General features: G+C 38.6%; 3 protein-coding genes and 1 pseudogene across 3 annotated transcripts; all 4 read right to left on the bottom strand.

Annotated features, from left to right (window-relative positions):
* LOC147370562 (UDP-glucuronosyltransferase 2B18-like) overlaps nucleotides 1-939 on the bottom strand; it is a 16,726-nt pseudogene extending 15,787 nt beyond the window's left edge.
* A 21,412-nt stretch (nucleotides 940-22,351) lies between these two features.
* Nucleotides 22,352-43,482, bottom strand: LOC147370561 (UDP-glucuronosyltransferase 2B31-like). The gene is made up of 6 exons (XM_086405537.1): nucleotides 42,710-43,482; nucleotides 41,746-41,894; nucleotides 35,358-35,489; nucleotides 29,715-29,802; nucleotides 25,789-26,008; nucleotides 22,352-22,984 (listed from the first exon to the last, which is right to left on the bottom strand). Exons 1-6 carry the CDS (start codon nucleotides 43,437-43,439, stop codon nucleotides 22,705-22,707), a joined length of 1,599 nt encoding a protein of 532 aa, XP_086261663.1. The 5' UTR covers nucleotides 43,440-43,482; the 3' UTR covers nucleotides 22,352-22,704.
* A 21,616-nt stretch (nucleotides 43,483-65,098) lies between these two features.
* Nucleotides 65,099-85,339, bottom strand: LOC147370560 (UDP-glucuronosyltransferase 2B4-like). Its single transcript, XM_086405535.1, has 6 exons — nucleotides 84,573-85,339; nucleotides 83,608-83,756; nucleotides 76,903-77,034; nucleotides 71,139-71,226; nucleotides 69,759-69,978; nucleotides 65,099-65,762 (listed from the first exon to the last, which is right to left on the bottom strand). The coding sequence occupies exons 1-6, from the start codon at nucleotides 85,300-85,302 to the stop codon at nucleotides 65,483-65,485; spliced, it is 1,599 nt and encodes a 532-aa protein (XP_086261661.1). The 5' UTR covers nucleotides 85,303-85,339; the 3' UTR covers nucleotides 65,099-65,482.
* Nucleotides 85,340-107,579: 22,240 nt separating this feature from the next.
* LOC147370559 (UDP-glucuronosyltransferase 2B31-like) lies at nucleotides 107,580-129,029 on the bottom strand. The gene is made up of 6 exons (XM_086405534.1): nucleotides 128,273-129,029; nucleotides 127,309-127,457; nucleotides 120,606-120,737; nucleotides 114,959-115,046; nucleotides 111,034-111,253; nucleotides 107,580-108,244 (listed from the first exon to the last, which is right to left on the bottom strand). The coding sequence occupies exons 1-6, from the start codon at nucleotides 129,000-129,002 to the stop codon at nucleotides 107,965-107,967; spliced, it is 1,599 nt and encodes a 532-aa protein (XP_086261660.1). The 5' UTR covers nucleotides 129,003-129,029; the 3' UTR covers nucleotides 107,580-107,964.
* Between the last annotated feature and the right edge of the window lie 15,150 nt (nucleotides 129,030-144,179).

Raw genomic sequence — 144,179 nt, 5'->3', positions numbered from 1 at the left:
AGTGGCTGCTAAATATTTTCCATGCCAGTCTTCCTTGTGCCTCATGCCTTCTTATAATCCTTTCTTCCTTCTCAATCAGGAGGGACAATGTGACAGGTTAGAAGCAGAGTCCATTAAGGGCCAGACCTTACAATGCACAGGGTTAACTAAACGGCAAAGACCCATCTTCTCACTTTCTCTTTGATGTTCCTGCTTCAGACTTTGGCAGGGTTCAGTCAACCAGGGAGGCCGATATTTCTCTTTTTCTAAGTCTTTGCGCTGGTTGGGTATCTGGAGGCAACTTGGGGAGCCCTGGCCATCCTTTCTCTGTTCAGGACCCTGAGAAGCACACTGATAGGGCTATTCTAAAATTTGGAGGAAATGAAAGGGGCCAGGGCAAATACAATCTGCATAATGCATTCCAGACTTTTATCACTATTGCATAATATCATTGTGTTACTGCACGTACTGTTAAAATTTAACTCTTGAGAACATCTGTGTGTGTACTGTCCTCAGGAGTCCTTCATTCAAGAGGAACAAATGACAAAGCAGAATTTGGTGATTTACCTTTCAGTCCACAATCCCATTATATTTCACACAGTATCTCTTAAATATTTTTCTTTATAATAATGTTAATCCACAGTGTTGTTAATAAAAGACACTGTACTACTGTAGCACTTGCCATGTATATTTTGGCTTTTATAAATATCTGAGATAAGTTGGAGCTGTCATAGTAGTTTACCTTCTTGCAGAAATTGTCTGTAATCTGACTTTTTACATTATTGAAACAAGTTATTAAATAGTTTTTAACTATTAAGCTACTTTGCCTACCTTATGTGGAATCTGGGCAAGAGCTGATGCAATCATATTGGCTCTTTCTTCTTTTATGTTAGTGACCATTGACCCCAAAGAAAATACCGTAATACCTTTTTCTCCAGAGCTCTTGGCAAACTCTTCCATATCCTGGGAGGAAAGAATTTGCTTCATCACAAAGGATCAATAGCATAGCAACCAATATTGAAATGATTGCTGCAAACAATTAAAGAGAGAAAAATCAGATATGGTCTGGAATTATTAGAGTTGTAGTTTTTTTTTAAACTTTACAATATTGTATTGGTTTTGCCATACGTCAACATGCATCCACCATGGGTATACATGTGTTCCCCATCCTGAACCCCCATCCCACCTCTCTCCCCATACCATCCCTCTGGGTCATCCAAGTGCAACAGCCCCAAGCATCCTGTATCCTGCATCAAACCTGGACTGGTGATTCGTTTCTTATATAATATTATACATGTTTTAATGCCATTCTCCCAAATCATCCCCCCCCCCCACCACAGAGTCCAAAAGACTGTTCTATACATCTGTGTCTCTTTTGCTGTCTTGCATACAGGGTTGTCATTACCATCTTTCTAAATTTCATATATATGCGTTAGTATACTGTATTGGTGTTTTTCTTTCTGGCTTACTTCACTCTGTATAATAGGCTCCAGTTTCATCCACCTCATTAGAACTGATTCAAATGTATTCTTTTTAATGGCTGAGTAATACTCCGTTGTGTATATGTACCACAGCTTTCTTATCCATTCATCTGCGGATGGACATCTAGGTTGCTTCCATGTCCTAGCTATTATAGACAGTGCTGCGATGAACACTGGGGTACACGTGTCTCTTTCGATTCTGCTTTCCTCGGTGTATATGCCCAGCAGTGGGATTGCTGGGTCGTATGGCAGTTCTATTTCCAGTTTTTTAAGGATTATCTCAATAGATGCAGAGAAAGCCTTTGATAAAATTCAACATCCATTTATGATAAAAACTCTCCAGAAATCAGGAATAGAAGGAACATACCTCAACATAATAAAAGCTATATATGACAAACCCACAGCAAACATTATCCTCAATGGTGAAAAATTGAAAGCATTTCCCCTAAAGAGTTGTAGATTTTTAAAAGATATTACCATCTTAACCATTCCTAAATGTGTGGTTCAGTAGTGTTAAGTGTATTCAGATTGTGCAACCAATAACCAGAACTTTATCACCTGGCAAAACTGAAAATCTATGTCATTAAGAAATGCTCTGGCAACCATCACTCTGCTTTGTGTTTCTACAAATTTGACTAAGCCATATACTTTTGAATTTTAGAGTACTTTTCCTTCTGGACTGGCTTATGGCACTCAGAGGAAGGTGCATCCAAGATGTGTAGTGTTTCAGAATTTCCTTATAAAGGTTGAATAATCGCTTATTGCTTTATTGGTTGAGGGACACTCGGGTTGCTTCAGCCTCTTGGCTCTTGTGAACAGTGCTTTCATGAACATGATGTACAAATATCTCGTTGGCATCCTAATTTGAATTCTTGTGAATACATTCCCAGAAGAGTAATTGCTGGACTATATGTAAATTCTATTTTTAAGCTTTTTAGGAAACTCCATAGTGTTTTCAATAATGACTATTTTTTAACAGACTTAATGCCTGAGATTCTTGAGGTCTTGGTATAAGGTAAATGTCTTCTAGTGTTATGTGTATTTGTGCACTTGTGTGTATGAGTTAGGAAAGAAAGGAGACAGAGGCAATACTCAGTGGTGAAGAGGAACGGTGTTGGACTTAGACTCTTCATCAATATTGTCATTGGTTACTACATAGATTATTGGAAGAAGACCACATAGCAACATAGCAACTCATATTTAATTGTTTATTAGTATAGTCCTGCTAAATCATTTCTTTAACTTATTCCAGGGAGATGTTCTGAATACTTTTAAAAAATAAGTCATTAGTATTTCACTTCCTTATTAACACTAAGAAAAATTATAATTTGAATGATTTATTATTTTCTCATCTCTATACTTTACATTATCTTCAGCTCAGTTCAGTCACACAGTCATGTCCGACTCTTTGTGACCCCATGTACTGCAACACATCAGGCCTCCCTGTGCATCATCAACACCGGGAGTTTACCCAAACTCATGTCCATAGAGTCGCTGATGCCATCCAACCATCTCATCCACCGTCGTCCCCTTCTCCACCTGCCTTCAATCTTTCCAGGCACTAGGATCTTTTCATGAGTCAGCTCTTCGCATCAGGTGGCCAAAGAATTGGAGTTTCAGCTTCAACATCAGTCCTTCCAATGAAAACCCAGGACTGATCTCCTTTAGGACAGAGTGGTTGGATCTCATTACAGTCCAAGGGACTCTCAAGAGTCTTCTCCAACACCACAGTTCAAAAGCATCAATTCTTCAGCATTCAGCTTTCTTTATAGTCCAACTCTTACATCCATACATGACTACTGGAAAAACCATAACTTGACTAGGTGGACCCTTGTTGACAAAGTAATATCTCTGCTTTTTAATATGCTGGCTAGGTTGGTCATAACTTTCCTTCCAAGGAGTAAGCGTCTTTTAATTTCATGGCTGCAGTCACCATCTCCAGTGACTTTGGAGCCCCCCCAAAATAAAGTTTGGCATTGTTTCCCCATCTATTTGTCATGAAGTGATGGGACCAGATGCCATGATCTCAGTTGTCTGAATGTTGAGCTTTAAGCCAACTTTTTCACTCTCCTCTTTCACCTTCATCAAGAGGATCTTTCGTTCTTCTTCACTTTCTGCCATAAGGGTGGTGTTATCTGCATATCTGAGGTTATTGATATTTCTCCCAGCAATCTTGATTCCAGCTTGTGCTTCTTCCAGTCCAGCATTTCTCATGATGTACTCTGCATATAAGTTAAATAAGCAGGGTGACAACATACAGCCTTGACATACTCCTTTTCCTATTTGGAACCAGCCTGTTGTTCCATGTCCAGTTCTAACTGTTGCTTCCTGACCTGTATGTAGGTTTCTCAAAAGGTAGGTCAGGTGGTCCGGTATTCCCATCTCTTGAAGAATTTTCTACAGTTTGTTTTGATCCACACAGTCAAAGGATTTGGCATAGTCAATAAAGCAAAAATAGATGTTTTTCTGGAACTCTGTTATTTATTTGATGATCCAGCAAATGTTGGAAATTTGGTCTCTGGTTCCTCTGCTTTTTCTAAATCTAGTTTGAACATCTGGAGTTTCACAGTTCACGTATTGCTGAAGCCTGGCTTGGAGAATTTTGAGAATTACTTTGCTAGTGTGTGAGATGAGTGTAATTATGTGGAAGTCTGAGCATTCTTTGGCATTGCCTTTCTTTGGGATTGGAATGACAACTGACCTTTTCCAGCCTGTGACCACTGCTGAGTTTTCCAAATTTGCTGGCATATTGAGTGCAGCACTTTCACAGCATCATTTTTTTTTGGGATTTGAAATAGCTCAACTGGAATTCCATCACCTCCACTAGTTTTGTTCATAGTGATACTTCCTAAGGCCCACTTGACTTCATATTCCAGAATGTCTGACTCTAGGTGAGTGATCACACCATCGTGATTATCTGGGTCGTGAATATCTTTTAGGTACAGTTCTTCTGTGTATTCTTGCCACCTCTTCTTAATAACTTCTGCTTCTGTTAAGTCCATACTATTTCTGTCCTTTATTGAGCCTATCTTTGCATGAAATGTTCCCTTGGTATCTATAATTTTTTTGAAGAGAGCTCTAGTGTTTCCCAGTCTAATGTTTTCCTCTATTTCTCTGCACTGATCACTGAGGAAGGCTTTCTTATGTCTCCTTGCTATTCTTTGGAACTCTGCATTCAAACGTGTATATCTTTCCTTTTCTCCTTTGCTTTTGGCTTCTCTTTTTTCACAGCTTTTTGTAAGGCCTCCTCAAATAGCCATGAGAATGTGATCCTATCTCTTCCTTTCTTAACTCTTTAACTTTCCCAATTCTTCTACTAGATCTTTCAAATTCCTTATGATGATCTCTCTTCAACTCATCTCTTCAACATCATCTGCCTCTTACTCAGCCACTTCCCATTTAGACTAAGCTTGAACTTCTTGGAAACTGTCATTACTATTCTACCTGCTTTTCTTTCATGTTTTCCTACACCCCTACCCTATCCCTTTTACTTATCCCTGAACATCCTTAAGATTTCACCTGACTTGTCAGTGCTTCAGAGATAATTTCCATAATTCCTACTGGATATTTCAATAGCATGTGTGAAAGTGAAAGTGTTAGTCAATCAGTCGTGTCCCAGTCTTTGTGACCTCATGGACTTCAGCCTGCTAGGCTCCTTAGTCCATGGGATTCTGAGGCAAGAATACTGGAGTGGGTTGCCATTCCATTCTCTAAGAATTTTCCTGACCTGAGAATTGAACCCAGGTCTCCTGCATTGCAAGCAGATTCTTCACCATCTGAGCCACCAGGGTAGGAATTTCCATATTATGATACTGAGAATGAAGTTTTTATGACTTTCTTGTATTCTGAGTTTCCCGGTAGAGTGCCAAGTGGCACAAGCTGGCTTAACACCATTTCTCTATATTAGCACTTACTTGTGGAATATGCTAATCATTGTACAATTATTCTTTTAATGAATGTCATATATTTTATTATGTGTTGAATAATGAAGACTTTCATTTTTTTCATATATTCTCAAAGTTTCCCAGGTATCCCATTTGATTCTGTAATGATAATTAAATTCAGATACTTGAGTTGGTATAGGAATTTCTTTGAGTTTCTAATTGGTAATTTTATCAAGCTTTACACATCCAACTCACTCTCATCAAGCATTCTAAATTAAGAATGCAGAATTATTTCTATTGAAAATGCAAAGTAAACAAAGCAAAATGGGAATACCTTAGACAGAGATTTGGCAGGTTTGCAGAGGAGGCCTCCATCAAATTCAAAATTCGGTAGCACTGGGAGAGGAAATTCTAAATCCCAGTAGGCTCTAATGAGCCATATTTCACATTCCAATCATTGTCTCATATGTTGTAGTGGGTCTTCCTGAAAGGAGAACAAAAACAAACAAACAAAAAATCTGAGAGGAAGTGACAATATTGTCAAATGCATATATTAGGTAATTTTTGGAAAAGAGCTTGGAGTGTTTTAGCCAAAGATGTTTGGAAGTGTTTTTTGATAAAGGAAACATATATGTGCATGTACAATATACAATATGCACGTGCCTGGCAAGTTGCTTCTGTCGTGTCTGATTCTTTATGACCCTGTGGACCATAGCCAGCCAGGCTCCTCTAGGATTCTCCAGGCAAGAATACTGGAGTGGATAGCTATCGTTTCCACCAGAGGATCTTCTGGACACAGGGGAGACAGTGGGTGGTGGTGGTGGCGGGGACGTTTGGGGGTAGGATGGGCAAAGGACTATCTGGTTTTTGCCCTCAGTTTTTAAAGACAGCTTTGTTTGACATAGAATTTTTGGCTGATGGTTTTGTCTTTCAACACTTTGAATATATCATCTCACTGCCATGGAGCATCCACTGTTTCTGATGAGATATAAGTAGTATCTTATTGGAGTTTACTGGTATGGCTGTATTATCTTCTATTAGTGCTTGAAGATTTTCTATCTTTAGCTTTCAACATTTCACTAGTGTCTGTGTATGACTCTCCCATGTTTATCCTACCTGGAATTGATTGAAACCCTGGGATATGTAGACTGATATCATTCATCATATTTAGGATGTTTTCTGCCATTATTTTTTGAAGATTTTGCTTTGCCTATCTTTCTTACAGCCCTCCTATTTTGTGTATGTTAGTGTATTGGATTATGTCCCACAATTTGCTGCCCTTGTGTTCATTTCTCTTTATTCTTTTTTATCTCTGTTCTTTTGATTGTATTATTTTATTGATCTATATTGAATTTGCTGGCTTTTTCATCTGTGGCTTCAACTTGACTGCTGACTCCTTCTAGTGAATTTTTTCCAGTATTGTAATTTTCAACTCTAAAATTTTCATTTGATACTCTTGAAAACATGATTTCTATCCCCTACGTTGTATCTCTTACTTTCTTGGGCTCCAAAATCACTGTAGGTAGTGACTGCAGCCATGAAATTAAAAGATGATTGCTCCTTGGAAGAAAGGCTATGACAAGCCTAGACAGCACATTCAAAAGCAGAGACATCGCTTTGTTGACAAAGGTCCATATAGTCAAAGCTATGGTTTTTCCAGTAGTCATGTATGGATATGAGAATTGGATGGTAAGGAAGGCTGAGTATCCAAGAATTGATGCTTTTCAACTGTGAGAAGGCTCTTTAGAGTCATTTGGACAGCAAGGAGATCAAACCAGGTAATCCTAAAGGGAAATCAACCCTGAATATTCATTGGAAGGACTGATGCTGAAGCTGAAGCTCTGATACTTTGGCTACCTGAGGTGAAAAGCTGACTCATTGGAAAAGACCTTGATGCTGAAAAAGATTGAGGGCAGGAGGAGTAGTTGGTGATAGAAGATGAGATGGTTGAATGGCATCACCACCTTGATGGACATGAGTTTGAGCAAGCTCTGGGAGATAGTGAAGAACAGGAAGCCTGGCATGCTGCAGTTCATGGGGTCACAAAGAGTCAGACATGACTGAATGGCTGAGAAACAACAATCTCTGACTTATAGATTCAATTGGATGGGACATTAATTTATACTTCTCTTTACATCTTAAGAATGGTTTACTGAAGGTGGGTTGCATGCTTTTAGGAATTCAGAGTCCTCCATTTTGGTGTAATATAAGGATTCACAATGGCCTCATGGTCATTTGCTTGTGTGCCTCTTATGTTGCTTCAGTCATGTCTGACTCTTTGTGACCCAATGGACTCTAGCCTGCCAGGCTCCTCTGTCCATTGGATTCTCCAGGCAAGAATACTGGAGAGGGTTTGATGCCCTTACTCCAGGGGATCTTCCCAACTTAGGGACTGAATGCACATCTCTCCTGTCTTCTGAATTAGCTGTTGGGTTCTTTACCACTAGTGCTACCTTGGAAGCCTGTGACTGTTTATATATGTATACACACACACACACACACACACACATCAATGTATATATTTAGTTTATAATTTCTTTTATTTGAGTGTTTTGCATTTCTCATAGTTTCCTTTGGGTCATTGAATACAATTTACAATAGCTAATTTGAAGTTTTTCCCTGTTTGAACAATTAGTCTCTCTCATAGTCAGTTTGTATTGCATTTTTTCCCCCACATGGAGGTCACATTTCCATTTTTATTTATATGTATGGTGAAATTTTTGTTAAACTGTAACATTTATATAATAAGAGTATAGCAAGTCTGAATATTGATCCTCTGCAGGTCCATGTATTTTTACTGCTATTTGTTCAGTAACTAAATGGACTATTTTAGTGAAGTCTTTTTCCTCTACTATGTTAAAGCTATGATATGACTACTTGGAGAGTGCAGTCTTGGGCATACTCACATTCCCTGGGCTGACAGCGGTTATAGTGGGACACTCCTTTTGACTGTCTCTTTTTTTAACTGTTAGCCCTCACCAGTTGTTGGGTGATTGTGCTATAGTTTTGGATAATATCTTGGAAGTATAAATTGCTCCAGCATCTGACCCCAAAAAGTTCAGATTTTTTTTGCAGGGATGCTTTGGAAGTCAGTGTCTGATGTGTGTTCTGACCTCAGAAAGTCTCTTCTCAGCTGTGTCTGCCATTGGTTTTCTAGGGTTTCTGGTAACTTTCCAGTGGTTTAGCTTGTATCTGTCATGAAGCAACCAGCTTCTTCTTAGCTTCTTAGCAACAAATTTGTTCATAGCTTGTGGGCATTCATAGGTGTGAACTTCCCAATAAGTGCAAGTTGCACAGTCACGTTGACTCTTTGTGATCCCATGGACTGTAGTCCCTGGAATTCTCCAGGCCAGAACACTGGAGTGGGTAAGCCTTTCCCTTCTCCAGGGGATCTTCCCAACCCAGGGATCAAAGCAAAGTCTCCCTTATTGCAGGCGGACTCTTTACCAGCTGAGTTACAATGGAAGCCCAAAAATACTGGAGTGGGTGGCCTATCCCTTCTCCAAGGGATATTCCTGACCCAGGAGTCAAGGTGGGATTTTCCTGAATTGCATGTAGATTCTTTGCCAACTGAGCTATCAGGGAAGCCCCGACCTTCCCACAATCTGATTCAAATAAAATGAATGCATTGAGACTAGGTTGGGGCTCTGTGTTTTATGCTTTGAATCTCCCTCTGATCAAACTCTCTGAACCTTGGCTTCCAGAGCTGGGGATATGGACAGTGGCACACTGCTCTCTCTGTTACATCCTTCTTTTAGGTGTAAATAATAGTGTCTATTTTTAGTTTGCCTCTTTCATCATGGAAGCTGCATTCTATGAATGAGCTGAGGAAATGACTATCTGCAATTCACTATACTCAATATGTTGTACCTAAATAGAATCTTTGCCCTTCGAGTGTGGCTGAGTGGAAGAAGGCAATGGCAAGCCACTCCAGTACTCTTGCCTGGAAAATCCCATGGACAGAGGAGCTTGGTAGGCTGCAGTCCATGGGGTCGCTAAGAGTGGGACACGACTGAGCGACTTCACTTTCACTTTTCACTTCCATGCATTAGAGAAGGAAATGGCAACCCACTCCAGTGTTCTTGCCTGGAGAATCCCAGGAATGGGGCAGCCTGGTGGGCTGCCTGCCGTCTATGGGGTCGCACAGATTCGGACACGACTGAAGCGACCTAGCAGCAGCAGCAGCAGCAGAGTGGAAGAAGGGAGAACCTCGTTGACCACTCTTGCCTGGAACTTAGCCTCTGTAACACACAGCTGAGATATGTGTGTGTCTGTGTGTGTGTGTGTGGAATTCAAGTGGCTTGACCCTTCTAAGGAGATACTATAGCACTCAAAAGGAATTGTAGGAGTGCGAGCTCTGTGTTCTTTCTGAACCTACTTAGAGTGGAATCTATTTTTCTGACTAAGGATAGTGAGAGAGGGAGAAATTTGAGGTTTAAATAGCACAGGATTTTGGTGGTTTTACTGTTGTAATTTTTTCTGGAATAAATGTGTCTTTACTGTATGTCTTCAGGAAAATTTCTAGACACTTTATTTATTTATTTTTTAATTAATTTTATTTTATTTTTAAACCTTACATAATTGTATTAGTTTTGCCAAATATCAAAATGAATCCACCACAGGTATACATGTGTTCCCCATCCTGGACCCTCCTCCCTCCTCCCTCCCCATACCATCCCTCTGGGTCGTCCCAGTGCACAAGCCCCAAGCATCCAGCATCATGCATTGAACCTGGACTGGCATCTCGTTTCATACATGACATTTCACATGTTTCAATGCCATTCTCCCAAATCTTCCCACCCTCTCCCTCTCCCACAGAGTCCATAAAACTGTTCTATACATCAGTGTCTCTTTTGCTGTCTCGTATACAGGGTTATCGTTACCATCTTTCTAAATTCCATATATATGTGTTAGTATACTGTATTGGTGTTTTTCCTTCTGGCTTACTTCACTCTGTATAATAGGCTCCAGTTTCATCCACCTCATTAGAACTGATTCAAATGTATTCTTTTTAATGGCTGAGTAATACTCCATTGTGTATATATACCACAGCTTTCTTATCCATTCATCTGCGGATGGACATCTAGGTTGCTTCCATGTCCTGGCTATTATAAGCAGTGCTGCGATGAACATTGGGGTACACGTGTCTCTTTCCCTTCTGGTTTCCTCAGTGTGTATGCCCAGCAGTGGGATTGCTGGATCATAAGGCAGTTCTATTTCCAGTTTTTTAAGGAATCTCCACACTGTTCTCCATAGTGGCTGTACTAGTTTGCATTCCCACCAACAGTGTAAGAGGGTTCCCTTTTCTCCACACCCTCTCCAGCATTTATTATTTGTAGACTTTTGGATCGCAGCCATTCTGACTGGTGTGAAATGGTACCTCATAGTGGTTTTGATTTGCATTTCTCTGATAATGAGTGATGTTGAGCATCTTTTCATGTGTTTGTTAGCCATCTGTATGTCTTCTTTGGAGAAATGTCTGTTTAGATCTTTGGCCCATTTTTTGATTGGGTCATTTATTTTTCTGGAGTTGAGCTGTAGGAGTTTCTTGTATATTTTTGAGATTAGTTGTTTGTCAGTTGCTTCATTTGCTATTATTTTCTACCATTCTGAAGGCTGTCTTTTCACCTTGCTAATAGTTTCCTTTGATGTGCAGAAGCTTTTAAGTTTAATTAGGTCCCATTTGTTTATTTTTGCTTTTATTTCCAATATTCTGGGAGGTGGGTCATAGAGGATCCTGCTGTGATGTATGTCAGAGAGTGTTTTGCCTATGTTCTCCTCTAGGAGTTTTATAGTTTCTGGTCTTACGTTGAGATCTTTAATCCATTTTGAGTTTATTTTTGTATATGGTGTTAGAAAGTGTTCTAGTTTCATTCTTTTACAAGTGGTTGACCAGATTTCCCAGCACCACTTGTTAAAGAGATTGTCTTTAATCCATTGTATATTCTTGCCTCCTTTGTCAAAGATAAGGTGTCCATATGTGCGTGGATTTATCTCTGGGCTTTCTATTTTGTTCCATTGATCTATATTTCTGTCTTTGTGCCAGTATCATACTGTCTTGATAACTGTGGCTTTGTAGTAGAGCCTGAAGTCAGGTAGGTTGATTCCTCCAGTTCCATTGTTCTTTCTCAAGATCGCTTTGGCTATTCGAGGTTTTTTGTATTTCCATACAAATTGTGAAATTATTTGTTCTAGCTCTGTGAAGAATACTGTTGGTAGCTTGATAGGGATTGCGTTGAATCTATATATTGCTTTGGGTAGTATACTCATTTTCACTATATTGATTCTTCCAATCCATGAACATGGTATATTTCTCCATCTATTAGTGTCCTCTTTGATTTCTTTCACCAGTGTTTTATAGTTTTCTATATATAGGTCTTTAGTTTCTTTAGGTAGATATATTCCTAAGTATTTTATTCTTTCCGTTGCAATGGTGAATGGCATTGTTTCCTTAATTTCTCTTTCTGTTTTCTCATTATTAGTGTATAGGAATGCAAGGGATTTCTGTGTGTTGATTTTATATCCTGCAACTTTACTATAATCATTGATTAATTCTAGTAATTTTCTGGTGGAGTCTTTAGGGTTTTCTATGTAGAGGATCATGTCATCTGCAAATAGTGAGAGTTTTACTTCTTCTTTTCCAATTTGGATTCCTTTTATTTCTTTTTCTGCTCTGATTGCTGTGGCCAAAACTTCCAAAACTATGTTGAATAGTAATGGTGAAAGTGGGCACCCTTGTCTTGTTCCTGACTTTAGAGGAAATGCTTTCAATTTTTCACCATTGAGGATAATGTTTGCTGTGGGTTTGTCATATATAGCTTTTATTATGTTGAGGTATGTTCCTTCGATTCCTGCTTTCTGGAGAGTTTTTATCATAAATGGATGTTGAATTTTGTCAAAGGCTTTCTCTGCATCTATTGAGATAATCATATGGTTTTTATTTTTCAATTTGTTAATGTGGTGTATTACATTGATTGATTTGTGGATATTGAAGAATCCTTGCATCCCTGGGATAAAGCCCACTTGGTCATGGTGTATGATCTTTTTAATGTGTTGTTGGATTCTGATTGCTAGAATTTTGTTTAGGATTTTTGCATCTATGTTCATCAGTGATATTGGCCTGTAGTTTTCTTTTTTTGTGGGATCTTTGTCAGGTTTTGGTATTAGGGTGATGGTGGCCTCATAGAATGAGTTTGGAAGTTTACCTTCCTCTGCAATTTTCTGGAAGAGTTTGAGCAGGATAGGTGTTAGCTCTTCTCTAAATTTTTGGTAGAATTCAGCTGTGAGGCCGTCTGGACCTGGGCTTTTGTTTGCTGGAAGATTTTTGATTACAGTTTCAATTTCCGTGCTTGTGATGGGTCTGTTAAGGTTTTCTATTTCTTCCTGGTCGAGTTTTGGAAAGTTGTACTTTTCTAAGAATTTGTCCATTTCTTCCACGTTGTCCATTTTATTGGCATATAATTGTTGATAATAGTCTCTTATGATCCTTTGTATTTCTGTGTTGTCTCTTGTGATCTCTCCATTTTCGTTTCTAATTTTATTGATTTGATTTTTCTCCCTTTGTTTCTTGATGAGTCTGGCTAATGGTTTGTCAATTTTATTTATCCTTTCAAAGAACCAGCTTTTGGCTTTGTTGATTTTTGCTATGGTCTCTTTTGTTTCTTTTGCATTTATTTCTGCCCTAATTTTTAAGATTTCTTTCCTTCTACTAACCCTGGGGTTCTTCATTTCTTCCTTTTCTAGTTGTTTGAGATGTAGAGTTAGGTTATTTATTTGACTTTTTTCTTGTTTCTTGAGGTGTGCCTGTATTGCTATGAACTTTCCCCTTAGGATTGCTTTTACTGTGTCCCACAGGTTTTGGGTTGTTGTGTTTTCATTTTCATTCATTTCTATGCAAATTTTGATTTCTTTTTTGATTTCTTCTGTGATTTGTTGGTTATTCAGCAGCGTGTTGTTCAGCCTCCATATGTTGGAATTTTTAATAGTTTTTCTCCTGTAATTGAGATCTAATCTTACTGCATTGTGGTCAGAAAAGATGCTTGGAATGATTTCTATTTTTTTGAATTTACCAAGGCTAGCTTTACGGCCCAGGATGTGATCTATCCTGGAGAAGGTTCCATGTGCGCTTGAGAAAAAAGTGAAATTCATTGTTTTGGGATGAAATGTCCTATAGATATCAATTAGGTCTAACTGGTCTATTGTATCGTTTAAAGTTTGTGTTTCCTTGTTAATTTTCTGTTTAGTTGATCTATCCATAGGTGTGAGTGGGGTATTAAAGTCTCCCACTATTATTGTGTTATTGTTAATTTCTCCTTTCATACTTGTTAGCATTTGTCTTACTGTGGTGCTCCCGTGTTGGGTGCATATATATTTATAGTTGTTATATCTTCTTCTTGGATTGATCCTTTGATCATTATGTAGTGACCTTCTTTGTCTCTTTTCACAGCCTTTGTTTTAAAGTCTATTTTATCTGATATGAGTATTGCTACTCCTGCTTTCTTTTGGTCCCTATTTGCATGGAAAATCTTTTTCCAGCCCTTCCCTTTCAGTCTGTATGTGTCCCCTGTTTTGAGGTGGGTCTCCTGTAGACAACATATGTAGGGGTCTTGTTTTTGTATCCATTCAGCCAGTCTTTGTCTTTTGGTTGGGGCATTCAACCCATTTACGTTTAAGGTAATTACTGATAAGTATGATCCCGTTGCCATTTACTTTATTGTTTGGGGTTTGAATTTATACACCATTTTTGTGTTTCCTGTCTAGAGAATATCCTTTAGTATTTGTTGGAGAGCTGGTTTGGTGGTGCAGAATTCTCTCAGCTTTTGCTTGTCTGAAAAGCTTTTGATTTCTCCTTCATACTTGAATGAAATCCTTGCTGGGTACAATTATCTGGGCTGTAGGTTATTTTCTTTCATCATTTTAAGTATGTCTTGCCATTCCCTCCTGGCTTGAAGAGTTTCTATTGAAAGATCAGCTGTTATCCTTATGGGAATTCCCTTGTGTGTTATTTGTTGTTTTTCCCTTGCTGCTTTTACTATTTGTTCTTTGTGTTTGATCTTTGTTAATTTGATTAATATGTGTCTTGGGGTGTTTCGCCTTGGGTTTATCCTGTTTGGGATTCTCTGGGTTTCTTGGACTTGGGTAATTATTTCCTTCCCCAGTTTAGGGAAGTTTTCAACTATTATCTCCTCAAGTATTTTCTCATGGTCTTTCTTTTTGTCTTCTTCTTCTGGAACCCCTATGATTCGAATGTTGTAGCATTTAATATTGTCCTGGAGGTCTCTGAGATTATCCTCATTTCTTTTAATTCGTTTTTCTTTTATTCTCTCTGATTCATTTATTTCTACCATTCTATCTTCTAATTCACTAATCCTATCTTCTGCCTCTGTTATTCTACTATTTGTTGCCTCCAGAGTGTTTTTAATTTCATTTATTGCATTATTCATTATATATTGACTCTTTTTTATTTCTTCTAGGTCCTTGTTAAACCTTTCTTGCATCTTCTCAATCCTTGTCTCCAAGCTATTTATCTGTGATTCCATTTTAATTTCAAGATTTTGGATCAATTTCACTATCATTATTCGGAATTCTTTATCTGGTAGATTCCCTATCTCTTCCTCTTTTGTTTGGTTTGGTGGGCATTTATCCTGTTCCTTTATCTGCTGGCTATTCCTCTGTCTCTTCATCTTGTTTAAATTGCTGACTTTGGGGTGTCCTTTCTGTATTCTGGCAGTTTGTGGAGTTCTCTTTATTGTGGCTTTTCCTCGCTGTGTGTGGGTTTGTACAGGTGGCTTGTCAAGGTTTCCTGGTTAGGGAAGCTTGTGTCGGTGTTCTGATGGGTGGAGCTGTATTTCTTCTCTTTGTTCAGTCGCGCTCCTTTCGAAGAGTTGGATTGCTTTTCTGGGTGCCTGATGTCCTCTGCCGGCATTCAGAAGTTGTTTTGTGGAATTTACTCGACGTTTAAATGCTCTTTTGATGAATTTGTGGGGGAGAAAGTGTTCTCCCCGTCCTACTCCTCCGCCATCTTGGCTCCTCCCCTCTAGACACTTTAAATAGCTGTTTAAAACACAATTTCCATTAGTTATTCTTGTTTCAGGTAAGAGCTGGCCCATGGAATATGTCATGCTGCCATTTAAGAAGAGGGAGGTTCAAGGTGTTGTGAAATTTCTCTACATTCTGCTTCTTTAATATATTCAACAGAATGAGGATGTCAATTTGCTAGGGCTGAGGAATGAGTGAGTGGGAAGTAACTACATAGCTGCTTTTGGGAGATGAAAAGACTCCAGATCTAGCTAGAGGTGATAGTTGCACATCGTGTAATTCATTAACTGAATTATACAATTTATAATGGTTAAAAATGTGAGTTTTGTGTTATATAAATTTAGCCTCACTGGTAGAATAACAAATGGGTGCCACCAGGATTTGGCTCAGGGGCCATGGTTTAATAGCCCCTGGTTTGTAATGTAAACCTATCTATTATCTCTCTATGTATCTTTAAGTGTAGTTTTATAATTTTGTCTGAGTTTTAGGTGCATAGCATCATGATTCAGGATTTTTTGTAGATTATACTCATCATCATTTATTACAAGATATTGGGTATAATTCTCTGTGCTAGTCAATAGATTTTTATTGCTTATTTTATGTTTAATAGTTTATATTTGTAGCACTATACTCCTAATTTGTTCTTCCCCTTCTGCAGTTTGGTAATCATAAATTTATTGTCTATGTCTGTGAATCTGATTCTGTTTTATATATAGATACATTTGTATTACTTTTTAGATTTCACATATAAGTGATATAGTATTTTTATGAATGACATATTTCATTATGAATTTTATTTTCTAGGTTCATCCATGTTGCTACAAATGGCAAAATTTTATTCTTTCTAAGGGTGAGTAATATTCCTTTGTATATACATCCCACATCTTAAGACAATTATCTGTTGTTGGGCACTTAGTTGGCTTCCATGTTTTGGCTATTGTAAATAGTGCTGCTATGAATATTGCAATTCATGTAGTAATTTTTCAGTGACTTAAATCCACACTGTCTGTGTTCAGAGTGCAACCTCTTAACCATTATGGTATGGTGACTCCCTTTTCTGGGTTACAGTTACTTTCAAAATGTAACATTAACAGTTTCCCATTATTAAGATATATCATCACTATGATATTATAATAAAAGCATGATTATTGTTTAGGTTATGTATTAGTGCAAAAAACTGTCCTTAGAAGAGCAATATTTATTTTATTTTTATCTCTCATAGTTCTGAGTGTTGGTGGGGCTCATTCAGGTGATTCTTGTAATAGGTTTCTCTGGGACTATAAGCATGAGGACCTCTGGTGATTGCTTTTAAAAGACTCAAATTGCTGGAGGGCTGGAACTACTGGGACTTCTTAGGCATGTGTATGTATCTTTCCACAAATGGTCACTTCTCATGGAAACTTTGAGTGTGTTACAGACCTCCATGGTGAGTAGGCAGACAGAGAGATGAAATGGAGATAGTGAGATAGATAGATAGATAGACAGATAGAGACATAGACAGGCTGAACGACCAAGACAGAGAGGCAGAGAAAGATCTGTGTTGTGTTCTGTAACTGAGCCTTGGAGGTTAGTCTGAAACATTTGTGAGACAGCATCTAGATTTACTAAAGTTCAAGAGAGAGGGAATTACTTGATGGGAGAGCTGGCAGAGTATTTGTAGTCATGACTCAAAAACACTATTATAAGTATAGATGTAATCCAGCAGAGGTCCCTTAACTATTGTAAAATTCATATAATACTGCTGTTAAACCACAGTAAAATCAGTAGACTATGTGAGTTAAGATTTCAAAAACTATTGGAATTATAAATATAAGGTGTTCTAAAAAAAAAAAAAGAAAGAGTCATTGTTTGACATATTGGATAGTATGCCAAATTTCCAGTAGCTTTTTAAAAAAGAATTTATTTTACTTTTGGCCCCAGCATGTGGGATGGGGATCTTAATTCCCAGCCCAGGGATTGAACATGTGCTTCCTGCAGTGGAAGCTGGAGTCTTAACCACTGGACCACCAGTGTAAGTACATGCTCAGTCACTCAGTTGTGTCCAAGCAGGTTTGTCTGTTAATGGGATTTCCCAGGCAAGAATATTGGAGTGGATTGTCATTTTTCCTCCAGGAGATCTCCCGGACCAAGGGATCAAACCTAGGTCTCCTGCATCAGTAGGCAAATTCTTTACCACTGAGCCACCTGGGGAGCCCATTAGACTAACAGGGAAGTCCTCAGTTCAAGGATTCTGAGTGAAACTAATACACTGATAACATGATATGAAAATCTTATGACTTAATATCTTAATAACTGAATATTTTGAATCTATATGTTTATTTCACTAATTATTTAATATCACAAAATAAATAAATGAAAGGATTATTGTGAAAGGTCAAGTAATGAAGAAGTATATAGAATAAAAAGTTAAATTGTTTTCATTGAAAATTCAGTTCAGTTCAGTTCAGTTCAGTCGCTCAGTTGTGTCTGACTCTTTGTGACCCCATGAACTGCAGCATGCCAGGCCTCCCTGTTCATGACCAACTCCCAGAGTCCATCCAAACCCATGTCCATTGAGTCAGTGACGCCATCCAACCATCACATCCTCTGTCATTCCCTTCTCCACCTGCCCTCATATTTCCCAGAATCAGGGTCTTTTCCAATGAGTCAGCTCTTTGTATCAGGTGGCCAAAGAACTGGAGTTTCAGCTTCAACATCAGTCCTTCCAGTGAACACCCATGACTGATTTCCTTTAGGATGGACTGGTTGAACTTCTTGCAGTCCAAGGGACTCTCAAGAGTCTTCTCCAACACCATAGTTCAAAAGCATCAATTCTTCTGTGCTTTGCTTTCTTTATAGTCCATTTCTTACAACCATACATGAACACTGGAAAAACCATAGCCTTACTACACGGACCTTTGTTTTCAAAGTAATGTCTCTGCTTTTTAATATGGTGTCTAGGTTGGTCATAACTTTCCTTCCAAGGAGTAAGTGTCTTTTAATTTCATGGCTGCAGTGACCATCTGCAGTGACTTTGGAGCCCAGAAAAATAAAGTCAGCCACTGTTTCCACTGTTTCCCCATCTATTTGCCATGAAGTGATGGGACTGGATGCAGTGATCTTAGTTTTCTGAATGTTGAGCATTAAGCCAACTTTTTCACTCTTTTCTTTGACTTTCATCAAGAGGCTCTTTAGTTCTTCTTCACTTTCTGCCATAAGGGTGGTGTCATCTGCATATCTAAGGTTATTGATATTTCTCCTGGCAATCTTGATTCCAGCTTGTGCTTCTTCCAGCCCAGCATTTCTCATGATGTACTCTGCATATAAGTTAAATAAGCAGGGTGACAATATACAGCCTTGACATATTCCTTTTTCTACTTAGAACCAGTCTGTTGTTCCATGTCCAGTTCTAACTGTTGCTTCCTGACCTGAATATAGGTTTCTCAAAAGGCAGGTCAGGTGGTCTGGTATTCCCATCTCTTGAAGAATTTCCCATAGTTTATTGTGATCCACACAGTCAAAGGCTTTGGCATAGTCAATAAAGCAGAAATAGATGTTTTTCTGGAACTCTCTTGCTTTTTTGATGATACAGTGGATGTTAGCAATTTGATCTTGGTTCCTCTGCCTTTTCTAAAACTGCCTTGAACACGTGGAAGTTATTGGAAATTCAGTGTATTCTAAAGATCATTTCCTCTGTGGTGTACAAATTTACATATATTTACATAAAATATGTTTAAATTTATTTCCAAAGAATGCTTCTTTGGAAGTCATTGGAAGTCATGCTTCTTTTTTTTTAGAATTTCTGGAACTTTATATTTGTTTAGTAATGTGAAATAGAGAATATTTAACAATATTGCCCATAATTTAACTGTTCCAGAGAAGGCAATGGCACCGGACTCCAGTACTCTTTCCTGGAAAATCCCATAGTGGGAGAAGCCTGGTAGGCTGCAGTCCATGGGGTTGCTAAGAGTCGCACATGACTGAGCTACTGCACTTTCAGTTTTCACTTTCATGAATTGGAGAAGGAAATGGCAACCCACTCCAGTGTTCTTGCCTGGAGAATCCCAGGAACGGGGGAGCCTGGTGGGTTGTCATCTGTGGGGTCACACAGAGTTGGACACGACTGAAGTGACTTAGCAGTAACTGTTTTCTTTCATGGCTGTATAACTCATACCTATGTTGTAGATAAGTGTGTTCACAAATTGATAGCCATTTAAGTGCTAGTGGGAATATTCAGTATGTAATTATGAACATGTGCAAGTATTTCTGCATGACACATAACTAGATGATGAGTTGCTATATAAAACAGTGTGCATAAATTTTATTTAAATGGTATTTCCATATTCTGTTCAGTTCAGTTCAGCCACTCAGTTGTGTCCGACTCTTTGCGACCCCATGAATCGCAGCATGCCAGGCCTCCCTGTCCATCACCAACTCCTGGAGTTCACTCAAATGCACATCCATTGAGTTGGTGATGCCATCCAGCCATCTCATCCTCTGTCATCCCCTTCTCCTTCTGCCCCCAATCCCTCCCAGCATCAGAGTCTTTTCCAATGAGTCAACTCCACATGACGTGGCCAAAGTACTGGAGTTTCAACTTTAGCATCATTCCTTCCAAAGAACACCCAGGACTGATCTCCTTCAGAATGGACTGGTTGGATCTCCTTGCAGTCCAAGGGACTCTCAAGAGTCTTCTCCAACATCACAGTTCAAAACCATCAATTCTTCAGTGCTCAGCTTTCTTCACAGTCCAACTCTCACATCCATACATGACCACTGGAAAAACCATAGCCTTGACTAGATGGACTTTTGTTGGCAATACTTCCTCAAAGTTAGTCCTACCAGATTATTTATTCTACAAATTATTTGTAGCAATATTACTTGTTGACAATTTCAATTTCCCAAATTTTCCATACCACCTTTTATCTGTCATTGACCATTTTGCTTCTGTGAATTTCCTGTTCATACTTTTCATTTAGTTTCATACTGGAGTGCTAGACTTTTCATTGGAGATTTGTAGTCCTTCTTATTGCACAGTGACTACCAACCCTTTGTCTATTACAAGTGCCCCTGTATAGATTTGAAGAAAATTTTGTAAGCCTATATGCTTGATTTAAAAACATTTTCTACTATGGAAACATATAGTTCTACCTTCTTACTTCCTGTTAGTTCTACTTTTCTTTAAATGTATTTCAGTCATCTAGGTGGTTTCTATGGAAAATTCTATGGTAAATTTTCCTGCTGCTGCTAAGTCACTTCAGTCATGTCCGACTCTGTGCGACCCCATAGACAGCAGCCTACCAGGCTCCCCCATCCCTGGGATTCTCCAGGCAAGAATGCTAGAGTGGGTTGCCGTTTCCTTTTCCAATGCATGAAAGTGAAAAGTGAAAAGTGAAACTGAAGTCACTCAGTCGTGTCCAACTCCTAGAGACCCCATGGACTGCAGCCTACCAGGCTCCTCCATCCATGGGATTTTCCAGGCAAGAGTACTGAAGTGGGGTGCCATTGCCTTCTCCAAATTTAGGTAAAATTTTCTATAATTCCTATAATTTTCCTATAATTCCCCAAACATCAATGTTTCATTTTTTAAATAAATTATCCCTAAGGCTGATGAATGTTTTGTTATATGTTGTGGATGGTGGGCCCCTTGACCAATAAGACGAGATTCATTCCCTCACCTGGACATTTTGATTATAAACTGCTTTCCTGATGTACAGTTTTCATCAGTACCTTCAGATTGTTTTCATTTGATTCACCAATATTTTACAAAATTTATGTGATTTTTGTATTGTGCTCATTGTTTCTGATTATTTCAGTCATAGTGGACCTAGGTTAAAAGAAAATATGTCTATAATATTTTCTGTCATGATAAAGGATTGAACGTTTACATGTAAGTGTTATGGGAGGGACGATGCAATATCTTCCCAAGGAAAGAGACAAAGGAATGATAAATGCTGAACTAAAGTGTGGTTATGATATAATATAATGTGAAAGTGAAAGGTGCTCAGCCATATCCAGCTCTTTGGGACCCCATGGACTGTAGCTTACCAGGCTCCTCTGCCCATGGAATTCTCTAGGCCAGAGTACTGGGGTAGGTAGCTATTCCCTTCTCCAGGGGATCTTCCCAACCTGGTATCAAACCCAGGTCTCCCACTTTGCAGGCAGATTCTTTACCATCTGAGCCACCAGGGAAGCCCAAGAATACTGGAGTGGGTAGCCTATCCCTTCTCCAGGGGAATCTTCCCAACCCAGGAATTGAACTGGGGTCTCCTGCATTGCAGGTGGTTTCTTTACCAGCTGAGCTACCAGGGAAGCCCATATTATAATATAATAGTAAATAATTCAGTCTGTGTTCAACAAACCCATTGAATTTTTCATCATATCTGCAAGTAGCTATGTGGTGCTGTGTCCTGAATTGTAAATATATACATAGATTTAGATATGTATATAGATATAGATAAGATCATAGATATATTCAGGTAGCTTTGGCAAGAATGAAAATTCAAAAGTCTCTTTTGAATTTAGAGTTCAACCTGAATATAGAGTTCAGGTTATAATTTTCTTAACATACAGTTGAGAACTTATATCCATTAGCAAAGGCTGATTATGGGAGTGAAAATAATAGGTGAATAAAAGGTGGATGACAAAAAGAGAATTAGGTCATGAAATTAAAGGTTTTTGCAAATATCTCAATTTTATAAAAGGAAGCATGTAGCAGTTGCTATACTTCTAGTTCCACAAACACTCCAAAGGCAAATGAGATTAACTGGGCAAAGGCAAGTGTCTTGCCATGGCTTTAGGTAAGAAGTGATGTTGAGGCTGGATGCACAGTAAAAATGAAGAACTATTAGTGGTCTCACAAATAAAATTAAAGGGTGAATTTTTCAAAAGAATTCCAATTATTGAACAATTTGTATAGCAAGGAAAAGCTATAAAATTCTATACAAAAATCAAGGTAAAATTCTGAATATCTACAAAATAATATGGATACTATGAATAGACTTTTATTGTTCTTGTTTCTACACGCAATATGTGAAAACCAGTTAAATTCAATCATATCTTTTTAGTATACTTTTGCATTAAAACAATAAATTTCAATACATATCGACATAGTTTTATGGAGAGTTCTACTCATGAGGCAGAACTGCTAGTGCAGCAGTACCCAAATTTTTAGGCTCCAGGAGCCAGTTTTGTGAAAGATAATTTTTCCATGGACTGGGGTAGGAAGCAATGGGTTTGGGACGATTCAAGCACATCACATTTATTGCTCACTTTGTTTCTATTATTGCATCAGCTCCACCTCAGATCATCAGGGGACACCTGCGCTGAGGTCTCAGATACAGCTAGTCTCTTTTCCTCTTCTTTCCTAATTTAGCAAACTTCAAGCAACAAAATAGACAACACTTTGTGATGACAAATATGGCAGTTGCCACACAGGCCAGTAGGAACCCAATGACATCCAGAGAGTGGTACTGGAACCAGGTGAGGTCATGGATAGCTGGCCGCAAGTGCTTGGCTCCTTTGTGGCGCATGACAAACTCGATCCAGAAGACTGCTCTGTCCAAGGGCTTCATAGGCTGATCATGTTGAATGGCTGATAATCTCATCACATTCTCTTTGTAGCTGAAGGAAAATCAAACAGTTATCATTTATGGAATGAGCTATAATAAATAAATATGTGAAATTTTCTTGCAGATGGTAACAGAGTGCAACACAGAGTGGAAGAAAACCATAATTTTCTCCGAGGTGATTATTGAGGTATTAGCTTATGGGCTAGGATTTCTTAAATGCATAATGTTTCAAGCTGCAAAGAAAAGAAAGAAAATGGGGGAGAACAAGATTGTGTATTCTAAAGAATGGGATGAGCTGTCCCAAAGGGAAAGAAAAGAAAAGAAATTCATAATATGTTTGTCCAAAGTTTGAATTATCTCATAAAGAATTGTTAATGGACCTGATAGATGTATTTCAAATGTTATAATCTAGATATAGCAGGTAAATCAGTGATGAGGTTTGGAGACATGTCCAGACAACGCTGATGTTACATTAGTGAAGTGGTGGTTGAAAATGTGGAAGTAGATTGACTCAGTTTGATTCCTGACTCTTACTTTGTTGGCTGCTTTTTTATTCTTTCTGTTCTTCAAATTTTTAAAAAAATTAATTTTATTAACATTTTAAAACTTTTTTATTTTTTAAACTTTTAATTTTACTTTGGAGGGCTCAATCATGATAGAATCTGTTTCTCAGTTTTTCATTGTACTATAAAATGTCTAGGAATAGTACCTTATCTAATTATTTTGATAATATTGTATTGATTCTTAGAGGCATTCCTGGCATGTAGTAGACACTCAGTAAATGTTTACTAGTATTGTTGTTCTCGTTCTTGTTCTAAAATTCTGGAGAAGGCTCAGCATTTCACTCTCAGGCATTGCAGACACACTTGTTTCTACTGCTGAAATGATGGCAGACTAACAGACAAGAAAGAAGGATAAAGAGATATAGCACATGAACTTTAAATCACAAAATGCTATAACATGGCAATGTAGTAATAACAATGGAAGTAACTTTTCTCCCTTTACTGTCAAAAACACAGGAGGAGCACTGGGTTTTTGCAAAGACTGCAGTAATCCTGGAAATATATTTTTAATACAATAGGAATAGACTACAATAAAGAAGTTACTTAATATGTGTAAAGTAACACAGTTTTACTAAATACAACATGTAGCATATCATGAACAGTCAGTATATCTTCATTTTTGACCCCAACATTACATTATTAAAAATTAAAAAGACATACAAATATACTAGAGATATGTACATTTACATAAAAACAGCAAATGAAAGATTTGTTTCTTTAAAAAAAAGAAAAATAGTGCTTTTTATGCTGCTCACTTAGGACAATAGCTGTGCTAAAATTAAATTTAAATAACACTGCTTATAAAACACAAAATGGTTTTTGCTGCTATTACTGACACATTCTCAAAATGTTTTCTTTACAAAGTCATTATGATAAAAAAGGGGGAATATATACATCATATTTGTGATATTAATATAATTGTGTCATTGGAATTCATGTATATCCTGAAGTGATTTAGAAATAAAGTATTTCCGTTTTCAGAAAATGTGGCTTTTAAATAGGAATATCCCAACATAACTATCTATTCCAAATAAGACAAAAACAAGCACAAATAAAAGAACTCTGAAGATACTTACATTTATAAGCTGTATATACATAGTTGTAATTGAGTAAATTAGAAAATTCTAGTTGTTTACCATTTATCAATGATGGGATCAAAATATTATTACAGACTAGCAGATACAGAAAACAATCTATTGGTTACCAGATTTGGGGTAGTAGAAACACAGAGGTGGGGAGTAGGAGGCAAAATTACTGGGAATAATATAAGCTCAAGGAGGTGTTGTACAACACTGGAAATTTAGCCACTCTTTGGTAATTACTTTAAATGGAAAATAACCTTTAAAAATTGTGTAACATTTAAAAAAAAAGGAATATCCCAACATATGGGATTCCCCGGTGGCTCAGATGTAAAGAATCTGCCTGCAATGCAGAGACCTGGTTTGATCCCTGGATCAGCAAGATCCTCTGGAGAAGAGAATGGCTACCTATTCCCATGTTCTTGCCTGGAAAATTCCATGGACTGAGGAGTGGTGGGATACAGTCTATGGGGTCCCAAAGAGTCAAACACAACTGAGAAACCAACACTTTCACTTTTTCATATCAACATACTCCTCCCGAGTCCATTATGTTTAGATTTATAATTCTTCCAAAGAAGACAAAATGACCACAGTAAAAAAAAAAAAAAAAACAAAACCCTAGAATACACCCACATTTATAAATAGTATATACATAGTTGAAACTGGGTAATTAGAAAGTTATAGCTGTTTATCATTTATCAGAGATGGAGTCAAAATATTAGCATAGAAAAGTTGGAAAATATAAATGTAATTGGAATTTGAAGTGGATGATGTCATGATGGTTTAGTGAAAATAAACCATCTTTAAGGGTTTAAAACATTTGAGACGTTCACATGCTGAAAGAAAGTGGGCAGATGAGTATCCATCGCATTCATGGTTCCCTACAATAAATTTGTTCTCAATGCTTCTTAATCTTTCTATTACCATTTCAGTGGTTCTTCTCATTCTAATGATTAAGTTTTCAACATTTCTCCACTGTCTTTAAAACACTGACAAACTTTTTCCATAAAACCATGAAAAAATCTTAATGTGACATTCACAACATGTTATTTTTGTCTGTTTTCAAAACATTGAGCAAACCTTACACCTTCTTGTGCTTATGTGAAAACTCATCACTGCCTCCCTGGCCTTCAGATGAGAACTTCTCTAGAAGGATTAGCTAGTAAAGAAAAAAAAAAAAAAATATATATATATATATATATATATATACTCACGAAGGATTATTAATGACTTCCTTCAATGCGTTGAGCAAATCTCTTGTTGACATTGTTTCCAAGTCCAACCTGACAGCTGTTCCCTTGGATTTCATTCGAGCAATGTTATCAGCTTGATCAGCAAACAAAGGAGTGCCCACCATAGGGATCCCGTGATAGATGGCCTCATAAACACCATTGCTTCCACCGTGAGTTATAAAGGCTTTGGTTTTTGGATGGCCTAGGATTGAGTGAATTTCAGTAAGGTATTAATTATAACTCAGAATAAAATGAGAAACTGGCATTATAAGGCACTGGATTGAGGAGTATCTTTTAGATAACAGATTATTACGCATATGAAAGTGCTTTTGTTTGCTTTTAGAATTCAGAGAAGAAACGACTATATCTGCTGAAGGAGTAAATGAAGACTTTGTGAAAGAAGTGCTGAGTCACTTGAACGTCACAAATGAATCCAGGATCGGCAGGGGAACAACTTGAAAGAGCATTCTGGGTAAAAGAAACCACATGTGCAAAAAAAGAAGAGGACATGCCGGAATTTATTCACCTAAAGATACAGTGAAGCCATTTAGCTTGATAGGAATGGTGTCAGGGGAAAAGAAGGATAATCGTAGTGGCACCGGAACCAGAGGAAGGAAAAGCTAAATTTTATCATGAAGTGTGTTATTGTTTCACAAAAATGATTGTGCTTTTTTTTTTTCTTTACAGAAAATTGAGAGTCATTGGTAATGGCACAAGAGTTCTTTTCATGCTGTAAAGAGCAATACTGCATAGGAACCTGGAATGTCAGGTCCATGAATCAAGGCAAATTGGAAGTGGTCAAACAAGAGATGGCAAGAGTGAATGTCGACATTCTAAGAATCAGCAAACTGAAATGGACTGGAATGGGTGAATTTAACTCAGATGACCATTATATCTACTACTGTGGGCAGGAATCCCTCAGAAGAAATGGAGTAGCCATCATGGTCAACAGAACAGTCCGAAATGCAGTACTTGGATGCAATCTCGAAAATGACACAATGATCTCTGTTCGTTTCCAAGGCAAATCATTCAATATCACAGTAATCCAAGTCTATGCCCCAAACAGTAATGCTGAATAAGCTGACGTTGAACGGTTCTATGAAGACCTACAAGACCTTTTAGAACTAACACCCAGAAAAGATGTCCTTTTCATTATAGGGGACTGGAATGCAAAACTAGGAAGTCAAGAAACACCTGGAGTAACAGGGAAATTTGGCCTTGGAATAAGGAATGAAGCAGGGCAAAGACTAATAGAGTTTTGCCAAGAAAATGCACTGGTCATAACAAACACCCTCTTCCAACAACACAAGAGAAGACTCTATACATGGACATCACCAGATGGTCAACACCAAAATCAGACTGATTATATTCTTTGCAGCCAAAGATGGAAAAGCTCTATACAGTCAGCAAAAACAAGACCAGGAGCTGACTGTGGCTCAGACCATGAACTCCATATTGCCAAATTCAGACTTAAATTGAAGAAAGTAGGGAAAACCACTAGACCATTCAGGTATGACCTAAATCAAATCCCTTATGATTATACAGTGGAAGTGAGAAATAGATTTAAGGGCCTAGATCTGATAGATAGAGTGCCTGATGAACTATGGAATGAAGTTTGTGACATTGTACAGGAGACAGGGATCAAGACGATCCCTGTGGAAAAGAAATGTAGAAAAGCAAAATGGCTGCCTGGGAAGGCCTTACAAATAGCTGTGAAAAGAACAGAAGCGAAAAGCAAAGGAGAAAAGGAAAGATATAAACATCTGAATGCAGAGTTCCAAAGAATAGCAAGAAGAGATAAGAAAGCCTTCTTCAGCGATCAATGCAAAGAAATAGGGGAAAACAAGAGAATGGGAAAGACTAGGGATCTCTTCAAGAAAATCAGAGATACCAAAGGAACATTTCTTGCAAAGATGGGCTTGATAAAGGACAAAAATGGTATGAACCTAACAGAAGCAGAAGATATTAAGAAGAGATGGCAAGAATACACAGAAGAACTATACGGAAAAGATCTTCACGACACAGATAATCACGATGGTGTGATCACTGACCTAGAGCCAGACATCCTGGAATGTGAAGTCAAGTGGGCCTTAGAAAGCATCACTATGAAGAAAGCGAGTGAAGGTGATGGAATTCCAGTTGAGCTATTTCAATCCTGACAGATGATGCTGTGAAAGTGCTGCATTCAATATGCCAGCAAATTTGGAAAACTCAGCAGTGGCCACAGGACTAGAAAAGGTCAGTTTTCATTCCAATCCCAAAGAAAGGCAATGCCAAAGAATGCTCAAACTACCGCACAATTGCACTCATCTCACATGCTAGTAAAGTAATGCTCAAAATTCTCCAAGCCAGGCTTCAGTAATATTTGAACCGTGAACTTCCTGATGTTCAAGCTGGTTTTAGAAAAGGCAGAGGAACCAGAGATCAAATTGCCAACATCCGCTGGATCATGGAAAAAGCAAGAGTTCCAAAAAAGCATCTATTTCTGCTTTATTGACTATGCCAAAGCCTTTGAATGTGTGGGTCACAATAAACTGTGGAAAATTCTTCAAGAGATGGGAATACCAGACCACCTGACCTGTCTCTTGAGAAACCTATATGCAGGTCAGGAAGCAACAGTTAGAACTGGACATGGAACAACAGACTGATTCCAAATAGGAAAAGGAGTTCGTCAAGGCTGTATATTGTCACCCTGTTTATTTAACTTATATGTAGAGTACATCATGAGAAACGCTGGACTGGAAGAAGCACAAGCTGGAATCAAGATTTCCAGGAGAAATATCAATAAGCTCAGATATGCAGATGACACCACCCTTATGGCAGAAAGTGAAGAGGAACTAAAAAGCCTCTTGATGAAAATGAAAGAGGAGAGTGAAAAAGTTGGCTTAAAGCTCAACATTCAGTAAATGAAGATCATGGCATCTGGTCCAACCACTTCATGGGAAATAGATGGGGAAACAGTGGAAACAGTGTCAGACTTTATTTTTCTGGGTTCCAAAATCACTACAGATGGTGACTGCAGCCATGAAATTAAAAGACGCTTACTCCTTGGAAGGAAAGTTATGACCAACCTAGATAGCATATTCAAAAGTAGAGACATTACTTTGCCAACAAAGGTTCGTCTAGTCAAGGCTATGGTTTTTCCTGTGGTCATGTATGAATGTGAGATTTGGACTGTGAAGAAGGCTGAGCGCCAAAGAATTGATGCTTTTGAACTGTGGTGTTGGAGAAGACTCTTGAGAGTCCCTTAGACTGCAAGGAGATCCAACCAATCCATTCTGAAGGAGATCAGCCCTGGGATTTCTTTGGAAGGAATGATGCTAAAGCTGAAACTCCAGTACTTTGGCCACCTCATGCGAAGAGTTGACTCATTGGAAAAGACTCTGATGCTGGGAGGGATTGGAGGCAGGAGGAGAAGGGGATGACAGATGATGAGATGTCTGGATGGCATCACTGACTCGATGGACGTGAGTCTGAGTGAACTCCGGGAGTTGGTGATGGACAGGGAGGCCTGGCGTGCTTCAATTCATGGGGTTGCAAAGAGTCGGACACGACTGAGCGACTGATCTGATCTGAACATACCTCTACAGAATGGAAATGATGAGTATAATGAAAGAATTCAGAAACAGAACAACAATCCAGGAAGTTATTGAAAAGTTCACTGTGAGAAGTAATTACAGCTAAAGTAAAGATTCTGGCTGTAAGGGATGTGACTACGTAGAATAAACTGACAACTTTTATATGTTCTCCTTTTTTTCTCATAGCAAAGACATTTATAATAGACTAGTAAAGTTTTCTTTTTCAGTGTTTCAATAATTAATTGCTTTCTAAGTGTGTTTCCTGTTGAAGCACTCTCACTCTGCATGGCTGTTACTCATATTTTCATTATTTGTTCTGACAAGTCTCACCAAGAAGGTCATTCTGGGGAAGCCATTTATACAACCGGGTGTTGGGTCCTAAGGTATCTGGTTTTTTGCCATCATATCTCCATAGCACCTGTTAAAAGCAAAGGAAATACCTTATTCTATGAGTTGAACTTCCAAGTTATAATAATAATTTCTAAATTGACTAAGATACATATAATTACATATCATCCATATGACATGTAAGGAAATGAAGACATATTAAGTAATGGTAACTAGTAATAGAAGGACATACATAGGAATACCTACATTTGATGTATTAATTATGTACACATGATGGCAGAGACAAGTGAGATTTTCAATGACCAATTCAAATATTTTTTTAAAAAACTTTTATTGTTGCTTTTCAGTCACTAACTTGTGTCCAACTCTTTGCATCCCATGGACTGTAGCATGCTAGGCTTCCCTGTCCTTCACTATCTCTCAGAAGTTGCTCATATTCATATCCATTGATTCTGTGTTGCTATCCAACCAACTCATCCTCTGTCACTCCCTTTTCCTCCTGCCGTTGATCTTTCTCAGCATCAAGGTCTTCTTCAATGAGTCATCTCTTTGCATCAGATGGCCAAGGTATTGGAGCTTCAGCTTCAGCATCAGTCCTTCCAATGAATATTCAAGGTTGATTAACTTAGGATTGACTGGTTTGATCCTGCAGTCAGGGGACTCTCAAGAGTCTTCTCCAGCACCACAATTCAAAAGCAACAATTCTTTGGCCATCAGCCTTCTTTATGGTCCAACTCTCACATCCATACACAACTACTGAAAAAGCATAGCTTTGACTATATGGACTTTTCCGGGCAAGTGCTGCTTTGCTTTTTAAAACACTGTCTGTGTTTGTCATAGCTTTTCTTCCATGGATAGGTGGTTTTGTTTCCAATACAACAAGCCAGTGGCAGATTACACATAAGCTACACATTCATTTGTTTTCTTTATATGCTAGTGCTCATTTTCAAATTTGATATTCAGTGATTTATTTATTTTTGACTGTTGTAAAAGAGTTTACTTATATCAAGTAGTTAAAAGGGGAAGTTATTTATTAGAATTTTATACATTTTGATTATAGAGAGGAAAAAGTATGCAGTCAATCACCTAAGATAAATATTTTGGCTTATTTACAATTTATTAATCCCCTTCATAGATCACAGCCTTGTCACGGTAAAGGGGCTTGTGTAACTCAATGAAGCTATGAGCCATGCTCTGCAGGGTTACCCAAGGGCAGATGGGTCATAGTGGAGTGTTCTGACAAGCTGTGGTCCACTGGAGGAGGGAATGGACAACCACTCCACTATCTTTGCCGTGAGAACCACATGAACAGTATGAAAAGGCAAAGATATATGACACTGGAAGATGAGTTTTCCAGGTCAGAATGTGTCCAATATCCTGCTGAGGAAGAGTGGAGGGCAATTACTAATAATTCCAGAAAGAATGAAGTGACTGGGCCAATGAAGAAATGATGCTCAGCTGTGGATGTGTCTGGTGGTGAAAGTATGATGCTGTAAAGAACATAAGATCCTGGAATGTTAGGCCAATGAAATCGAGGTAATGGACATGGTCAAGCAGGAGATGGCAAGAGTGAATATCAACATCTTAGGAATCCATGAACTAAAATGAACAAGTTCGATGAATTTAATTCAGATGACCATTATATCTACTACTGTGGTTAAGAATTCCTTAGAAGAAATGGAGTAGCTTTCACAGTCAACAAAAAGTTCTGAAATGGAGTGCTTGGGTGCAATCTCAAAAACAACAGAATGATCTTGGTTCATTTCCAAGGCAAACCATTCAACATCACAGCAATCCAGGTATATGCCCCAGGCACTAATGCTGAAGAAGCTAAAGATTGATTCAGCAAGATCCACAAGACCTTCTAGAATTAACACTAAAAAAAAAAAAAAATAATAATAATGAAGAAGAAGAAGTCTTTTTCATCATAGGGATTGGAATGTAAAAGTAAGAAGTCAAGAGATATCTCGGGTAACAGGCAAGTTTGGCCTTGTAGTACTAAAAGAAGCAGGCAAAGGCTAACAGACTTCAGTCAAGAGAACACACTGGTCATAGTAAACATCCTTTTCCAACAAACTGATGACTCTATACATGGACATCACCAGATGGTCAATACCGAAATCAGATTGATTATGTTATTTATAGCCGAGGATGGAGTTGCTCTATACAGTCAGCAACACAAGACCTGGAGTTGACTGTGGTTCAGATCATGAGCACCTGAGTGCAAAATTCAGATTTGAATTGAAGAGAGACTTAAATTGAAAGTGGGGAAAACTGCTAGGCCATTCAGGTATGATAGAAATCAAATCCCATATAATTACACAGTGGAGGTGATGAATAGATTCAAGGGTTATATCTGATATACAGAGTGCCTGAAGAACTGTGGATAGAGGTGTGTAACACTGTACAGGAGGCAGTGATCAAAACAATCTCAAAGAAAATGAAATGCCAGAAGGCAAAGTGGTTATCTGAGGAGGCTTTATAAATAATGCAGAAAAGAAGGGGAGTGAACCAAGGGAGAAAGGGAAAGAAAAATATACTCAACTGAATGCAGAATTTCAGAGGATAGATAGGAGAGATAAGAATGCCTTCTTAAGTGAACAATGCAAAGAAATAGAGAAATCAATGGGATGTGAAAGACTAGAGATCACTTCAAGTAAATTAGATATCCCAAGGGATCATTTTATGCAAAGATGGGCACAATAAAGGACAGAAATGGTATGGACCCAACAGAAGCAGAAGATATTAAGAAGAGGTGGCAAGAATACACAGAAAAACTATACAAAAGAGGTCTTAGTAACCTGGATAACTATGAAGGTGTGGTCACTCATAGATCCACACATCTTGGAGTGTGAAGAAAATGGGACCTTAGGAAGTATTACTATGAAGAAAGCTAGTGGAATTTAGCTAAGGTATTTCAAATCCGAAAAGATGATACTGTTAAAGTGCTGCACTCAGTATGCCGGCAAATTTAGAAGACACAGCAGTGGCCACAGGACTGGAAAAGGTCAGTTTTCATTCCAAATCCAAAGATGGGTAATGCCAAAGAATGATCAAACTACTGTAAAATTATGTTCCTTTCACATGCTAGCAAGGTAATACTCAAAAATCATTTAGCTCAGCCTGAGCAGTACATGAACCAAGATTTTCCAGATGTGCTATCTGGGTTTAGAAAAGGCAGAAGAACCAGAGATCAAATTGCCATCATTCATTACATCATAGAAAAAGCAAGAGAATTCCAGAAAAACATCTGCTTCTGCTTCATTGACTATGCTAACCTATATGCAGGTTGGGAATCAACAGTTAGAACTGGACATGGAACAACAGACTGGTTCCAAATAGGAAAAGGAATATGTCAAGGCTGTATATTGTCACCCTGGTTATTTAACTTATATGCAGAGTACATCATGAGAAACGCTGGACTGGAAGAAACACAAGCTGGAATCAAGATTGCCGGGAGAAATATCAATAACCTCAGATATGCAGATGACACCACTCTTGTGGCAGAAAGTGAAGAGGAACTAAAAAGCCTCTTGATGAAAGTGAAAGAGGAGAGTGAAAAAGTTGGCTTCAAGCTCAACATTCAGAAAACGAAGATCATGGCATCTGGTCCCATCACTTCATGGCAAATAGATGGGGAAACAGTGGAAACAGTGCCAGACTTTATTTTCTGGGGCTCCATAATCACTGCAAATGGTGACTGTAGCCATGAGTTTAAAAGACGCTTACTGCTTGGAAGGAAAGTTATGATCAACCTAGACAGCAATATTGAAAAGCAGAGACATTACTTTGCCAACAAATGTCCGTGTAGTCAAGGCTATGATTTTTCCATTAGTCATGTATGGATGTGAGAGTTGGACTGTGAAGAAAGCTGAGTGCAAAAGAATTAATGCTTTTGAACTGTGGTGTTGGAGAAGACTTTTTTTTTTTTTACTTTACAGTATTGTACTGGTTTTGCCATGCATGAGGAGAAGGGGACAACAGAGGATGAGATGGCTGGATGGCAACATCGACTCGATTGACATGAGTCTGAGTGAACTCCGGGAGTTGGTGATGGACAGGGAGGCCTGGAGTGCTGCAATTTATGGAGTCTCAAAGAGTCGGACATGACTGAGTGACTGAACTGAACTGAAAGAGACTCTTGATGAGGGTGAAAAATGAAAGTGAAAAAGCTGTCTTAAAACTCAGCATTCAAAACAATAATTTCATGGCATCTGGTCCCATCACTTCATGGCAAATATGTGGGGAAAATGTGGAAGCTGTGACATATTTTATCTTCTTGGGCTCCAAAATCATTGTGGATGGTGACTTCAGCAATGAAATGAAAAGACACTTGCTTCTTGGAAGAAAAGCTATGACAAATCTAGATAAAGTATTAAAAGCAGAGACATCACTCTGCCAAAAGAGGTCCGTATAATCAAAGCTATATTTTTTTCCAGTAGTCCATTCCATATGTATGGATATGAGAGATGGACAGTAAAGAATATTAGGTAGGGTAAGATAAGGTGAAGTCACTCAATTGTGTCCAACTCTTTGCGGCCCCACGGACTGGGCCTTACGAGGCTTCTGTATCCATGAGATTTTCCAGGCAAGAGTACCTGAGTGGGTTGCCATTTCCTTCTTCAGAGGATCTTCCCAACCCAGGGATCGAACCCAGGTCTCTTGCATTATAGGCATACGCTTTACCGTCTGAGCCACTGGGGAAGTCCTTAAAGGTTAAGCACTGAAGAATTGATACTTTTGAATTGTGGTGCTGGAGAAGATTCTTGAGAATCCCTTGAATGGCAAGGACATCAAACCAGTCAATCCTAAATGAAACCAATTGTGAATATTCATTGGAAGTACTGATGCTGAAGTTCCAATACTCTGGCCACCTGATAACTCATTGGAAAGACCCTGATCTGGGAAAGGTTGAAGGCAAAAGGAGAAGGGCTGGCAGAGGATGACATGGTTAGATAGCATCACTAAATCGATGGACATGACTCTGGGCAAACCCTGGGTAATAGTGAAGGACGGGGGAGCCTAGCATGCTGTAGTCCATGGGATTGCAATGATTCAGATGACTTAATGACTAAACAACAGCATAATTTTTTAAAAATAAGTTAATCAGTGCTGCTGAAGAAGTATGTTCTCTTAAATTACAAATTATTAAGCCCTACTTTCAAAAACAATGAAAAGTGAAATTGTTTGACTTGAATCAATGTTGCATGACTACCTTTATTGTTAAAGTTTAACTCCCGAGAGCATCTATATGTGTGTTGTGTCCTCAGAAGTCCTTCAAAGAAAAGGAACAAGTGACAAAGCAGAATTTACTGGTTAATCTTACTGCTCATGCTACCATTGTATTAATAATACCAAAATTCACACTGTGTCTCTTAAATATCATTCTTTTTGATTACTATGTTGATTAATTAAAATTATTATGGATGAAAGGCACTCCCTGTACTGCCATAGCACCTGCCATGCATATTTTGGTTTATATATACACATATATATGTATATATATGAGATAAATTGCTGCTATCATATTATTTACCTTTCTGATAGAAAATGTCTAAGATCAGATCTTTACAGAGTTTAACAGACTTATTAAAGAGTTGTCCATGATTAAGTTATTGCATCTACCTTTTGTGGAATTTGAGCGAAGGCTGATGCAATCACCTTGGCTCTGTCTTCTGACATGTTACTGACCATTGACCCCAAAGAAAACACCACAATACCATTTTCTCCAGAGCTCTGCACAAACTCTTCCATTTCCTGTGAAAAAAGAATGTGCCCATCACAAAAGAGCAGTAGCATAACAGACATTATTGAAGGGATTGCTACAAGCAACTAAAGAGAGAAAATCAGAAATTGTCTTGAGATATCAGAGTAGTGATTTCTTACAAAAATATTGTGGTAAGATACACATGGCATAAAATTTACTTCTTAATTGTTCCTAAGTGTGTAGTATAGTAGTATTAAGTATACTCACATTGTGCAACCAATCTCCAGAACTTTTTCATCTGACAAAACTGGAAGTCTATGATCGTTAAGAAACTCTACCTTTCTCTTTCTCTAGCCTTTGGCAAGTTTCATTCTACTCTGTTTCTACAAATGAGATTAGTCTGGATACTTCTTATAAGTTGAATTGCACAGTATTTTTTTTTTTCTGACTAGTTATTTTCACTTAATGTAAGGTTCATTCATGCTGTGACATGTCAGAATTTCCTTTTAACGGTGAGTAATATTCCGTTGTTTGTATACATGACATTTTGTTTATTGCTTCCTCTGTTGATGGACATTTGGGTTGCTTCAACCTCTTGGCTCCTGTGAATAGAGCTTTCATGCATATGTTGTACAGGTATCTCATTGGGAACCTAATTTCAATTATTTTGGAAACAAACCCAGAAAAGGAATTGCTGAGCTATATGTGTAGACAGGTTTTATATTAGAAAGTTCACATTATTCTTTTCACATAGTATACAGTTAGCTAACAGAGTGATTTCCCTCTCTCACCCGCCCCACTCCCCCAATTTTCTTGAACATGTTAACTTCACATCTTGGACTTTGGTCAGTTGTACCTATAAATATTCAACACTAAAAAATCATTAAAATTTTTTTTTGAGGAACTTTATATTGTTTTTTATAATGATGCTTTTTTTTTTTTTTTTTTAACATTTTTCATCCTTGAGATCCTGGGAAAAGAATGGGTGATATGAGGTCAATTTCTTCCATTATATATATTTGTGCAATGTGTTTCTGTATAAGCAGGAAATAAGATAGAGCCAGTACTCAGTACAAGGAGGTACTATTAAACTATATTATCCTCAGACTCTTCATTAATCTTGATGTTAATTACTAACATAGATTCTTGGAAGGAAGTTACTTTCCGGATTCAACTTGCTTTGGTTCTTTGTTATTATAATTCTGCTAACTTATTTATTCCAGACATACTTTTTGAGAATTATTTAGATTATTCATTAATATTTTGTTTCCTGACTATGAGCACTATGAAAAAAAATATGATCTGAATCACTTTATGTCATTCATTCAGCTCTGTAATCCTATTCTTCACCTTAAACTTTGTCATAATGACTTGAGGAGTCAAGTATTATAGTTTGGAAGTGGTATGAAATAGTTCTGTGAGTTCTATTTATAATCCAAAGTTACCCTTGCATAGTTACTTATTTGAGTGACCATATTGCTGTGTTTCTTTACATATGATGCTTTTGTCCTGAACTTGCATAATTAATGTCACAGATGGATGTGCTATGTCTAACTGTGGTGAAGAACCTTCAATATGACTTCAATGAGTCCCCCTGGGAGCACCTGCTCCACAGAGGAAGAGGTGCCCAGAGCTTTCTGCAAAACAGGTCTGGTCAGCTTTTGAGTAATTCACTTCTAACTAAATAAAGCTCCTGGTGAATCTGTATTTGCCTGGAATTGTTTCTGAATTATTTTGCTTTGTGGTCCTTGATCCTTTCTGATTAAAAAAAAAGTTACTTTCTATACCAGAATAATTCCAAATTTTAAATGGCAACCCACCCCAATATTCCTGCCTGGGAAATCTGATCGACAGAGGAGACTGGCTGGTTATAGTTCACAAGGTCATGAAGAGTCAGACATGACTGAGCATGTATGCATATTCACTATTCTGTACCTGAGATCTCTAGTATTTATTTACTAAGAAATGCAAATTTGTATCCTTAAACAACATTTCTCCTGTTCTTCCACCTCTCAGTCCTGGCAACCACCATATTACTCTCTGTTATTACAAGTTTGGCATTTTTAGATTTCATATACAAGTGATATCTTACAGTATTTGTCCTTCTCTGTCTTTTCCAAAAGATAAACAAAATTGAAAACCTTTAGTTAGACTAATCAAGAAAAAAAGTGACTCAAATAAATACGATTAGAAATGAAATGGAGACATTACAACTGAAACTTAAAAATTAGATAGGATCCCGAGACTACCATGAATAATTATAAGCTAAGAAATTATTAATACATATATGAGAAGAATGGAGAACTTAAAAACAGAACCTACCAAGACTGAATCAGGAAGAAGTAGAAAATCTGAACAGTCCTAATAAGTAAAGAAATTGAATTGGTAATCAAAAACTTATCAACACACAAAGGGCCCAGGGCCTGATGGCTTCACTGATGTATTCTATGAAATATTATAGAATAATTAATGCCAGTTCTTCAAAAATCTTTAAAAATTAAAGAGGAGGGTAGGAACATTTCCAAACTCATCCTACAAGGTCATCACCACGATCATGATACCAAATAGATAAGGACATTGCAAGGAGATAAAACTAAAGTCAATATCCAGATTGAATATTGATGCAAAAATTCTCAACAAAATATCAACAAGCCAAATTCAAGAGCACATTAAAAGAATTATATACTAAGACCAAGTGAGATTTATCTTTGTGATGCAAAATAGAATGAACTATAAAATAACTTGATTATCTCAACAGATGTCCAAAAAACATTTGACAAGATATGACATTCTTTTATGATAAAACCCTCAACATATAGGGTATGAATGAACATACCTCAGTGTAATAAAGAACATATATAAAAAACCCAAAACTAACATTATACTCAACAGAGAACATTTGAAAGCTTTTTCTCTAATCAGAAACAAAATAAGGATGCCTAATCCCGCTATATAGAATTCAGTTTCATTACTGTGTACTATAATGAGACATCTGAAAAAAAAACTATCCCATTCACAAGAGCACCAAAAGCAAGAAAATACCTAGAAATAAATTTAATCAGTGAAGTGAAAGATCTGTACAGTGATAACTATAAGAAATTGTAAGAAATAGAAGAAAACACAAATAAATGGAAAGGCATCATGTGACATGGACCGGAAGAATAATACTGTTAAAATGTTGACATTATCAAAACCCAAAAGAATCACACCTTGAAATTTCATATTTACCACAAAGTTTCAATATTTCAAAAATAGTGTACTGGCCCCCAAATAGACACATAGACCATGGAACAGCATACAGGGTTCAACTAATATTCAACAAGGGAGCAGGGGAGACAAGAACACCAATTGTGGAAATATTAGTCACTTTCTTTTCTGAGAAAACTGGATAAACATATGAAAAAAACAAAAAAGCAAAAAACGAGACCTCTATCTTATACCACTCACAAAAACAACTTGAATCAATGACTTAAACATAAGACCAGATACCATAACATCCCTAAAGGAAAATATAAGGATGAAACTCCTTGACACTGGTCTTGAAAATGATGTTTTTTTAAATGACATCAAGACCACAACAAAAGGAAAAAATCACAAGTGGGACTACAACAAGCTTAAAAGCTTCTGCACAGCAAAAGAAATAATCAACAAGACGAAAATGCGATCTACAGAATGGAAGAAAAGTTTTGTAACCACATATTGAATGAGGGGTTGAGATCCAAAATATATGCACAACTAATACAACAAAATTCAATTAAAGAATGGGCAGATGAACAAAATAGACACTTTACAAAGAAGATTTCCAAATGGTCACCAGGTATAGGAAAAGGTACTCAACATCAGTAATCATCAGGGAAATGTATTTCAAAATCACAATCAGATATTACCTCACCCTTATTAGAAAGTCTATAACCAAGAAGAGAAAAGTGTGAGAATGTGGAGAAAAGTGAATGCTTGTACACTCTCAGTGGGAATGTAAATTGGTTTAGCCCTTATGGAACATAAATTGAAGGTTCCTAAAACAATTAAAGATATATCTATTGTATGATCCAGCAATTCTACTTCTGGGTATACAGTCAAAGGAAATAAAAACAGGATATTGAAGAGGTATATGTGCTCCATGTTGACTGCAGCATTATTCACAATTAGCTAAGGGAAGAAACTTAAGTGCCCACCAATGGATGAATTATTTAAAGATGTTTCATAGATACAGAGACATGCACACACACACACACACACACACACGTGCTCAGAATGAAATGTCATTCACCCATGAGAAAGATGGAAATCCTGCCATTTTCGACAACATGGGTGGACCTTGAAGACATTATGCTAAAATGTGTGCTGTCATTTTAATCCTTACTCTATCCTATAATCAAATAATACACTATGATATATATCCTGAAAATTGTAATTCTAGCTTATGCTTTTTTAATCTTCAAGAAAACTGTGATCTTATTATATTTGTTATTTTCTAAGTAAATATTTTATTGTATCTGATTTAGCATAATCAAGCATTTCCTAGTGGCTCAGATGGTAAAGAATCTGCCTGGAGTGCAGGAAACCAGGATTTGATCCTGGGTCGAGAAGATCCCCTGGAGAAGGGAATGGCTGCCTACTCCAGTATTTTTGCCTGGAGATCCCATGGACAGAGGAGCCTGTTGGGCTACAGTCATAGTGTCACAAAAAGTCAGACATGATGGAAGTGACTTAGCAGCAGCAGCATTTAATATAAACTTTTGTAATGTTAGGAATTTTTAAGGTTTTCATGATCAGATGAAGAAGATGAAATACTAAAGTATTTTTGTAAGTTTTAAGGCTTTTCACCACAGCACTAGCTAAAATAAATGCCTATTTCCAACAATATAAATGAATGTACATATAAATGTATGTTTTTATTCCCAACCCAGAGATTTATTTAAATTTATTTAAAGTAAATCGTCCTGATTCATGTCAGTGTATGGCAAAACCCACCACAATAATGTAAAGTAATTATCCCCCAATTAAAATTAATTAATTAATTTAAAATAAAGGAAAAAATGAGTTAATGTGATATCTCTGTGAACACCGTACTCTAGTTTTCACTCATTATTGTCTATATCTAGCAATAATCTGCTAAATGGTCTCTTCCTACACTTCACCATTTACAGTCCAACCCAGTGACTACATCTTGCTTTTAATTTTTAAATAATATATGACTATCTCTTTCTCAGGGCTTTCGTCATAGCTCAGTCGGTAAAGAGTCTGCCTGCAATGCAGGAGACCTGGGTTCGATTCCTGGGTTGGGAAGATCCTCTGGAGAAGGAAATGGTAACCCGCTCCAGTATTCACACTGGAGAATCCCATGGACAGAGGAGCCTAGCAGTCTACAGTCCATGTGACTGCAAGAGTCGGACGCAACTTAGAGACTAAACCACCGCCGTCATCTCTTCCTTTCTTAATCCTTTCACTATTCTTCCCAATGCCCCTACTAGATGTTTCAAATGTTTATAATTATCTGTTTCCAACTTACCTCTACAGCATCATCTTCTTTATTCAGCCTTTTTCTATCTAGACTAAACTTGGACTTTGGGCAACTGTCATCACTACTCCACCTACCTTTCTTTTATATCTTCTTCCAACTGAGCTAAGAGGGAAGCCCATATCTTCTTCCACCCCTGCCCTATTCCTCTGTTTATTCCTGAGCATCCTTCAGATCTCATAATTATCTATGGATCAGAGATACTTTATATGATTCATGCTGAATATTTCTTTAGCACTCTGGTCTTGCCATATTATAACATTTTTTACAACTTGATTGTGTTCTGCCATTCAGGTAGACTCAGATGAGAGAAACTGTGCCTACACCATTTGCCTATATTAGCACTCACTTCTGCAATATGCTATATACAAAATTATCCTCTAATAATGATAATACAATTATAATGTAACTTATTATAGTGAGATAGGATGATTGGGTGGCATCACCAGGTGATAATGTAACTATTATTATTCATACAAAATATATATTTTTATACAAAAATATGTGTTCTTTAATGAATGATGCTTCTCTATGTGTTGAATAATGAAATTGTAATTTAATTGATGTATTTTCAAAGTGTCCCATGTTCTCTAGTTTATTCTGTAATGATAATGAAATTCAGATAGTTGTGTTGATATAGAAATACATCACTTTCTAGGTGGAAGGTCACTTTATCCAGGTTCCCGTATCTGACTACCTGTAATCAAACGTTCTAAATAAACAATACAGAATGTTCCTATTGAAAACACAGAGTTCACAAAGAACAACAAGGAGGAGTAGGTGACCTTAGGCAGGGGCTTGGCAGGTTTGCAGTGGAGCCCTCCAACAAATTCAACATTTGGTAGTTGTGGACGAGGAAATGACAAATCCCAGTAGCTTCGAATGAGCCACATATCAGCTTTCCCCATCATCTCTGATAAGGTAGTAGGTCTTCCTGAAAGTAAAAAGAAAAACAACAACAAATGTTTGATCAAATGAGACTATTGTCATGTGTGTATATAAGATAATTTTTGTAAAGGAGCTTGGGATGTTGTGGCCAAGATGTTTGAATGTGTCTGTTGCTTGATAAATATATACCGTAGCATAGTATAGGATAATAAAGTATATCTGGAATACATCTGTTTCTACACAAGCAGAAACAATTTCTAAAAGCTAACTGGATACTTATACTACAAATATGTGTATAACTCTCCATGTACATGTCTTCATCTATCAAGACAGTTTATGAGATTCGTAATGACTTTAAGTTAAAAAAAGAAGTTTTGTAAGTTGGATAGTCACTTGCAGATGTCCTGGGTACTTCAGTCTGTGGTAAATGACTTCCTGGTATCTGATACAAGTAATGGGCTTTACCCTACCCTATAATTTAAGTGTTTGCATAATATTTGTTAGATTGAGGGTCATTTCATATTTTTATTTCACTGTTTCACTTATTTGAGATAAATTTTTGTGAATTTCTATTTAGACAAACTCAACTTCCAAGGCACTAGGAAAAATAGGACTTAATGCTACCAACTAAAAACATGACTTACCTAGTAGTTTGGTTGCTAAGTGGTAACTGACTCTTTCAACTCCATGGACTATAGCTCAACAGGCTTCTCTGTCCATGGGATTTCACAGGCAAAAACACTGGAATGGAATGCCATTTCCTTTTCCAAGGGATCTTCCTGACCAAAGGATAAAACCTGTGTCTCCTGCATTGGCAGGTAGATTCTTTACCACACTGAGCCATCAGGAAGCCCAACTTACCTAGTACTTCACTGTAAAACTGATTCCACTTCTTCTCTTTGTATGTCATAAAGAAAAGGTCAAAGTAAAGTGCATATAACATATTTTTGATCCTCTCCATGAATGTCATGTGATCACTTAATTCTGAAAACATAACAGGTACATAAGATGGTGGGAGTGGAAGTCTTCCGCTATTCTTCTCAATTATGTGGCCAGGTGAGGTGTAATGACTGTACACGAATGGTATTTTAAGTAATTCAGCCAGCAGTTCACCACAGGGTCCAACAGCATCTGCAATAAGGATATCAAACCTTGATTCCTGCAGTTTTGTCATTAATTTCTTGTTGGAAACAGCATCTTCACACATACGTAAAGCAATATCAAAAAATTCCCAAAATACATTTTTCACTGTTGAAAGATAGGACCAAAAGGAATCTTTCGCCACATACATCAGTTCCTCAAGAATACGTTCCATAAAATTCTCATAATCAGTTTTTGTTAAAGATACAGGAAAAGTCTCAAATTCCATAGTAGATGGTTTGCTGGAATTAGGAATAGTGGAAGCTGAAGATATCAGAACAGTCACCTCATGACCCCTTGTGACGAGTTCCTCCAGAATTGTCTTTATATTCAGCCAGTGACTAAATTCCACTGGCCATACCAGCACCTTTCCACAACTCCCACCGCTAAAGTAGCAAGTCAGCTGTAGCAGCAGCAGAAGCGAGAGCCTTTTCATAGACATCTTGCTCATATGCAGTCCTTTAAAATTAATTACTGTAAACTTTTGCTATTGCTCAGGCTTATATCCAGAAGTCATCAACCAGAAGTTAAAGTATAACTCCTATTCCTTAAAAAAGTAGATTACATGAATAGTCAGCAGATGTGGAAATCAAGTGAAAAGGCAAAGTGCAGAACACTTCGAGATTATACAGTGTGTTTAGTATTCATTTGCCAGTGCTGTCACCCATCTTGTACACACACATCAATTATATTCTGTGAGAAAGAAGACTAACTAGTGTAAAACAATAGCAAGTGAGAGGCTCTTGAGTCTGCAGTGGCTTTGACACAGAATTAGAGATAAGGTGACATCAACAAGGTGGAGGGTTATGAAGTCACAACAATTGTGTCCCGCACAGAAACAGCAAAAACAATAAATGACCAAGTGCAAACCCATGTAAAGTATTTTGAGAAAGTTCTGGACTAAAATGAAAAAGCAGCAGAAATCCTGCAGTTTGCAAAGACTGAAGATGTGTGTACCAATTTTTTTAGTGTAATGTTAATACTAAAGATATCAATTAAGTTTGACTGGTCAATTGTATAATTTATGATCACTATTGCCATACTGATTTTTTTGTCTGAATGATCTGCCTACTTATGACAGTGGGGAGTTAAAGCAGAAGGAGACGACAGAGGATGAGATGGTTGGATAGCATCACTAACTCAATGGACATGAGTTTGAGCACACTCTGGGAGATGGTGAAGGACAGGGAAGCCTGGTGTGCTGTGGTCCATCAGGCAAAGTTATCAGGTTGATCAGCAAACATAGGAAAGCCCACCATAGGGATCTCATGGCAGATGGCCTCGTAAGTGCCGCTGGTTCCACCATCAGTTATAAAGCCTTTGGTTTTTGGATGACCTAGCGTTGAGTGACTTTCAGTAAAATTATTAATTATAATTCAGAATAAAGTGAGAAATGGGCATTATAAGGCACTGTAAAAAGCAATGTTTTTAAGATAAAAGATGGTTACACACAGGAAACTGCATTTAAATTGCTTTCAGACCACACAGCCAGAAACTCCTGTCTGCTGGAGAGATAAGTGAAGACTTCATGAAAGAAGTGCTTTGTCACTTGGACTTCACAAGTGAATTCAAGATTGGCAGATGAACAACTTAAAGAACACCCTGGGTAGGAGAAACCACATATGCATAAAAAGGGGGCATTCAGAAATATATTCTCTAGAAGATTAAGGAAGTCATTTAATCTGATGAGAATGGTGTCAAGATCACACAAAGGGTAATGGTAGTGACTGTGGAACCAAAGAAAAGAGAATCTTCATTTTATTAAGAAATATGCTACCTATTCATGGAAATGATGTGGATTTTATTTCTGTAGAAGATGGAGAGTCACTGGTAATAAATAAGGAGCAGTTATTTATCAGTAGTATTTAAAATACTCCTACACAGGAGAACTAATAGGTGTAAGGAAAGCATTCAGAGGTAGAACAATAACCCATTAAGCTATTCACTGTTAGAGGCAATTATAGGCAAAATGAAGAGATTTTAATTTTGGGCATAAGGGATGTGACCATGTAAAATACAGTGCCAACTATGATATGTTTTCCTTCTCCCCTCTAGTGTTGGAAGTAAAAACACAGAAGTTTTCTTTCTGAATATCTTTATAATAAACACTTGATAAGTTTATTTCCTATTGAAGTACTATCACTCTGCTCAGCTGTTAATCGTGTTTTTAGGATTTGTTCTGGCAATATTTACCAAGAAGGTCATTCTGGGGGAATTCAGTTATACAGATGAGTATTGGGTACTAAGGTGTCTGGCTTTTTGTCATCATGTCTCCATAGACCTTGTTAAGGTAACAAAAATACCTTATTCAATGAGTTTAAAGTTATAGCATTAGAATTCAAGAGATTAAAAGATAACTAGCTAAACGTCTTCCATATGGCATGTAAGGAAGAAAGGATGCGTGATCTTAAGCAACGAAAACTACTAATACACTGACATCAGTAGGAATACTTACATTTTACATACTTATTACTGTATTCAATCAGCTATGGAATATAATCATGACCATTCATACATGATGGCATAGACAAATGATGTTTACATTTATAAAAGAAGACTTTTTTTTTTGTAATTTCTAAATATCAGTGAGGCTGTTGTAAAAGTTCCAACTTTGTGATAATAAAATTGATCCAGCGGACCATGAACACATTAACAATGAACCACAAAGGAGTGAGAGTGGCAATCTGTAGTTTCTACGCCCAGTACAAAAGTAAGGTATGGGTTTTGGAATTCCCAATCAATTCTCATACACTGGGTTATAATTTATAGTGTTTAACCTCTATTTGTCTGGGACTGTAAAGTAACTCTACCAGCAAAGAAACAGCATAGGTCATTAGGAGAAGATTACAATATCAGAAAACAAATTATAAAAGTAGTTCAAAATATACAAAGACCCCAGGGGAATTTTATGTATTAGAAAATAAGGTACCACTCTATTTTATGGAGAAAGAGGCTGCTGAATCTTTTCCATGCCCTTTCCTTATGCTTGATTCCTTCTTACAGTCCCTCTCCCTCCTCAATCAGGAGGAGCAATGTGACAGGTAGGAAGCAGACTCCATTAAGGGCCAGGCCTTACGATGCACAGGGTTTACTTAAGGGCAGGACCCCATCTTCTCTTCGATCCTCCTGATTCAGACTTTGTCAGGACCAAGTCACCAGGGAGGCTGATGTTTCTCTGTCTCTAAGTCACTGTGCCTGGATGGGATCTGGAGGTCTCTTGGGGAGCCCTGACCATCCTTTCTCTGAATAGCACTGTGCAAAGCACACTGATAGGGCTACTTTAAAATTTAGGGGAAATGAAAGGGGCCAGGATTATCTGGCAAGTACAGTCTGCATGATGCCTTCCAGACTCTTATCACTATTGCATAATGCCTTTGTGCTACTACACTTACTGTTAAAATTTAACTCTTGAGAATATTTGTATGTTTACTGTGTCCTCAAGAGTCCTTCAATGAAAAGGAGCAAATGACAAAGCAGAATTTGATGGTTTATCTTCCTGCCCATAATCCCATTATATCAAAATTCATACTGGATCTCTTAGATATTTTCCATTTTGATAATGTTAATCCAAAGTATTGTTAATAAAAGATACTCTAAACTACTGTCAATCAGTCAGTTCAGTCGCTCAGACTGTCCCACTCTTCACGACTCCATGAATCGCAGCACACCAGGCCTCTCTGTCCATCACCAACACCTAGAGTTTACTCAAACTCATGTCCATCGAGTTGGTGATGCCATCCAGCCATCTCATCATCTGTCTTCCCCTTCTCCTCCTGCCCTCAATCCCTCTTAGCCTCAGGGTCTTCTCCAATGAGTCAACGGTTCTCATGAGGTGGCTAAAGTATTTGGAATTTCAGCTTCAGCATCTGTCCTTCCAGTGAACACCCAGGACTGGTCTCCTTTAGGATGGACTGGTTGGATCTCCTTGCAGTCCACGGGACTCTCAAGAGTCTTCTCCAACACCACAGTTCAAAAGCATCAATTCTTCAGAGATCAGCTTTGTTTAGAGTCCAACTCTCACATCCATACATGACCACAGGAAAAACCATAGCCTTGACTAGACGGACCTTTGTTGGCAAAGTAATGTCTCTGCTTTTTAATATGTTGTCTAGGTTGGTCATAACTTTCCTTCCAAGGAGTAAGCATCTTTTAATTTCATGGCTGCAGTCACCATCTGCAGTGATTTTGGAGCCCCCCAAAATAAAGTCTGACACTTTTCCCACTGTTTCCCATCTATTTCCCATGTAGTGATGGGACCAGATGCCATGATCTTCGTTTTCTGAATGTTGAGCTTTAAGCCAACTTTTTACTCTCCTTTTTGACTTTCATCAAAAGACGTTTTAGTTCCTCTTCACTTTCTGCCATAAAGGTGGTGTCATCTGCATTGCCGAGGTTATTGATATTTCTCCCAACAATCTTGTTTCCAGCTTGTGCTTCTTCCAGTCCAGCGTTTCTCATGATACACTCTGCATATAAGTTAAATAAGCAGGGTGACAATATACAGCCTTGATGTACGCCTTTTCCTATTTGGAACTAGTCTGTTGTTCCATGTCCAGTTCTAACTGTTGCTTCCTGACCTGCATACAGGTTTCTCAAGAGGCAGGTCAGGTGGTTTGGTATTCTCATCTCTTGAAGAATTTTCCACAGTTTATTGTGATCCACACAGTAAAAGGCTTTGGCATAGTCAAGAAAGCAAAAACAGATGTTTTCTGGAACGCTCTTGCTTTTTCCGTGATCCAGCGGACATTGGCAATTTGATCTGTGGTTCCTCTGTCTTTTCTAAAACTCATTTGAACGTCTGGAGGTTCACGGTTCACGTATTGCAGAAGCCTGTCTTGGAGAATTTTGAGCATTACTTTACTAGCATGTGAGATGAGTGCAATTGTGCGGTAGTTTGAGCATTCTTTGGCATTGCCTTTCTTTGGGATTGGAATAAATACTCACCTGTTCCAGTCCTTTGGCCACTGCTGAGTTTTCCAAATGTGCTGGCATATTGAGGACAGCACTTTGAAGGCATCATCTTTTGGGATTTGAAATAGTTTGACTGGAATTCCATCACCTCCACTAGCTTTGTTGGTAGTGATGCTTTCTAAGGCCCACTTAACTTCACATTCCAGGATGTCTGGCTCTAGATGAGTGATCACACCATCGTGATTATCTTGCTCATGAAGACCTTTTTTATACAGTTCCGTGTATTCTTGTCACCTCTTCTTAACATCTTCTCTTCTCTTAGGTCCATACCATTTCTGTCCTTTATCGAGCCCATCTTTGCATGAAATGTCCCCTTGGTATCTCTAATTTTCTTGAAGAGATCTCTAGTCTTTCCCATTCTGTTGTTTTCCTCTATTTCTTTGCATTGATTGCTGAGGAAGGCTTTCTTATCTCTTCTTGCTATTCTTTGGAACTCTGCATTCAGATGCTTACATTTCCTTTTCTCCTTTGCTTTTCACTTCTCTCCTTTTCACAGCTATTTGTAAGGCCTCCTCAGACAGCCATTTTGCTTTTTTGCATTTCTTTTCCATGGATATGGTCTTGATCCCTGTCTCCTCTACAACGTCACGAACCTCCATCCATAGTTCATCAGGCACTCTATCTATCAGATCTAGGCCCTTAAATCTATTTCTCACTTCCACTGTATAATCATAAGGGATTTGATTTAGGTCATACCTGAATGGTCTAGTGGTTTTCCCTACTTTCTTCAATTTAAGTCTGAATTTGGCAATACGGAGTTCATGATCTGAGCCACAGTCAGCTCCCACTCTTGTTTTTTTCTGACTGTATAGAGCATCTCCATCTTTGGCGGCAAACAATATAATCAATCTGATTTTGTGTTGACCATCTGGTGATGTCCATGTGTAGAGCCTTCTCTTGTCTTGTTGGAAGAGGGTGTTTGCTATGACCAATGCGTTCTCTTGGCAAAACTCTATTAGCCTTTGCCGTACTTCATTGCGTATTCCAAGCCCAAATTTACCTGTTACTCCAGGTGTTTCTTAACCTCCTACTTTTGTATTCCAGTCCCCTATAATGAAAAGGACATCTTTTTGGGGTGTTATTTCTGAAAGGTCTTGTAAGTCTTCATAGAATCTTTCAGCTTCTTCAGCATTACTGGTTGGGACTAGACTTGGATTACCATGATATTGAATTATTTGCCTTGGAAATGAACAGAGATCATTCTGTTGTTTTTGAGATTGCATCGAAGTACTGCATTTCTAACTCTTTTGTTGACCATGATTGCTACGCCATTTCTTCTAAGGGATTCCTGCCTGCAGTAGTAGATATAATGGTCATCTGAGTTATATTCACACATTCTAGTCCATTTTAGTTCGCTGATTCCTAGAATGTTGACGTTCACTCTTGCCATCTCCTGTTTGGCCATTTCCAATTTGCCTTGACTCATGGACCTAATATTCCAGGTTCCTATGCAATATTGCTCTTTACAGCATCGGACCTTGCTTCTATCACCAGTCACATCCACAGCTGGGTATTCTTTTTGCTTTGGCTCCATCCCTTCATTCTTTCTGGAGTTATTTCTCTACTGATCTCCAGTAGCATATTCGGCACCTACCGACCTGGGGTGTTCCTTTTTCAGCATCGTATCATTTTGCCTTTTCATACTGTTCATGGGGTTCTCAAGGCAAGAATACTGAAGTGGTTCTCCATTTCCACCTCCAGTGGACTACATTCTGTCAGACCTCTCCACTATGACCTGCCCGTCTTGGGTGGCCCCACATGGCATGGGTTAGTTTCATTGAGTTAGACAAGGCTGTGGTGCGCGTGATTAGATTGACTAGTTTTCTGTGATTATGGTTTCAGTGTGTCTGCACTCTGATGCCCTCTCGCAACACCTACCATCTTACTTGGGTTTCTCTTACCTTGGGTGTGGGGTATCTCTTCATGCTTCTGCCGCGTGGTCCGTCGAAGCCGGATCCAGGGTCCGACCGAGAGGAGCTACTCCACATTCAACGTCAGGAGGGGAGGCAGTGAGGAGATACCCCTTGTCCAAGGTAGGTCTTCATAGATCCATTCAATTTCAGCTTCTTCAGCATTACTGGTTGGGACATAGACTTGGATTGCCATGATACTGAATTGTTTGCCTTGGAAACAAACAGAGATCATTCCGTCATTTTTGAGATTGCATCTAAGTACTGCATTTCTGACTCTTTTGTTGACCATGATGGTTCCTTCATTTCGTCTAAGATATTCCTGCCCATAGTAATAGATATAATGGTCATCTGAGTTAAATTCACCCATTCCAGTCTATTTTAGTTTGCTAATTCCTAGAATGTCAGTGTTCACTCTTGCCATCTCCTCTTTGACCGCTTCCAATTTCCCTTGATTCATGGACCTAATATTCCAGGTTCCTATGCAATATTGCTCTTGGTAGCATTGGACTTCACTTCCATCACCAGTCCCTTCCACAACTGGGTGTTGTTTTTGCTTTGGCACATTCCCTTCATTCTTTCTGGATTTATTTCTCCACTGATCTCCAGTAGCATATTGGGCACTTACTGACCTGGGGAGTTCATCTTTCTGTGTCCTATCTGTTTGCCTTTTTATAGCGTTCCTGGGGTTGTCAAGGCAAGAGTACTGAGTGGTTTGCTATTTCCTTCTCCAGTGGACCATATTTGGCAGCTTCTGGTTACCAGCATACTACTCTCTGCTTTTACATTTTGACTATTTTAGATTCCACATATAAGTGATATCATGTGGAATATATCTTTCTCTGTCATTTCAAAAAGATGAAAAGAAATGAGAATCTCTAACTAGACTAACCAGGAAAAAATTACAATCTTGTTGGAATTGAAAACCAATTTTGATTCAGTTAATAATTAGGCACAGATGGCTAGCACACATTAGGTTTAGATAGTATCTAATAGTAAACAAAAAAAAATAATAGTAATAACAACAGTTAGTATTTCTTCTAGATCCTTGAATATGTGCCAGTGACTATTTGGATGTTTCAAATGTACTAAAAAAATTTTCCCCACAACAACAATGGGAGGTTGGTTCTATGATTTTCAGAGTGAGTGGTTATACCTCTGTGAACACTGTAGTCTAGTTTTCCATCATTGTTGGTTATATCTCACGAAAACCTGCTAAGTGGTGTTCCTGTCTGCTCTTGGCCCTTTGCAATTCACCCCAGTGACTACATCCTGTGATTATTTAAAAAAATAAAATGTGATCCTATCTCTTCCTTTCTTAACTCTTTTAACTCTCTCCCAATTCTTCTATTAGATCTTTCAAATTCCTTATGATGACCTCTCTTCAACTCATCTCTTCAACATCATCTGCCTCTTACTCAGCCACTTCCCATTTAGACTAAGCTTGAACTTCTTGGAAACTGTCATTACTATTCTACCTGCTTTTCTTTCATGTTTTCCTCCACCCCTACCGTATCCCTTTTACTTATCCCTGAACATCCTTCAGATTTCACCTGAATTATCAGTGCTTCAGAGATAATTTCCATAATTCCTACTGGATATTTCAATAGCATGTGTGAAAGTGAAAGTGTTAGTCAATCAGTCGTGTCCCAGTCTTTGCGACCTCATGGACTTCAGCCTGCTAGGCTCCTTAGTCCGTGGGATTCTGCAGGCAAGAATACTGGAGTGGGTTGCCATTCCATTCTCTAAGAATTTTTCCGACCCAAGAATTGAACCCAGGTCTCCCACATTGCAAGCAGATTCTTTACCATCTAAACCACCAGGGTAGGAATTTCCTTATTATGATACCGAGCATGAAATTTTTATGACTTTCTTGTATTCTGGCTTTCCAGGTAGAGTGCCAAGTGGCACAAGCTGGCTTTACGCCGCCATTTCTTTCTTTCTTTTTTTTTTTTTAAACGCCCGAGCCCTAGTGCCTCAAGCAAGAGAGCCAGCTGCTTGCCGCGCGCAGCTCCCTGGGTCGACTCTGCCATTTCTTTATATTAGCACTTACTTCTGGAATATTCTAATCATTGAACAATTATTCTTTTGATGAATGTCTGATGTTTTATTATGTGTTGAATAATGAAGTCTTTCATTTTTTTTCATATATTCTCAAAGTTTCCCAGGTATCCCATTTGATTCTGTAATAATTAAAGTCAGACACTTGAGTTGTTATAGGAATTTCTTTGAGTTTCTAATTGTTAATTTTATCAAGCTTCTCGCATCCAACTCACTCTAATCAAACATTCTAAATTAAGAATACACAATTATTTCTATTGAAAATGCAAAGTAAACAAAGCAAAACAGGAATACCTTAGGTGAAGATTTGGCAGGTTTGCAGAGCAGGCCTCCAACAAATTCAAAATTTGGTAGCACTGGGAGAGGTAATTCTAAATCCCAGTAGGTTTGAATGAGCTGTATTTCAGCTTTCCAATCATTGTCTTATGTTGTAGTGGGTCTTCCCCCTCCTTTTGAAAGGAGAACAAAAACAAATCTGAGAGGAAGTGACAATATTGTCAAATGCATATATTAGGTAATTTTTGGAAAAGAGCTTGGAGTGTTTTAGCCAAAGATGTTTGGAAGTGTTTGTTTTTTGATAAAGCAAACATATATGTGCATGTATAATATATGATAGGCATGTGCCTGGCAAGTTGCTTCTGTCGGGTCTGATTCTTTATGACCCTGTGGACCATAGCCAGCCAGGCTCCTCTAGGATTCTCCAGGCAAGAATCCTGGAGTGGATTGCCATCGTCTCCACCAGAGGATCTTCTGGACGCAGGGGAGCCAGAGGGTGGTGGTGGTGGCGGGGGCTTGTGGGAGTGGGATGGGCAAAGGACTATCTCTTTTTTGCCCTCAGTTTTTAAAGACAGCTTTGTTTGACATAGACTTTTTGGCTGACGGTTTTGTCTTTCAACACCTTGAATATATCATCTCACTACCATGGAGCATCCACAGTTTCTGATGAGATATAAGTAGTATCTTATAGGAGTTTACTGGTATGGCTGTATTATCTTCTATTAGTGCTTGAAGATTTTCTATCTTTAGCTTTCAACATTTCACTAGTGTCTGTGTATGACTCTCCCATGTTTATCCTGCCTGGAATTGATTGAAACCCTGGGATATGTAGACTGATATCATTCATCATATTTAGGATGTTTTCTGCCATTATTTTTTGAAGATTTTGCTTTGCCTATCTTTCTTACAGCACTCCTATTTTGTGTATGTTAGTGTATTGGATTATGTCCCACAATTTGCTGCCCTTGTGTTCATTTCTCTTTATTCTTTTTTATCTCTGTTCTTTTGATTGTATTATCTTATTGATCTATATTGAATTTGCTGGCTTTTTCATCATGGCTTCAACTTGACTACTGACTCCCTCTAGTAAATTTTTTTCCCAGTATTGTAGTTTTCAACTCTAAAATTTTCATTTGATACTTTTGAAAACATGATTTCTATCCCCTACGTTGTATCTCTTACTTTCTTGGATTTCAAAATCACTGTGGGTAGTGACTGCAGCCATGAAATTAAAAGAACATTGCTCCTTGGAAGAAAAGCTATGACAAACCCAGACAGCACATTCAAAAGCAGAGACATTGCTTTGTTGACAAAGGTCCATATAGTCAAAGCTATGGTTTTTCGAGTAGTCATGTATGGATATGAGAGTTGGATGGTAAAGAAGGATGAGTATCCAAGAATTGATGCTTTTCAACTGTGAGAAGGCTCTTTAGAGTCATTTGGACAGCAAGGAGATTGAACCAGGTAATCCTAAAGGGAAATCAACCCTGAATATTCATTGGAAGGACTGATGCTGAAGCTGAAGCTCCGATACTTTGGCCACCTGATGTGAAAAGCTGACTCACTGGAAAAGACCTTGTTGCTGAAAAAGATTGAGGGCAGGAGGAGTAGTGGGTGATAGAAGATGAGATGGTTGAATGGCATCACCACCCAGATGGACATGAGTTTGAGCAAACTCTGGGAGATAGTGAAGAACAGGAAGCCTGACATACTGCAGTCCATGGGGTCACAAAGAGTCAGATGTGACTGAATGACTGAAAAACAACAATCTCTGACTTATAGATTCAATTGAACGGGACATTATTTTATACTTCTCTTTACATCTTAAGAATGGTTTACTGAAGGTGGGTTGCATGCTTTTAGGAATTCAGAGTTCTCCATTTTGGTGTAATATAAGGATTCACAATGGTCTCATGGTCATTTGCTTGTGTGCCTCTTATGTTGCTTCAGTCATGCCTGACTCTTTGTGTTATCCCTGAACATCCTTCAGATTTCACCTGACTTATCAGTGCTTCAGAGATAATTTCCATAATTCCTACTGGATATTTCAATAGCATGTGTGAAAGTGAAAGTGTTAGTCAATCAGTCGTGTCCCAGTCTTTGCGACCCCATGGACTGTAGCCCGCCAGGCTCCTCTGTCCATTGGATTCTCCAGGGAAGAATACTGGAGAGGGTTGAATGCCCTTACTGCATGGGATCTTCCCAATCTAGGGACTGGATCCACATCTCTCATGTCTTCTGAATTAGCAGTCCGGTTCTTTACCACTAGTGCCACCTGGGAAGCCCGCAATTGTTTATACACACACACACACACACACACACTAAATTATATATTTAGTTTATCATTTCACTTATTTGAATGGTTTGCCTTTCTCATGGTTTCCTTTGGGTCATTGAATACAATTTACAATAGCTAATTTGAAGTTTTTCCCTGTTTGAACAATTAGTCTCTCTCATAGTCAGTTTGTATTGCGTTTTTCCCCCCACATGGAGGTCATGTTTCCATTTTTATTTATATGTATGGTCAAGTTTTTGTTAAACTGTAACATTTATATAATAAGGGTATAGCAAGTCTGAATACTTATCCTCTCCAGGACCATGTATTTTTACTGCTATTTGTTCAGTAACTGAATGGACTATTTTAGTGAAGTCTTTTTCCTCTACTATGTTAAAGCTATGATATGACTACTTGGAGAGTGCAGCCTTGGGCATACACACATTCCCTGGGTTGACAACAGTTATGTGGGACACTCCTTTTCACTGTCTCTCTTTTTAACTGTTAGCCCTCACCAGTTGTTGGGTGATTGTGCTATAGTTTTGGATAATATCTTGGAAGTATAAATTGCTCCAGCATCTGACCCCAAAAAGTTCAGATTTTTTTGCAGGGATGCTTTGGATTTCAACATCTGATGTGTGTTCTGACCTCAGAAAGGGTCTTCTCAACTGTGTCTTTCATTGGTTTTCTAGGGTTTCTGGTAACTTCCCAGTGGTTTAGCTTGTATTTGTCGGCTGCAACTGGCGCGCTAAGCGCAGGTGGCTGCAACGGGCGAAGCGTGGCCTAGAGAAACTACCCCACATCCGAGGTCAGGGGCAGAAGCTGGGAGGACCCCATGCCCGAAGGGCGGCGGCCAAGAGGAGTTACCCCATGTCTGAGGTAAGGGGCAGCAGCCGAGAGTGCCAGGTTGCGATGGCGCAGGAATGGCCAAGGGGAGCTACCCTGCGTCCGAGGTCAGGGGGGACTGCCAAGAGGAGCTACCCCGCGTGCGAGGTCAGGGGCGTCTGGGAGGAGCTACCCCATGCCCCAAGCCCGAGTCCAGGGGCGGCGACTGGCAGGAGCAACCTCACGCCCGAGGCCAGGGGCGGCAGCCGGGAGGAGCTTCCCAACGCCCCCATGCCCGAGGCCAGGGGCAGCGGCCGGGAGGACCAGCCCCACATTCAAGGAGCCATGGCTGCGCGGGCACAGGATGGCCCAGAGGAGCTATCCCACGTTGAAGGTCAGGAAGGGCGGCGGTGAGGAAATACCCCTCATCCAAGGTAAGGAGCAGCGGCTGTGCTTTGCTGCAGCAGCCATGAAGAGATACCCCATGCCCAAGGTAAGAGAAACCCAAGTAAGATGGTTGGTGTTGCAAGAGGGCATGAGAGGGCAGACACACTGAAACCATACTTACAGAAAACTAGTCAATCTAATCAAACTAGGACCACAGTCTTGTCTAACTCAGTGAAACTAAGCCATGGCCGTGGGGCAACCAAAGATGGGTGGGTCATGGTAGAGAGATCTGAAAGAATGTGGTCCACTGGAGAAGGGAGTGGCAAACCACTTCAGTATTCTTGCCTTAAGAATCCCATGAACAGTATGAAAAGGCAAAATGATAGGATACTGAAAGAGGAACTCCCCAGGTCAGTAGCTGCCCAATATGCTACTGGAGATCAGCGGAGCAATAACTCCAGAAAGAATGAAGGGATGGAGTCAAAGCAAAAACAATACCCATCTGTGGATGTGACTGGTGATAGAAGCAAGGTCCGATGCTGTAAAGAGCAATACTGCATAGGAACCTGGAATGTCAGGTCCATATATCAAGGCAAATTGAAAGTGGTCAAACAAGAAATGACAAGAGTGAATGTCGACATTCAAGGAATCAGCAAACTAAAATGGACTGGAATGGATGAATTTAACTCAGATGACCCTTATATCTACTACTGCGGGCAGGAATCCCTCAGAAGAAATGGAGTGGCCATCACGGTGAACAAAAGAGTCCGAAATGCAGTACTTGGATGCAGTTTCAAAAACGACAGAATGATCTCTGTTTGTTTCCAAGGCAAACCATTCAATATCACAGTAATCCAAGTCTATGCCCCAACTGGTAATGCTGAAGAAGCTGAGGTTGAATGGTTCTATGAAGACCTACAAGACCTTTTAGAACTAACACCAAAAAAAGATGTCCTTTTCATTATAGGGGACTGGAATGCAAAAGTAGGAAGTCAAGAAACACCTGGAGTAACAGGCAAATTTGGCCTTGGAATACGGAATGAAGCAAGGCAAAGACTAATAGAGTTTTGTCAAGAAAATGCACTGGTCATAACAAACACCTTCTTCCAACAACACAAGAGAAGACTCTATACATGCACATCACCAGATGATCAACACGGAATTCAGATTGATTATATTCTTTGCAGCCAAAGATGAAGAAGCTCTATACAGTCAGCAAAAACAAGACCGGGAGCTGACTGTGGCTCAGACCATGAACTCCTTATTGCCAAATTCAGACTTAAATTGAAGAAAGTAGGGAAAACCACTAGACCATTCAGGTATGACCTAAATCAAATCCCTTATGATTATACAGTGGAAGTGAGAAATAGATTTAAGGGCCTAGATCTGAGATAGAGTGCCTGATGAACTATGGAGTGAGGTTCGTGACGTTGTAGAGGAGACAGGGATCAAGACCATCCCCATGGAAAAAAATGCAAAAAAAAGCAAAATGGCTGTCTGGGGAGGCCTTACAAATATCTGTGAAAAGAAGAGAAGCAAAAAAGAAAAGGAAAGATATAAGCATCTGAATGCAGAGTCCCAAAGAATAGCAAGAAGAGATAAGAAAGCCTTCTTCAGTGATCAATGCAAAGAAATAGAGGAAAACAACCGAATGGGAAAGACTAGAGATCTCTTCAAAAAATTAGAGATGCCAAGGGAACATTTCATGCAAAGATGGGCTCGATAAAGGACAGAAATGGTATGGACCTTACAGAAGCAGAAGATATTAAGAAGAGGTGGCAAGAATACACAGAAGAACTGTACAAAAAAGATCTTCATGAACCAGATAACCACGATGGTGTGATCACTGACCTAGAGCCAGACATGCTGGAAGGTGAGGTCAAGTGGGCCTTAGAAAGCATCATGACAAACAAAGCTAGGTAGGTGATAGAATTCCAGTTGAGCTATTTCAAATCCTGAAAGATGATGCTGTGAAAGTGTGGCACTCAATCTGCCAGCAAATTTGGAAAACTCAGCAGTGGCCACAAGACTGGAAAAGGTCAGTTTCATTCCAATCCCAAAGAAAGGCAATGCCAAAGAATGCTCAAACTACCACACAGTTGCACTCATCTCACATGCTAATAAAGTAATGCTCAAAATTCTCCAAGCCAGGCTTCAGCAATATGTGAACCGTGAACCTCCTGATGTTCAAGCTGGTTTTAGAAAAGGCAGAGGAACCAGAGATCAAATTGCCAACATCCGCTGGATCATGGAAAAAGCAAGAGAGTTCCAGGAAAACATCTATTTCTGCTTTATTGACTATGCCAAAGACTTTGACTGTGTGGATCACAATAAACTGTGGACATTTCTGAAAGAGATGGGAATACCAGACCACCTGACCTGCCTGAGAAATTTGTATGCAGGTCAGGAAGCAACAGTTGGAACTGGACATGGAACAATAGACTGGTTCCCAATAGGAAAAGGAGTTCGTTAAAGCTGTATATTGTCACCCTGTTTATTTAACTTCTATGCAGAGTACATCATGAGAAACGCTGGACTGGAAGAAACACAAGCGGGAATCAAGATTGCCGGGAGAAATATCAATAAGCTCAGATATGCAGATGACACCACCCTTATGGCAGAAAGTGAGGAGGAACTAAAAAGCCTCTTGATGAAAGTGAAAGTGGAGAATGAAAAAGTTGGCTTAAAACTCAACATTCAGAAAACAAAGATCATGGCATCTGGTCCCATCACTTCATGGGAAATAGATGGGGAAACAGTGGAAACAGTGTCAGACTTTGTTTTGGGGCTCCCAAATCACTGCAGATTGTGACTGCAGCCATGAAATTAAAAGATGCTTACTCCTTGGAAGGAAAGTTATGACCAACCTAGATAGCATATTCAAAAGCAGAGACATTACTTTGCCAACAAAGGTTCGTCTAGTCAAGGCTATGGTTTTTCCTGTGGTCATGTATGGATGTGAGATTTGGACTGTGAAGAAGGCTGAGAGCCGAAGAATTGATGCTTTTGAACTGTGGTGTTGGAGAAGACTCTTGAGAGTCCCTTGGACTGCAAGGAGATCCAACCAGTCCATTCTGAAGGAGATCAGCCCTGCGATTTCTTTGGAGGGAATGATGCTAAAGCTGAAACTCCAGTACTTTGGCCACCTCATGCGAAGAGTTGACTCATTGGAAAAGACTCTGATGTTGGGAGGGATTGGGGGCAGGAGGAGAAGGCGATGACAGAGGAATGGATGTCTGGATGGCATCACTGACTTAATGGACATGAGTCTGGGTGAACTCCGGGAGTTGGTGATGGACAGAGAGGCCTGGCGTGCTGCGATTCTTGGGGTCGCAAGGAGTCAGACACGACTGAGCGACTGAACTGAACTGAACTGAACTGATCTAGCTTCCTCGTAGCTTCTTAGTAACAAATTCTTTCATAGTTTGTGGGCACTCATAGGCTTGAACTTCCCACTAAGTGCAAGTTGCTCAGTCATGTTGATTCTTTGTAACCCCATGGACTGTAGTCCCTGAAATTCTCCAAGTCAGGATACTGGAGTGGGTAGCCTTTCTCTTCTGGAGAAGTGATGGAACCCCACTCCAGTACTCTTGCCTGGAAAATCCCATGGACAGAGGAGCCTGGTAGGCTGCAGTCCATGGGGTCACTAAGAGTCGGACACAACTGAGCGACTTCCCTTTCACTTTTCACTTTCATGCATTGGGGAAGGAAATGGCAACCCACTCCAGTATTCTTGCCTGGAGAATCCCAGGGTTTGGGGAGCCTGGTGTGCTGCCATCTATGGGGTCACAGAGTCAGACACGACTGAAGTGACTTAGCAGCAGCAGCAGGCCTTCCCTTCTCCAGGGGATCTTTCCAACACAGGGATCAAACCAATGTCTCCCTCATTGCAAGCAGACTCTTTACCAGCTGAGTTACAATGGAAGCCCAAAAATACTGGAGTGGGTGGCCTATCCCTTCTCCAACGGATGTTCCTGTCCCAGGAGTCAAATTGGGGCTTTCCTGAATTGCACGTAGATTCTTTGCCAACTGAGCTATCAGGGAAGCCCTGACCTTCCCACAGTCTGGTTCAAATAAATGAGTGCCTGGAGAATAGCTTGGGGCTCTGTGTTTTATGCTTCGAATCTCCCTCTGATCAAACTCTCTGAACCTTGGCTTCCAGAGCTGGGGATATGGACAGTGGCACACTGCTCTCTCTGTTACATCCTTCTTTTAGGTGTAAATAATAGTGTCTATTTTTAGTTTGCCTCTTTCATCATGGAAGCTGCATTCTATGAATGAGCTGAGGAAATGACTATCTGCAATTCACTATACTCAGTATGTTGTACCTAAATAGAATCTTTGCCCTTTGAGTGTGGCTGGGTGGAAGAAGGGAGAACCTTGTTGACCACTTTTGCCTGGAACTTAGCCTCTGTAACACACAGCTGAGATGTGTGTGTGTGTGTGTGTGTGTGTGAGGAATGCAAGTGGCTTGACCGTTCTAGGTAAATACTATAGCACTCAAAAGGAACTGTAAGGAGTGAGAGCTCTGTGTTCTTTCTGACCCTACTTAGGGTAGAATCTATTTTTCTGATTAAAGACAGTGAGAGAGGGAGCAATATGAGGTTTAAATGGCACAGGATTTTGGTGGGTTTTACTGTTGTAATGTTTTTCTGGAATAAATGTGTCTTTACTTTCTAGACACTTTAAATAGCTGTTTTAAAACACAATTTCCACTAGTTATTCTTGTTTCAGGTAAGAGCTGGTCCATGGAATATGTCATGCTGCCATTTAAGAAGAGGGAGGTTCAAGGTGTTGTGAAATTTCTCTACATTCTGCTTCTTTAATATATTCAACGGAATGTAGATGTCAATTTGCTAGGGCTGAGGAGTGAGTGAATGGGAAGTAACTATCTAATGGGTACATAGTTGCTTTTGGGAGATGAAAAGATTCTGGATGTAGCTAGAGGTGATAGTTGTACATCGTGTAATTCATTAACTGAATTATACAATTTATAATGGTTAAAAACGTGAGTTTTGTGTTATATAAATTTAGCCTTACTGGTAGAATAACAAATGGGTGCCACCAGGATTTGGCTCAGAGGCCATGGTTTAATAGCCCCTGGTTTGTAATGTAAACCTATCTATCTATCATGTCTCTGTGTATTTCTAAGTGTAGTTTTACAACTTTGTCTGAGTTTTAGGTAAATAGCATCATGATTCAAGATTTTTTGTAGATTATACTCATCATCATTTATTACAAGATATTGGGTATAATTTTCTGTGCTAGTCAATAGATTTTTATTGCTTATTTTATGTTTAATAATTTATATTTGTAACACTATACTCCTAATTTGTTTTTCCCCTTCTCCAGTTTTGTAATCATAAATTTATTGTCTATGTCTGTGAATCTGATTCTGTTTTATATATAGATACATTTGTATTACTTTTTAGATTTCACATATAAGTGATATAGTATTTTTATGAATGACATATTTCACCATGAATAATATTCTCTAGGTTCATCCATGTTGCTACAAATGGCAAAATTTTATTCTTTCTAAGGGTGAGTAATATTCCTTTGTATATACATCCCACATCTTAAGACAATTATCTGTTGTTGGGCACTTAGTTGGCTTCCATGTTTTGGCTATTGTAAATAGTGCTGCTATGAATATTGCAATTCATGTAGTAATTTTTCAGTGACTTAAATCCACACTGTCTGTGTTCAGAGTGCAACCTCTTAACCATTATGGTATGGTGACTCCCTTTTCTGGGTTACAGTTACTTTCAAAATGTAACATTAACAGTTTCCCATTATTAAGGTATATCATCACTATGATATTATGATAAAAGCATGATTACTGTTTAGGTTATGTATTAGTGCAAAAAACTGCCCTTAGAAGAGCAATGTTTATTTTATTTTTATCTCTCATAGTTCTGAGTGTTGGTGGGGCTCATTCAGGTGATTCTTGTAATAGGTTTCTCACGTGGTTCCAGTCTTATGGTGACTGGGGCTATAAGCATGAGGACCTCTGGTGATTGCTTTTAAAAGACTCAAATTGCTGGAGGGCTGGAACTACTGGGACTTCTTAGGCATTCGTATGTATCTTTCCACAAGTGGTCACTTCTCATGGAAACTTTGAGTGTGTTACAGACCTCCATGGTGAGTAGGCAGACAGAGAGATGAAATGAAGATAGTGAGATAGATAGATAGATAGACAGATAGAGACATAGACAGGCTGAACGACCAAGACAGAGAGGCAGAGAGAGATCTGTGTTGTGTTCTGTAACTGAGCCTTGGAGGTTAGGCTGAAACATTTGTGAGACAGCATCTAGATTTACTAAAGTTCAAGAGAGAGGGAATTACTTGATGGGAGAGCTGGCAGAATATTTGTAGCCATGTCTCAAAAACACTATAATTGTAAGTAAAGATGTAATCCAGCAGAGGTCCCTTAACTATTGTAAAATTCATATAATATTGAATTAAAACCACAGTAAAATCAGTAGACTATGTGAGTTAAGATTTTAAAAAGTGATTGGAATTATAAATATAAGGTGTTCTAAAAAAAAGAAAGAGTCCTTGTTTGACATATTGGATAGTATGCCAAATTTCCAGTAGCTTTCTTTTCTTTTCTTCTTTTTTTTTATTTTACTTTTGGCCCCAGCATGTGGGATGGGGATCTTAATTCCCAGCCCAGGGATTGAACGTGTGCTTCCTGCAGTGGAAGCTGGAGTCTTAACCACTGGACCACCAGTGTAAGTACATGCTCAGTCACTCAGTTGTGTCCAAGCAGGCTTGTCTGTTAATGGGATTTCCCAGGCAAGAATATTGGAGTGGATTGTGATTTTTCCTCCAGGAGATCTCCCCAATTGAGGGATTGAACTTAGGTCTTCTGCATCTCCTGCATTGGCAGGCAAATTCTTTACCACTGAGCCACATGGGGAGCCGCTTCGACCAACAGGGAAGTCCTCAATTCAAGGATTCTGAGTGAAACTAACACACTGATAACATGATATGAAAATCTTATGACTTAATATCTTAAGATAATAGGAACTGAATATTTTGAATCCATATGTTTATTTCACTAATTATTTAAAATCGCACAATTAATAAATGAAAAGATTATTGTGAAAGGTCAAGTAATGAAGGAGTATATAGAGTAAAAATTTAAAATGTCTTCATTGGAAATTCAGTGTATTCTAAAGATCATTTCCTCTGTGGTCCACACATTTACATATATTTACATAAAATATGTTTAATTTTATTTCAAAGATGAGTGTCATGCTTTTTTTTTTAGAATTTCTGGAACGTTTTATTTGTTTAGTAATGTGACATGGAGTATTTTAACAATATTGCCCATAATTTAACTGTTTTCTTTCATGGCTGTATAACTCATACCTAGGTTGTAGATAAGTGTGTTCACAAATTGATAGCCATTTAAGTGCCAGTGGGAACATTCAGTATGTAATTATGAACATGTGCAAGTCTTTCTGCATGACAGATAACTAGGTGATGAGTTGCAATATAAAACAGTGTGCATAAATTTTATTTCAATGGTATTTCCAAATTATACTCCCTCAAAATTAGTCCTACCAGATTACTTGTTCTACAAATTATTTGTAGGAATATTACGTTTTGACAATTTCAATGTCTCAGATTTTCCATGTCACCTTTTATATGTCATTCGCTATTTCGCCTCTGTGAATTTCCTGTTCATACTTTTCATTTATTTTCATATTAGACTGCTCGACTTTTCATTGGAGATTTTTAGTCTTTCTTATTGCACAGTGACTACCAACCCTTTGTCTATTATAAGTGCTGCTGTATAGATTTGAGCAAAATTTTGTAAGCCTATATGCTTGATTTAAAAACATTTTCTACTATGGAAACATATGGTTCTACTTTCTTACTTTTCTGCTAGTTCTATTTTTCTTTAAATATGTGTCAATTATCTAGGTGGGTTCTATGCGAAATTCTTGGTAAATTTTCCTATAATTCCCCAAACATCAGTGTTTCATTTTTTAAAATAAATTATCCCTAAGGCTGATGAATGTTTTGTTATATGTTGTGGATGGTGGTCCCCTTGACCAATAAGATGAGATTCATTCCCTCACCTGGACATTTTGATTATAAACTGCTTTTCTGATGTACAGTTTTCATCAGTACCTTCAGATTGTTTTCATTTGATTCACCAATATTTTCACAAGATTTATGTGATGTTTGTATTGTGCTCATTGTTTCTGATTATCTCTGTCATAGTGGACCTAGGTTTCAAGAAAATAACGTCTATAATATTTTCTGTCATGATAAGGGATTGAACGTTTACATGTAAGCGTTATGGGAGGGATGACACAATAGCTTCCTGAGGAAAGAGACAAAAGAATGATAAATGCTGATCTAAAGCGTGGTTATGATATAATATAATATGAAAGTGAAAGTTGCTCAGTCATATCCAGCTCTTTGGGACCCCATGGACTGTAGCTTACCAGGCTCCTCTGCCCATGGAATTCTCTAGGCCAGAGTACTGGAGTGGGTAGCTATTCCCTTCTCCAGGGGATCTTCCCAACCTGGTATCAAACCCAGGTCTCCCACTTTGCAGGCAGATTCTTTACCTTCTGAGCCACCAGGGAAGCCCAAGAATACTGGAGTGGGTAGCCTATCCCTTCTCCAGGGGCATCTTCCCAACCCAGGAATCGAACTGGGGGCTCCTGCATTGCAGGCAGTTTCTTTACCAGCTGAGCTATCAGGGAAGCCCATATTATAATATAATAGTAAATAATTCAGTCTGTGTTCAACAAACCCATTGAATTTTTCATCATATCTGCAAGTAGCTAAGTGGTGCTGTGTCCTGAATTGTAAATATATACATAGATTTAGATATATATGTAAATATAGATAAGATCATAGATATATTCAGGTAGCTTTGGCGAGAAAGAAAATTCAAAAGTCTCTTTTGAATTTAGAGTTCAACCTGAATATAGAGTTCGGGTTATAATTTTCTTAACATACAGTTGAGAACTTATATCCATTAGCAAAGGCTGATTATGGGAGTGAAAATAATAGGTGAATAAAAGGTGGATGACAAAAAGAGAATTAGGTCATGAAATTAAAGGTTTTTGCAAATATCTCAATTTTATAAAAGGAAGCATGTAGCAGTTGCTATACTTCTAATTCCACAAACACTCCAAAGGCAAATGAGATTAACTGAATGAAGGCTAGTGTCTTGCTATGGCTTTAGGTAAGAAGTGATGTTGAGGCTGGGTGCACAGTAAAAATGAAGAACTATTAGTGGTCTCACAAATAAAATTAAAGGGTGAATCTTTCAAAAGAATTCCAATTACTGAACAATTTGTATAGCAAGGAAAAGCTATAAAATTCTATACAAAAATCAAGGTAAAATTCTGAATATCTACAAAATAATATGGATACTATGAATAGACTTTTATTGTTCTTGTTTCTACACCCAATATGTGAAAACCAGTTAAATTCAATCATATCTTTTTAGTATACTTTTGCATTAAAACAATAAATTTCAATACATACCCACATAGTTTTATGGAGAGTTCTATGAGGAGTTCTATGAGGCAGAACTGCTAGAGCAGCAGTACCCAACCTTTTAGGCCCCAGGAACCAGTTTCATGGAAGACAATTTTTCCATGGGCTGGGGTAGGAAGCAATGGGTTTGGGACGATTCAAGCACATCATATTTATTGCTCACTTTATTTCTATTATTGCGTCAGCTCCACCTCAGATCATCAGCCATTAGACCTCAGAGGTTGGGGACCCCTGCGCTGAGGTCTGATACAGCTAGTCTCTTTTCTCCTTCTTTCTTAATTTAGCAAACTTCAAGCAACAAAATAGACAACATTTTGTGATGACAAATATGGCAGTTGCCACACAGGCCAGTAGGAACCCAATGACATCCAGAGAGTGGTACTGGAACCAGGTGAGGTCATGGATAGCTGGCCGCAAGTGCTTGGCTCCTTTGTGGCGCATGACAAACTCGATCCAGAAGACTGCTCTGTCCAAGGGCTTCATAGGCTGATCATGTTGAATGGCTGATAATCTCATCACATTCTCTTTGTAGCTGAAGGAAAATCAAACAGTTATCATTTATGGAATGAGCTATAATAAATAAATATGTGAAATTTTCTTGCAGATGGTAACAGAGTGCAACACAGAGTGGAAGAAAACCATAATTTTCTCCAAGGTGATTATTGAGGTATTAGCTTATGGGCTAGGATTTCTTAAATGCATAGCGTTTCAAGCTACAAAAAAAAGAAAGAAAATGGGGGAGAACAAGATTGTATATTCTAAATAATGGAATGAGCTGTCCCAAAGGGAAAGAAAAGAAAAGAACTTCATAATATGTTTGTCCAAAGTTTGAATCATCTCATAAAGAATTGTTAATGGACCTGATAGATGTATTTCAAATGTTATAATCTAGATATAGCAGGTAAATCAGTGATGAGGTTTGGAGACATGTCCAGACAGGGCTGATCTTACATTAGTGAAGTGGTGGTTGAAAGTGTGGAAGTAGATTGACTCAGTTTGATTCCTGACTCTTACTTTGTTGGCTGCTATTTTATTTTTTCTGTTCCTCTTTTTTGTTTTTAATTTATTTTATTAACATTTTAAAACTTTTTTAATTTTTAAACTTTTAATTTTACTTTGGAGGGCTCAATCATGATAGAACCTGTTTCTCAGTTTTTCATTGTACTATAAAATGGCTAGGAATAGTACCTTATCTAATTATTTTGATAATATTGTATTGATTCTTAGAGGCATTCCTGGCATGCAGTAGACACTCAGTAAATGTTTACTAGTATTGTTGTTCTCGTTCTTGTTCTAAAAATTCTGGAGAAGGCTCAGCATTTCACTCTCAGGCATTGCAGACACACTTGTTTCTACTGCTGAAATGATGGCAGACTAACAGACAAGAAAGCAGAATAAAGAGATATAGCACATGAAGTTTAAATCACAAAGTGCTACAACATGGCAATGTAGTTATAACAATGGAAGTAACTTTTCTCCCTTTACTGTCAAAAACACAGGAGGAGCACTGGGTTTTTGCAAAGACTGCAGTAATCCTGGAAATATATTTTTAATACAATAGGAATAGACTACAATAAAGAAGTTACTTAATATGTGTAAAGTAACACTGTTTTCAAGCTGGTTTTAGAAAAGGCAGAGGAACCAGAGATCAAATTGCCAACATCTGCTGGATCATGGAAAAAGCAAGAGAGTTCCAGAAAAACATCTATTTCTGCTTTATTGACTATACCAAAGCCTTTGACTGTGTGGATCACAATAAACTGTGGAAAATTCTGAAAGAGATGGGAATCCCAGACCACCTGACCTGCCTCTTGAGAAATCTGTATGCAGGTGAGGAAGCAATAGTTAGAACTGGACATGGAACAACAGACTGGTTCCAAATAGGAAAAGGAGTACATCAAGGCTGTATATTGTCACCCTGCTTATTTAACTTCTATGCAGAGTACATCATGAGAAATGCTAGGCTGGAAGAAGCACAAGCTGGAATCAAGATTGCCGGGAGAAATATCAATAACCTCGGCAATGCAGATGACACCACCCTTATGGCAGAAAGTGAGGAGGAACTAAAAAACCTCTTGATGAAAGTGAAAGAGGAGAGTAAAAAAGTTGGCTTAAAGCTCAACATTCAGAAAACGAAGGTCATGGTATCTGGTCCCATCACTTCATGGGAAATAGATGGGGAAATAGTGGAAACAGTGTCAGACTTTATTTTTGGGGGCTCCCAAATCACTGCAGTTGGTGACTGCAGCCATGAAATTAAAAGACTCTTATTCCTTGGAAGGAAAGTTATGACCAACCTAGATAGCATATTCAAAAGCAGAGACATTACTTTGCCAACAAAGGTTCGTCTAGTCAAGGCTATGGTTTTTCCTGTGGTCATGTATGGATGTGAAAGTTGGACTGTGAAGAAGGCTGAGTGCCGAAGAATTGATGCTTTTGAACTGTGGTGTTGGAGAAGACTCTTGAGAGTGCCTTGGACTGCAAGGAGATCCAACCAGTCCATTCTGGAGGAGATCAGCCCTGGGATTTCTTTGGAAGGAATGATGCTAAAGCTGAAACTGCAGTACTTTGGCTACCTCATGTGAAGACTTGACTCATTGGAAAAGACTCTGATGCTGGGAGGGATTGGGGGCAGGAGGAGAAGGGGATGACAGAGGATGAGATGGCTGGATGGCATCACTGACTCGATGGACATGAGTCTGAGTGAACTCTGGGAGTTGGTGATGGACAGGGAGGCCTGGTGTGCTGCGATCCATGGGGTCACAAAGAGTCGGACATGACTGAGCGACTGAACTGAACTGAACTGAACTGAACACTGTTTTAGTAAATACAACATGTAGCATATCATGAACATTCAGTATATCTTCATTTTTGACCCCAACATTACATTATTAAAAATTAAAAAGACATATAAAGATACTAGAGATATGTACATTTACATAAAAACAGCAAATGAAAGATTTGTTTCTTTTAAAAAAAGAAAAAGAGTGCTTTTTATGCTGCTCACTTTCGACAATAGCTGTGCTAAAATTAAATTTAAATAACACTGCTTATAAAACACAAAATGCTTTTTGCTGCTATTACCGATACATTCTCAAAATATTTTCTTTACAAAGTCATTATGATGAAAAAGGGGGAATATATACATCATATTTGTGATATTAATAATTGTGTCACTGAAATTCACGTATATCCTGAAGTGATTTGGAAATTAAATATATATATTTTTAGAAAATATGGCTTTTAAATAGGAATATCCCAACGTAACTATCTATTCCAAATAAGACAAAAATGAGCACAAATAAAAGAACTCTGAAGATACTTACATTTATAAGCTGTATCTACATAGTTGTAATAAAGTAAATTAGAAAATTCTAGTTGTTTACCATTTATCAATGATGGGATCAAACTATTATTACAGACTAGCAGATACAGAAAACAATCTATTGATTACCAGATTTGGGGGAGTAGAAACACACAGGTGGGGAGTAGGAGGCAAAATTACTGGGAATAATATAAGCTCAAGGAGGTGTTGTACAAAACTGGAAATTTAGTCACTCTTTGGTAATTACTTTAAATGGAAAATAACCTTTAAAAATTGTGTAACATTTTTAAAAAAAGGAATATCCCAATATATGGGATTCCCCGGTTGTTCAGATGTAAAGAATCTGCCTGCAATGCAGAGACCTGGTTTGATCCCTGGATCAGCAAGATCCTCTAAAGAAGAGAATGGCTACCTACTCCCATGGTCTTGCCTGGAAAATTCCATGGACTGAGGAGTGGTGGGATACAGTCTATGGGGTCCCAAAGAGTCGAACACAACTGAGAAACCAACACTTTCACTTTTTCATATCAACATACTCCTCCCAAGTCAATTATGTTTAGATTTATAATTCTTCCAAACAAGACAAAATGACCACAGTAAAAAAAAAACAAACAACCCTAGAATACACCCACATTTATAAATAGTATATACATAGTTGAAACTGGGTAATTAGAAAGTTATAGCTGTTTATCATTTATCAGAGATGGAGTCAAAATATTAGCATAGAAAAGTTGGAGAATATTAAATGTAATTGGAATTTGAAGTGGATGATGTCATGATGGTTTAGTGAAAATAAACCATCTTTTAAGAGTTTAAAACATTTGAGAAGTTCACATGCTGAAAGAAAGTGGGCAGATGTGTATCCATAGCATTCATGGTTCCCTACAATAACTTTGTTCTCAATGCTTCTTAATCCTTCTACTACCATTTCAGTGGTTCTTCTCATTCTAATGATTAAGTTTTCAACATTTCTCCACTATCTTTAAAACACTGACAAACTTTTTCCATAAAACCATGAAAAAATCTTAATGTGACATTCACAACCTGTTATTTTTGTCTGTTTTCAAAACATCGAGCAAATCTTACACCTCATTGTGCTTATGTGAAGACTCATCACTGCCTCCCTGGCCTTCAGATGAGAACTTCTCTAGAAAGATTAGCTGGTAAAGAAAAAAAGAAAAAGAAAAATATATATATACTCACGAAGGATTATTAATGACTTCCTTCAGTGCGTTGAGCAAATCTCTTGTTGACATTGTTTCCAAGTCCAACCTAACAGCTGTTCCCTTGGATTTCATTCGAGCAATGTTATCAGCTTGATCATCAAACAAAGGAGTGCCCACCATAGGGATCCCGTGATAGATGGCCTCATAAACACCATTGCTTCCACCGTGAGTTATAAAGGCTTTGGTTTTTGGATGGCCTAGGATTGAGTGAATTCAGTAAGGTTATTAATTATAACTCAGAATAAAATGAGAAATGGGTATTATAAGGCACTGGATGGAGGAGTATCTTTTAGATAACAGATTATTACGCATATGAAAGTGCTTTTAACTTGCTTTCAGAACTCAGAAGAAATGGCTATGTCTGCTGACGGGGTAAATGCAGAGTTTGTGAAAGAAGTGCTGAGTCACTTGAACGTCACAAATGAATCCAGGATCGGCAGGGGAACAACTTGAAAGAGCATTCTGGGTAAAGAAACCACATGTGCAAAAAAAGAGGAGGACATGCCGAAATTTATTCACCTAAAGATACAGTGAAGCCATTTAGTTTGATAGGAATGGTGTCAGGGGAAAAGAAAGATAATGGTAGTGGCACTGGAACCAGAGGAAGGAAAAGCTAAATTTTACCATGAAGTGTGTTATTGCTTCACAAAAATGATTGTGCCTTTTTTTTTTTTCACAGAAAATTGAGAATCATTGGTGGGAGAAGGCAATGGCAACCCACTCCAGTGCTCTTGACTAGAAAATCCCATGGACGGAGGAGCCTGGTAGGCTGCAGTGCATGAGGTCGCTAAGAGTCAGACGAGACTGAGCAACTTCACTTTCACTTTTCACTTTCATGCATTGGAGAAGGAAATGGCAACCAACTCCAGTATTCTTGCCTGAAGAATCCCAGGGCTGGCAGAGCCTGGTGGGCTGCCATCTATGGGGTCACACAGAGTCGGACACAACTGAAGCGACTTAGCAGCAGCAGCAGCAGCAGCAGCACCAGCAGCAGAGAGTCATTGGTAATGGCACAAGAGTTCTTATTTTTAAGATACAGAATGGAAATGATAAGTATAATGAAAGAATTCAGAGACAGAACAACAATCCAGGAAGTTATTGAAAAGTTCACTGTGAGAAGTAATTACAGCTAAAGTAAAGATTCTAGCTATAAGGGATGTGACTACATAGAATAAACTGACAACTTTTATATGTTCTCCTTTTTTTCTCATAGCAAAGACAATTATAATAGACTAGTAAAGTTTTCTTTTTCAGTGTTTCAATAATTAATTGCTTTCTAAGTGTGTTTCCTGTTGAAGCACTCTCACTCTGCTTGGCTGTTACTCATATTTTCATTATTTGTTCTGACAAGTCTCACCAAGAAGGTCATTCTGGGGAAGCCATTTATACAACCGGGTGTTGGGTCCTAAGGTATCTGGTTTTTTGCCATCATATCTCCATAGCACCTGTTAAAAGCAAAGGAAATACCTTATTCTATGAGTTGAACTTCATAGTTATACTAATAATTTCTAAATTGACCCAAGATACATATAATTACATGTCTTCCATATGACATGTAAGGAAATGAAGGCATATTAAGTAATGGTAACTAGTAATAGAAAGACATACACAGGAATACCTACATTTGATGTATTAATTATGTACACATGATGGCAGAGACAAATGAGATTTTCAATGACCAATTCAAATATTAAAAAAAAAAAACTGTTTTGTTGTTGCTTTTCAATCACTAAGTTGTGTTCAACTATTTGCATCCCATGGACTGCAGCTTGCTAGGCTTCCCTGTCCTTCACTATCTCTCAGAAGTTGCTAGTATTCATATCCATTGATTCAGTGTTGCTATCCAACCAACTCATCCTCTGTCACTCCCTTTTCCTCCTGCCCTTAATCTTTCTCAGCATCAAGGTCTTCTTCAATGAGCCATCTCTTTGCATCAGGTGGCCAAGGTATTGGAGCTTCAGCTTCAGCATCAGTCCTTCCAATGAATATTCAAGATTAATTAACTTAGGATTGACTGGTTTGATCCTGCAGTCGGGGGACTCTCAAGAGTCTTCTCCAGAACCACAATTCAAAAGCATCAGTTCTTTGGCAATCAGCCTTCTTTATGGTCCAACTCTCACATCCATACATGACTACTCCAAAAACCATAGATTTGACTATATGGGCTTTTCTGGGCAAGTGCTCTCTTTGGTTTTTAACACACTGTCTAGGTTTGTCATAGCTTTTCTTCCATGGATAATTGGTTTTGTTTCCAATACAACAAGCCAGTGGCAGATTACACATAACCTACACATTCATTTGCTATCTTTATATGCTAGTGCTCATTTTTGAATTCAATATTCAGTGATTTATTTATTTTTGACTGTTATAAAAGAGTTTACATATATCAAGTAGTTAAAATGAGAAGTTATTTTATTAAATTTTACACATTTTGATTATAGAGAGGAAAAAGTATGCAGTCAATCACCTAAGATAAATATTTTGGCTTATTTATAATTTATTAATTCCCTTCATAGATCACAGCCTTGTCACGGTAAAGGGGCTTGTGTAACTCAATGAAGCTATGAGCCATGCTCTGCAGGGTTACCCAAGGGCAGATGGGTCATAGTGGAGTGTTCTGACAAGCTGTGGTCCACTGGAGGAGGGAATGGACAACCACTCCACTATCTTTGCTGTGAGAACCACATGAACAGTATGAAAAGGCAAAAATATATGACACTGGAAGATGAGTTCTCCAGGTCAGAATGTGTCCAATATCCTGCTGAGGAAGAGTGGAGGGCAATTACTAATAGATCCAGAAAGAATGAAGTGACTGGGCCAATGAAGAAATGATGCTCAGCTGTGGATGTGTCTGGTGGTGAAAGTATGATGCTGTAAAGAACATAAGATCCTGGAATGTTAGGCCAATGAAATCGAGGTAATGGACATGGTCAAGCAGGAGATGGCAAGAGTGAATATCAACATCTTAGGAATCCATGAACTAAAATGGACAAGTTCGATGAATTTAATTCAGATGACCATTATATCTACTACTGTGGTTAAGAATTCCTTAGAAGAAATGGAGTAGCTCTCACAGTCAACAAAAAAGTTCTGAAATGGAGTGCTTGGGTGCAATCTCAAAAACAACAGAATGATCTTGGTTCATTTCCAAGGCAAACCATTCAACATCACAGCAATCCAGGTCTATGCCCCAGGCACTAATGCTGAAGAAGCTAAAGATTGATTCAGCAAGACCCACAAGACCTTCTAGAATTAACACACACACACACACACAAAATAATGAAGAAGAAGTCTTTTCATCATAGGGATTGGAATGTAAAAGTAAGAAGTCAAGAGATATCTCGGGTAACAGGCAAGTTTGGCTTTGTAGTACTAAAAGAAGCAGGCAAAGGCTAACAGACTTTGGTCAAGAGAACACACTGGTCATAGTAAACATCCTTTTCCAACAACTGATGACTCTATACATGGACATCACCAGACGGTCAATACCGAAATCAGATTGATTATGTTCTTTACAGCTGAGGATGGAGATGCTCTATACAGTCAGCAAAACAAGACCTGGAGTTGACTGTGGTTCAGATCATGAGCACCTTAGTGCAAAATTCAGATTTGAATTGAAGAGAGACTTAAATTGAAAGCGGGGAAAACTGCTAGGCCATTCAGGTATGACAGAAATCAAATCCCATATAATCACACAGTGGAGGTGATGAATAGATTCAAGGGTTATATCTGATATACAGAGTGCCTGAAGAACTGTGGATAGAGGTGTGTAACACTGTATAGGAGGCAGCGATCAAAACAACCCCAAAGAAAAGGATTTGCCAGAAGGCAAAGTGGTTATCTGAGGAGGCTTTATAAATAATGCAGAAAAGAAGGGGAGTGAAGGCCAAGGGAGAAAGGGAAAGAAAGATATACTCAACTGAATGCAGAATTTCAGAGGATAGATAGGAGAGATAAGAAGGCCTTCTTAAGTGAACAATGCAAAGAAATAGAGAAATCAATAGGATGTGAAAGACTAGAGATCTCTTCAAGTAAATTAGAGATCCCAAGGGATCATTTCATGCAAAGATGGGCACAATAAAGGACAGAAATGGTATGGACCCAACAGAAGCAGAAGATATTAAGAAGAGGTGGCAAGAATACACAGAAGAACTATACAAAAGAGATCTTAGTAACCTGGATAACTATGATGGTATGGTCACTCATAGATCCACACATCTTGGAGTGTGAAGAAAATGGGACCTTAGGAAGTATTACTATGAAGAAAGCTAGTGGAATTTTAGCTGAGGTATTTCAAATCCTAAAAGATAATACTGTTAAAGTGCTGCACTCAGTATGCCGGCAAATTTAGAAGACACAGCAGTGGCCACAGGACTGGAAAAGGTCAGTTTTCATTCCAAACCCAAAGATGGATAATGCCAAAGAATGTTCAAACTACTGTAAAATTATGTTCCTTTCACATGCTAGCAAGGTAATACTCAAAAATCATTTAGCTCGGCCTGAGCAGTACATGAACCAAGAACTTCCAGATGTGCTATCTGGGTTTAGAAAAGGCAGAGGAACCAGAGATCAAATTGCCATCATTCATTTGATCATAGAAAAAGCAAAAGAATTCCAGAAAAAACATCTATTTCTGCTTCATTGACTATGCTAACCTATATGCAGGTCAGGAGGCAACAGTTAGAACTGGACATGGAACGACAGACTGGTTCCAAATAGGTAAAGGAGTACATCAAAGCTGTATACTATCACCATGCTTATTTAACTTATATGCAGAGTACATCAGGAGAAACGCTGAGCTGGAAGAAGCACAAGCTGGAATCAAGATTGCCAGGAGAAATATCAATAACCTCAGATATGCAAATGACACCACTCTTATGGGAGAAACTGAAGAAAACTAAAAAGCCTCTTGATGAAAGTGAAAGTGGAGAGTGAAAAAGTTGTCTTAAAGCTCAACGTTCAGAAAACGAAGATCATGGCATCTGGTCCCATCACTTCATGGCAAATAGATGGGGAAACAGTGGAAACAGTGTCAGACTTTATTTTTGGGGGCTCCAAAATCACTGCCGATGGTGACTGCAGCCATGAAATTAAAAGATGCTTACTCCTTGGAAGGAAAGTTATGACCAACCTAGATAGCATATTGAAAATCAGAGATTACTTTGCCAACAAAGGTCCGTCTAGTCAAGGCTATGGTTTTTCCTGTGGTCATGTATGGATGTGAGAGTTGGACTGTGAAGAAAGCTGAGCACCGAAGAATTGATGCTTTTGAACTGTGGTGTTGGAGAAGACTCTTGAGAGTCCCTTGGACTGCAAGGAGACCCAACCAGTCCATTCTGAAGGAGATCAGCCCTGGGATTTCTTTGGAAGGAATGATGCTAAAGCTGAAACTCCAGTACTTTGGCCACCTCATGCGAAGACTTGACTCATTGGAAAAGACTCTGATGCTGGGAAGGATTGGGGGCAGGAGAAGAAGGGGATGACAGAGGATGAGATGGCTGGATGGCATCACAAACTCGAGGAACGTGAGTCTGAGTGAACTCCGGGAGTTGGTGATGGACAGGGAGGCCTAGTGTGCTGCAATTCATGGGTTGCAAATGGTCGGACACGACTGAGTGACTGAACTGAATTGAAAGAGACTCTTGATGAGGGTGAAAGATGAAAGTGAAAAAGTTGTCTTAAAATCAACATTCAAAGCAATAAGTTCATGGCATCTGGTCCCATCATTTCATGGCAAATATATGGGGAAAATGTGGAAGCTGTGACATATTTTATCTTCTTGGGCTCCAAAATCATTGTGGATGGTGACTTCAGCCATGAAATGAAGAGACACTTGCTTCTTGGAAGAAAATCTATGACAAATCTAGATAAAGTATTAAAAGCAGAGACATCACTCTGCCAAAAGAGGCCCATATAATCAAAGCTATATTTTTTTCTAGTAATCATGTATGAATATGAGTGTTGGACAGTAAAGAAGGTTAGGTAAGATAAGATAAGGTGAAGTCTCTCAGTCGTATCCGACTGTTGGCAGCCCCATGGACTGGGGCTTACCAGGCTTCTGTATCCTTGGGATTTTCCAGGCAAGAGTACTGGAGTGGGTTGCCATTTCCTTCTTCAGAGGATCCTCCTGACCCAGGGATCGAACCCAGGTCTCCTGCATTGTAGGCATACGCTTTACCATCTGAGCCACTTGGGAAGTCCTTAAAGAAGGTTAAGCACTGAAGAGTTGATGCTTTTGAATTGTGGTGCTGGAGAAGATTCTTGAGAATCACTTGAATGGCAAGGACATCAAACCAGTCAATCCTATGGAAACCAATCTTGAATATTCATTGGAAGTACTGATGCTGAAATTCCAATACTCTGGCCACCTGATAACTCATTGGTAAGACCCTGATCTGGGAAAGGTTGATGGCAAAAGGAGAAGGGCTGGCAGAGGATGACATGGTTAGATAGCATCAATAAATCAATGGACATGAATCTGGGCAAACCCTGGGTAATAGTGAAGGACAGGGGAGCCTAGCATGCTGTAGTCCATGGGACTGCAATGATTCAGATGACTTAATGACTAAACAACAACAGCATAATTTTTTAAAAATAAGTTAATCAGTGCTGCTGAAGAAGTATGTTCTCTTAAATTACAAATTATTAAGCCCTAGTTCCAAAAGCAATGAAAAGTGGAATTGTTTGACTTGAATCAATATTGCATGACTACATTTATTGTTAAAATTTAACTCCTGAGAGCATCTGTATGTGTGTTGTGTCCTCAGAAATCCTTCAAAGTAAAGGAACAAGTGACAAAGCAGAATTTACTGGTTAATCTTCTTGCCCATGTTACCATTGTATTAATAACACCAAAATTCACACTGTGTCTCTTAAATATCATTCTTTTTATTGCTATGTTGAGTAATTAAAATTATTATGGATCAAAGGCACTCCCTGACCTGCCGTAGCACTTGCAGTGTATATTTTGGTTTATATATACACATATATATGTATATATATGCGATAAATTGCTGCTATCATATTATTTACCTTTCTGATAGAAAATGTCTAAGATCAGATCTTTACAGAGTTTAACAGACTTATTAAAGAGTTGTCCATGATTAAGTTATTGTATCTACCTTTTGTGGAATTTGAGCGAAGGCTGATGCAATCACCTTGGCTCTGTCTTCTGACATGTTACTGACCATTGACCCCAAAGAAAACACCACAATACCATTTTCTCCAGAGCTCTGCACAAACTCTTCCATTTCCTGTGAAAAAAGAATATGCCCATCACAAAAGAGCAGTAGCATAACAGACATTATTGAAGGGATTGCTACAAGCAACTAAAGAGAGAAAATCAGAAATTGTCTTGAGATATCAGAGTAGTGATTTCTTACAAAAATATTGTGGTAAGATACACATGGCATAAAATTTACTTCTTAATTGTTCCTAAGTGTGTAGTATAGTAGTATTAAGTATACTCACATTGTGCAACCAATCTCCAGAACTTTTTCATCTGACAAAACTGGAAGTCTATGATCGTTAAGAAACTCTACTCTTCTCTTTCTCTAGCCTTTGGCAAGTTTCATTCTACTCTGTTTCTACAAATGAGATTAGTCTGGATACTTCTTATAAGTTGAATTGCACAGTATTTGTCTTTTTCTGACTAGTTATTTTCACTTAATGTAAGGTTCATTCATGTTGTGACATGTGTCAGAATTTCCTTTTAACGGTGAGTAATATTCCATTGTTTGTATACATGACATTTTGTTTATTGCTTCCTCTGTTGATGGACATTTGGGTTGCTTCAACCTCTTGGCTCCTGTGAATAGAGCTTTCATGCATATGTTGTACAGGTATCTCATTGGGAACCTAATTTCAATTATTTTGGAAACAAACCCAGAAAAGGAATTGCTGAGCTATATGTGTAGACAGGTTTTATATTAGAAAGTTCACATTATTCTTTTCACATACTATACAGTTAGCTAATAGAGTGATTTCCATCCCTCACCCACCCCACCCCCCCAATTCTCTTGAACATATTAACTTCATATCTTGGACTTTGGTCAGTTGTGCTAATAAATTTTCAACCTAAAAATCATTAAAGAAATTTTTTTGAGGGACTTTATATTATTTTTTATAATGATTTTTTTTTAAAAAAGCATTTTCATCCTTGAGATCCTGGGAAAAGAATAGGTGATATGAAGTCAATTTCTGCCATTATATATATTTGTGCAATGTGTCTCTGTATAAGCAGGAAATAAGATAGAGCCAGTACTCAGTACAAGGAGATATTATTAAACTATATTATCCTCAGACTCTTCATTAATCTTGATATTAATTACTAACATAGATTCTTGGAAAGAAGTTACTTGCCTGATTCAACCCCCTTTGGTTCTTTGTTATTATAATTATGCTAAATCATTTATTTATTCCAGACAGACTTTTTGAGAATTATTTAGGTTACTCATTAATATTTCATTTCCTGACTATGAGCACTATGAAAAAAAATATGATCTGAATCACTTTATGTCATTTGTTCAGTTCTGTAATCCTATTCTTCACCTTAAACTTTGTCATAATTTCCAAACTCTGTCTAAATTACTAACTACTGACTTGAGGAGTCAAGTATTATAGTTTGGAAGTTGTATGAAATAGTTCTGTGAGTTCTATTTATAATCCAAAGTTACACTTGTATAGTTGCTTATTCGAGCAATCATATGACTGTGTTTCTTTACATGTGCCTTTGTCCTGAACTTGCATAATTAATGTCACAGATGGATGTGCTATGTCTAACTGCGGTGAAGAAACTTCAACATGACTTCAGTGAGTCCCCCTGGGAGCACCTGCTCCACAGAGGAAAAGGTTCCAGGTCTGGTCAGCTTTTGAGTAATTCACTTCTAACTAAATAAAGCTCCTGGTGAATCCGTATTTGCCTGGAATTGTTTCTGAATTATTTTGCTTTGTGGTCCTTGATCCTTTCTGATTAAAAAAAAAAGGTTACTTTCTGTACTAGAATAATTCCAAATTTTAAATGGCAACCCACCCCAATATTCCTGCCTGGGAAATCCCATTGACAGAGGAGACTGGCTGGCTATAGTTCACAGGGTCGCGAAGAGTCAGACATTACTGAGCATGTATGCATAGCTACTACTCTATACCTTAGATCTCTAGCATTTATTTACTAAGAAATGCAAATTTGTATCCTTAAACAACATTTCCCCTGTTCTTCCACCTCTCAGTACTGGCAACCACCATATTCAGTTAGTTCAGTCGTGTCTGACTCTTTGTGACCCCATGAATGGCAGCACACCAGGCCTCCCTGTCCATCACCAACTCCCGGAGTTCACTCAGGCTCACGTCCATTGAGTCAGTGATGCCATCCAGCCATCTCATCCTCTGTTGTCCCCTTCTCCTCCCACCCCCAATCCCTCCCAGTATCAGTCTTTTCCAATGAGTCAACTCTTCGCATGAGGTAGCCAAAGTACTGGAGTTTCAGCTTTAGCATCATTCCCTCCAAAGAAATCCCAGAGCTGATCTCCTTCATAATGGACTGGTTGGATCTCCTTGCAGTCCAAGGGACTCTCAAGAGTCTTCTCCAACACCACAGTTCAAAAGCATCAATTTTTCGGCTCTCAGCCTTCTTCACAGTCCAACTCTCACATCCATACATGACCACAGGAAAAACCATAGCCTTGACTAGACAGACCTTTGTTGGCAAAGTAATGTCTCTGCTTTTGAATATGCTATCTAGGTTGGTCATAACTTTCCTTCCAAGGAGTAAGCATCTTTTAATTTCATGGCTGCAGTCACCATCTGCAGTGATTTTGGAGCCCAGAAAAATAAAGTCTGACACTGTTTCCACTGTTTCCCCATCTATTTCCCATAAAGTGATGGGACCAGATACCATGATCTTTGTTTTCTGAATGTTGAGCTTTAAGCCAACTTTTTTACTCTCCACTTTCACTTTCAGCAAGAGGCTTTTTAGTTCCTCCTCACTTTCTGCCATAAGCGTGGTGTCATCTGCATATATGAGGTTATTGATATTTCTCCCAGCTATCTTGATTCCAGCTTGTGCTTCTTCCAGCCCAGCGTTTCTCATGATGTACTCTGCATAGAAGTTAAATAAGCAGGGTGACAATATACAGCCTTGATGTACTCCTTTTCCTATTTGGAACCAGTCTGTTGTTCCATGTACAGTTCTAAGTGTTGCTTCCTGACCTGCATACAGGTTTCTCAAGAGGCAGGTCAGGTGGTCTGGTATACCCCAAAAGCCAAAAGAACCACACCTTGAAATTTCACATTTACCACAATGTTTCAGTATTTCAAATAATAGTGTACTGGCCCCCAAATAGACACATAGACCATGGAACAGCATACAGGGTTCAACTAATATTCAACAAGGGAGCAAGGGAAACAAGAACACCAATTGTGGAAATGTTAGTCACTTCTTTCTTTTCTGAGAAAACTGGATAAACATATGAAAAAAACAAAAAAGCAAAAAACGAGACCTCTATCTTATACCACTCACAAAAACAACTCAAAATGAGTCAATAACTTAAACATAAGACCAGATACCATAACATCCCTAAAAGAAAATATAATGATAAAACTCCTTGACACTGGTCTTGAAAATGATGTTTTTTTTTAATGACATCAAGACCACAACAAAAGGAAAAAATCACAAGTGGGACTACAACAAGCTTAAAAGCTTCTGCACAGCAAAAGAAATAATCAGCAAGACGAAAATGTGATCTACAGAATGGAAGAAAAGTTTTGTAACCACATATTGAATGAGGGGTTAAGATCCAGAATATATGCACAATTCATACAACAAAATTCAATTAAAGAATGGGCAGATGAACAAAATAGACACTTTACAAAGAAGATTTCCAAATGGTCACCAGGTATAGGAAAAGATACTCAACATCAGTAATCATCAGGGAAATGTATTTCAAAATCACAATCAGATATTACCTCACCCCAATTAGAAAGTCTATAACCAAGAAGAGAAAAGTGTTGTGAGAATGTGGAGAAAAGTGAATGCTTGTACACTCTCAGTGGGAATGTAAATTGGTTTAGCCCTTATGGAACATAAATTGAAGGTTCCTAAAACAATTAAAGATAGATCTATTGTATGATCCAGCAATTCTACTTCTGGGTATACAGTCAAAGGAAATAAAAACAGGATATTGAAGAGGTATATGTGCTCCATGTTGACTGCAGCATTATTCACAATTAGCTAAGGGAAGAAACTTAAGTGCCCACCAATGGATGAATTACTTAAAGATGTTTCCATAGATACACACAGATATGAACACACACACACACATAGACACACGTGCTCCGAATGAAATGTCATTCACCCATGAGAAAGATGGAAATCCTGCCATTTTCGACAACATGGGTGGACTTTGAAGACGTTATGCTAAAATGTGTCTGTCATTTTAATCCTTACTCTATCCTATAATCAAATAATACACTATGATATATATCCTGAAAATTGTAATTCTAGCTTATGCTTTTTTAATCTTCAAGAAAACTGTGATCTTATTATATTTGTTATTTTCTAAGTAAATATTTTTTTTGTATCTGATTTAGTATAATTTAGCACTGTTTGGGTTTTCCTAGCGGTTCAGATGGTAAAGAATCTGCCTGGAGTGCAGGAAACCAGGATTTGATCCCTGGGTCGAGAAGATCCCCTGGAGAAGGGAATGGCTGCCTACTCCAGTATTTTTGCCTGGAGAATCCCATGGACAGAGGAGCCTGTTGGGCTACAGTCCATAGTGTCACAAAAAGTCAGACATGATTGAAGTGACTTAGCAGCAGCAGCATTTAATATAAACTTTTGTAATGTTAGGAACTTTTAAGTCTTTGGCGATCAGATGAAGAAGATGAAATACTAAAGTATTTTTGTAGGTTTTAAGGCTTTTCACCACCGCCGCCGCCACCAAGTCGCTTCAGTCGTGTCCGACTCTGTGCGACCCCATGGACTGCAGCCTACCAGGCTTCTCGGTCCATGGGATTCTCCAGGCAAGAACACTGGAATGGGTTGCCATTTCCTTCTCCAATGCATGAAAGTGAAAAGTGAAAGTGAAGTCGCTCAGTCGTGTCCGACTCTTAGCGACCCCATGAACTGCAGCCTATCAGGCTCCTCCATCCATGGGACTTTCCGGGCAACAGTACTGGTTTGGGGTGCCATTGCCTTCTCCTGCTTTTCACCATTGCACTAACTAAAATAAATGCCCATTTCCAACAATATAAATGAATGTACATATAAATGTATGTTTTTATTCCCAGCCCAGAGATTTAATTAAAGTAAATCATCCTGATTCATGTCAATGTATGGCAAAACCCATCACAAAGATGTTAAGTAATTATCCTCCAATTAAAACAAATTAATTAATTTAAAATAAAGGAAAAAATGAGTTAATGTGATATCTCTGTGAACACCGTACTCTAGTTTTCACTCATTATTGTCTATATCTAACAATAATCTTTGGAGGAGGAAATGGCAAACCACTCCAGTGTTCTTGCCTCAAGAATCCCATGGACAGAGAAGCCTGGTAGGCTGCAGTCCATGGGTCACACAGAGTCGGACACGACTGAAGCGACTTAGTAGTAGTAGTAGCAATAATCTGCTAAACGGTCTCTTCCTATGCTTTACCATTTACAATCCAACCCAGTGACTACATCTTGCTTTTAATTTTTAAATAATATATGACTATCTCTTTCTCAGGGCTTTCGTCATAGCTCAGTCGGTAAAGAGTCTGCCTGCAATGCAGGAGACCTGGCTTTGATTCCTGGGTTGGGAAGATCCTCTGGAGAAGGAAATGGCAACCCACTCCAGTATTCACACTGGAGAATCCCATGGACAGAGGAGCCTAGCAGTCTACAGTCCATGTGATTGCAAGAGTCCAACGCAACTTAGAGACTAAACCACCGCCGTCATCTCTTTCTTTCTTTCTTAATCCTTTCACTATTCTTCCCAATGCCCCTACTAGATGTTTCAAATGTTTATAATTATCTGTTTTCAACTTACCTCTACAGCATCATCTTCTTCTTTATTCAGCCTTTTTCTATCTAGACTAAACTTGGACTTTGGGCAACTGTCATCACTACTCCACCTACCTTTCTTTTATATCTTCTTCCAACTGAGCTAAGAGGGAAGCCCATATCTTCTTCCACCCCTGCCCTATTCCTCTGTTTATTCCTGAGCATCCTTCAGATCTCATAATTATCTATGGATCAGAGATACTTTATATGATTCATGCTGAATATTTCTTTAGCACTCTGGTCTTGCCATATTATAACATTTTTTACAACTTGATTGTGTTTTATCATTCCAGGTGGACTGTCAGGTGGTAGAAACTGTGCCTACACCACTTGCCTATATTAGCACTCACTTCTGGAATATGCTATATACAAAATTATCCTCTAATAATGATAATACAATTATAATGTAACTGATTATAGTGAGATAAGATGGTTGGATGGCATCACCAGATGATAATATGACTATTATTTTCATATAAAATATATATTTTTATATAAAAATATGTGTCCTTTAATGAATGATGCTTCTCTATGTGTTGAATAATGAAATTGTAATTTAATTGATGTATTTTCAAAGTGTCCCATGTTCTCTAGTTTATTCTGTAATGATAATGAAATTCAGATAGTTGTGTTGATATAGAAATACATCACTTTCTAGGTGGAAGGTCACTTTATCCAGGTTCCCGTATCTGACTACCTGTAATCAAACGTTCTAAATAAAGAACACAGAATGTTCCTATTGAAAACACAAAGTTCACAAAGAACAACAAGGAGGAGTAGGTGACCTTAGGCAGGGGCTTGGCAGGTTTGCAGTGGAGCCCTCCAACAAATTCAACATTTGGTAGTCGTGGACGAGGAAATGACAAATCCCAGTAGCTTCGAATGAGCCACATATCAGCTTTCCCCATTGTCTCTGATAAGGTAGTAGGTCTTCCTTAAAGGTAAAAGAAAAACAACAACAAATGTTTGATCAAATGAGACAATTGTCATATGTGTATATAAGATAATTTGTGTAAAGGAGCTTGGGATGTTGTGGCCAAGATGTTTGAATGTGTCTGTTGCTTGATAAATATATACCGTAGCATAGTATGGGATAATAAAGTATATCTGGAATACATCTGTTTTTACACAAGCAGAAACAATTTCTAAAAGCTAACTGGATACTTATACTACAAATATGTGTATAACTCTCCATGTACATGTCTTTATCTATCAAGACAGTTTATGAGATTCGTAATGACTTTAAGTTAAAAAAAGAAGTTTTGTAAGTTGGATAGTCACTTGCAGATGTCCTGGGTACTTCAGTCTGTGGTAAATGACTTCCTGGTATCTGATATGAGTAATGGGCTTTACCCTACCCTATAATTTAAGTGTTTGCATAATATTTGTTAGATTGAGGGTCATTTCATATTTTTTATTTCACTGTTTCACTTATTTGAGATAAATTTTTGTGAATTTGTATTTAGACAAACTCAACTTCCAAGGCAATAGGAAAAATAGGACTTAATGCTACCAACTAAAAACATGACTTACCTAGTAGTTTGGTTGCTAAGTGGTAACTGACTCTTTCAACTCCGTGGACTATAGCTCAACAGGCTTCTCTGTCCATGGGATTTCACAGGCAAAAACACTGGAATGGAATGCCATTTCCTTTTCCAAGGGATCTTCCTGACCAAAGGATAAAACCTGTGTCTCCTGCATTGGCAGGTAGATTCTTTACCACACTGAGCCATCAGGAAGCCCAACTTACCTAGTACTTCACTGTAAAACTGATTCCACTTCTTCTCTTTGTACGTTGGGAAGAAAAGCTCAAAATAAAGTGTATAAAACATATTTTTGATCCTCTCCATGAATGTCATGCGATCACTTAATTCTGAAAGCATAACAGGTACATAAGATGGTGGGAGTGGAAGTCTTCCGCTATTCTTCTCAATTATGTGGCCAGGTGAGCTGTAATGACTGTACACGAATGGTATTTTAAGTAATTCAGCCAGCAGTTCACCACAGGGTCCAACAGCATCTGCAATAAGGATATCAAACCTTGATTCCTGCAGTTTTGTCATTAATTTCTTGTTGGAAACAGCGTCTTTACATATACTTAAAGTAGTATCAAAAAATTCCCAAAATAAACTTCTCACTGTTGAAAGATAGGACCAAAAGGAATCTTTGGACACATACGTCCATTCCTCAAGAAGACGTTCTATAAAATTCTCATAATCAGTTTTTGTTAAAGATACAGGAAAAGTCTCAAATTCCATAGTAGATGGTTTGCTGGAATTAGGAATAGTGGAAGCTGAAGATATCAGAACAGTCACCTCATGACCCCTCGTGACAAGTTCCTCCAGAATTGTCTTTATATTCAGCCAGTGACTAAATTCCACTGGCCATACCAGCACCTTTCCACAACTCCCACCGCTAAAGTAGCAAGTCAGCTGTAGCAGCAGCAAAAGCGAGAGCCTTTTCATAGACATCTTGCTCATATGCAGTCCTTTAAAATTAATTACTGTAAACTTTTGCTATTGCTCAGGCTTATATCCAGAAGTCATCAACCAGAAGTTAAAGTATAACTCCTATTCCTTAAAAAAGTAGATTACATGAATAGTCAGCAGATGTGGAAATCAAGTGAAAAGGCAAAGTGCAGAACACTTCGAGATTATACAGTGTGTTTAGTATTCATTTGCCAGTGCTGTCACCCATCTTGTACACACACATCAATTATATTCTGTGAGAAAGAAGACTAACTAGTGTAAAACAATAGCAAGTGAGAGGCTCTTGAGTCTGCAGTCGCTTTGACACAGAATTAGAGATAAGGTGACATCAACAAGGTGGAGGGTTATGAGGTCACAACATTGTGTCCCACACAGAAACAGCAAAAACAATAAATGACCAAGTGCAAACCCATGTTAAGTACTTTGGGAAAGTTCTGGACTAAAATGAAAAAGCAGCAGAAATCCTGCAGTTTGCAAAGACTGAAGATGTATGTTCTGATTTTTTTAGTGTAATGTATTAATACTAAAGATATCAATTAAGTTTGACTGGTCAATTGTATAATTTATGATCACTATTGCCATATTGATTTTTTTGTCTGAACGACCTGCCTACTGATGACAGTGGGGAGTTAAAGCAGAAGGAGACGACAGAGGATGAGATGGTTGGATAGCATCACTAACTCAATGGAGTTTGAGCACACTCTGGGAGATGGTGAAGGACAGGGAAGCCTGGTGTGCCGTGGTCCATCAGGCAATGTTATCAGGTTGATCAGCAAACATAGGAAAGCCCACCATAGGGATCTCATGGCAGATGGCCTCGTACGTGCCGCTGGTTCCACCATCAGTTATAAAGCCTTTGGTTTTTGGATGACCTAGCGTTGAGTGACTTTCAGTAAAATTATCACTTATAATTCAGAATAAAATGAGAAATGGCATTATAAGGCACTGTAAAAAGCAATGTTTTTAAGATAACAGATGGTTACACACAGGAAACTGCATTTAAATTGCTTTCAGACCACACAGCCAGAAACTCCTGTCTGCTGGAGAGATAAGTGAAGACTTCATGAAAGAAGTGCTTTGTCACTTGGACTTCACAAGTGAATTCAAGATTGGCAGATGAACAACTTAAAGAACACCCTGGGTAGAAGAAACCATATATGCATAAAAGGGAGCATTCAGAAATATATTCTCTAGAAGATTAAGGAGGTCATTTAGTCTGATAAGAATGGTGTCAAGATCACACAGAGGGTAATGGTAGTGACTGTGGAACCAAAGAAAAGAGAATCTTCATTTTATTAAGAAATATGCTACCTATTCATGGAAATGATGTGGATTTTATTTCTGTAGAAAATGGAGAGTTACTGGTAATAAATAAGGAGCAGTTATTTATCAGTAGTATTTAGAATACTCCGGAAAGCATTCAGAGGTAGAACAATAACCCATTAAGCTATTCATAGTTAGAAGCAATTACAGGCAAAATGAGGATATTTTAATTTGGGGCATAAGGGACAGGACCAGGTATATAATACAGTGCCAACTATGATATGTTTTCCTTCGCCCCTCTAGAGTTGGGAGTAAAAACACAGAAGTAAAATTTTCTTTCTGAATGTCTTAATAATAAACACTTGATACGTTTATTTCCTATTGAAGTACTATCACTCTGCTCAGCTGTTAATCATGTTTTTAGGATTTGTCTGCCAATATTTACCAAGAAGGTCATTCTGGGGGAATTCAGTTATACAGACGAGCATTGGGTCCTAAGGTGTCTGGCTTTTTGCCATCATGTCTCCATAGAACCTGTTAGGGTAACAAAAATACCTTATTCAATGAGTTTAAAGTTATAGCATTAGAATTCAAGAGATAAAAGATAACATTAAATGTCTTCCATATGTCATGTAAGGAAGAAAGGATGCGTGATCTTAAGCAACGATAACTACTAATGCTCTGACATCAGTAGGAATACTTACATTTTACATACTTATTACTGTATTCAATCAGCTATGGAATATAATCATGACCATTCACACATGATGGCATAAACAAATGATGTTTACATTTATAAAAGAAGACTTTTTTCCTGTAATTTCTAAGTATCAGTAAGGCTGTTGTAAAAGTTCCAACTTTGTGGTAATAAAATTGATCCAGCGGACCATGAACACACTAACAATGAACCACAAAGGAGTGAGAGTGGCAATCTGTAGTTTCTATGCCCAGTACAAAAGTAAGGTATGGGTTTTGGAATTCCCAATCAATTCTCATACACTGGGTTATAATTTATAGTGTTTAACCTCTATTTGCTCTGGGACTGTAAAGTAACTCTACCAGCAAAGAAACAGCATAGGTCATTAGGAGAAGATTACAATATCAGAAAACAAATTATAAAAGTAGTTCAAAATATACAAAGACCCCAGGGGAATTTTATGTATTAGAAAATAAGGTACCACTCTATTTTATGGAGAAAGAGGCTGCTGAATCTTTTCCATGCCACTTTCCTTAAGCTTGATTCCTTCTTACAGTCCCTCTCCCTCCTCAATCAGGAGGAGCAATGTGACAGGTAGGAAGCAGACTCCATTAAGGGCCAGGCCTTACGATGCACAGGGTTTACTTAAGGGCAGGACCCCATCTTCTCTTCGATCCTCCTGATTCTGACTTTGTCAGGACCAAGTCACCAGGGAGGCTGATGTTTCTCTGTCTCTAAGTCACTGTGCCTGGATGGGATCTGGAGGTCTCTTGGGGAGCCCTGACCATCCTTTCTCTGAATAGCACTGTGCAAAGCACACTGATAGGGCTACTTTAAAATTTAGGGGAAATGAAAGGGGCCAGGATTATCTGGCAAGTACAGTCTGCATGATGCCTTCCAGACTCTTATCACTATTGCATAATGCCTTTGTGCTACTACACTTACTGTTAAAATTTAACTCTTGAGAATATTTGTATGTTTACTGTGTCCTCAAGAGTCCTTCAATGAAAAGGAGCAAATGACAAAGCAGAATTTGATGGTTTATCTTCCTGCCCATAATCCCATTATATCAAAATTCATACTGGATCTCTTAGATATTTTCCATTTTGATAATGTTAATCCAAAGTATTGTTAATAGAAGATACTCTAAACTACTGTCAATCAGTCAGTTCAGTCGCTCAGACTGTCCCACTCTTCACGACCCCATGAATCGCAGCACGCCAGTCCTCCCTGTCCATCACCAACATCTAGAGTTTACTCAAACTCATGTCCATCGAGTTGGTGATGCCATCCAGCCATCTCATCATCTGCCGTCCCTTTCTCCTCCTGCCCCCAATCCCTCCTAGCCTCAGGGTCTTCTCCAATGAGTCAACGGTTCTCATGAGGTGGCTAAAGTATTGGAATTTCAGCTTCAGCATCTGTCCTTCCAGGGAACACCCAGGACTGGTCTCCTTTAGGATGGACTGGTTGGATCTCCTTGCAGTCCAAGGGACTCTCAAGAGTTTTCTCCAACACCACAGTTCAAAAGCATCAGTTCTTTGGTGCTCAGCTTACTTCACCGTCCAACTCTCACATCCATACATGACCTCAGGAAGGACCATAGCCTTGACTAGATGAACCTTTGTTGGCAAAGTAATGTCTCTGCTTTTTAATATGTTGTCTAGGTTGGTCATAACTTTCCTTCCAAGGAGTAAGCATCTTTTAATTTCATGGCTGCAATGACCATCTTCAGTGATTTTTGAGCCCCCCAAAATAAAGTCTGACACTTTTCCCACTGTTTCCCATCTATTTCCCATGTAGTGATGGGACCAGATGCCATGATCTTAGTTTTCTGAATGTTGAGCTTTAAGCCAACTTTTTACTCTCCTTTTTGACTTTCATCAAAAGACGTTTTAGTTCCTCTTCACTTTCTGTCATAAAGGTGGTGTCATCTGCATTGCTGAGGTTATTGATATTTCTCCCAACAATCTTGTTTCCAGCTTGTGCTTCTTCCAGTCCAGCGTTTCTCATGATATACTCTGCATATAAGTTAAATAAGCAGGGTGACAATATACAGCCTTGATGTACGCCTTTTCCTATTTGGAACTAGTCTGTTGTTCCATGTCCAGTTCTAACTGTTGCTTCCTGACCTGCACACAGGTTTCTCAAGAGGCAGGTCAGGTGGTCTGGTATTCTCATCTCTTGAAGAATTTTCCACAGTTTATTGTAATCCACACAGTCAAAGGCTTTGGCATAGCCAGGAAAGCAAAAACAGATGTTTTCTGGAACGATCTTGCTTTTTCCATGATCCAGCAGATGTTGGCAATTTGATCTCTGGTTCCTCTGTCTTTTCTAAAACGAGTTTGAACATCTGGAGTTTCACGGTTCACATATTGCAGAAGCCTGTCTTGGAGAATTTTGAGCATTACTTTACTAGCATGTGAGATGAGTGCAATTGTGCGGTAGTTTGAGCATTCTTTGGCATTGCCTTTCTTTGGGATTGGAATAAATACTCACCTGTTCCAGTCCTTTGGCCACTGCTGAGTTTTCCAAATGTGCTGGCATATTGAGGACAGCACTTTGAAGGCATCATCTTTTGGGATTTGAAGTAGTTTGACTGGAATTCCATCAACTCCACTAGCTTTGTTGGTAGTAATGCTTTCTAAGGCCCACTTAACTTCACATTCCAGGATGTCTGGCTCTAGATGAGTGATCACACCATCGTGATTATCTTGCTCATGAAGATCTTTTTTATACACTTCCGTGTATTCTCGCCACCTCTTCTTAATATCTTCTCTTCTCTTAGGTCCATACCATTTCTGTCCTTTATCGAGCCCATCTTTGCATGAAATGTTCCCTTGGTATCTCTAATTTTCTTGAAGAGATCTCTAGTCTTTCCCATTCTGTTGTTTTCCTCTATTTCTTTGCATTGATTGCTGAGGAAGGCTTTCTTATCTCTTCTTGCTATTCTTTGGAACTCTGCATTCAGATGCTTACATTTCCTTTTCTCCTTTGCTTTTCACTTCTCTCCTTTTCACAGCTATTTGTAAGGCCTCCTCAGACAGCCATTTTGCTTTTTTGCATTTCTTTTCCATGGATATGGTCTTGATCCCTGTCTCCTCTACAACGTCACGAACCTCCATCCATAGTTCATCAGGCACTCTATCTATCAGATCTAGGCCCTTAAATCTATTTCTCACTTCCACTGTATAATCATAAGGGATTTGATTTAGGTCATACCTGAATGGTCTAGTGGTTTTCCCTACTTTCTTCAATTTAAGTCTGAATTTGGCAATACGGAGTTCATGATCTGAGCCACAGTCAGCTCCCACTCTTGTTTTTTTCTGACTGTATAGAACATCTCCATCTTTGGTGGCAAACAATATAATCATCTGGTTTTATCTGGTGATGTCCATGTGTAGAGTCTTCTCTTGTCTTGTTGGAAGAGGGTGTTGGCTATGACCAATGCGTTCTCTTGGCAAAACTCTATTAGCCTTTGCCGTACTTCATTGCGTATTCCAAGCCCAAATTTACCTGTTACTCCAGGTGTTTCTTAACTTCCTACTTTTGTATTCCAGTCCCCTATAATGAAAAGGACATCTTTTTTGGGTGTTAGTTCTAAAAGGTCTTGTAAGTCTTCATAGAACCGTTCAGCTTCTTCAGCATTACTGGTTGGGACTAGACTTGGATTACCGTGATATTGAATTGTTTGCCTTGGAAATGAACAGAGATCATTCTGTTGTTTTTGAGATTGCATCGAAGTACTGCATTTCCAACTCTTTTGTTGACCATGATTGCTACGCCATTTCTTCTAAGGGATTCCTGCCTGCAGTAGTAGATATAATGGTCATCTGAGTTATATTCACACATTCTAGTCCATTTTAGTTCGCTGATTCCTAGAATGTTGACGTTCACTCTTGCCATCTCCTGTTTGGCCATTTCCAATTTGCCTTGACTCATGGACCTAACATTCCAGGTTCCTATACACGGCATTGGACCTTGCTTCTATCACCAGTCACATCCACAGCTGGGTATTCTTTTTGCTTTGGCTCCATCCCTTCATTCTTTCTGGAGTTATTTCTCTACTGATCTCCAGAAGCATATTCGGCACCTACCGACCTGGGGTGTTCCTTTTTCAGCATCGTATCATTTTGCCTTTTCATACTGTTCATGGGGTTCTCAAGGCAAGAATACTGAAGTGGTTCTCCATTTCCACCTCCAGTGGACTACATTCTGTCAGACCTCTCCACCATGACCTGCCCGTCTTGGGTGGCCCCACATGGCATGGGTTAGTTTCATTGAGTTAGACAAGGCTGTGGTGCGCGTGATTAGATTGACTAGTTTTCTGTGATTATGGTTTCAGTGTGTCTGCACTCTGATGCCCTCTCGCAACACCTACCATCTTACTTGGGTTTCTCTTACCTTGGGTGTGGGGTATCTCTTCATGCTCCTGCCGCGTGGTCCGTCGAAGCCGGATCCAGGGTCGGGCCAAGAGGAGCTACTCCAGGTTCAATGTCAGGATGGGTGGCAGTGAGGAGATACCCCTTGTCCAAGGTAGGTCTTCATAGAGCCATTCAATTTCAGCTTCTTCAGCATTACTGGTTGGGACATAGACTTGGATTGCCATGATACTGAATTGTTTGCCTTGGAAACAAACAGAGATCATTCCGTCATTTTTGAGATTGCATCTAAGTACTGCATTTCTGACTCTTTTGTTGACCATGATGGTTCCTTCATTTCGTCTAAGATATTCCTGCCCATAGTAATAGATATAATGGTCATCTGAGTTAAATTCACCCATTCCAGTCTATTTTAGTTTGCTAATTCCTAGAATGTCAGTGTTCACTCTTGCCATCTCCTCTTTGACCACTTCCAATTTCCCTTGATTCATGGACCTAATATTCCAGGTTCCTATGCAATATTGCTCTTGGTAGCATTGGACTTCACTTCCATCACCAGTCCCTTCCACAACTGGGTGTTGTTTTTGCTTTGGCACATTCCCTTCATTCTTTCTGGATTTATTTCTCCATTGATCTCCAGTAGCATATTGGGCACTTACTGACCTGGGAAGTTCATCTTTCTGTGTCCTATCTGTTTGTCTTTTCATAGCGTTCCTGGGGTTGTCAAGGCAAGAGTACTGAAGTGGTTTGCTATTTCCTTCTCCAGTGGACCATATTTGGCAGCTTCTGGTTACCAGCATACTACTCTCTGCTTTTACATTTTGACTATTTTAGATTCCACATATAAGTGATATCATGTGGAATATATCTTTCTCTGTCTTTTCAAAAAGATGAAAAGAAATGAGAATCTCTAACTAGACTAACCAGGAAAAAATTACAATCTTGTTGGAATTGAAAACCAATTTTGATTCAGTTAATAATTAGGCACAGATGGCTAGCACACATTAGGTTTAGATAGTATCTAATAGTAAACAAACAAAAAAAATAATAGTAATAACAACAGTTAGTATTTCTTCTAGATCCTTGAATATGTGCCAGTGACTATTTGGATGTTTCAAATGTACTAAAAAAATTTTCCCCACAACAACAATGGGAGGTTGGTTCTATGATTTTCAGAGTGAGTGGTTATACCTCTGTGAACACTGTAGTCTAGTTTTCCATCATTGTTGGTTATATCTCACGAAAACCTGCTAAGTGGTGTTCCTGTCTGCTCTTGGCCCTTTGCAATCCACCCCAGTGACTACATCCTGTGATTATTTAAAAAAATAAAATGTGATCCTATCTCTTCCTTTCTTAACTCTTTTAACTCTCTCCCAATTCTTCTATTAGATCTTTCAAATTCCTTATGATGACCTCTCTTCAACTCATCTCTTCAACATCATCTGCCTCTTACTCAGCCACTTCCCATTTAGACTAAGCTTGAACTTCTTGGAAACTGTCATTACTATTCTACCTGCTTTTCTTTCATGTTTTCCTCCACCCCTACCGTATCCCTTTTACTTATCCCTGAACATCCTTCAGATTTCACCTGAATTATCAGTGCTTCAGAGATAATTTCCATAATTCCTACTGGATATTTCAATAGCATGTGTGAAAGTGAAAGTGTTAGTCAATCAGTCGTGTCCCAGTCTTTGCGACCTCATGGACTTCAGCCTGCTAGGCTCCTTAGTCCGTGGGATTCTGCAGGCAAGAATACTGGAGTGGGTTGCCATTCCATTCTCTAAGAATTTTTCCGACCCAAGAATTGAACCCAGGTCTCCCACATTGCAAGCAGATTCTTTACCATCTGAATCACCAGGGTAGGAATTTCCTTATTATGATACAGAGCATGAAATTTTTATGAAATTTGTATTCTGGCTTTCCAGGTAGAGTGCCAAGTGGCACAAGCTGGCTTTATGCCGCCATTTCTTTATATTAGCACTTACTTCTGGAATATTCTAATCATTGAACAATTATTCTTTTAATGAATGTCTGATGTTTTATTATGTGTTGAATAATGAAGTCTTTCATTTTTTTCATATATTCTCAAAGTTTCCCAGGTATCCCATTTGATTCTGTAATGATAATTAAATTCAAACACTTGAGTTGATATAGGAATTTGTTCGAGTTTCTAATTGGCTGGTAATTTTATCAAGCTTCTCGCATCCAACTCACTCTAATCAAACATTCTAAATTAAGAATACACAATTATTTCTATTGAAAATGCAAAGTAAACAAAGCAAAACAGGAATGCCTTAGGCGAAGATTTGGCAGGTTTGCAGAGCAGGCCTCCAACAAATTCAAAATTTGGTAGCACTGGGAGAGGAAATTCTAAAGGCTGTCTTTTCACCTTGCTAATAGTTTCCTTTGATGTGCAGAAGCTTTTAAGTTTAATTAGGTCCCATTTGTTTATTTTTGCTTTTATTTCCAATATTCTGGGAGGTGGGTCATAGAGGATGCTGCTGTGATGTATGTCAGAGAGTGTTTTGCCTATGTTCTCCTCTAGGAGTTTTATAGTTTCTGGTCTTACGTTGAGATCTTTAATCCATTTTGAGTTTATTTTTGTATATGGTGTTAGAAAGTGTTCTAGTTTCATTCTTTTACAAGCGGTTGACCAGATTTCCCAGCACCACTTGTTAAAGACAGCCTTCAGAATGGGAGAAAATAATAGCAAATGAAGCAACTGACAAACAACTAATCTCAAAAATATACAAACAACTCCTACAGCTCAACTCCAGAAAAATAAATGACCCTATCAAAAAATGGGCCAAAGATCTAAACAGACATTTCTCCAAAGAAGACATACAGATGGCTAACAAACACATGAAAAGATGCTCAACATCACTCATTATCAGAGAAATGCAAATCAAAACCACTATGAGGTACCATTTCACACCAGTCAGAATGGCTGCGATCCAAAAGTCTACAAATAATAAATGCTGGAGAGGGTGTGGAGAAAAGGGAACCCTCTTACACTGTTGGTGGGAATGCAAACTAGTACAGCCACTATGGAGAACAGTGTGGAGATTCCTTAAAAAACTGGAAATAGAACTGCCTTATGATCCAGCAATCCCACTGCTGGGCATACACACTGAGGAAACCAGAAGGGAAAGAGACACGTGTACCCCAATGTTCATCGCAGCACTGCTTATAATAGCCAGGACATGGAAGCAACCTAGATGTCCATCAGCAGATGAATGGATAAGAAAGCTGTGGTACATATACACAATGGAGTATTACTCAGCCATTAAAAAGAATACATTTGAATCAGTACTAATGAGGTGGATGAAACTGGAGCCTATTATACAGAGTGAAGTAAGCCAGAAGGAAAAACACCAATACAATATACTAACGCATATATATGGAATTTAGAAAGATGCTAACGATAACCCTGTATACGAGACAGCAAAAGAGACACTGACGTATAGAACAGTATTATGGACTTTATGGGAGAGGGAGAGGGTGGGAAGATTTGGGAGAATGGCATTGAAACATGTAAAATATCATGTATGAAACGAGATGCCAGTCCAGGTTCAATGCACGATGCTGGATGCTTGGGGCTAGTGCACTGGGACGACCCAGAGGGATGGTATGGGGAGGGAGGAGGGAGGAGGGTTCAGGATGGGGAACACATGTATACCTGTGGTGGATTCATTTTGATATTTGGCAAAACTAATACAATTATGTAAAGTTTAAAAATAAAAAATTAAAAAAAAGAAAAAAAAGAAACAAAATTTGGTAGCACTGGGAGAGGAAATTCTAAATCCCAGTAGGTTTGAATGAGCTGTATTTCAGCTTTCCAATCATTGTCTTATGTTGTAGTGGGTCTTCCCCCTCCTTTTGAAAGGAGAACAAAAACAAATCTGAGAGGAAGTGACAATATTGTCAAATGCATATATTAGGTAATTTTTGGGAAAGAGCTTGGAGTGTTTTAGCCAAAAACTAAACTAAACTGTTTGGAAGTGTTTGTTTTTTGATAAAGCAAACATATATGTGCCTGTATAATATATGATATGCACGTGCCTTGCAAGTTGCTTCTGTCGTGTCTGATTCTTTATGACCCTGTGGACCATAGCCAGCCAGGCTCCTCTAGGATTCTCCAGGCAAGAATACTGGAGTGGATTGCCATCGTCTCCACCAGAGGATCTTCTGGACACAGGGGAGCCAGAGGGTGGTGGTGGCGGCGGGGGCTTGTGGGAGTGGGATGGGCAAAGGACTATCTCTTTTTTGCCCTCAGTTTTTAAAGACAGCTTCGTTTGACATAGACTTTTTGGCTGACGGTTTTGTCTTTCAACACTTTGAATATATCATCTCACTGCCATGGAGCATCCACAGTTTCTGATGAGATATAAGTAGTATCTTATAGGAATTTACTGGTATGGCTGTATTATCTTCTATTAGTGCTTGAAGATTTTCTATCTTTAGCTTTCAACATTTCACTAGTGTCTGTGTATGACTCTCCCATGTTTATCCTGCCTGGAATTGATTGAAACCCTGGGATATGTAGACTGATATCATCCATCATATTTAGGATGTTTTCTGCCATTATTTTTTGAAGATTTTGCTTTGCCTATCTTTCTTACAGCACTCCTATTTTGTGTATGTTAGTGTATTGGATTATGTCCCACAATTTGCTGCCCTTGTGTTCATTTCTCTTTATTCTTTTTTATCTCTGTTGTTTTGATTGTATTATCTTATTGATCTATATTGAATTTGCTGGCTTTTTCAACATGGTTTCAACTTGACTACTGACTCCCTCTAGTAAATTTTTTTTCCAGTATTGTAATTTTCAACTCTAAAATTTTCATTTGATACTTTTGAAAACATGATTTCTATCCCCTATGTTGTATCTCTTACTTTCTTGGGCTCCAAAATCAGTGTGGGTAGTGACTGCAGCTATGAAATTAAAAGAACATTGCTTCTTGGAAGAAAAGCTATGACAAGCCTAGACAGCACATTCAAAAGCAGAGACATTGCTTTGTTGACAAAGGTCCATATAGTCAAAGCTATGGTTTTTCGAGTAGTCATGTATGGATATGAGAGTTGGATGATGAAGAAGAAGGAAGGCTGAGTATCTAAGAATTGATGCTTTTCAACGTGAGAAGGCTCTTTAGAGTCATTTGGACAGCAAGGAGATCGAACCAGGTAATCCTAAAGGGAAATCAACCCTGAATATTCATTGGAAGGACTGATGCTGAAGCTGAAGCTCCGATACTTTGGCCACCTGATGTGAAAAGCTGACTCACTGGAAAAGACCTTGTTGCTGAAAAAGACTGAGGGCAGGAGGAGTAGTGGGTGATAGAAGATGAGATGGTTGAATGGCATCACCACCTTGATGGACATGAGTTTGAGCAAACTCTGGGAGATAGTGAAGAACAGGAAGCCTGACATACTGCAGTTCATGGGGTCACAAAGAGTCAGATGTGACTGAATGACTGAAAAACAACAATCTCTGACTTATAGATTCAATTGAACGGGACATTATACTTCTCTTTACATCTTAAGAATGGTTTACTGAAGGTGGGTTGCATGCTTTTAGCAATTCAGAGTCCTCCATTTTGGTGTAATATAAGGATTCACAATGGTCTCATGGTCATTCGCTTATGTGCCTCTTATGATGCTTCAGTCATGCCTGACTCTGTGACCCCATGGACTGTAGCCCGCCAGGCTCCTCTGTCCATGGGATTCTCCAGGCAAGAATACTGGAGAGGGTTGAAAGCCCTTACTCCATGGGATCTTCCCAACCTAGGGACTGAATCCACATCTCTCATGTCTTCTGAATTAGCAGTCCGGTTCTTTACCACTAGTGCCACCTGGGAAGCCCGCAATTGTTTACACACACACACACACACACACACACATCAATGTATATATTTAGTTTATCATTTCACTTATTTGAATGGGTTGCCTTTCTCATAGTTTCCTTTGGGTCATTGAATACAATTTACAATAGCTAATTTGAAGTTTTTCCCTGTTTGAACAATTAGTCTCTCTCCTAGTCAGTTTGTATTGCGTTTTTTCCCCCACATGGAGGTCATGTTTCCATTTTTATTTATATGTATGGTGAAGTTTTTGTTAAACTGTAACATTTATATAATAAGAGTATAGCAAGTCTGAATACTTATCCTCTCCAGGTCCATGTATTTTTATTGCTATTTGTACAGTAACTGAATGGACTATTTAAGTGAAGTCTTTTTCCTCTACTATGTTAAAGCTATGATATGACTACTTGGAGAGTGCAGCCTTGGGCATACACACATTCCCTGGGCTGATAGCAGTTATAGTGGGACACTCCTTTTCACTGTCTCTCTTTTTAACTGTTAGCCCTCACCAGTTGTTGGGTGATTGTGCTATAGTTTTGGATAATATCTTGGAAGTATAAATTGTTCCAGCATCTGACCCCAAAAGGTTCAGATTTTTTTGCAGGGACGCTTTGGAATTCAGCATTGATGTGTGTTCTGACCTCAGAAAGGGTCTTCTCAACTGTGTCTTCCATTGGTTTTCTAGGGTTTCTAGTAACTTCCCAGTGGTTTAGCTTGTATTTGTCGGCTGCGACCGGCGCGCTAAGCGCAGGCAGCTACGATGGGCGAAGCGCGGCCTAGAGGAACTACCCCACGTCCGAGGTCAGGGGCAGAAGCCGGGAGGACTCCATGCCTGAAGGGCGGCGGCCAAGAGGAGTTACCCCACGTCTGAGGTAAGGAGCAGCAGCCGAGAGTGCCAGGCTGTTATGGCGCAAGAACGGCCGAGAGGAGCTACCCCACGCCCCAGGCCCGAGTCCAGGGGCAGCGACCAGGAGGAGCAGCCTCACGCCCGAAGCCAGGGGCGGCGGCCGGGAGGACCAACCCCACATTCAAGGAGCTATGGCTGCGCGGGCACAGGATGGCCCAGGGGAGCTATCCCACGTTGAAGGTCAGGAAGGGTGGTGGTGAGGAAATACCCCTTATCCAAGGTAAGGAGCAGCGGCTGCACTTTGCTGGAGCAGCCGTGAAGAGATACCCCATGCCCAAGGTAAGAGAAACCCAAGTAAGATGGTTGGTGTTGCAAGAGGGCACAAGAGGGCAGACACACTGAAACCATACTTACAGAAAACTAGTCAATCTAATCAAACTAGGACCACAGCCTTGTCTAACTCAGTGAAACTAAGCCATGGCCGTGGGGCAACCAAAGATGGGTGGGTCATGGTAGAGAGATCTGAAAGAATGTGGTCCACTGGAGAAGGTAATGGCAAACCACTTCAGTATTCTTGCCTTGAGAATCCCATGAACAGTATGAAAAGGCAAAATGATAGGATACTGAAAGAGGAACTCCCCAGGTCAGTAGGTGCCCAATATGTTACTGGAGATCAGTGGAGCAATAACTCCAGAAAGAATGAAGGGATGGAGTCAAAGCAAAAAAAAATACCCATCTGTGGATGTGACTGGTGATAGAAGCAAGGTCCGATGCTGTAAAGAGCAATATTGCATAGGAACCTGGAATGTCAGGTCCATGAATCAAGGCAAATTGGAAGTGGTCAAACAAGAAATGGCAAGAGTGAATGTCGACATTCAAGGAATCAGCAAACTAAAATGGACTGGAATGGGTGAATTTAATTCAGATGACCATTATATCTACTACTGCGGGCAGGAATCCCTCAGTAGAATTGTAGTGGCCATCACGGTGAACAAAAGAGTCCAAAATGCAGTACTTGGATGCAGTTTCACAAACGACAGAATGATCTCTGTTCGTTTCCAAGGCAAATCATTCAATATCACAGTAATCCAAGTCTATGCCCCAAACAGTAACGCTGAAGAAGCTGAAGTTGAACGGTTCTATGAAGACCTACAAGACTTTTTAGAACTAACACCCAGAAAAGATGTTCTTTTCATTATAGGGGACTGGAATGCAAAAGTAGGAAGTCAAGAAACACCTGGAGTAACAGGCAAAATTGGCCTTGGAATACGGAATGAAGCAGGGCAAAGACTAATAGAGTTTTGCCAAGAAAATGCACTGGTCATAACAAGCAGCCTCTTCCAACAACACAAGAGAAGACTCTATACATGGACATCACCAGATGATCAACACGGAATTCAGATTGATTATATTCTTTGCAGCCAAAGATGAAGAAGCTCTATACAGTCAGCAAAAAGAAGACCGGGAGCTGACTGTGGCTCAGATCATGAACTCCATATTGCCAAATTCAGACTTAAATTGAAGAAAGTAGGGAAAACCACCAGACCATTCAGGTATGACCTAAATCAAATCCTTTATGATTATACAGTGGAAGTGAGAAATAGATTTAAGGGCCTAGATCTGATGGATAGAGTGCCTGATGAACTATGGAATGAGGTTCGTGACATTGTACAGGAAACAGGGATCAAGACCATCCCCATGGAAAAAAAATGCAAAAAAAGCAAAATGGCTGTCTGGAGAGGCCTTACAAATATCTGTGAAAAGAAGAGAAGCAAAAAAGAAAAGGAAAGATATAAGCATCTGAATGCAGAGTTACAAAGAATAGCAAGAAGAGAAAAGAAAGCCTTCTTCAGTCTTCAATGCAAAGAAATAGAGGAAAACAACAAAATGGGAAAGACTAGAGATTTCTTCAAAAAACTAGAGATACCAAGGGAACATTTCATGCAAAGATGGGCTTGATAAAGGACAGAATTGGTATGGACCTAACAGAAGCAGAAGATATTAAGAAGAGATGGCAAGAATACACAGAAGAACTGTACAAAAAAGATCTTCATGAACCAGATAACCACGATGGTGTGATCACTGACCTAGAGCCAGACATGCTGGAATGTGAGGTCAAGTGGGCCTTAGAAAACATCACGACGAACAAAGCTAGGTAGGTGATAGAATTCCAGTTGAGCTATTTCAAATCCTGAAAGATGATGCTGTGAAAGTGCAGCACTCAATATGACAGTAAATTTGGAAAACTCAGCAGTGGCCACAGGACTGGAAAAGGTCAGTTTTCATTCCAATCCCAAAGAAAGGCAAGGCCAAAGAATGCTCAAACTACCGCACAATTGCACTCATCTCATACGCTAGTAAAGTAATGCTCAAAATTCTCCAAGCCAGGCTTCAGCAATATGTGAACCATGAACTTCCTGATGTTCAAGCTGGTTTTAGAAAAGGCAGAGGAACCAGAGATCAAATTGCCAACATCCGCTGGATCATGGAAAAAGCAAGAGAGTTCCAGAAAAATATCTATTTCTGTTTTATTGACTATGCCAAAGCCTTTGACTTTGTGGATCACAATAAACTGTGGACATGTCTGAAAGAGATGGGAATACCAGACCACCTGATCTGCCTCTTGAGAAATTTGTATGCAGGTCAGGAAGCAAGAGTTAGAACTGGACATGGAACAACAGACTGGTTCCCAATAGGAAAAGGAATACATCAAGGCTGTATGTTGTCACCCTGCTTATTTAACTTCTATGCAGAGTACATCATGAGAAACGCTGGACTGGAAGAAACACAAGCTGGAATCAAGATTGCTGGGAGAAATATCAATAAGCTCAGATATGCAGATGACACCACCCTTATGGCAGAAAGTGAAGAGGAACTAAAAAGCCTCTTGATGAAAGTGAAAGAGGAGAGTGAAAAAGTTGGCTTAAAGCTCAACATTCAGAAAACGAAGATCATGGTATCCGGTCCCATCACTTCATGGGAAATAAATGGGGAAACAGTGGAAACAGTGTCAGACTTTATTTTTTGGGGCTCCAGAATCACTGCAGATTGTGGCTGCAGCCATGAAATTAAAAGACGCTTACTCCTTGGAAGGAAAGTTATGACCAACCTAGATAGCATATTCAAAAGCAGAGACATTACTTTGGCAACAAAGTTCTGTCTAGTGAAGGCTATGGTTTTTCCAGTGGTCATGTATGGATGTGAGAGGTGGACTGTGAAGAAGGCTGAGAACTGAAGAATTGATGCTTTTGAACTGTGGTGTTGGAGAAGACTCTTGAGAGTCCTTTAGACTGCAAGGAGATTCAACCAGTCCATTCTGAAGGAGATCAGCCCTGCGATTTCTTTGGAGGGAATGATGCCAAAGCTGAAACTGCAGTACTTTGGCCACCTCATGCAAAGAGTTGACTCATTGGAAAAGACTCTGATGCTGGGAGGGATTGGGGGTAGGAGGAGAAGGGGATGACAGAGGATGAGATGGCTGGATGGCATCACTGACTCGATGAACGTGAGTCTGGGTGAACTCCGTGAGTTGGTGATGGACAGAGAGGCCTGGCCTGCTGCGATTCATGGGGTCGCAAGGAGTCAGACACGACTGAGCGACTGAACTGAACTAAACTGAACTAGCTTCCTTGTAGCTTCTTAGCAACAAATTCTTTCATAGTTTGTGGGCACTCATAGGCTTGAACTTCCCACTAAGTGCAAGTTGCTCACCAACACAGGGATCAAACCAATGTCTCCCTCATTGCAAGCAGACTCTTTACCAGCTGAGTTACAATGGAAGCCCAAAAATACTGGAGTGGGTGGCCTATCCCTTCTCCAACGGATGTTCCTGTCCCAGGAGTCAAATTGGGGCTTTCCTGAATTGCACGTAGATTCTTTGCCAACTGAGCTATCAGGGAAGCCCTGACCTTCCCACAGTCTGGTTCAAATAAATGAGTGCCTGGAGAATAGCTTGGGGCTCTGTGTTTTATGCTTCGAATCTCCCTCTGATCAAACTCTCTGAACCTTGGCTTCCAGAGCTGGGGATATGGACAGTGGCACACTGCTCTCTCTGTTACATCCTTCTTTTAGGTGTAAATAATAGTGTCTATTTTTAGTTTGCCTCTTTCATCATGGAAGCTGCATTCTATGAATGAGCTGAGGAAATGACTATCTGCAATTCACTATACTCAGTATGTTGTACCTAAATAGAATCTTTGCCCTTTGAGTGTGGCTGGGTGGAAGAAGGGAGAACCTTGTTGACCACTTTTGCCTGGAACTTAGCCTCTGTAACACACAGCTGAGATGTGTGTGTGTGTGTTTGTGTGTGAGGAATGCAAGTGGCTTGACCGTTCTAGGTAAATACTATAGCACTCAAAAGGAACTGTAAGGAGTGAGAGCTCTGTGTTCTTTCTGACCCTACTTAGAGTGGAATCTATTTTTCTGATTAAAGACAGTGAGAGAGGGAGCAATATGAGGTTTAAAAGGCACAGGATTTTGGTGGGTTTTACTGTTGTAATGTTTTTCTGGAATAAATGTGTCTTTACTTTCTAGACACTTTAAATAGCTGTTTTAAAACACAATTTCCACTAGTTATTCTTGTTTCAGGTAAGAGCTGGTCCATGGAATATGTCATGCTGCCATTTAAGAAGAGGGAGGTTCAAGGTGTTGTGAAATTTCTCTACATTCTGCTTCTTTAATATATTCAACGGAATGTAGATGTCAATTTGCTAGGGCTGAGGAGTGAGTGAATGGGAAGTAACTATCTAATGGGTACATAGTTGCTTTTGGGAGATGAAAAGATTCTGGATGTAGCTAGAGGTGATAGTTGTACATCGTGTAATTCATTAACTGAATTATACAATTTATAATGGTTAAAAATGTGAGTTTTGTGTTATATAAATTTAGCCTCACTGGTAGAATAACAAATGGGTGCCACCAGGATTTGGCTCTGAGGCCATGGTTTAATAGCCCCTGGTTTGTAATGTAAACCTATCTATCTATCATGTCTCTATGTATCTCTAAGTGTAGTTTTACAACTTTGTCTGAGTTTTAGGTAAATAGCATCATGATTCAAGATTTTTTGTAGATTATACTCATCATCATTTATTACAAGATATTGGGTATAATTCTCTGTGCTAGTCAATAGATTTTTATTGCTTATTTTATGTTTAATAATTTATATTTGTAACACTATACTCCTAATTTGTTTTTCCCCTTCTCCAGTTTTGTAATCATAAATTTATTGTCTATGTCTGTGAATCTGATTCTGTTTTATATATAGATACATTTGTATTACTTTTTAGATTTCACATATAAGTGATATAGTATTTTTATGAATGACATATTTCACCATGAATAATATTCTCTAGGTTCATCCATGTTGCTACAAATGGCAAAATTTTATTCTTTCTAAGGGTGAGTAATATTCCTTTGTATATACATCCCACATCTTAAGACAATTATCTGTTGTTGGGCACTTAGTTGGCTTCCATGTTTTGGCTATTGTAAATAGTGCTGCTATGAATATTGCAATTCATGTAGTAATTTTTCAGTGACTTAAATCCACACTGTCTGTGTTCAGAGTGCAACCTCTTAACCATTATGGTATGGTGACTCCCTTTTCTGGGTTACAGTTACTTTCAAAATGTAACATTAACAGTTTCCCATTATTAAGGTATATCATCACTATGATATTATGATAAAAGCATGATTACTGTTTAGGTTATGTATTAGTGCAAAAAACGGCCCGTAGAAGAGCAATGTTTATTTTATTTTTATCTCTCATAGTTCTGAGTGATGGTGGGGCTCATTCAGGTGATTCTTGTAATAGGTTTCTCACGTGGTTCCAGTCTTATGGTGACTGGGGCTATAAGCATGAGGACCTCTGGTGATTGCTTTTAAAAGACTCAAATTGCTGGAGGGCTGGAACTACTGGGACTTCTTAGGCATTCGTATGTATCTTTCCACAAGTGGTCACTTCTCATGGAAACTTTGAGTGTGTTACAGACCTCCATGGTGAGTAGGCAGACAAAGAGATGAAATGGAGATAGTGAGATAGATAGATAGATAGACAGATAGAGACATAGACAGGCTGAACGACCAAGACAGAGAGGCAGAGAGAGATCTGTGTTGTGTTCTGTAACTGAGCCTTGGAGGTTAGGCTGAAACATTTGTGAGACAGCATCTAGATTTACTAAAGTTCAAGAGAGAGGGAATTACTTGATGGGAGAGCTGGCAGAATATTTGTAGCCATGTCTCAAAAACACTATAATTGTAAGTAAAGATGTAATCCAGCAGAGGTCCCTTAACTATTGTAAAATTCATATAATATTGAATTAAAACCACAGTAAAATCAGTAGACTATGTGAGTTAAGATTTAAAAAAATGATTGGAATTATAAATATAAAGTGTTCTTAAAAAAAGAAAGAGTCCTTGTTTGACATATTGGATAGTATGCCAAATTTCCAGTAGCTTTCTTTTTTTTTTTTTTATTTTATTTTACTTTTGGCCCCAGCATGTGGGATGGGGATCTTAATTCCCAGCCCAGGGATTGAACGTGTGCTTCCTGCTGTGGAAGCTGGAGTCTTAACCACTGGACCACCAGTGTAAGTACATGCTCAGTCACTCAGTTGTGTCCAAGCAGGCTTGTCTGTTAATGGGATTTCCCAGGCAAGAATATTGGAGTGGATTGTCATTTTTCCTCCAGGAGATCTCCCCAATTGAGGGATTGAACTTAGGTCTTCTGCATCTCCTGCATTGGCAGGCAAATTCTTTACCACTGAGCCACATGGGGAGCCGCTTCGACCAACAGGGAAGTCCTCAATTCAAGGATTCTGAGTGAAACTAACACACTGATAACATGATATGAAAATCTTATGACTTAATATCTTAAGATAATAGGAACTGAATATTTTGAATCCATATGTTTATTTCACTAATTATTTAAAATCGCACAATTAATAAATGAAAAGATTATTGTGAAAGGTCAAATGTCTTCATTGGAAATTCAGTGTATTCTAAAGATCATTTCCTCTGTGGTCCACACATTTACATATATTTACGTAAAATATGTTTAATTTTATTTCAAAGATGAGTGTCATGCTTTTTTTTTTAGAATTTCTGGAACGTTTTATTTGTTTAGTAATGTGACATGGAGTATATTTAACAATATTGCCCATAATTTAACTGTTTTCTTTCATGGCTGTATAACTCATACCTAGGTTGTAGATAAGTGTGTTCACAAATTGATAGCCATTTAAGTGCCAGTGGGAACATTCAGTATGTAATTATGAACATGTGCAAGTCTTTCTGCATGACAGATAACTAGGTGATGAGTTGCAATATAAAACAGTGTGCATAAATTTTATTTCAATGGTGTTTCCAAATTATACTCCCTCAAAATTAGTCCTACCAGATTACTTGTTCTACAAATTATTTGTAGGAATATTACTTTTTGACAATTTCAATGTCTCAGATTTTCCATGTCACCTTTTATATGTCATTCGCTATTTCGCCTCTGTGAATTTCCTGTTCATACTTTTCATTTATTTTCATATTAGACTGCTCGACTTTTCATTGGAGATTTTTAGTCTTTCTTATTGCACAGTGACTACCAACCCTTTGTCTATTATAAGTGCTGCTGTATAGATTTGAGCAAAATTTTGTAAGCCTATATGCTTGATTTAAAAACATTTTCTACTATGGAAACATATGGTTCTACTTTCTTACTTTTCTGCTAGTTCTATTTTTCTTTAAATATGTGTCAATTATCTAGGTGGGTTCTATGCGAAATTCTTGGTAAATTTTCCTATAATTCCCCAAACATCAGTGTTTCATTTTTTAAAATAAATTATCCCTAAGGCTGATGAATGTTTTGTTATATGTTGTGGATGGTGGGCCCCTTGACCAATAAGACGAGATTCATTCCCTCACCTGGACATTTTGATTATAAACTGCTTTTCTGATGTACAGTTTTCATCAGTACCTTCAGATTGTTTTCATTTGATTCACCAATATTTTCACAAAATTTATGTGATGTTTGTACTGTGCTCATTGTTTCTGATTATCTCAGGCACAGTGGACCTAGGTTTAAAGAAAATAACGTCTATAATATTTTCTGTCATGATAAGGGATTGAACGTTTACATGTAAGCGTTATGGGAGGGATGACACAATAGCTTCCTGAGGAAAGAGACAAAAGAATGATAAATGCTGATCTAAAGCGTGGTTATGATATAATATAATATGAAAGTGAAAGTTGCTCAGTCATATCCAGCTCTTTGGGACCCCATGGACTGTAGCTTACCTGGCTCCTCTGCCCATGGAATTCTCTAGGCCAGAGTACTGGAGTGGGTAGCTATTCCCTTCTCCAGGGGATCTTCCCAACCTGGTATTAAAGCCAGGTCTCCCACTTTGCAGGCAGATTCTTTACCTTCTGAGCCACCAGGGAAGCCCAAGAATACTGGAGTGGGTAGCCTATCCCTTCTCCAGGGGCATCTTCCCAACCCAGGAATCAAACTGGGGTCTCCTGCATTGCAGGCAGTTTCTTTACCAGCTGAGCTATCAGGGAAGCCCACATTATAATATAATAGTAAATAATTCAGTCTGTGTTCAACAAACCCATTGAATTTTTCATCATATCTGCAAGTAGCTAAGTGGTGCTGTGTCCTGAATTGTAAAAATATACATAGATTTAGATATATATGTCAATATAGATAAGATCATAGATATATTCAGGTAGCTTTGGCAAGAAAGAAAATTCAAAAGTCTCTTTTGAATTTAGAGTTCAACCTGAATATAGAGTTCAGGTTATAATTTTCTTAACATACAGTTGAGAACTTATATCCATTAGCAAAGGCTGATTATGGGAGTGAAAATAATAGGTGAATAAAAGGTGGATGACAAAAAGAGAATTAGGTCATGAAATTAAAGGTTTTTGCAAATATCTCAATTTTATAAAAGGAAGCATGTAGCAGTTGCTATACTTCTAATTCCACAAACACTCCAAAGGCAAATGAGATTAACTGGACGAAGGCTAGTGTCTTGCCATGGCTTTAGGTAAGAAGTGATGTTGAGGCTGAATGCACAGTAAAAATGAATAACTATTAGTGGTCTCACAAATAAAATTAAAGGGTGAATTTTTCAAAAGAATTCCAATTATTGAACAATTTCTATAGCAAGGAAAAGCTATAAAATTCTATACAAAAATCAAGGTAAAATCTGAATATCTACAAAATAATATGGATACTATGAATAGACTTTTATTGTTCTTGTTTCTACACGCAATATGTGAAAACCAGTTAAATTCAATCATATCTTTTTAGTATACTTTTGCATTAAAACAATAAATTTCAATACATACCCACATAGTTTTATGGAGAGTTCTATGAGGAGTTCTATGAGGCAGAACTGCTAGAGCAGCAGTACCCAACCTTTTAGGCCCCAGGAACCAGTTTCATGGAAGACAATTTTTCCATGGACTGGGGTAGGAAGCAATGGGTTTGGGACGATTCAAGCACATCACATTTATTGCTCACTTTGTTTCTATTATTGCATCAGCTCCACCTCAGATCATCAGCCATTAGATCTCAGGGGTTGGGGACCCCTGCGCTGAGGTCTGATACAGCTAGTCTCTTTTCTCCTTCTTTCCTAATTTAGCAAACTTCAAGCAACAAAATAGACAACATTTTGTGATGACAAATATGGCAGTTGCCACACAGGCCAGTAGGAACCCAATGACATCCAGAGAGTGGTACTGGAACCAGGTGAGGTCATGGATAGCTGGCCGCAAGTGCTTGGCTCCTTTGTGGCGCATGACAAACTCGATCCAGAAGACTGCTCTGTCCAAGGGCTTCATAGGCTGATCATGTTGAATGGCTGATAATCTCATCACATTCTCTTTGTAGCTGAAGGAAAATCAAACAGTTATCATTTATGGAATGAGCTATAATAAATAAATGTGTGAAATTTTCTTGCAGATGGTAACAGAGTGCAACACAGAGTGGAAGAAAAACATAATTTTCTCTGAGGTGATTATTGAGGTATTAGCTTATGGGCTAGGATTTCTTAAATGCATAATGTTTCAAGCTGCAAAGAAAAGAAAGAAAATGGGAGAGAACAAGATTGTGTATTCTAAAGAATGGGATGAGCTGTCCCAAAGGGAAAGAAAAGAAAAGAAATTCATAATATGTTTGTCCAAAGTTTGAATCATCTCATAAAGAATTGTTAATGGACCTGATAGATGTATTTCAAATGTTATAATCTAGATATAGCAGGTAAATCAGTGATGAGGTTTGGAGACATGTCCAGACAACGCTGATGTTACATTAGTGAAGTGGTGGTTGAAAATGTGGAAGTAGATTGACTCAGTTTGATTCCTGACTCTTCCTTTGTTGGCTGCTTTTTTATTCTTTCTGTTCTTCAAATTTTTTAAAAAATTAATTTTATTAACATCTTAAAACTTTTTTATTTTTTAAACTTTTAATTTTACTTTGGAGGGCTCAATCATGATAGAATCTGTTTCTCAGTTTTTCATTGTACTATAAAATGGCTAGGAATAGTACCTTATCTAATTATTTTGATAATATTGTATTGATTCTTAGAGGCATTCCTGGCATGCAGTAGACACTCAGTAAATGTTTACTAGTTTTGTTGTTCTGGTTCTTGTTCTAAAATTCTGGAGAAGGCTCAGCATTTTACTCTCAGGCATTGCAGACACACTTGTTTCTACTGCTGAAATGATGGCAGACTAACAGACAAGAAAGAAGGATAAAGAGATATAGCACATGAAGTTTAAATCACAAAATGCTATAACATGGCAATGTAGTAATAACAATGGAAGTAACTTTTCTCCCTTTACTGTCAAAAACACAGGAGGAGCACTGGGTTTTTGCAAAGACTGCAGTAATCCTGGAAATATATTTTTAATACAATAGGAATAGACTACAATAAAGAAGTTACTTAATATGTGTAAAGTAACACTGTTTTACTAAATACAACATGTAGCATATCATGAACAGTCAGTATATCTTCATTTTTGACCCCAACATTACATTATTAAAAATTAAAAAGACATATAAATATACTAGAGATATGTACATTTATTTAAAAACAGCAAATGAAAGATTTGTTTCTTTAAAAAAAAAGAAAAATAGTGCTTTTTATGCTGCTCACTTAGGACAATAGCTGTGCTAAAATTAAATTTAAATAACACTGCTTATAAAACACAAAATGGTTTTTGCTGCTATTACTGACACATTCTCAAAATGTTTTCTTTACAAAGTCATTATGATAAAAAAGGGGGAATATATACATCATATTTGTGATATTAATATAATTGTGTCATTGGAATTCATGTATATCCTGAAGTGATTTAGAAATAAAGTATTTCCGTTTTCAGAAAATGTGGCTTTTAAATAGGAATATCCCAACATAACTATCTATTCCAAATAAGACAAAAACAAGCACAAATAAAAGAACTCTGAAGATACTTACATTTATAAGCTGTATATACATAGTTGTAATTGAGTAAATTAGAAAATTCTAGTTGTTTACCATTTATCAATGATGGGATCAAAATATTATTACAGACTAGCAGATACAGAAAACAATCTATTGGTTACCAGATTTGGGGTAGTAGAAACACACAGGTGGGGAGTAGGAGGCAAAATTACTGGGAATAATATAAGCTCAAGGAGGTGTTGTACAACACTGGAAATTTAGCCACTCTTTGGTAATTACTTTAAATGGAAAATAACCTTTAAAAATTGTGTAACATTTAAAAAAAAAGGAATATCCCAACATATGGGATTCCCCGGTGGCTCAGATGTAAAGAATCTGCCTGCAATGCAGAGACCTGGTTTGATCCCTGGATCAGCAAGATCCTCTGGAGAAGAGAATGGCTACCTATTCCCATGTTCTTGCCTGGAAAATTCCATTTACTGAGGAGTGATGGGATACAGTCTATGGGGTCCCAAAGAGTCAAACACAACTGAGAAACCAACACTTTCACTTTTTCATATCAACATACTCCTGCCGAGTCCATTATGTTTAGATTTATAATTCTTCCAAAGAAGACAAAATGACCACAGTAAAAACAACAACAACAACAACAACCCAAGAATACACCCACATTTATAAATAGTATATACATAGTTGAAACTGGGTAATTAGAAAGTTATAGCTGTTTATCATTTATCAGAGATGGAGTCAAAATATTAGCATAGAAAAGTTGGAAAATATAAATGTAATTAAAATTTGAAATGGATGATGTCATGATGACTTAGTGAAAATAAACCATCTTTTAAGAGTTTAAAACATTTGAGAAGTTCACATGCTGAAAGAAAGTGGGCAGATGAGTATCCATCGCATTCATGGTTCCCTACAATAACTTTGTTCTCAATGCTTCTTAATCCTTCTATTACCATTTCAGTGGTTCTTCTCATTCTAATGATTAAGTTTTCAACATTTCTCCACTATCTTTAAAACACTGACAAACTTTTTCCATAAGACCATGAAAAAATCTTAATGTGACATTCACAACCTGTTATTTTTGTCTATTTTCAAAACATTGAGCAAATCTTACACCTTCTTGTGCTTATGTCACTGCCTCCCTGGCCTTCAGATGAGAACTTCTCTAGAAGGATTAGCTAGTAAAGAAAGAAAAAAAGAAAGAAATATATATATATATACTCACGAAGGATTATTAATGACTTCCTTCAATGCGTTGAGCAAATCTCTTGTTGACATTGTTTCCAAGTCCAACCTGATAGCTGTTCCCTTGGATTTCATTCGAGCAATGTTATCAGCTTGATCAGCAAACAAAGGAGTGCCCACCATAGGGATCCCGTGATAGATGGCCTCATAAACACCATTGCTTCCACCGTGAGTTATAAAGGCTTTGGTTTTTGGATGGCCTAGGATTGAGTGAATTTCAGTAAGGTTATTAATTATAACTCAGAATAAAATGAGAAACTGGCATTATAAGGCACTGGATTGAGGAGTATCTTTTAGATAACAGATTATTACGCATATGAAAGTGCTTTTGTTTGCTTCCAGAATTCAGAGAAGAAACGACTATGTCTGCTGAAGGAGTAAATGAAGACTTTGTGAAAGAAGTGCTGAGTCACTTGAACATCACAAATGAATCCAGGATCAGCAGGGGAACAACTTGAAAGAGCATTCTGGGTAAAAGAAACCACATGTGCAAAAAAAGAAGAGGACATGCCCGAATTTATTCACCTAAAGATACAGTGAAGCCATTTAGCTTGATAGGAATGGTGTCAGGGGAAAAGAAGGATAATCGTAGTGGCACTGGAACCACAAGAAGGAAAAGCTAAATTTTACCATGAAGTGTGTTATTGTTTCACAAAAATGATTGTGCCTTTTTTTTTTTTTTTCCAGAAAATTGAGAGTCATTGGTAATGGCACAAGAGTTCTTTTCATGCTGTAAAGAGCAATATTGCATAGGAACCTGGAATGTCAGGTCCATGAATCAAGGCAAATTGGAAATGGCCAAACAGGAGATGCCAAGAGTGAATGTCGACATTCTAGGAATCAGCGAACTGAAATGGACTGGAATGGGTGAATTTAACTCAGATGACCATTATATCTACTACTGCGGGCAGGAATCCCTCAGAAGAAATGGAGTAGCCATCATGGTCAACAAAAGAGTCCGAAATGCAGTACTTGGATGCAATCTCAAAAACGACAGAATGATCTCTGTTCGTTTCCAAGGCAAACCATTCAATATCACAGTAATCCAAGTCTATGCCCCAAACAGTAACGCTGAAGAAGCTGAAGTTGAACGGTTCGATGAAGACCTACAAGACCTTTTAGAACTAATACCAAAGAAAGATGTCCTTTTCATTATAGGGGACTGGAATACAAAAGTAGGAAATCAAGAAACATCTGGAGTAACAGGGAAATTTGGCCGTGGAATACGGAATGAAGCAGGGCAAAGACTAATAGAGTTTTGCCAAGAAAATGCACTGGTCATAACAAGCACCCTCTTCCAACAATACAAGAGAAGACTCTATACATGGACATCACCAGATGGTCAACACCGAAATCAGACTGATTATATTCTTTGCAGCCAAAGATGGAGAAGCTCTATACAGTCAGCAAAAACAAGACCAGGAGCTGACTGTGGCTCAGACCATGAACTCCATATTGCCAAATTCAGACTTAAATTGAAGAAAGTAGGGAAAACCACTAGACCATTCAGGTATGACCTAAATCAAATCCCTTATGATTATACAGTGGAAGTGAGAAATAGATTTAAGGGCCTAGATCTGATAGATAGAGTGCTTGATGAACTATGGGATGAAGTTCATGACATTGTACAGGAGACAGGGATCAAGACCATCCCTGTGGAAAAGAGATGCAAAAAAGCAAAATGGCTGTCTGGGGAGGCCTTACAAATAGCTGTGAAAAGAAAAGAAGTGAAAAGCAAAGGAGAAAAGAAAGATACAAATATCTGAATGCAGAGTTACAAAGAATAGCAAGAAGAGATAAGAAAGCCTTCCTCAGCGATCAGTGCAAAGAAATAGAGGAAAACAAGAGAATGGGAAAGACTAGGGATCTCTTCAAGAAAATCAGAGATATCAAAGGAACATTTCATGCAAAGATGGGCTTGATAAAGGACAGAATTGGTATGGACCTAATAGAAGCAGAAGATATTAAGAAGAGATGGCAAGAATACACAGAAGAACTGTGCAAAAAAGATCTTCATGACCCAGATAATGATGATGGTGTGATCACTAACCTAGAGCCAGACATCCTGTAATGTGAAGTCAAGTGGGCCTTATAAAGCATCACTATGAACAAAGCTAGTGAAGGTGACGGAACTCCAGTTGAGCTATTTCAAATCCTGACAGATGATGCTGTGAAAGTGCTGCATTCAATATGCCAGCAAATTTGGAAAACTCAGCTGTGGCCACAGCACTGGAAAAGGTCAGTTTTCATTCCAATCCCAAAGAAAGGCAATGCCAAAGAATACTCAAACTACGGCACAATTGCACTCCTCTTACGTGCTAGTAAAGTAATGCTCAAAATTCTCGAAGCCAGGCTTCAGCAATATGTGAACCGTGAATTTCCTGATGTTCAAGCTGGTTTTAGAAAAGACAGAGGAACCAGAGATCAAATTGCCAACATCCGCTGGATCATAGAAAAATCAAGAGAGTTCCAGAAAAGCATCTATTTCTGCTTTATTGACTATGCCAAAGCCTTTGACTGTGTGGGTCATAATAAACTGTGGAAAATTCTGAAAGAGATGGGAATCCCAGACCACCTGATCTGCCTCTTGAGAAATTTGTATGCAGGTCAGGAAGCAACAGTTAGAACTGGACATGGAACAACAGACTGGTTCCAAATAGGAAAAGGAGTACGTCAAGGCTATATATTGTCACCCTGTTTATTTAACTTACATGCAGAGTACATCATGAGAAACACTGGACTGGAAGAAACACAAGCTGGAATCAAGATTGCCGGGAGAAATATCAATAACCTCAGATATGCAGATGACACCACCCTTATGGCAGAAAGGGAAGAGGAACTAAAAAGCCTCTTGATGAAAGTGAAAGAGGAGAGTGAAAAAGTTGGCTTAAAGCTCAACATTCAGAAAACGAAGATCATGGCATCCGGTCCCACCACTTCATGGGAAGTAGATGGAGAAACAGTGGAAACAGTATCAGACTTTATTTTTCGGGGCTCCAAAATCGCTGTAGATGGTGACTGCAGCCATGAAATTAAAAGACGCTTACTCCTTGGAAGGAAAGTTGTGACCAACCTAGATAGCATATTCAAAAGCAGAGACATTGCTTTGCCACCAAATGTTCGTCTAGTTAAGGCTATGATTTTTCCTGTTGTCATGTATGGATGTGAGAGTTGGACTGTGAAGAAGGCTGAGCGCCGAAGAATTGATGCTTTTGAACTGAGGTGTTGGAGAAGACTCTTGAGAGTCCCTTGGACTGCAAGGAGATCCAACCAGTCCATTCTGAAGGAGATCAGCCCTGGGATTTTTTTGGAAGGAATGATGCTAAAGCTGAAACTCCAGTACTTTGGCCACCTCATGTGAAGAGTTGACTCATTGGAAAAGCCTCTGATGCTGGGAGGGATTGGGCCAGGAGGAGAAGGGGACGAGAGAGGAGGAGATGGTTGGATGGCATCGCCGACTCGATGGACGTGAGTCTGAGTGAACTCCGGGAGTTGGTGATAGACAGGGAGGCCTGGCGTGCTGCGATTCATGGGGTCGCAAAGAGTCAGACACGACTGAGCCACTGATCTGATCTGAACATACCTCTACAGAATGGAAATGATGAGTATAATGAAAGAATTCAGAGACAGAACAATAATCCAGGAAGATATTGAAAAGTTCACTGTGAGAAGTAATTACAGCTAAAGTAAAGATTCTGGCTGTAAGGGATGTGACTACGTAGAATAAACTGACAACTTTTATATGTTCTCCTTTTTTTCTCATAGCAAAGACAATTATAATAGACTAGTAAAGTTTTCTTTTTCAGTGTTTCAATAATTGCTTTCTAAGTGTGTTTCCTGTTGAAGCACTCTCACTCTGCTTGGCTGTTACTCATATTTTCATTATTTGTTCTGACAAGTCTCACCAAGAAGGTCATTCTGGGGAAGCCATTTATACAACCGGGTGTTGGGTCTTAAGGTATCTGGTTTTTTGCCATCATATCTCCATAGCACCTGTTAAAAGTAAAGGAAATACCTTATTCTATGAGTTGAACTTCCAAGTTATAATAATAATTTCTAAATTGACTAAGATACATATAATTACATATCGTCCATATGACATGTAAGGAAATGAAGACATATTAAGTAATGGTAACTAGTAATAGAAGGACATACATAGGAATTCCTACATTTGATGTATTAATTATGTACACATGATGGCAGAGACAGGTGAGATTTTCAATGACCAATTCAAATATTTAAAAAAAAACTGTTTTATTGTTGCTTTTCAGTCACTAAGTTGTGTCCAACTCTTTGCATCCCATGGACTGCAGCATGCTAGGCTTCCCTGTCCTTCACTATCTCTCAGAAGTTGCTCATATTCATATCCATTGATTCTGTGTTGCTATCCAACCAACTCATCCTCTGTCACTCCCTTTTCCTCCTGCCCTTAATCTTTCTCAGCATCAAGGTCTTCTTCAATGAGTCATCTCTTTGCATCAGATGGCCAAGGTATTGGAGCTTCAGCTTTAGCATCAGTCCTTCCAATGAATATTCAAGGTTGATTAACTTAGGATTGACTGGTTTGATCCTGCAGTCCAGGGGACTCTCAAGAGTCTTCTCCAGCACCACAATTCAAAAGCAACAATTCTTTGGCCATCAGCCTTCTTTATGGTCCAACTCTCACATCCATACACGACTACTGAAAAAGCATAGCTTTGACTATATGGACTTTTCCGGGCAAGTGCTGCTTTGCTTTTTAGAACACTGTCTGTGTTTGTCATAGCTTTTCTTCCATGGATAGGTGGTTTTGTTTCCAATACAACAAGCCAGTGGCAGATTACACATAACCTACACATTCATTTGCTTTCTTTATATGCTAGTGCTCATTTTCAAATTTGATATTCAGTGATTTATTTATTTTTGACTGTTGTAAAAGAGTTTACTTATATCAAGTAGTTAAAAGGGGAAGTTATTTATTAGAATTTTATACATTTTGATTATAGAGAGGAAAAAGTATGCAGTCAATCACCTAAGATAAATATTTTGGCTTATTTATAATTTATTAATCCCCTTCATAGATCACAGCCTTGTCATGGTAAAGGGACTTGTGTAACTCAATGAAGCTATGAGCCATGCTCTGCAGGGCTACCCAAGGGCAGATGGGTCATAGTGGAGTGTTCTGACAAGCTGTGGTCCACCGGAGGAGGGAATGGACAACCACTCCACTATCTTTGCCGTGAGAACCACATGAACAGTATGAAAAGGCAAAGATATATGACACTGGAAGATGAGTTTTCCAGGTCAGAATGTGTCCAATATGCTGTTGAGGAAGAGTGGAGGGCAATTACTAATAGTTCCAGAAAGAATGAAGTGACTGGGCCAATGAAGAAATGATGCTCAGTTGTGGATGTGTCTGGTGGTGAAAGTATGATGCTGTAAAGAACATAAGATCCTGGAATGTTAGGCCAATGAAATCGAGGTAATGGACATGGTCAAGCAGGAGATGGCAAGAGTGAATATCAACATCTTAGGAATCCATGAACTAAAATGAACAAGTTCGATGAATTTAATTCAGATGACCATTATATCTACTACTGTGGTTAAGAATTTCTTAGAAGAAATGGAGTAGCTCTCACAGTCAACAAAAAGTTCTGAAATGCAGTGCTTTGGTGCAATCTCAAAAACAACAGAATGATCTTGGTTCATTTCCAAGGCAAACCATTCACATCACAGTAATCCAGGTCTATGCCCCAGCCACTATTGCTGAAGAATGATTCAGCAAGACCCACAAGACCTTCTAGAATTAACACTAAAAAAAAAGAAAATAATGAAGAAGAAGAAGTCTTTTCATCATAGGCATTGGAATGTAAAAGTAAGAAGTTAAGAGATATCTCGGGTAACAGGCAAGTTTGGCCTTGTAGTACTAAAAGAAGCAGGCAAAGGCTAACAGACTTTAGTCAAGAGAACACACTGGTCATAGTAAACATCCTTTTCCAACAACTGATGACTCTATACATGGGCATCACCAGATGGTCAATACCAAAATCAGATTGATTATATTCTTTACAGCCAAAGATGGAGACGCTCTATACAGTCAGCAAAATAAGACCTGAAGTTGACTGTGGTTCAGATCATGAGCACCTGAGTGCAAAATTCAGATTTGAATTGAAGAGAGACTTAAATTGAAAGTGGGGGAAACTGCTAGCCATTCAGGTATGACAGAAATCAAATCCCATATAATCACACAGTGGAGGTGATAAATAGATTCAAGGGATTATATCTGGTATACATAGTGCCTGAAGAACTGTGGATAGAGGTGTGTAACACTGTACAGGAGGCAGTGATCAAAACAACCCCAAAGAAAATGAAATGCCAGAAGACAAAGTGGTTATCTGAGGAGGTTTATAAATAATGCAGAAAAGAAGGGGAGTGAAAGCCAAGGGAGAAAGGGAAAGAAAAATATATTCAACTGAATGCAGAATTTCAGAGGAGAGATAGGAGAGATAAGAATGCCTTCTTAAGTGAACAATGCAAAGAAATAGAGAAACCAATGGGATGTGAAAGACTAGAGATCTCTTCAAGTAAATTAGAGATCCCAAGGGATCATTTCATGAAAAGATGGGCACAATAAAGGACAGAAATTGTATGGACCCAACAGAAGCAGAAGATATTAAGAAGAGGTGGCAAGAATACACAGAAGAACTATACAAAAGAGATCTTAGTAACCTGGATAACTATGATGGTATGGTCACTCATAGATCCACACATCTTGGAGTGTGAAGAAAATGGGACCTTAGGAAGTATTACTATGAAGAAAGCTAGTGGAATTTAGCCAAGGTATTTCAAATCCAAAAAGATGATACTGTTAAAGTGCTGCACTCAGTATGCCAGCAAATTTGGAAGACACAGCAGTGGCCACAGGACTGGAAAAGGTCAGTTTTCATTCCAAACCCAAAGATGGGTAATGCCAAAGAATGATCAAACTACTGTAAAATTATGTTCCTTTCACATGCTAGCAAGGTAATACTCAAAAATCATTTAGCTCAGCCTGAGCAGTACATGAACCAAGATTTTCCAGATGTGCTATCTGGGTTTAGAAAAGGCAGAAGAACCAGAGATCAAATTGCCATCATTCATTAGATCATAGAAAAATCAAGAGAATTCCAGAAAAACATCTACTTCTGCTTCATTGACTATGCTAACCTATATGCAGGTTGGGAATCAACAGTTAGAACTGGACATGGAACAACAGACTGGTTCCAAATAGAAAAAGGAGTATGTCAAGGCTGTATATTTAACTTATTTAACTTATATGTTATATTTAACATATTTAACTTATATGCAGAGTACATCAGGAGAAACGCTGAGCTGGAAGAAACACAAGCTGGAATCAAGATTGCCGGGAGAAATATCAATAACCTCAGATATGCAGATGACACCACTCTTGTGGCAGAAAGTAAAGAGGAACTAAAAAGCCTCTTGATGAAAGTGAAAGAGGAGAGTGAAAAAGTTGGCTTAAAGTTCAACATTCAGAAAACGAAGATCATGGCATCTGGTCCCATCACTTCATGGCAAATAGATGGGGAAACAGTGGAAACAGTGCCAGACTTTATTTTCTGGGGCTCCAAAATCACTGCAGATGGTGACTGTAGCCATGAGTTTAAAAGACGCTTACTCCTTGGAAGGAAAGTTGTAACCAACCTAGATAGCAATATTGAAAAGCAGAGACATTACTTTGCCAACAAATGTCCGTGTAGTCAAGGCTATGATTTTTCCATTAGTCATGTATGGATGTGAGAGTTGGACTGTGAAGAAAGCTGAGTGCAAAAGAATTAATGCTTTTGAACTGTGGTGTTGGAAAAGACTTTTTTTTTTTTTTTTTACTTTACAGTATTGTATTGGTTTTGCCATGCATGAGGAGAAGGGGACAACAGAGGATGAGATGGCTGGATGGCAACATCGACTCGATTGACATGAGTCTGAGTGAACTCCGGGAGTTGGTGATGGACAGGGAGGCCTGGAGTGCTGCAATTTATGGAGTCTCAAAGAGTCGGACATGACTGAGTGACTGAACTGAACTGAAAGAGACTCTTGATGAGGGTGAAAAATGAAAGTGAAAAAGCTGTCTTAAAACTCAGCATTCAAAACAATAATTTCATGGCATCTGGTCCCATCACTTCATGGCAAATACGTGGGGAAAATGTGGAAGCTGTGACATATTTTATCTTCTTGGGCTCCAAAATCATTGTGGATGGTTACTTCAGCAATGAAATGAAAAGACACTTGCTTCTTGGAAGAAAAGCTATGACAAATCTAGATAAAGTATTAAAAGCAGAGACATCACTCTGCCAAAAGAGGTCCGTATAATCAAAGCTATATTTTTTTCCAGTAATCATGTATGGATATGAGAGATGGACAGTAAAGAATATTAGGTAGGGCAAGATAAGGTGAAGTCACCCAGTCATGTCCGAATCTTCACGGCCCCACAGACTGGGCCTTACCAGGCTTCTGTATCCATGGGATTTTCCAGGCAAGAGTACCCAAGTGGATTGCCATTTCCTTCTCCAGAGGATCTTCCCGACCCAGGGATAGAACCCAGGTCTCTTGCATTATAGGCATACGCTTTACCGTCTGAGCCACTGGGGAAGTCCTTAAAGAAGGTTAAGCACTGAAGAATTGATACTTTTGAATTGTGGTACTGGAGAATATTCTTGAGAATCCCTTGAATGGCAAGGACATCAAACCAGTCAATCCTAAATGAAACCAATCGTGAATATTCATTGGAAGTACTGATGCTGAAGTTCCAATACTCTGGCCACCTGATAACTCATTGGAAAGACTCTGATCTGGGAAAGGTTGAAGGCAAAAGGACAAGGGCTGACAGAGGATGACATGGTTAGATAGCATCACTAAATCGATGGACATGACTCTGGGCAAACCCTGGGTAATAGTGAAGGACAGGGGAGCCTAGCATGCTGTAGTCCATGGGATTGCAATGATTCAGATGACTTAATGACTAAACAACAGCATAATTTTTTAATAATAAGTTAATCAGTGCTGCTGAAGAAGTATGTTCTCTTAAATTACGAATTATTAAGCCCTACTTTCAAAAACAATGAAAAGTGAAATTGTTTGACTTGAATCAATGTTGCATGACTACCTTTATTGTTAAAATTTAACTCCCGAGAGCATCTAAATGTGTGTTGTGTCCTCAGAAGTCCTTCAAAGAAAAGGAACAAGTGACAAAGCAGAATTTACTGGTTAATCTTACTGCTCATGCTAACATTGTATTAATAATACCAAAATTCACATTGTGTCTCTTAAATATCATTCTTTTTGATTACTATGTTGAGTAATTAAAATTATTATGGATCAAAGGCACTCCCTGTACTGCCGTAGCACTTGCAGTGTATATTTTGGTTTATATATACACATATATATGTATATATATGCGATAAATTGCTGCTATCATATTATTTACCTTTCTGATAGAAAATGTCTAAGATCAGATCTTTACAGAGTTTAACAGACTTATTAAAGAGTTGTCCATGATTAAGTTATTGTATCTACCTTTTGTGGAATTTGAGCGAAGGCTGATGCAATCACCTTGGCTCTGTCTTCTGACATGTTACTGACCATTGACCCCAAAGAAAACACCACAATACCATTTTCTCCAGAGCTCTGCACAAACTCTTCCATTTCCTGTGAAAAAAGAATATGCCCATCACAAAAGAGCAGTAGCATAACAGACATTATTGAAGGGATTGCTACAAGCAACTAAAGAGAGAAAATCAGAAATTGTCTTGAGATATCAGAGTAGTGATTTCTTACAAAAATATTGTGGTAAGATACACATGGCATAAAATTTACTTCTTAATTGTTCCTAAGTGTGTAGTATAGTAGTATTAAGTATACTCACATTGTGCAACCAATCTCCAGAACTTTTTCATCTGACAAAACTGGAAGTCTATGATCGTTAAGAAACTCTACTCTTCTCTTTCTCTAGCCTTTGGCAAGTTTCATTCTACTCTGTTTCTACAAATGAGATTAGTCTGGATACTTCTTATAAGTTGAATTGCACAGTATTTTTTTTTTTTTCTGACTAGTTATTTTCACTTAATGTAAGGTTCATTCATGCTGTGACGTGTCAGAATTTCCTTTTAACGGTGAGTAATATTCCGTTGTTTGTATACATGACATTTTGTTTATTGCTTCCTCTGTTGATGGACATTTGGGTTGCTTCAACCTCTTGGCTCCTGTGAATAGAGCTTTCATGCATATGTTGTACAGGTATCTCACTGGGATACTAATTTCAATTATTTTGGAAACAAACCCAGAAAAGGAATTGCTGAGCTATATGTGTAGACAGGTTTTATATTAGAAAGTTCACATTATTCTTTTCACATACTATACAGTTAGCTAATAGAGTGATTTCCCTCTCTCACCCGCCCCACTCCCCCAATTTTCTTGAACATGTTAACTTCATATCTTGGACTTTGGTCAGTTGTACCTATAAATATTCAACACTAAAAAATCATTAAAATTTTTTTTGAGGAACTTTATATTGTTTTTTATAATGATGCTTTTTTTTTTTTTTTTTAACGTTTTTCATCCTTGAGATCCTGGGAAAAGAATGGGTGATATGAGGTCAATTTCTTCCATTATATATATTTGTGCAATGTGTTTCTGTATAAGCAGGAAATAAGATAGAGCCAGTACTCAGTACAAGGAGGTACTATTAAACTATATTATCCTCAGACTCTTCATTAATCTTGATGTTAATTACTAACATAGATTCTTGGAAGGAAGTTACTTTCCGGATTCAACTTGCTTTGGTTCTTTGTTATTATAATTCTGCTAACTTATTTATTTATTCCAGACATACTTTTTGAGAATTATTTAGATTATTCATTAATATTTCATTTCCTGACTATGAGCACTATGAAAAAAAATATGATCTGAATCACTTTATGTCATTCATTCAGCTCTGTAATCCTATTCTTCACCTTAAACTTTGTCATAATGACTTGAGGAGTCAAGTATTATAGTTTGGAAGTGGTATGAAATAGTTCTGTGAGTTCTATTTATAATCCAAAGTTACCCTTGCATAGTTACTTATTTGAGTGACCATATTGCTGTGTTTCTTTACATATGATGCCTTTGTCCTGAACTTGCATAATTAATGTCACAGATGGATGTGCTATGTCTAACTGTGGTGAAGAACCTTCAATATGACTTCAATGAGTCCCCCTGGGAGCACCTGCTCCACAGAGGAAGAGGTGCCCAGAGCTTTCTGCAAAACAGGTCTGGTCAGCTTTTGAGTAATTCACTTCTAACTAAATAAAGCTCCTGGTGAATCTGTATTTGCCTGGAATTGTTTCTGAATTATTTTGCTTTGTGGTCCTTGATCCTTTCTGATTAAAAAAAAAGTTACTTTCTATACCAGAATAATTCCAAATTTTAAATGGCAACCCACCCCAATATTCCTGCCTGGGAAATCTGATCGACAGAGGAGACTGGCTGGCTATAGTTCACAGGGTCACGAAGAGTCAGACATGACTGAGCATGTATGCATATTCACTATTCTGTACCTGAGATCTCTAGTATTTATTTACTAAGAAATGCAAATTTGTATCCTTAAACAACATTTCTCCTGTTCTTCCACCTCTCAGTCCTGGCAACCACCATATTACTCTCTGTTATTACAAGTTTGGCATTTTTAGATTTCATATACAAGTGATATCTTACAGTATTTGTCCTTCTCTGTCTTTTCCAAAAGATAAACAAAATTGAAAACCTTTAGTTAGACTAATCAAGAAAAAAAGTGACTCAAATAAATACGATTAGAAATGAAATGGAGACACTGATGTATAGAACAGTCTTGTGGACTCTGTGGGAGAGGGAGAGGGTGGGAAGATTTGGGAGAGTGGCATTGAAACATGTGAAACGTCATGTATGAAACGAGATGCCAGTCAGGGTTCAGTGCACGATGCTGGATGCTTGGGGCTGGTGCACTGGGACAACCCAGAGGGATGGTGTGGGGAGGGAGGAGGGAGGAGGATTCAGGATGGGGAACACATATACACTAATTAAATAATTTTCTATTAAAAAAAGAAAAAAAAAAAAGAAATGAAATGGAGACATTACAACTGATACTTAAAAATTAGATAGGATCCCGAGACTACCATGAATAATTATAAGCTAAGAAATTATGAATACATATATGAGAAGAATGGAGAACTTAAAAACAGAACCTACCAAGACTGAATCAGGAAGAAGTAGAAAATCTGAACAGTCCTAATAAGTAAAGAAATTGAATTGGTAATCAAAAACTTATCAACACACAAAAGGCCCAGGGCCTGATGGCTTCACTGACGTATTCTATGAAATATTATAGAATAATTAATGCCAGTTCTTCAAAAATCTTTAAAAATTAAAGAGGAGGGTAGGAACATTTCCAAACTCATCCTACAAGGTCATCACCACAATCATGATACCAAATAGATAAGGACATTGCAAGGAGATAAAACTAAAGTCAATATCCAGATTGAATATTAATGCAAAAATTCTCAACAAAATATCAACAAGCCAAATTCAAGAGCACATTAAAAGAATTATATACTAAGACCAAGTGAGATTTATCTTTGTGATACAAGGACAAATAGAATGAACTATAAAATAACTTGATTATCTCAACAGATGTCCAAAAAACATTTGACAAGATATGACATTCTTTTATGATAAAACCCTCAACATGTAGGGTGTGAAGGAACATACCTCAGTGTAATAAAGAACATATATAAAAAACCCAAAACTAACGTTATACTCAACAGTGAACACTTGAAAGCTTTTTCTCTAATCAGAAACAAAATAAGGATGCCTAATCTCGCTATATAGAATTCAGTTTCATTACTGTGTACTAATAATGAAACATCTGAAAAAAAACTATCCCATTCACAACAGCATCAAAAGCAAGAAAATACCTAGAAATAAATTTAATCAGTGAAGTGAAAGATCTGTACAGTGATAACTATAAGAAATTGTAAGAAATGGAAGAAAACATAAAAAATGGAAAGGCATCATGTGACATGGACCAGAAGACTAATACTGTTAAAATGTTGACATTATCAAAACCCAAAAGAATCACACCTTGAAATTTCATATTTACCACAAAGTTTCAATATTTCAAATAATAGTGTACTGGCCCCCAAATAGACACATAGACCATGGAACAGCATACAGGGTTCAACTAATATTCAACAAGGGAGCAGGGGAGACAAGAACACCAATTGTGGAAATATTAGTCACTTTCTTTTCTGAGAAAACTGGATAAACATATGAAAAAAACAAAAAAGCCAAAAACAAGACCTCTATCTTATACCACTCATAAAAACAACTCGAATCAATGACTTAAACATAAGACCAGATACCATAACATCCCTAAAAGAAAATATAAGGATGAAACTCCTTGGCACTGGTCTTGAAAACGATGTTTTTATATATGACATCAAGACCACAACAAAAGGAAAAAATCACAAGTGGGACTACAACAAGCTTAAAAGCTTCTGCACAGCAAAAGAAATAATCAACAAGATGAAAATGCGATCTACAGAATGGAAGAAAAGTTTTGTAACCATATATTGAATGAGGGGTTAAGATCCAGAATATATGCACAACTCATAACAACAAAATTCAGTTAAAGAATGGGCAGATGAACAAAATATACACTTTACAAAGAAGATTTCCAAATGGTCACCAGGTATAGGAAAAGGTACTCAACATCAGTAATCATCAGGGAAATGTATTTCAAAATCACAATCAGATATTACCTCACCCTTATTAGAAAGTCTATAACCAAGAAGAGAAAAGTATTGTGAGAATGTGGAGAAAAGTGAATGCTTGTACACTCTCAGTGGGAATGTAAATTGGTTTAGCCCTTATGGAACATAAATTGAAGGTTCCTAAAACAATTAAAGATAGATCTATTGTAAGATCCAGCAATTCTACTTCTGGGTATACAGTCAAAGGAAATAAAAACAGGATATTGAAGAGGTATATGTGCTCCATGTTGACTGCAGCATTATTCACAATTAGCTAAGGGAAGAAACTTAAGTGCCCACCAGTGGATGAATTACTTAAAGATGTTTCATAGATACAGAGACATGCACACACACACACACACACACACACACACACACACACACACGTGCTCAGAATGAAATGTTATTCATCCATGAGAAAGAAGGAAATCCTGCCATTTTCGACAAAATGGGTGGACCTTGAAGATGTTATGCTAAAATGTGTGCTGTCATTTTAATCCTTACTCTATCCTATAATCAAATAATACACTATGATATATATCCTGAAAATTGTAATTCTAGCTTATGCTTTTTTAATCTTCAAGAAAACTGTGGTCTTATTATATTTGTTATTTTCTAAGTAAATATTTTATTGTATCTGATTTAGCATAATTTAGCATTTCCTAGTGGCTCAGATGGTAAAGAATCTGCCTGGAGTGCAGGAAACCAGGATTTGATCCCTGGGTCGAGAAGATCCCCTGGAGAAGGGAATGGCTGCCTACTCCAGTATTTTTGCATGGAGATCCCATGGACAGAGAAGCCTGGTGGGCTACAGTCCATAGTGTCACAAAAAGTCAGACATGACTGAAGTGACTTAGCAGCAGCAGCATTTAATACAAACTCTTGTAATGTTGGGAATTTTTAAGGTTTTGATGATCAGATGAAGAAGATGAAATACTAAAGTATTTTTGTAAGTTTTAAGGCTTTTCACCACAGCACTAGCTAAAATAAATGCCTATTTCCAACAATATAAATGAATGTACATATAAATGTATGTTTTTATTCCCAACCCAGAGATTTATTTAAATTTATTTAAAGTAAATCGTCCTGATTCATGTCAATGTATGGCAAAACCCACCACAATAATGTAAAGTAATTATCCCCCAATTAAAATAAATTAATTAAATTAAAATAAAGGAAAAAATGTGTTAATGTGATATCTCTGTGAACACCATACTCTAGTTTCCACTCATTATTGTCTATATCTAGCAATAATCTGCTAAATGGTCTCTTCCTACACTTCACCATTTACAGTCCAACCCAGTGACTACATCTTGCTTTTAATTTTTAAAAAATATATGACTATCTCTTTCTCAGGGCTTTCGTCATAGCTCAGTCGGTAAAGAGTCTGCCTGCCATGCAGGAGACCTGGGTTCGATTCCTGGGTTGGGAAGATCCTCTGGAGAAGGAAATGGTAACCCGCTCCAGTATTCACACTGGAGAATCCCATGGACAGAGGAGCCTAGCAGTCTACAGTCCATGTGACTGCAAGAGTCGGATGCAACTTAGAGACTAAACCACCGCCGTCATCTCTTCCTTTCTTAATCCTTTCACTATTCTTCCCAATGGCCCTACTAGATGTTTCAAATGTTTATAATTATCTGTTTCCAACTTACCTCTACAGCATCATCTTCTTCTTTATTCAGCCTTTTTCTATCTAGACTAAACTTGGACTTTGGGCAACTGTCATCACTACTCCACCTACCTTTCTTTTATATCTTCTTCCAACTGAGCTATGAGGGAAGCCCATATCTTCTTCCACCCCTGCCCTATTCCTCTGTTTATTCCTGAGCATCCTTCAGATCTCATAATTATCTATGGATCAGAGATACTTTATATGATTCATGCTGAATATTTCTTTAGCACTCTGGTCTTGCCATATTATAACATTTTTTTACAACTTGATTGTGTTCTGCCATTCAGGTAGACTCAGATGAGAGAAACTGTGCCTACACCATTTGCCTATATTAGCACTCACTTCTGCAATATGCTATATACAAAATTATCCTCTAATAATGATAATACAATTATAATGTAACTTATTATAGTGAGATAGGATGATTGGGTGGCATCACCAGGTGATAATGTAACTATTATTATTCATACAAAATATATATTTTTATACAAAAATATGTGTTCTTTAATGAATGATGCTTCTCTATGTGTTGAATAATGAAATTGTAATTTAATTGATGTATTTTCAAAGTGTCCCATGTTCTCTAGTTTATTCTGTAATGATAATGAAATTCAGATAGTTGTGTTGATATAGAAATATATCACTTTCTAGGTGGAAGGTCACTTTATCCAGGTTCCCATATCTGACTACCTGTAATCAAATATTCTAAATAAACAATACAGAATGTTCCTATTGAAAACACAAAGTTCACAAAGAACAACAAGGAGGAGTAGGTGACCTTAGGCAGGGGCTTGGCAGGTTTGCAGTGGAGCCCTCCAACAAATTCAACATTTGGTAGTCGTGGACGAGGAAATGAAAAATCCCAGTAGGTTCGAATGAGCCACATTTCGGCTTTCCCCATCATCTCTGATAAGGTAGTAGGTCTTCCTGAAAGTAAAAAGAAAAACAACAACAAATGTTTGATCAAATGAGACTACTGTCATGTGTGTATATAAGATAATTTTTGTAAAGGAACTTGGAATGTTGTGGCCAAGATGTTTGAATGTGTCTGTTGCTTGATAAATACATACCGTAGCATAGTATAGGATAATAAAGTATATCTGGAATACATCTGTTTCTACACAAGCAGAAACAATTTCTAAAAGCTAACTGGATACTTATACTACAAATATGTGTATAACTCTCCATGTACATGTTTTCATCTATCAAGACAGTTTATGAGATTCGTAATGACTTTAAGTTAAAAAAAGAAGTTTTGTAAGTTGGATAGTCACTTGCAGATGTCCTGGGTACTTCAGTCTGTGGTAAATGACTTCCTGGTATCCGATACGAGTAATGGGCTTTACCCTACCCTATAATTTAAGTGTTTGCATAATATTTGTTAGATTGAGGGTCATTTCATATTTTTATTTCACTGTTTCACTTATTTGAGATAAATTTTTGTGAATTTGTATTTAGACAAACTCAACTTCCAAGGCAATAGGAAAAATAGGACTTAATGCTACCAACTAAAAACATGACTTACCTAGTAGTTTGGTTGCTAAGTGGTAACTGACTCTTTCAACTCCATGGACTATAGCTCAACAGGCTTCTCTGTCCATGGGATTTCACAGGCAAAAACACTGGAATGGAATGCCATTTCCTTTTCCAAGGGATCTTCCTGACCAAAGGATAAAACCTGTGTCTCCTGCATTGGCAGGTAGATTCTTTACCACACTGAGCCATCAGGAAGCCCAACTTACCTAGTACTTCACTGTAAAACTGATTCCACTTCTTCTCTTTGTATGTCATAAAGAAAAGGTCAAAGTAAAGTGCATATAACATATTTTTTATCCTCTCTAAGAATGTCATGCGATCACTTAATTCTGAAAACATAACAGGTACATAAGATGGTGGGAGTGGAAGTCTTCCGCTATTCTTCTCAATTATGTGGCCAGGTGAGGTGTAATGACTGTACACGAATGGTATTTTAAGTAATTCAGCCAGCAGTTCACCACAGGGTCCAACAGCATCTGCAATAAGGATATCAAACCTTGATTCCTGCAGTTTTGTCATTAATTTCTTGTTGGAAACAGCATCTTCACACATACGTAAAGCAATATCAAAAAATTCCCAAAATACGTTTTTCACTGTTGAAAGATAGGACCAAAAGGAATCTTTTGCCACATATGTCAGTTCCTCAAGAATACGTTCCATAAAATTCTCATAATCACTTTTTGTGAAAGATACAGGAAAAGTCTCAAATTCCATAGTAGATGGTTTGCTGGAATTAGGAATAGTGGAAGCTGAAGATATCAGAACAGTCACCTCATGACCCCTTGTGACAAGTTCCTCCAGAATTGTCTTTATATTCAGCCAGGGACTAAATTCCACTGGCCATACCAGCACCTTTCCACAACTCCCACCGCTAAAGTAGCAAGTCAGCTGTAGCAGCAGCAGAAGCGAGAGCCTTTTCATAGACATCTTGCTCATATGCAGTCCTTTAAAATTAATTACTGCAAACTTTTGCTATTGCTCAGGCTTATATCCAGAAGTCATCAACCAGAAGTTAAAGTATAACTCCTATTCCTTAAAAAATAGATTACATGAATAGTCAGCAAATGTGGAAATCAAGTGAAAAGGCAAAGTGCAGAACACTTTGAGATTATACAGTGTGTTTAGTATTCATTTGCCAGTGCTGTTACCAATCTTGTACACACACATCAATTATATTCTGTGAGAAAGAAGACTAACTAGTGTAAAACAATAGCAAGTGAGAGGCTCTTGAATCTGCAGTGGCTTTGACACAGAATTAGAGATAAGGTGACATCAACAAGGTGGAGGGTTATGAGGTCACAACAATTGTGTCCCGCACAGAAACAGCAAAAACAATGAATGACCAAGTGCAAACCCATGTAAAGTATTTTGGGAAAGTTCTGGACTAAAATGAAAAAGCAGCAGAAATCCTGCAGTTTGCAAAGACTGAAGATGTGTGTTCCGATTTTTTTTAGTGTAATGTATTAATACTAAAGATATCAATTAAGTTTGACTGGTCAACTGTATAATTTATGATCACTATTGCCATACTGATTTTTTTGTCTGAACGATCTGCCTACTGATGACAGTGGGGAGTTAAAGCAGAAGGAGACGACAGAGGATGAGATGGTTGGATAGCATCACTAACTCAATGGACATGAGTTTGAGCACACTCTGGGAGATGGTGAAGGACAGGGAAGCCTGGTGTGTTGTGGCCCATCAGGCAAAGTTATCAGGTTGATCAGCAAACATAGGAAAGCTCACCATAGGAATTTCATGGCAGATGGCCTCGTAAGTGCCGCTGGTTCCACCATCAGTTATAAAGCCTTTGGTTTTTGGATGACCTAGCGTTGAGTGACTTTCAGTAAAATTATTAATTATAATTCAGAATAAAGTGAGAAATGGGCATTATAAGGCACTGTAAAAAGCAATGTTTTTAAGATAACAGATGGTTACACACAGGAAACTGCATTTAAATTGCTTTCAGACCACACAGCCAGAAACTCCTGTCTGCTGGAGAGATAAGTGAAGACTTCATGAAAGAAGTGCTTTGTCACTTGGACTTCACAAGTGAATTCAAGATTGGCAGATGAACAACTTAAAGAACACCCTGGGTAGGAGAAACCACATATGCATAAAAAGGGGGCATTCAGAAATATATTCTCTAGAAGATTAAGGAAGTCATTTAATCTGATAAGAATGGTGTCAAGATCACACAAAGGGTAATGGTAGTGACTGTGGAACCAAAGAAAAGAGAATCTTCATTTTATTAAGAAATATGCTACCTATTCATGGAAATGATGTGGATTTTATTTCTGTAGAAGATGGAGAGTCACTGGTAATAAATAAGGAGCAGTTATTTATCAGTAGTATTTAAAATACTCCTACACAGGAGAACCAATAGGTGTAAGGAAAGCATTCAGAGGTAGAACAATAACCCATTAAGCTATTCACTGTTAGAGGCAATTATAGGCAAAATGAAGAGATTTTAATTTTGGGCATAAGGGATGTGACCATGTAAAATACAGTGCCAACTATGATATGTTTTCCTTCTCCCCTCTAGTGTTGGAAGTAAAAACACAGAAGTTTTCTTTCTGAATATCTTTATAATAAACACTTGATAAGTTTATTTCCTATTGAAGTACTATCACTCTGCTCAGCTGTTAATCGTGTTTTTAGGATTTGTTCTGGCAATATTTACCAAGAAGGTCATTCTGGGGGAATTCAGTTATACAGATGAGTATTGGGTACTAAGGTGTCTGGCTTTTTGTCATCATGTCTCCATAGACCTTGTTAAGGTAACAAAAATACCTTATTCAATGAGTTTAAAGTTATAGCATTAGAATTCAAGAGATTAAAAGATAACTAGCTAAACGTCTTCCATATGGCATGTAAGGAAGAAAGGATGCGTGATCTTAAGCAACGAAAACTACTAATACACTGACATCAGTAGGAATACTTACATTTTACATACTTATTACTGTATTCAATCAGCTATGGAATATAATCATGACCATTCATACATGATGGCATAGACAAATGATGTTTACATTTATAAAAGAAGACTTTTTTTTTTTGTAATTTCTAAATATCAGTGAGGCTGTTGTAAAAGTTCCAACTTTGTGATAATAAAATTGATCCAGCGGACCATGAACACATTAACAATGAACCACAAAGGAGTGAGAGTGGCAATCTGTAGTTTCTACGCCCAGTACAAAAGTAAGGTATGGGTTTTGGAATTCCCAATCAATTCTCATACACTGGGTTATAATTTATAGTGTTTAACCTCTATTTGTCTGGGACTGTAAAGTAACTCTACCAGCAAAGAAACAGCATAGGTCATTAGGAGAAGATTACAATATCAGAAAACAAATTATAAAAGTAGTTCAAAATATACAAAGACCCCAGGGGAATTTTATGTATTAGAAAATAAGGTACCACTCTATTTTATGGAGAAAGAGGCTGCTGAATCTTTTCCATGCCCTTTCCTTATGCTTGATTCCTTCTTACAGTCCCTCTCCCTCCTCAATCAGGAGGAGCAATGTGACAGGTAGGAAGCAGACTCCATTAAGGGCCAGGCCTTACGATGCACAGGGTTTACTTAAGGGCAGGACCCCATCTTCTCTTCGATCCTCCTGATTCAGACTTTGTCAGGACCAAGTCACCAGGGAGGCTGATGTTTCTCTGTCTCTAAGTCACTGTGCCTGGATGGGATCTGGAGGTCTCTTGGGGAGCCCTGACCATCCTTTCTCTGAATAGCACTGTGCAAAGCACACTGATAGGGCTACTTTAAAATTTAGGGGAAATGAAAGGGGCCAGGATTATCTGGCAAGTACAGTCTGCATGATGCCTTCCAGACTCTTATCACTATTGCATAATGCCTTTGTGCTACTACACTTACTGTTAAAATTTAACTCTTGAGAATATTTGTATGTTTACTGTGTCCTCAAGAGTCCTTCAATGAAAAGGAGCAAATGACAAAGCAGAATTTGATGGTTTATCTTCCTGCCCATAATCCCATTATATCAAAATTCATACTGGATCTCTTAGATATTTTCCATTTTGATAATGTTAATCCAAAGTATTGTTAATAAAAGATACTCTAAACTACTGTCAATCAGTCAGTTCAGTCGCTCAGACTGTCCCACTCTTCACGACTCCATGAATCGCAGCACACCAGGCCTCTCTGTCCATCACCAACACCTAGAGTTTACTCAAACTCATGTCCATCGAGTTGGTGATGCCATCCAGCCATCTCATCATCTGTCTTCCCCTTCTCCTCCTGCCCCCAATCCCTCTTAGCCTCAGGGTCTTCTCCAATGAGTCAACGGTTCTCATGAGGTGGCTAAAGTATTTGGAATTTCAGCTTCAGCATCTGTCCTTCCAGTGAACACCCAGGACTGGTCTCCTTTAGGATGGACTGGTTGGATCTCCTTGCAGTCCACGGGACTCTCAAGAGTCTTCTCCAACACCACAGTTCAAAAGCATCAATTCTTCAGAGATCAGCTTTGTTTAGAGTCCAACTCTCACATCCATACATGACCACAGGAAAAACCATAGCCTTGACTAGACGGACCTTTGTTGGCAAAGTAATGTCTCTGCTTTTTAATATGTTGTCTAGGTTGGTCATAACTTTCCTTCCAAGGAGTAAGCATCTTTTAATTTCATGGCTGCAGTCACCATCTGCAGTGATTTTGGAGCCCCCCAAAATAAAGTCTGACACTTTTCCCACTGTTTCCCATCTATTTCCCATGTAGTGATGGGACCAGATGCCATGATCTTCGTTTTCTGAATGTTGAGCTTTAAGCCAACTTTTTACTCTCCTTTTTGACTTTCATCAAAAGACGTTTTAGTTCCTCTTCACTTTCTGCCATAAAGGTGGTGTCATCTGCATTGCCGAGGTTATTGATATTTCTCCCAACAATCTTGTTTCCAGCTTGTGCTTCTTCCAGTCCAGCGTTTCTCATGATACACTCTGCATATAAGTTAAATAAGCAGGGTGACAATATACAGCCTTGATGTACGCCTTTTCCTATTTGGAACTAGTCTGTTGTTCCATGTCCAGTTCTAACTGTTGCTTCCTGACCTGCATACAGGTTTCTCAAGAGGCAGGTCAGGTGGTTTGGTATTCTCATCTCTTGAAGAATTTTCCACAGTTTATTGTGATCCACACAGTAAAAGGCTTTGGCATAGTCAAGAAAGCAAAAACAGATGTTTTCTGGAACGCTCTTGCTTTTTCCGTGATCCAGCGGACATTGGCAATTTGATCTGTGGTTCCTCTGTCTTTTCTAAAACTCATTTGAACGTCTGGAGGTTCACGGTTCACGTATTGCAGAAGCCTGTCTTGGAGAATTTTGAGCATTACTTTACTAGCATGTGAGATGAGTGCAATTGTGCGGTAGTTTGAGCATTCTTTGGCATTGCCTTTCTTTGGGATTGGAATAAATACTCACCTGTTCCAGTCCTTTGGCCACTGCTGAGTTTTCCAAATGTGCTGGCATATTGAGGACAGCACTTTGAAGGCATCATCTTTTGGGATTTGAAATAGTTTGACTGGAATTCCATCACCTCCACTAGCTTTGTTGGTAGTGATGCTTTCTAAGGCCCACTTAACTTCACATTCCAGGATGTCTGGCTCTAGATGAGTGATCACACCATCGTGATTATCTTGCTCATGAAGACCTTTTTTATACAGTTCCGTGTATTCTTGTCACCTCTTCTTAACATCTTCTCTTCTCTTAGGTCCATACCATTTCTGTCCTTTATCGAGCCCATCTTTGCATGAAATGTCCCCTTGGTATCTCTAATTTTCTTGAAGAGATCTCTAGTCTTTCCCATTCTGTTGTTTTCCTCTATTTCTTTGCATTGATTGCTGAGGAAGGCTTTCTTATCTCTTCTTGCTATTCTTTGGAACTCTGCATTCAGATGCTTACATTTCCTTTTCTCCTTTGCTTTTCACTTCTCTCCTTTTCACAGCTATTTGTAAGGCCTCCTCAGACAGCCATTTTGCTTTTTTGCATTTCTTTTCCATGGATATGGTCTTGATCCCTGTCTCCTCTACAACGTCACGAACCTCCATCCATAGTTCATCAGGCACTCTATCTATCAGATCTAGGCCCTTAAATCTATTTCTCACTTCCACTGTATAATCATAAGGGATTTGATTTAGGTCATACCTGAATGGTCTAGTGGTTTTCCCTACTTTCTTCAATTTAAGTCTGAATTTGGCAATACGGAGTTCATGATCTGAGCCACAGTCAGCTCCCACTCTTGTTTTTTTCTGACTGTATAGAGCATCTCCATCTTTGGCGGCAAACAATATAATCAATCTGATTTTGTGTTGACCATCTGGTGATGTCCATGTGTAGAGCCTTCTCTTGTCTTGTTGGAAGAGGGTGTTTGCTATGACCAATGCGTTCTCTTGGCAAAACTCTATTAGCCTTTGCCGTACTTCATTGCGTATTCCAAGCCCAAATTTACGTGTTACTCCAGGTGTTTCTTAACCTCCTACTTTTGTATTCCAGTCCCCTATAATGAAAAGGACATCTTTTTGGGGTGTTATTTCTGAAAGGTCTTGTAAGTCTTCATAGAATCTTTCAGCTTCTTCAGCATTACTGGTTGGGACTAGACTTGGATTACCATGATATTGAATTATTTGCCTTGGAAATGAACAGAGATCATTCTGTTGTTTTTGAGATTGCATCGAAGTACTGCATTTCTAACTCTTTTGTTGACCATGATTGCTACGCCATTTCTTCTAAGGGATTCCTGCCTGCAGTAGTAGATATAATGGTCATCTGAGTTATATTCACACATTCTAGTCCATTTTAGTTCGCTGATTCCTAGAATGTTGACGTTCACTCTTGCCATCTCCTGTTTGGCCATTTCCAATTTGCCTTGACTCATGGACCTAATATTCCAGGTTCCTATGCAATATTGCTCTTTACAGCATCGGACCTTGCTTCTATCACCAGTCACATCCACAGCTGGGTATTCTTTTTGCTTTGGCTCCATCCCTTCATTCTTTCTGGAGTTATTTCTCTACTGATCTCCAGTAGCATATTCGGCACCTACCGACCTGGGGTGTTCCTTTTTCAGCATCGTATCATTTTGCCTTTTCATACTGTTCATGGGGTTCTCAAGGCAAGAATACTGAAGTGGTTCTCCATTTCCACCTCCAGTGGACTACATTCTGTCAGACCTCTCCACTATGACCTGCCCGTCTTGGGTGGCCCCACATGGCATGGGTTAGTTTCATTGAGTTAGACAAGGCTGTGGTGCGCGTGATTAGATTGACTAGTTTTCTGTGATTATGGTTTCAGTGTGTCTGCACTCTGATGCCCTCTCGCAACACCTACCATCTTACTTGGGTTTCTCTTACCTTGGGTGTGGGGTATCTCTTCATGCTTCTGCCGCGTGGTCCGTCGAAGCCGGATCCAGGGTCCGACCGAGAGGAGCTACTCCACATTCAACGTCAGGAGGGGAGGCAGTGAGGAGATACCCCTTGTCCAAGGTAGGTCTTCATAGATCCATTCAATTTCAGCTTCTTCAGCATTACTGGTTGGGACATAGACTTGGATTGCCATGATACTGAATTGTTTGCCTTGGAAACAAACAGAGATCATTCCGTCATTTTTGAGATTGCATCTAAGTACTGCATTTCTGACTCTTTTGTTGACCATGATGGTTCCTTCATTTCGTCTAAGATATTCCTGCCCATAGTAATAGATATAATGGTCATCTGAGTTAAATTCACCCATTCCAGTCTATTTTAGTTTGCTAATTCCTAGAATGTCAGTGTTCACTCTTGCCATCTCCTCTTTGACCGCTTCCAATTTCCCTTGATTCATGGACCTAATATTCCAGGTTCCTATGCAATATTGCTCTTGGTAGCATTGGACTTCACTTCCATCACCAGTCCCTTCCACAACTGGGTGTTGTTTTTGCTTTGGCACATTCCCTTCATTCTTTCTGGATTTATTTCTCCACTGATCTCCAGTAGCATATTGGGCACTTACTGACCTGGGGAGTTCATCTTTCTGTGTCCTATCTGTTTGCCTTTTTATAGCGTTCCTGGGGTTGTCAAGGCAAGAGTACTGAGTGGTTTGCTATTTCCTTCTCCAGTGGACCATATTTGGCAGCTTCTGGTTACCAGCATACTACTCTCTGCTTTTACATTTTGACTATTTTAGATTCCACATATAAGTGATATCATGTGGAATATATCTTTCTCTGTCTTTTCAAAAAGATGAAAAGAAATGAGAATCTCTAACTAGACTAACCAGGAAAAAATTACAATCTTGTTGGAATTGAAAACCAATTTTGATTCAGTTAATAATTAGGCACAGATGGCTAGCACACATTAGGTTTAGATAGTATCTAATAGTAAACAAACAAAAAAAATAATAGTAATAACAACAGTTAGTATTTCTTCTAGATCCTTGAATATGTGCCAGTGACTATTTGGATGTTTCAAATGTACTAAAAAAATTTTCCCCACAACAACAATGGGAGGTTGGTTCTATGATTTTCAGAGTGAGTGGTTATACCTCTGTGAACACTGTAGTCTAGTTTTCCATCATTGTTGGTTATATCTCACGAAAACCTGCTAAGTGGTGTTCCTGTCTGCTCTTGGCCCTTTGCAATCCACCCCAGTGACTACATCCTGTGATTATTTAAAAAAATAAAATGTGATCCTATCTCTTCCTTTCTTAACTCTTTTAACTCTCTCCCAATTCTTCTATTAGATCTTTCAAATTCCTTATGATGACCTCTCTTCAACTCATCTCTTCAACATCATCTGCCTCTTACTCAGCCACTTCCCATTTAGACTAAGCTTGAACTTCTTGGAAACTGTCATTACTATTCTACCTGCTTTTCTTTCATGTTTTCCTCCACCCCTACCGTATCCCTTTTACTTATCCCTGAACATCCTTCAGATTTCACCTGAATTATCAGTGCTTCAGAGATAATTTCCATAATTCCTACTGGATATTTCAATAGCATGTGTGAAAGTGAAAGTGTTAGTCAATCAGTCGTGTCCCAGTCTTTGCGACCTCATGGACTTCAGCCTGCTAGGCTCCTTAGTCCGTGGGATTCTGCAGGCAAGAATACTGGAGTGGGTTGCCATTCCATTCTCTAAGAATTTTTCCGACCCAAGAATTGAACCCAGGTCTCCCACATTGCAAGCAGATTCTTTACCATCTAAACCACCAGGGTAGGAATTTCCTTATTATGATACCGAGCATGAAATTTTTATGACTTTCTTGTATTCTGGCTTTCCAGGTAGAGTGCCAAGTGGCACAAGCCGGCTTTACGCTGCCATTTCTTTATATTAGCACTTACTTCTGGAATATTCTAATCATTGAACAATTATTCTTTTAATGAATGTCTGATGTTTTATTATGTGTTGAATAATGAAGTCTTTCATTTTTTTTCATATATTCTCAAAGTTTCCCAGGTATCCCATTTGATTCTGTAATAATTAAAGTCAGACACTTGAGTTGTTATAGGAATTTCTTTGAGTTTCTAATTGTTAATTTTATCAAGCTTCTTACATCCAACTCACTCTAATCAAACATTCTAAATTAAGAATGCACAATTATTTCTATTGAAAATGCAAAGTAAACAAAGCAAAACAGGAATACCTTAGGTGAAGATTTGGCAGGTTTGCAGAGCAGGCCTCCAACAAATTCAAAATTTGGTAGCACTGGGAGAGGTAATTCTAAATCCCAGTAGGTTTGAATGAGCTGTATTTCAATCATTGTCTTATGTTGTAGTGGGTCTTCCCCCTCCTTTTGAAAGGAGAACAAAAACAAATCTGAGAGGAAGTGACAATATTGTCAAATGCATATATTAGGTAATTTTTGGAAAAGAGCTTGGAGTGTTTTAGCCAAAGATGTTTGGAAGTGTTTGTTTTTTGATAAAGCAAACATATATGTGCATGTATAATATATGATAGGCATGTGCCTGGCAAGTTGCTTCTGTCGGGTCTGATTCTTTATGACCCTGTGGACCATAGCCAGCCAGGCTCCTCTAGGATTCTCCAGGCAAGAATCCTGGAGTGGATTGCCATCGTCTCCACCAGAGGATCTTCTGGACGCAGGGGAGCCAGAGGGTGGTGGTGGTGGCGGGGGCTTGTGGGGGTGGGATGGGCAAAGGACTATCTCTTTTTTGCCCTCAGTTTTTAAAGACAGCTTTGTTTGACATAGACTTTTTGGCTGACGGTTTTGTCTTTCAACACTTTGAATATATCATCTCACTGCCATGGAGCATCCACAGTTTCTGATGAGATATAAGTAGTATCTTATAGAAGTTTACTGGTATGGCTGTATTATCTTCTATTAGTGCTTGAAGATTTTCTATCTTTAGCTTTCAACATTTCACTAGTGTCTGTGTATGACTCTCCCATGTTTATCCTGCCTGGAATTGATTGAAACCCTGGGATATGTAGACTGATATCATTCATCATATTTAGGATGTTTTCTGCCATTATTTTTTGAAGATTTTGCTTTGCCTATCTTTCTTACAGCACTCCTATTTTGTGTATGTTAGTGTATTGGATTATGTCCCACAATTTGCTGCCCTTGTGTTCATTTCTCTTTATTCTTTTTTATCTCTGTTCTTTTGATTGTATTATCTTATTGATCTATATTGAATTTGCTGGCTTTTTCATCATGGCTTCAACTTGACTACTGACTCCCTCTAGTAAATTTTTTTTCCAGTATTGTAATTTTCAACTCTAAAATTTTCATTTGATACTTTTGAAAACATGATTTCTATCCCCTACGTTGTATCTCTTACTTTCTTGGATTTCAAAATCACTGTGGGTAGTGACTGCAGCCATGAAATTAAAAGAACATTGCTCCTTGGAAGAAAAGCTATGACAAACCCAGACAGCACATTCAAAAGCAGAGACATTGCTTTGTTGACAAAGGTCCATATAGTCAAAGCTATGGTTTTTCGAGTAGTCATGTATGGATATGAGGGTTGGATGGTAAAGAAGGATGAGTATCCAAGAATTGATGCTTTTCAACTGTGAGAAGGCTCTTTAGAGTCATTTGGACAGCAAGGAGATTGAACCAGTTAATCCTAAAGGGAAATCAACCCTGAATATTCATTGGAAGGACTAATGCTGAAGCTGAAGCTCCGATACTTTGGCCACCTGATGTGAAAAGCCGACTCACTGAAAAAGACCTTGTTGCTGAAAAAGATTGAGGGCAGGAGGAGTAGTGGGTGATAGAAGATGAGATGGTGGAATGGCATCACCACCCAGATGGACATGAGTTTGAGCAAACTCTGGGAGATAGTGAAGAACAGGAAGCCTGACATACTGCAGTCCATGGGGTCACAAAGAGTCAGATGCGACTGAATGACTGAAAAACAACAATCTCTGACTTATAGATTCAATTGAACGGGACATTATTTTATACTTCTCTTTACATCTTAAGAATGGTTTACTGAAGGTGGGTTGCATGCTTTTAGGAATTCAGAGTTCTCCATTTTGGTGTAATATAAGGATTCACAGTGGTCTCATGGTCATTTGCTTGTGTGCCTCTTATGTTGCTTCAGTCATGCCTGACTCTTTGTGTTATCCCTGAACATCCTTCAGATTTCACCTGACTTATCAGTGCTTCAGAGATAATTTCCATAATTCCTACTGGATATTTCAATAGCACGTGTGAAAGTGAAAGTGTTAGTCAATCAGTAGTGTCCCAGTCTTTGCGACCCCATGGACTGTAGCCCGCCAGGCTCCTCTGTCCATTGGATTCTCCAGGGAAGAATACTGGAGAGGGTTGAATGCCCTTACTGCATGGGATCTTCCCAACCTAGGGACTGGATCCACATCTCTCATGTCTTCTGAATTAGCAGTCCGGTTCTTTACCACTAGTGCCACCTGGGAAGCCCGCAATTGTTTTTACACACACACACACACACACACACACACACACTAAATTATATATTTAGTTTATCATTTCACTTATTTGAATGGTTTGCCTTTCTCATGGTTTCCTTTGGGTCATTGAATACAATTTACAATAGCTAATTTGAAGTTTTTCCCTGTTTGAACAATTAGTCTCTCTCATAGTCAGTTTGTATTGCGTTTTTTCCCCCACATGGAGGTCATGTTTCCATTTTTATTTATATGTATGGTGAAGTTTTTGTTAAACTGTAACATTTATATAATAAGAGTATAGCAAGTCTGAATACTTATCCTCTCCAGGTCCATGTATTTTTACTGCTATTTGTTCAGTAACTGAATGGACTATTTTAGTGAAGTCTTTTTCCTCTACTATGTTAAAGCTATGATATGACTACTTGGAGAGTGCAGCCTTGGGCATACACACATTCCCTGGGCTGACAACAGTTATAGTGGGACACTCCTTTTCACTGTCTCTCTTTTTAATGTTAGCCCTCACCAGTTGTTGGGTGATTGTACTATAGTTTTGGATAATATCTTGGAAGTATAAATTGCTCCAGCATCTGACCCCAAAAAGTTCAGATTTTTTTGCAGGGATGCTTTGGAATTCAACATCTGATGTGTGTTCTGACCTCAGAAAGGGTCTTCTCAACTGTGTCTTTCATTGGTTTTCTAGGGTTTCTGGTAACTTCCCAGTGGTTTAGCTTGTATTTGTCGGCTGCAACTGGGGCGCTAAGCGCAGGTGGCTGCAACGGGCAAAGCGTGGCCTAGAGAAACTACCCCACGTCCGAGGTCAGGGGCAGAAGCTGGGAGGACCCCATGCCCGAAGGGCGGCGGCCAAGAGGAGTTACCCCACGTCTGAGGTAAGGGGCAGCAGCCGAGAGTGCCAGGCTGCGATGGCGCAGGAATGGCCAAGGGGAGCTACCCTGCGTCCGAGGTCAGGGGGGACTGCCAAGAGGAGCTACCCCGCGTGCGAGGTCAGGGGCGTCTGGGAGGAGCTACCCCATGCCCCAAGCCCGAGTCCAGGGGCGGCGACCGGCAGGAGCAACCTCACGCCTGAGGCCAGGGGCGGCAGCCGGGAGGAGCTTCCCAACGCCCCCATGCCCGAGGCCAGGGGCAGCGGCCGGGAGGACCAGCCCCACATTCAAGGAGCCATGGCTGCGCGGGCACAGGATGGCCCAGAGGAGCTATCCCACGTTGAAGGTCAGGAAGGGCGGCGGTGAGGAAATACCCCTCATCCAAGGTAAGGAGCAGCGGCTGTGCTTTGCTGCAGCAGCCATGAAGAGATACCCCATGCCCAAGGTAAGAGAAACCCAAGTAAGATGGTTGGTGTTGCAAGAGGGCATGAGAGGGCAGACACACTGAAACCATACTTACAGAAAACTAGTCAATCTAATCAAACTAGGACCACAGTCTTGTCTAACTCAGTGAAACTAAGCCATGGCCGTGGGGCAACCAAAGATGGGTGGGTCATGGTAGAGAGATCTGAAAGAATGTGGTCCACTGGAGAAGGGAGTGGCAAACCACTTCAGTATTCTTGCCTTAAGAATCCCATGAACAGTATGAAAAGGCAAAATGATAGGATACTGAAAGAGGAACTCCCCAGGTCAGTAGGTGCCCAATATGCTACTGGAGATCAGTAGAGAAATAACTCCAGAAAGAATGAAGGGATGGAGTCAAAGCAAAAACAATATCCAGCTGTGGATGTGACTGGTGATAGAAGCAAGGTCCGATGCTGTAAAGAGCAATATTGCATAGGAACCTGGAATGTCAGGTCCATGAATCAAGGCAAATTGAAAGTGGTCAAACAAGAAATGACAAGAGTGAATGTCGACATTCAAGGAATCAGCAAACTAAAATGGACTGGAATGGATGAATTTAACTCAGATGACCCTTATATCTACTACTGCGGGCAGGAATCCCTCAGAAGAAATGGAGTGGCCATCACGGTGAACAAAAGAGTCTGAAATGCAGTACTTGGATGCAGTTTCAAAAACGACAGAATGATCTCTGTTTGTTTCCAAGGCAAACCATTCAATATCACAGTAATCCAAGTCTATGCCCCAACTGGTAATGCTGAAGAAGCTGAGGTTGAATGGTTCTATGAAGACCTACAAGACCTTTTAGAACTAACACCAAAAAAAGATGTCCTTTTCATTATAGGGGACTGGAATGCAAAAGTAGGAAGTCAAGAAACACCTGGAGTAACAGGCAAATTTGGCCTTGGAATACGGAATGAAGCAGGGCAAAGACTAATAGAGTTTTGTCAAGAAAATGCACTGGTCATAACAAACACCCTCTTCCAACAACACAAGAGAAGACTCTATACATGCACATCACCAGATGATCAACACGGAATTCAGATTGATTATATTCTTTGCAGCCAAAGATGAAGAAGCTCTATACAGTCAGCAAAAACAAGACCGGGAGCTGACTGTGGCTCAGACTATGAACTCCTTATTGCCAAATTCAGACTTAAATTGAAGAAAGTAGGGAAAACCACTAGACCATTCAGGTATGACCTAAATCAAATCCCTTATGATTATACAGTGGAAGTGAGAAATAGATTTAAGGGCCTAGATCTGAGATAGAGTGCCTGATGAACTATGGAGTGAGGTTCGTGACGTTGTAGAGGAGACAGGGATCAAGACCATCCCCATGGAAAAAAATGCAAAAAAAAGCAAAATGGCTGTCTGGGGAGGCCTTACAAATAGCTGTGAAAAGAAGAGAAGCAAAAAAGAAAAGGAAAGATATAAGCATCTGAATGCAGAGTTCCAAAGAATAGCAAGAAGAGATAAGAAAGCCTTCTTCAGTGATCAATGCAAAGAAATAGAGGAAAACAACAGAATGGGAAAGACTAGAGATCTCTTCAAAAAATTAGAGATGCCAAGGGAACATTTCATGCAAAGATGGGCTCGATAAAGGACAGAAATGGTATGGACCTTACAGAAGCAGAAGATATTAAGAAGAGGTGGCAAGAATACACAGAAGAACTGTACAAAAAAGATCTTCATGAACCAGATAACTACGATGGTGTGATCACTGACCTAGAGCCAGACATGCTGGAATGTGAGGTCAAGTGGGCCTTAGAAAGCATCACGACGAACAAAGCTAAGTAGGTGATAGAATTCCAGTTGAGCTATTTCAAATCCTGACAGATGATGCTGTGAAAGTGCGGCACTCAATCTGCCAGCAAATTTGGAAAACTCAGCAGTGGCCACAAGACTGGAAAAGGTCAGTTTCATTCCAATCCCAAAGAAAGGCAATGCCAAAGAATACTCAAACTACCACACAGTTGCACTCATCTCACACGCTAATAAAGTAATGCTCAAAATTCTCCAAGCCAGGCTTCAGCAATATGTGAACCGTGAACTTCCTGATGTTCAAGCTGGTTTTAGAAAAGGCAGAGGAACAAGAGATCAAATTGCCAACATCCGCTGGATCATGGAAAAAGCAAGAGAGTTCCAGGAAAACATCTATTTCTGCTTTATTGACTATGCCAAAGACTTTGACTGTGTGGATCACAATAAACTGTGGACATTTCTGAAAGAGATGGGAATACCAGACCACCTGACCTGCCTCTTGAGAAATTTGTATGCAGGTCAGGAAGGAACAGTTGGAACTGGACATGGAACAATAGACTGGTTCCCAATAGGAAAAGGAGTTCGTCAAGGCTGTATATTGTCACCCTGTTTATTTAACTTCTATGCAGAGTACATCATGAGAAACGCTGGACTGGAAGAAACACAAGCTGGAATCAAGATTGCCGGGAGAAATATCAATAAGCTCAGATATGCAGATGACACCACCCTTATGGCAGAAAGTGAAGAGGAACTAAAAAGCCTCTTGATGAAAGTGAAAGTGGAGAATGAAAAAGTTGGCTTAAAACTCAACATTCAGAAAACAAAGATCATGGCATCTGGTCCCATCACTTCATGGGAAATAGATGGGGAAACAGTGGAAACAGTGTCAGACTTTGTTTTGGGGCTCCCAAATCACTGCAGATTGTGACTGCAGCCATGAAATTAAAAGATGCTTACTCCTTGGAAGGAAAGTTATGACCAACCTAGATAGCATATTCAAAAGCAGAGACATTACTTTGCCAACAAAGGTCCGTCTAGTCAAGGCTATGGTTTTTCCTGTGGTCATGTATGGATGTGAGATTTGGACTGTGAAGAAGGCTGAGTGCCGAAGAATTGATGCTTTTGAACTGT

Source organism: Bos grunniens, chromosome 6, assembly GCF_055505025.1.
Source record: "Bos grunniens cultivar Pamir isolate PY7600 chromosome 6, Bosgru_T2T1.0, whole genome shotgun sequence".
Classification (NCBI taxonomy): Eukaryota; Metazoa; Chordata; class Mammalia; order Artiodactyla; family Bovidae; genus Bos; species Bos grunniens.
Note: the sequence above shows the minus strand (reverse complement) of the source record. Positions and strands in the feature narration are given on the sequence as shown.

Excerpts from the sequence above, each read along its gene's own strand:
- LOC147370561 (XM_086405537.1), bottom strand. The coding sequence starts at position 43,439 with ATGAGCAAGATGTCTATGAAAAGGCTCTCGCTTCTGCTGCTGCTACAG. Across the intron at positions 29,803-35,357 it reads TCGCTCAAATTCCACAAAAG|GTGCTATGGAGATATGATGG; the intron begins GTAGATGCAATA and ends TGCTTTTAACAG. Across the intron at positions 22,985-25,788 it reads GAAGTCATTAATAATCCTTC|CTACAAAGAGAATGTGATGA; the intron begins GTGAGTATATAT and ends ATTTTCCTTCAG.
- LOC147370560 (XM_086405535.1), bottom strand. The coding sequence starts at position 85,302 with ATGAGCAAGATGTCTATGAAAAGGCTCTCGCTTTTGCTGCTGCTACAG. Across the intron at positions 83,757-84,572 it reads GTTTTACAGTGAAGTACTAG|GAAGACCTACTACCTTATCA; the intron begins GTAAGTTGGGCT and ends TTTACCTTTAAG. Across the intron at positions 65,763-69,758 it reads GAAGTCATTAATAATCCTTC|CTACAAAGAGAATGTGATGA; the intron begins GTGAGTATATAT and ends ATTTTCCTTCAG.
- LOC147370559 (XM_086405534.1), bottom strand. The coding sequence starts at position 129,002 with ATGAGCAAGATGTCTATGAAAAGGCTCTCGCTTCTGCTGCTGCTACAG. Across the intron at positions 120,738-127,308 it reads CTGCCAAGCCCCTGCCTAAG|GAAATGGAAGAGTTTGTGCA; the intron begins GTCACCTACTCC and ends CTTTTTTCACAG. Across the intron at positions 111,254-114,958 it reads TCCCCAGAATGACCTTCTTG|GCCATCCAAAAACCAAAGCC; the intron begins GTGAGACTTGTC and ends ACTCAATCCTAG.